The sequence below is a fragment of the Coregonus clupeaformis genome, chromosome 11 (genome assembly GCF_020615455.1).
Source record: "Coregonus clupeaformis isolate EN_2021a chromosome 11, ASM2061545v1, whole genome shotgun sequence".
In the NCBI taxonomy this organism is placed as follows: domain Eukaryota; kingdom Metazoa; phylum Chordata; class Actinopteri; order Salmoniformes; family Salmonidae; genus Coregonus; species Coregonus clupeaformis.
In genome coordinates, this window is record NC_059202.1 from 50,402,738 (window position 1) to 50,546,916 (window position 144,179).

At 43.8% G+C, this 144,179-nt stretch overlaps 4 protein-coding genes, 1 long non-coding RNA gene and 1 other non-coding gene across 14 annotated transcripts; 5 read left to right on the plus strand and 1 right to left on the minus strand.

The window, feature by feature from the left end:
- The first annotated feature begins 25,887 nt into the window (after window positions 1-25,887).
- LOC121577068 (phosphate carrier protein, mitochondrial) lies at window positions 25,888-50,525 on the plus strand. Of its 4 annotated transcripts, none has more exons than XM_041890816.2 (8): window positions 25,888-25,973; window positions 26,239-26,442; window positions 27,674-27,798; window positions 29,850-30,029; window positions 35,195-35,376; window positions 39,398-39,570; window positions 47,021-47,131; window positions 49,839-50,525. In XM_041890816.2, exons 3-8 carry the CDS (start codon window positions 27,715-27,717, stop codon window positions 49,997-49,999), a joined length of 891 nt encoding a protein of 296 aa, XP_041746750.1. In that variant the 5' UTR covers window positions 25,888-25,973; window positions 26,239-26,442; window positions 27,674-27,714; the 3' UTR covers window positions 50,000-50,525. The 4 variants fall into 4 exon arrangements, with proteins under 4 accessions (XP_041746750.1, XP_041746747.1, XP_041746751.2 ...); XM_041890813.2 differs by lacking the exon at window positions 27,674-27,798 and adding an exon at window positions 29,367-29,494; XM_041890817.2 differs by lacking the exon at window positions 27,674-27,798 and adding an exon at window positions 29,367-29,494 and having other exon boundaries at window positions 26,239-26,414.
- Window positions 49,494-49,673, plus strand: LOC121577489. Its single transcript, XR_006002640.1, has one exon. It is a non-coding gene; the product is annotated as a small nucleolar RNA SNORA53 (small nucleolar RNA).
- Window positions 50,526-52,000: 1,475 nt separating the features above from the next.
- LOC121577069 (L-lactate dehydrogenase B-A chain) lies at window positions 52,001-60,670 on the plus strand. 3 transcript variants are annotated; one of them, XM_041890819.2, is made up of 8 exons: window positions 52,001-52,061; window positions 55,393-55,529; window positions 57,048-57,165; window positions 57,413-57,586; window positions 58,047-58,220; window positions 58,944-59,061; window positions 59,717-59,840; window positions 60,071-60,670. In XM_041890819.2, the coding sequence occupies exons 2-8, from the start codon at window positions 55,401-55,403 to the stop codon at window positions 60,236-60,238; spliced, it is 1,005 nt and encodes a 334-aa protein (XP_041746753.1). In that variant the 5' UTR covers window positions 52,001-52,061; window positions 55,393-55,400; the 3' UTR covers window positions 60,239-60,670. The 3 variants fall into 3 exon arrangements, with proteins under 3 accessions (XP_041746753.1, XP_041746754.1, XP_041746752.1); XM_041890820.2 differs by lacking the exon at window positions 52,001-52,061 and adding an exon at window positions 54,479-54,801; XM_041890818.2 differs by lacking the exon at window positions 52,001-52,061 and adding an exon at window positions 54,480-54,797.
- Window positions 60,671-61,170: 500 nt separating this feature from the next.
- Window positions 61,171-71,414, minus strand: LOC121577072 (vesicle transport protein GOT1B). Of its 3 annotated transcripts, XM_045223581.1 has the most exons (9): window positions 71,267-71,414; window positions 70,865-70,956; window positions 67,723-67,901; window positions 67,334-67,415; window positions 63,729-67,038; window positions 63,307-63,384; window positions 63,147-63,192; window positions 62,571-62,630; window positions 61,171-62,507 (listed from the first exon to the last, which is right to left on the minus strand). In XM_045223581.1, the coding sequence occupies exons 1-5, from the start codon at window positions 71,289-71,291 to the stop codon at window positions 67,000-67,002; spliced, it is 417 nt and encodes a 138-aa protein (XP_045079516.1). In that variant the 5' UTR covers window positions 71,292-71,414; the 3' UTR covers window positions 61,171-62,507; window positions 62,571-62,630; window positions 63,147-63,192; window positions 63,307-63,384; window positions 63,729-66,999. The 3 variants fall into 3 exon arrangements, with proteins under 3 accessions (XP_045079516.1, XP_041746757.1, XP_045079515.1); XM_041890823.2 differs by having other exon boundaries at window positions 61,171-62,432; window positions 63,307-67,038; XM_045223580.1 differs by having other exon boundaries at window positions 63,307-67,038.
- Window positions 71,415-71,658: 244 nt separating this feature from the next.
- Window positions 71,659-77,240, plus strand: LOC121577071 (UDP-xylose and UDP-N-acetylglucosamine transporter-like). 2 transcript variants are annotated; one of them, XM_041890821.2, is made up of 10 exons: window positions 71,659-71,897; window positions 72,123-72,236; window positions 72,858-72,960; window positions 73,097-73,146; window positions 73,433-73,514; window positions 73,857-73,917; window positions 74,556-74,665; window positions 74,971-75,046; window positions 75,383-75,458; window positions 76,054-77,240. In XM_041890821.2, exons 1-10 carry the CDS (start codon window positions 71,758-71,760, stop codon window positions 76,301-76,303), a joined length of 1,062 nt encoding a protein of 353 aa, XP_041746755.1. In that variant the 5' UTR covers window positions 71,659-71,757; the 3' UTR covers window positions 76,304-77,240. The 2 variants fall into 2 exon arrangements, with proteins under 2 accessions (XP_041746755.1, XP_041746756.1); XM_041890822.2 differs by having other exon boundaries at window positions 71,807-71,966.
- Window positions 77,241-90,921: 13,681 nt separating this feature from the next.
- Window positions 90,922-94,025, plus strand: LOC121577377. The gene is made up of 4 exons (XR_006002619.1): window positions 90,922-91,016; window positions 91,452-91,522; window positions 91,726-91,858; window positions 93,361-94,025. It is a non-coding gene; the product is annotated as an uncharacterized LOC121577377 (long non-coding RNA).
- Window positions 94,026-144,179: the final 50,154 nt, after the last annotated feature.

The window sequence follows — 144,179 nt, forward strand, 5'->3', positions numbered from 1 at the left end:
CTCAGTGGAGAAATATTGTTTAAAAGAAATAAGAAGAAACGTAACACAGTGTGTACATTATTAGAAATGAGTGCAGAGAATGAAAAAAAATCAGAAACTTCTGAAATGGAGAAAGTGAAGAATTAGATGAAAATTCTGAAAATGAAAGAATACAAGGAATGTGGATACTGAACAATTAACTGTGAAAATGGCAACCATTGGTCAAGTACCAGAGTTTGAGGCTACAAAATAGGATTTTGATTCCTATTTAGAGCGTTTTTAGCGATGGCTGGTTGCAAATTAAATCAAAGATGAAAATAAATATGTATTTCTCAGTGTTTTGGGTCCAACTGAGTATGGATTGCTGAAAGGTCTCATTGAACCAATAAAAGCAGTGGAGTTGACCTATGCAGAACTGACTGAAACTCTCTCAAGGCATTTCAAGCCTAAGCCAATTCTCATTGCAGAACGCAATGTCAAGGAGAAACTGTGGCTGACTACATCCTTGCTTTGAAAAGGCTGACAAGTACATGTGAGTTTGCACAATTTCTTGATGACGGTCTCAGAGAAAAGGTTGTATGTGGTCTCACAGGTGAAGCATACCACAGATGGCTTCTGTCAGAGAAGGACTTGACTTTCAAGAAAGTCTGTGATATCCCACTTGGACTCGAGCTTGCCCACAGGGCTATTGGGCTATTGGGACATGCAGAACGTCAGAAAGGAGTTCACAAGGTCAGTGACACATGTGAACGGAAATGCTCACAAAAGTCATACTTTTCTCAGTCCCGTCCTCAAGGCAACACAAGAACACAGCAGCCCACATCATAAAAGTCTAAGCCAAGTTGCTACAGATGTGGGGGAGATAATCATCAGCACAGAGCATGTCGATTCCAAAATGAAAAGTGGCACAATTGTGGAAAGGTTGGACATTTACAGAGAGTATGTAAAGCTCCAAAACGCACAGCAAGAGTGCACAATGTGTCAGATGCAGCACAAGAAGAGGAAGGTACAGCTGAAACAGTATTGGAACTGTTCAGTGTACACAGCTCAACAACAAAAACATGGAATCTATCTCAGCATGGAGTTAGCTGGAAAACTAGTAAAAATGCAGCTGGAGAGAATCTACAAAGAAAAACGGAAAGATTGCCCTCTTCAGCCAGCATCCATCCATCTTTCATCATACACTGGTGACGCTATTCCTGTGTTAGGGCAGATCCAGGTACCAGTCCGGTATGAGGGGAAGGAGTGGACGCTACCGCTTATCATTGTTAAAGTAGAGAAAGCAGCCTTGCTAGGCAGAAACTGGCTACAGAAAATCAAGCTGAACTGGGGAGAAATCTTCAGTCTGAGAAATGACAAACCAGTAAGTCAGGCTACACTCACTAACATGCTGGAGAAGCACAAATAACTTTTCAAAGATGGCTACGGCGAGATACAAGACTTCACAGCAAAAGTCAGAGTGCAAGAAGAAACAAAGCATATCTTTCACAAACCACGTCCAGTCCCCTATGCTCTTAAGGAAGCAGTAGTGAAGGAACTGGACCGCCTACAGAAGAATAACATCATCACGAAAGTGGAGAGGAGCGACTGGGCTGCTCTGATCGTTGTAGTCCCACAGAAAGACAACACCGTCAGAATGTGCGGCGACTACAAGATCACAGTAAATCACTGCATACTCCCAGAGGAATATCCACTACCAAATGCTGAAGATCTGTTTGCCACTCTAGCTGGTGGGAAGATTTTCAGTAAGCTGGACCTGTCATTCGCTTATCAGTATCTGACCATCAATAAACACAAGGGGCTATTCAGATTCAATCGCTTGGCCTATGGGATCTCGACAGCTCCAGCGATATTTCAACACACAATGGATCAGATCTCGGACGGCATAGACAATGTAGTGTGCTTCATGGACGACATCCTCGTGTCAGCACCAACCATTGAAGAGCACCTTGTAGTACTGGACAAAGTGATGTCAAGACTGGAGAAATACGGAGTGAGAATGAAACGCTGCAAGTGTAAGTTCCTCCAGGACTCAGTGGAGTATCTCGGATACAAGATTGACGAACAAGGCCTGCACCCAACCAACAGCAAGGTGGAAGCAATCGTAAACGCACCAGCACCCACAAATGTCTCAGAGCTGAGGTCAATTTTGGGGCTCCTGAACTATTACGGAAAGTTTGTGGCAAACTTGTCCTCATTGTTGCATCCGCTTCACCAACTGCTGCAGGCCGATACAAAGTGGAATTGGTCTCCACCAAGTGAGAAAAATTATGCTTGATTTCTAAATGTTTCTCAAGAACAGTGGATTAAGGCACATCCTGTCACCACCTTACCATGTGGCATCAAACGGAGCAGCGTAGAGAGCCGTGCAAACCTTTAAGAAGTCCTGGACTAGACTCGAGGTTCAGTCTGTGCCCACCCACCAAAGGCTTCCCCGTTTCCTGTTTACTTACCGTAACATACCACACACAGTAACGGAACATACACCAGCTGAACTGTCTCTGAAACGCCAACCACGTACCCGCCTGACATTGTTGAAACCAGACTTGTCAAACACTGTGGCAGAAGAAAGCTCATGACAGACACTCAAACACTGTCCGAGAATTCAAAGAGGGAGAGAGGGTGATGGTACGTGATTTCAGACACCCCAAGCGCCTGATGAACTCAGGTGTGATCTTGCAACGCTGAGGACCTTTGACTTACCAAGTCCAAGTTGGTCATCGCCATGTCAACATTCATGTGGATCATCTGCTACGGTCCCAACGATCCCAGCAGAGACATGCCAAGAGAACAAGACCAATAATGACTGTGGACATACAGGAGAGACAGAGCCTGACCTTCCACCGAACCTGGCCCACCACCGGAAGCCCATGAGGAGCGGAGATATCCTGTTCGACAGCGAAGGGCACCTCAAAAGCTTGACCTGTGAGTTGAGCTGTTTCAGGAGGTAAAAAACAGTAAAACAAACAAACACTTTAATATGTCCTTGATAAAAGGAAAGAAAAAGGACATTACCTGGGTTAGTTATTAGGACACAAGTTCCATCTTCGGGGCAGAATAATACCCTGGATTTGTGCTGGGCTCTGAAAAGTCTGCTTCAACCCAGTAGTAGAAATGTTAAAGAATGCATTGTTCAGATATTGCATTAGTATTTCCCAAACGTATTTACCTTGTTCTCTGGAAGTTAAAAGCTATGGGGGAGGAGTGTAGTATTGGTGATCAATATCTGTCTATATTAGTTACTAAGCAGTAATGTATTACATTGACATTTTTAAAACATTTTTAGTCATTTAGCAGACGCTCTTATCCAGAGCGACTTACAGTTAGTGAGTGCATACATTATTATTTTTTCATACTGGTCCCCCGTGGGAATCGAACCCACAACCCTGGCGTTGCAAACGCCATGCTCTACCAACTGAGCTACATCCCTGCCGGCCATTCCCTCCTCTACCCTGGACGACGCTGGGCTAATTGTGCGCCGCCGCATGGGTCTCCCGTTCGCGGCCGGGAGACTTTACGGCAGTGTTATGTTACGACACCTAATAGGAAGTGCACATGCGCACTATTGGCCCGGGGGCTGTAGGGCACGAGATGTTTTTACTAAACCACACTAAACTGTACTCCCGTCTCCTGCCTGGTAACTTTCTCCACAACACAAATATTACAAGGGGAATTGCATAACTTTGTTTAAGAAATAAATGAAATAAGTATGTAATTGTTGTGTCATTTGTTCACTCAGGTTCCCTTGATCTAATATTAGGTTTTGGTTGAAGATCTGATAACATTCAGTATTAAAAAAATATGTAGAGAACCTGAATATATGAAAGGGGGCAAATACTTTTTCACTGCAATGTAGCTGTTCTGATGTCCAGAAGCTCTATTCAGTCATAGGAAACGATGGATGAAACATTATGTACAACCCCCCACACACACACACACACACAAAATAGCACAGTGGGTCAGGAGCCCGTAAAACAGCGCTATTCACTCCAACACCATTCTTTAAAGATTCTCCAATCAGCAGAGAGCTGCAGCAAGAAAGGATCAAGCAAATCAGCCCCAGTGGATTTTTTTTTAACATCAATCTTGTGCAAGGCGTCTAGCATTTCACAAGTAGAAAGTTGTTGAAATGAAAACAGTTGACAGAACTTCCATCAAGTCGACTGACTGACCAGGGTCAATTAAACCACCATTTCTTTCAAATAAAAAGCATGCCAAGATAAAATGCTGATTAAAAGCATCACTTATCACATTTTTCTCAGTAGTGATGACAGAGTCTGACACAACTTGCTTAGGCAGGGAAGAAGAGGAGTTTCCACACTTCAGTGCAGTAACTGTTTTCCAACATTTAGACAGATCACCAGCAGAGTCTGAGATACTGTAATACTTAGAAAGTCGCTAGATTTCGTTTTCTTGATTGAGGAAGTACATCTATTTCTCAATTGCCTGACAAGCTGCCAATCAGTTATAGAGTCAGTTTTTATAGCCTTGGCCCAGGCATGATTTCTCATCATAACAAGATCTGAAAGTTCTATAGAGAACCATGGGCGGTAAATCCCTGCAACAGATCAATGTGTATTTTGGCTTATGGCCACATTTATAACCAAAAGCTCACATTTTTTGGGAATTAAAGAGCATGATGCCACAAGAGTTGATTTCACATATATCCCTCGCACTCTTTTCAGTCAGTCACACCTGAAGACATTGTAATCAGCAATGCCAATGTCCTTATCCGGGATCGAGCCATTTAGCCAAGTCTCTGGGAGAACCAAAACATCTGGGCTCGTGTCATGCACCCATATATCAAGAAGGTCCATCTTTGACATCTAATGATCAGGTGAATGCTAATGGCAAGTAGAAGTAATTACATTTTAAAGTGAATAGATTTGGTAGACAGTTTCATTATTTTGACCTCCCCACAGTTCATTGGAAGAGGAAGTGTAAACTCTAACACAGTATATTAGCTATAAAGGCATCTTGGAAGCATAGAGAACATGTTGCTGTTGTAAAGCAAATTGTCTGCAATTCTACACATTTTTCCATTGAACTGAGAGAACATTTAGCAGTTTTAAGCTAATTTCCAGCAATTCTACACAGTTTGGCATGGAGCTGAGAGTCCATTTTGCCGTTTTAAAGCTAATTTCCTGTAATTCTATGCATTTCACCGTGGCTAATGCTGTGTTCCTCTGCTCAAACAACAAAATCAATGGGCATGTGCCCTGAATGCCCGGTTTATGTCATTTTTTATTCTCCCTGACTGTCTAGCTTTTATTTTTGATTTGTTAGTTCTAAAATGGGGGGACTATGTACATAAAGTGCTTTAATTTCACCCGATATGGATGAAAATACCCTCAAATGAAAGCTGACAGTCTGCACTTTAACCTCAGTCATTGTATCATTTCAATCCAAAGTGCTGGAGTACAGAGCCAAAACAACCAAATATTTTTCACTGTCCCCAATACTTTTGGAACTCACTGTAGTTCAATATCTTTTCTGCATGCTTTCTCTCTGGTTTTGGTCATTTAAGTTAACACTGAAACAGTTTTTCCATCCAGAAAATTACCACTTAGATCAGGGTGTCAAACTCATTCCATGGAGGGCCTAGTGTCTGCTGGTTTTTGTTTTTTCCTTTCAATTAAGACCTAGACAACCAGATAAGGGGAGTTCCTTACTAATTAGTGACCTTCATTCATCAATTAAATACAAGGGAGGAGTGAAAACCCGCAGACACTCGGCCCTCCGTGGAATGAGTTTGAAACATTTGACTTAGATGACCCGCCTAAGAATTTTCTATACAGAAAAAAACCTGTAATTAGCTCCAATGACTGTACTTTTCTCCATATTAAAGGGATAGTATGAGATATTGGCAATGAAGCCATTTATCTACTTCCCCAGAGTCGGATGAACAAGAACAGCTAGCATGCTAACTGTTCCTGTAAACATACAGTCATTGCGCTAACGTTACTTAGCATTGGCTCGTGAAACTACCTCTAACTTCCTTCATACTGCATGCAGAGACATAAAAATGGTATCCACGATGGTATTCTGTTGCAGCTAGCGATATTGATAAAATAACTTTTTCACATAAAGAAAAATATATATACATAAAATATTAATATTTCTCAGACCCCTTGCAGTACCTCCGCGGACCCCTGGTTTGAAAGCAGTTTGAAAACCCCTGCCATAGAACATATTGTGCAGAACTGAGCTGAAGCTGGTTTAAAAAATAGCTAAGTAGCGAGGGGAGCGATTGCGGATATGGAGTTTGAACCTTATGGTGGTGGAAATAAGGATGAATGGACTTTGGTCCAGAAGAATGGAAAAGTAATCACTCTTGGTGTGGGAAATAATACATATAGTTCTGATAATACTCCATCATTTATGGTAGGAGTGCGTTTGTTGGAAGAGACGGATATGCCCGACTTGTGGAACCCGTTTGAAACATCGAAAACGATGGAGAAAGCTTTGGCTAAAGTAAAATCAGTGAAGATCACGAGAAGTGGGCTAGTTCTGATTTCTTGTGTTTCTGCGGATCAGAAAAAAAACGTGTGTTGGATATCAATCGAGTCGATAGATATAATGTATCATGCTTTGAGCTACGGAGCAAGGCATCTGCCAAGGGAGTAATTTCTGTATTCTGGGATGTTGCCATTGCTCTATTAAAGGAAATTCCAGGAGTGGTCAATGCACGGAGGATGAATCGTATGGTTAATGGCAGGAAGGAGAAGAGTTTGTCTGTAGCTAGGTTTCCATCCAATTGGCGACAGATTTTCATGCGAATATTCTAGAATCCGCAGAAAGAAAATATGTGCATTTTCCCACCAGTGGTATACTTCCACCAAATGGATTTGGGGATATAAAATCAGAGCGTGATGACGTAGTTCACACAATGTACTTAAGTTTTCATGTACTGAATACCATCTCATTTTCAACTCTACCGATAGTTTTGTCACAAAAACTGTTGAGTTAAATAGCAAATGTGCCTACTCTGGTCTTGGCACCTGCGCTCTAGGCAACAGTTCGCAGATACAGTGCGGGTAGACTGTGCAGGTTGTCTAGTCTACGTGATCAGATTATTATGGATAAGAGCGAGAATATTTATATTTGTCAAACAGCAGTCAAGCATAAATCATCATGTTACCAGAATAAGATCTTCGATATTTACCAGAAAGCAGCATCAAGCTCATCGCCGTGTACTTTCACCACCCTGTGAAGTTCATCATAATGTATTTCAGCTGTAGTCTATAATAAACGGCATGGTTTCACGAGTGGTAGTGGGAGGACTGGACCACACACCATATCCTTGCGTGACTCTAAATTTGATGGTTTGATGGTTATTGTGTCAATATTTGCGCATAAAGGCGTTTTCACTGCCATTTGGCGCATAATGCATTTTACCGACACAAAAATACCCCACCATGTTGAACGAACAAATTATCTTTATAAAATTACACCGAAACGTCCTGTTTCCATCACAGCTGTCATAATTTTTTTTTATATGATATGACTTTACTCGCATAAAACTATGAATGGAAACGTGGTTAGTGCTAGTGTTTTTTGATGTGGAGTCTGTCCCTACTCGAGTGCAACTGGGATGTGTGTACTATCCAGTTAGAGATGTTGTAAACCAGCCTTTAAAATGTTCTTGCTGTAAAATGTTTGGACATGTGTCTGCAGACGGGAGAAGCCTAGGTGTGGGAAAGACCACTATGAAGGAGATTTATCATGGGTAGTGGTAGGCCTAAAGTTGGTTTGAGATTCGATATTCACCAGACATTCGGACCTTCAAACCTCAAAGGCGCGCGAACGATTTGAGCTACATACCTCAGGTTAGGCTCTTTATGAACCTGTCCAAAATGACTCCCGGACAGGGCCAATCAAGCAGGATAAACACCACCCACTTTGCCAAAACACAACCCCCACACCACTCAAAGGAAATCAACAGACCACTAATTTACTACCATGAGACAAGGTCGAGTATAGCCAATGGAGATCTCCCACATCGCACTAGCCCTAGGGGGCGCAAAACCGGACAGGAAGATTGCGTCAGTGACTCAACCCACCCAAGGGAGTCGAGTATAGCGAACAAAGCCTGGCATGACGTGATGCACCCTCACAGGGAGGCATGGGAGAGCGTGAGCAAGCCAGGGACTCGGCCTCCGTAATAGGGTCAGAGGCAGAGAATCCCAGGAGAGAGTGGGGAGCTGGCCAGGCAGAGACAGCAAGGGTGGTTCCTCTCGCCAGTGCCTTGCCGTTCACCTTCGCACCCCTGAGCCAGACTACACTCCATCATAGGACCTATTGAAGAAATTAGTCTTCAGTAAAGACTTTAAGGTTGAGACCGAATCTGCTTCTCTCACATGGATCGGTAGACCATTCCATAAAAGAGGAGCTCTATAGGAGAAAGCCCTGCCTCCAGCTGTTTCCTTCAAAATTATAGGGACAATAAGGAGGCCTGGGTCTTGTGACCGTAGCGTAGGATCAAATCAGAGACATAAGTAGGAGCAAGTCCATGCAATGCGTTGTTGGTTATCAGCCCTAGCCTTAACAGGAAGGCTAGCATTGGAGTAATATGACGAAATTGTTGGGTTCTAGTCAAAACATTTAACAAGAAATGGGAAACTAGGGGCTGAGTGGAGGGTAACATAGGTGTTGTCTGAAGAGATGGTTTGTGAGTCTGGTTTTAAATATGCAAATGAGTTGATAGATGTTCCAGAAGCTTCAGAGAAGTGCAGCTGAGCTGAAGGCGTTGAAGACAAGGTCCCCAGTGGCCAGGAGTCTGGTGTTGGGGGTGATAAGGAAACCAGAGTCAGATGAGGAAAGTGAGTGACAGGGGATTTAGGTGTGAAGCATGTCAGGTAAGAGGTAAGAAAGGGCCAGGTAAGAAAGGGCCAGGACATGGAGAGATTTGTAGGTGAGCGGTGGAGAGTGGATGTGATGTTTTCCCAGGTTATGGTGCAAATGTAGGGACGTTTCGGTTTCCAGTGGTGTGAAATAAAGGTTCCAAGGATAGAGCGAACAACAATGGTATTTTAAAGGTTTAATAGCATTCAGACAATATGCACAATGGTGAGAAGTTGCATACAGCATGCCTGCAAAGTTATCCAACGGTCCGCAACTTTACTTTATACCATAACATCAGATAAGGATCCAGATGAGGGAGAACACTATCTTTTGCCCTCCAAATGCCAGCCCATCAGAATGCCTGCAAAAAGATTGAGCCATAACGGTAACACCAAAATGGTGTACCCTTCAGGGTGAGCACTGAAGCAACAGAATTCTGAACATATTGAAGAGGGTTGACAGAGAGGCTATAGAGATGGGTGTTGCAGTAGTCCAGGTAAGATGTGACAATCTGACAAACTGTTCAACACAATACTATTCAGAATGCCCAAAACATGGCAGTCTACCTTTGCAGTGCAGAAAGTCTTATTGTTGTGTGAAACCAGGGGTTGGACCACAGGAGGTTGGTGGCACCTTAATTGGGGAGAACGGGCTTGTGGTAATGACTGGAGCGGAATCAATGGAATGGTATCAAATACATCAAACACAGGTGTTTGATGACATTCCATTTGCTCCGTTCTGGCCATTATTATGAGCTGTTCTCCCCTCAGCAGCCTCCACTGGTTGGAACCGAAAATATTTTCCAATCGTTTTGTTCTGAACAGAACCATTATTCTTTTTCATTCCGTTCCACTGTTCCGACCAGTAAAATAAAGTTGGGAACCAGTTCGAACCAAAAAAGTACAATTTTATAATGTTCCTTTCTGTTCCTTTTTAAACCTCTGAAATATATATATATAGTTCTGGGTGACTTTAACCTCCCTACGCCTGCCTTTGACTCATTTATCTCTGCCTCCTTCTTTCCACTCCTTTCCTCTTTTGACCTCACCCTCTCACCATCCCCCCCTACTCACAAGGCAGGCAATACGCTTGACCTCATCTTTACTAGATGCTGTTCTTCTACTAATCTCACTGCAACTCCCCTCCAAGTCTCCGACCACTACTTTGTATCCTTTTCTCACTCGCTCTCCTCCAACACTACTCACTCTGCCCCTACTCAGATGGTAATGTGCTGTCGCAACCTTCGCTCTCTCTCTCCTGCTACTCTCTCCTCTTCCATCCTATCATCTCTTCCCTCTGCTAAATCCTTCTCCCTCCGATCTCCTGATTCTGCCTCCTCAACCCTCCTCTCCTCGCTTTCTGCATCTTTTGACTCTCTATGTCCCCTATCCTCCCGGCCGGCTCGGTCCTCCCCTCCTGCTCCGTGGCTTGACGACTCATTGCGTGCTCACAGAACAGGGATCCGGGCAGCCAAGTGGAAATGGAGGAAAACTAGACTCCCTGCGGACCTGTCATCCTTTCACTCTCTCCTCTCTACATTTTCTTCCTCTGTTTCTGCTGCTAAAAGCACTTTCTACCACTCTACATTTCAAGCCTCTGCCTCTAACCCTAGGAAGCTCTTTGCCACCTTCTCATCCCTGCTGAATCCTCCTCCTCCTCCCCCTCCCTCCTCCCTCTCGGTGGATGACTTCGTCAACCATTTTGAAATGAAGGTTGAAGACATCCGATCCTCATTTATTAAGTCAAATGACACCGCTGGTCCTGCTCACACTGCCCTACCCTATGCGTTACTTCTTTCTCCCCTCTCTCTCCAGATGAAATCTTGCGACTTGTGACGGCCGGCCGCCCAACAACCTGCCCACTTGACCCTATCCCCTCCTCTCTTCTCCAGACCATTTCCGGAGACCTTCTCCCTTACCTCACCTCGCTCATCAACTCATCCTTGACCGCTGGCTATGTCCCTTCCGTCTTCAAGAGAGCGAGAGTTCCAAACCTCCTCAAAAAACCTACACTCGATCCATCCGATGTCAACAACTACAGACCAGTATCCCTTCTTTCTTTTCTCTCCAAAACTCTTGAGTGTGCCGTCTCTAGCCAACTCTCCTGCTATCTCTCTCAGAATGACCTTCTGGATCCAAACCAGTCAGGTTTCAAGACTGGTCATTCAACTGAGACTGCTCTTCTCTGTGTCACAGAGGCTCTCCGCACTGCTAAAGCTAACTCTCTCTCCTCTGCTCTTGTCCTTCTAGACCTGTCTGCTGCCTTTGATACTGTGAACCATCAGATCCTCCTCTCCACCCTCTCCGAGTTGGGCATCTCCGGCGCTGCTCACTCTTGGATTGCGTCCTACCTGACAGGTCGCTCCTTCCCGGTGGCGTGACGAGAATCTGTCTCTGCACCACGTGCTCTCACCACTGGTGTCCCCCACGGTTCAGTTCTAGGCCCTCTCCTATTCTATACACCAAGTCACTTGGCTCTGTCATATCCTCACATGGTCTCTCCTACCATTGCTACGCAGACGACACACAATTAATTTTCTCCTTTCCCCCTTCTGATAACCAGGTGGCGAATCGCATCTCTGCATGTCTGGCAGACATATCAGTGTGGATGTCGGATCACCACCTCAAGCTGAACCTCGGCAAGACGGAGCTGCTCTTCCTCCCGGGGAAGGACTGGCCGCTCCATGATCTCGCCATCACGGTTGACAACTCCATTGTGTCCTCCTCCCAGAGTGCAAAGAACCTTGGCGTGACCCTGGACAACACCCTGTCGTTCTCCGCTAACATCAAAGCGGTGACCCGATCCTGCAGGTTCGTGCTCTACAACATTCTCAGAGTACGACCCTACCTTACACAGAAAGCGGCACAGGTCCTAATCCAGGCACTTGTCATCTCCCGTCTGGATTACTGCAACTCGCTGTTGGCTAGGCTCCCTGCCTGTGCCATTAGACCCCTACAACTCATACAGAACGCTGCAGCCCGTCTGGTGTTCAACCTTCCCAAGTTCTCTCATGTCACCCCGCTCCTCCGCACACTCCACTGGCTTCCAGTTGAAGCTCGCATCTACTACAAAACCATGGTGCTTGCCTACAGAGCTGTTAGGGGAACGGCACCTCCTTACCTTCAGGCTCTGATCAGACCCTACACCCAAAACGAGGGCACTACGTTCATCCACCTCTGGCCTGCTAGCCCCCCTACCTATACAGAAGCACAGGGGGAGCTTGTTCCAATGGTGGAACAAGCTCCCCCACGACGCCAGGACAGCGGAGTCACTGACCACCTTCCGGAGACACTTGAAACCCTACCTCTTTAAGGAATACATGGAATAGTATAACAGTAATCCCCCCCCCCATTAAAAAATAAAAAAAGTGGTTGGCTATCCTAAGTTGAATGCAACAATTTTTAAGTCGTCTGCTAAATGACTTAAATGTAAATGTAAAATATACATTTATTTTACATTTAGCTTGACATTAAATTGCTACACTAATCAGTGCAGATAGAACAACTTTCTGTGGAGCGGGTAAGCAATTTAATCTGTATAGGAAAGTCGTTAAGAGCAAATTGTATTTTGTCGTAACAGCATGGTTTAATCATAATGAAAGACAAACACACACACTGTGCTGTCAGTCACAGTGTAGGGAGCGAGATGCAACGGACATTTTGAGGGTGAGGAGAGAGGATGGAGGAAGCTTGCCTTGAAGCGCTGGGCATCTTGTTATGACATGCATTATCTGAATTAGGCCCACAGAATTACACCTACGGAGGAGCGGCTTCTATGGAGGAACTTTGAATGTCTTTGAACTTCAGAGTTGCTTTAATGTTAGCTAGCTAGCTAGGTAACAAGCTTGTAGAGCAGCACTAGAATTAAAAACACGTCTTACCTTTTTGTAGTTAATAAATCCAATGTGAAACGTGAAAACTATAGTATCCCTAACTAGCATTGAAAAAGTCAATCCATTCTTCTCTAATTAAACATCTCTCCCTAATGTTTTTATTACGCTTGTAACGTTGTCAGTAGGCTACAGTAACCTATGCTTCAGAGGGGAGGGGCAGCCTACACACACGCAAACCCACTGGTAAAGATTTCCAGCTGGCAGGCAGATTCTGGAATAAGTTCTGAGTGACAGAGTGAGGGCTTTGCATGAGACTGGAAAAAAGATGCCCGGAACGTAAAATACCGTTATTGTTTCGGAACAGTATACAATCGTGGTCAAAAGTTTTGAGAATGACAAGCATTGGTCTTCACAAAGTTTGCTGCTTCAGTGTTATGATATATTTTTGTCAGATGTTACTATGGTATACTGAAGTATAATTACAAGCATTCCATAAGTGTCAAAGGCTTTTATTGACAATTACATTAAGTTTATGCAAAGAGTCAATATTTGCAGTGTTGACCCTTCTTTTTCAAGACCTCTGCAATCCGCCCTGGCATGCTGTCAATTAACTTCTGGGCCACATCCTGACTGATGGCAGCCCATTCTTGCATAATCAATGCTTGGAGTTTGTCAGAATTTGTGGGGTTTTGTTAGTCCACCCGCCTCTTGAGGATCGACCACAAGTTCTCAATGGGATTAAGGTCTGGGGAGTTTCCTGGCCATGGACCCAAAATGTCGATGTTTTGTTCCCCGAGCCACTTTGTTATCACTTTTGCCTTATGGCAAGGTGCTTCATCATGCTGGAAAAGGCATTGTTCGTCACCAAACTGTTCTTGGATGGTTGGGAGAAGTTGCTCTCGGAGGATGTGTTGGTACCATTCTTTATTCATGGCTGTGTTCTTAAGCAAAATTGTGAGTGAGCCCACTCCCTTGGCCGAGAAGCAACCCCACACATGAATGGTCTCAGGATGCTTTACTGTTGGCATGACACAGGACTGATGGTAGCGCTCACCTTGTCTTCTCTGGACAAGGTGTTTTCCGGATGCCCCAAACAATCGGAAAGGGGATTCATCCGAGAAAATTACTTTACCCCAGTCCTCAGCAGTCCAATCCCTGTACCTTTTGCAGAATATTAGTCTGTCCCTGATGTTTTTCCTGGAGAGAAGTGGCTTCTTTGCTGCCCTTCTTGACACCAGGCCATCCTCCAAAAGTATTCGCCTCACTGTGCATGCAGATGCACTCACACCTGCCTGCTGCCATTCCTGAGCAAGCTCTGCACTGGTGGTGCCCAGATCCCGCAGCTGAATCAACTTTAGGAGATGGTCCTGGCGCTTGATGGACTTTTTTTGGTGCCCTGACGCCTTCTTCACAACAATTAAACCTCTCTCCTTTAAGTTCTTGATGATCTGATAAATGGTTGATTTAGGTGCAATCTTACTAGCAGCAATATCCTTGCCTGTGAAGCCCTTTTTGTGCAAAGCAATGATGACGGCACGTGTTTCCTTGCAGGTAACCATGGTTAACAGAGGAAGAACAATGATTACAAGCACCACCCTCATTTTAAAGCTTCCAGTCTGTTATTCTAACTCAATCAGCATGACAGGGTGATCTCCAGCCTTGTCCTCGTCAACACTCTCACCTGTGTTAACGAGAGAATCACTGACAGCTGGTCCTTTTGTGGCAGGGCTGAAATGCAGTGGAATTAAGTTATTTTTCATGGCAAAGAGGGACTTTGCAATTAATTGCAATTCATCTGATCACTCTTCATGACATTCTCAAAACTGAGGCAGCAGACTTTGTGAAAATGTGTATTTGTGTCATTCTCAATACTTTTGACCACGACTGTAAATCACTTTCGTTTTTGGTTCAGGTTTTGGTTCGGGTTCTGTTCCTCAAATAATGTCATTATTTTTTTATTTTCGGTTCCCTGAACCAGTTCCAACCCTTGTGAGAAACTGAGGGAGTCAGAGAGTTAGGGCTCTAATGTTGTGCTTAATGGGAAAAACAAAAGGGTGTGCAATGTGTGTCCCTACCCTGTGAACAACACAAAGTTGGTTTAAGGTGCTTAGTTATTGAAACTCTAAGTAAACAATTTAACTTATAAATTAAGGTAAAAAAATAAAATAATAATTATAATAATTATCCAGAAAACCAAAGGGTGTGCGATGTGTGTCCCTACCCTTTGTACATTCCAACATGTTCAAGGTGCTATCAAATCATTTAAAGTGATTTTGTATAAAGATACAGTACCAGCCAAACGTTTGGAGACACCTACTCATTCAAGGGTTTTCTTTATTTTTTACTAATTTCTACATTGTAGAATAATAGTGAAGACATCAAAACTATGTAGTAACCAAAAAGGATTTAAACAAATCATATGTCACGGTTTCGGCCGAGGCTGCTCCTCCTCCTGGTTCGGGCAGGCTTCGGCGTTCGCCGTCCCCGGAGTACTAGCTGCCACCGCTCTATGTTTCTGTGTTTGATTGCTTTTGTCTGTCTGTCACACCTGTGTCTGTTTGGGAGTTGATTACGTATCTTATAAGTTCCGTGTTGTGATCTAGGGTATTTGTGTGTTGTTATTCTGTGGCCACTGTGTCTATGATACGTGTTTGTTTTCCGTGTCATTTTTCATGTTTAGTGTTTTACGCGTGTGCGTAATTTTCCCTCGCCACTTCGTGTTTTCGAGGTCGGGGTTTTGTTCTCGTGTTATTGAGACTATTAAAAGTCTTGTTGGACTAAACCTCTGTTTCCTGCGCTTGACTCCTCCACCACATCCACGACGGAATAGTGACAGAACAACACACCATCATGGAGTCAGCAGGAACAGCGGCGGCACCCGAATCCCTGCTGGACCGGATCAACTTCCAGGACGCCATGATCCGGCAACTAGGGACCGCCATGGACGAGGTGTCCAACACTCTGCGCCGATTGGTGAACCCTGAGGTGGCCAAGGACCCTTACAACATCGCATCACCAACGGCCAGTCCTCCTCTCTCAGCACCGGAACCCAGTGGCATTCGGCTCTCACTCCCGAGGGCATATGACGGTTCTGCAGCCGGGTGTCAGGGATTCCTCCTGCAGGTAGAACTTTACCTTGCCACCATACACCCGGCGCCCTCGGGATACGAGAGCGTCTCCGCCCTCATCTCCTGTCTCTCAGGCAAGGCGTTGGAGTGGGCCAACGCCGAATGGAGGGGAATAGACGCCGCAACCATCACCTACGCGGAGTTCTCCCGCCGCTTCAGGGCTGTCTTCGATCATCCCCCTGAGGGGAAAGCGGCGGGAGAGCGTCTATTCCACCTCCGACAGGGGGAAGAGGAGCGCACAGGAGTTCGCACTGGAGTTCCGGACACTAGCGGCGGATCCGGGGTGGAATGAGAGGGCCCTCATTGACCAGTACCGGTGTAGTCTACGAGAGGACGTTCGTCGGGAGCTGGCCTGCAGGGACACCAACTTGTCGTTTGACCAGTTGGTGGACATTTCCATCCGTCTGGATACCCTGCTGGCTACCCGCGGACGTCCCGAGTGGGGGTCGTCCAGTCCACCCTCCAGCACCCCCGAGCCGATTCCCATGGAGCTAGGGGGTGCTGGCGCTAGAGAGAGGAGGAGAGGGAACCCGAGGGGGGCCATCCCCTGCACCACCTGCGGTCGTGGAGGACACACTGCGGCCAGGTGCTGGGGAGGGTCTCCTGGGAGAGGTGACAACAGGCCACGCACTGGGGAGTCATTTCAGGTGAGTAGGCGCCCCACTCACCCAGAGCTCTCTGTTGGTCACATGAGTATTCCTGTGAGGTTTCCACAGGTGGCACCTCATTCCCAGCATAAGGCGCTAGTAGATTCAGGCGCAGCTGGGAACTTTATTGATCGGGCATTTTGTAGTAGGTTAGGGATTCCCCTTCGGCCGGTAGACGATCCATTTCCTGTCCACGCATTAGACAGCCGGCCGTTAGGGTCGGGCCTGATCAGGGAGGTCACAGCACCACTGACGATGACGACGCAGGGGGGTCATGAGGAGATCATTCAGTTTGATCTGATTGACTCTCCTGCGTACCCCGTGGTGTTGGGCCTTCCCTGGTTAAGCACCCATGATCCTACCATAGCGTGGCAACAGAGGGCTCTTATGGAGTGGTCTGCTCAGTGTGTAGGGAGATGTCTAGGTGTTTCCGTAGGGGGCGACCTCGGTAAGAGTCCGAACCAAGTGCCCGCACTGCGCATTCCCCCAGTATGAGGATTTAGCACTCGTGTTTAGCAAATCGAGGGCAACACGGCTACCTCCTCATAGACAGGGGGGACTGTGCGATAAATCTCCAAACGGGAGCGGCTCTTCCACGGAGTCATGTGTATCCCCTGTCTCAAGAGGAGACAGCGGCTATGGAGACCTACATAGCCGAGTCCTTGGCACAGGGATACATACGGTCCTCTACTTCCCCAGTCTCCTCGAGTTTCTTCTTTGTGAAGAAGAAGGACGGGGGATTGCGCCCGTGTATTGATTATCGTAGTCTCAATCAGATCACAGTTAAATACAGCTACCCACTTCCACTGATTGCGACGATGACGGAATCATTACGCGGAGCGCGGTTCTTCACAAAGTTGGATCTCAGGAGCGTGTACAATCTGGTGCGCATTAGGGAGGGGGATGAATGGAAGACAGCATTTAGCACCACCTCGGGTCATTACGAGTATCTCGTCATGCCATACGGGTTAATGAATGCTCCGTCAGTCTTCCAATCCTTTGTTGACGAGATTTTCCGGGACATGCATGGGCAGGGGGTAGTAGTTTACATCGACGACATCCTAGTGTACTCTGCTACTCGAGCCGAGCATGTAGCCCAGGTGCGCCGAGTGTTGAGAAGACTGTTGGAGCATGACTTGTATGTCAAGGCAGAGAAATGCCTGTTCTTCCAGGAGTCCGTCTCCTTTTTGGGTTATCGGTTGTCCGCGTCTGGTGTGGAGATAGAGGTAGACCGGGTATCGGCCGTGCGTAATTGGCAAACTCCAACCACTGTAAAAGAGGTGCAGCAGTTCTTGGGTTTTGCTAATTACTACCGGAGGTTTATTCGGGGGTTTTGGACAGGTTGCAGCTCCCATTACGTCCCTGCTAAAGGGGGGTCCGGTTCGTTTGCGGTGGTCGGCTGAGGCGGACAGGGCATTTGTCAAACTTAAGAACCTGTTCACCTCGGCTCCGGTGCTGGCGCATCCGGATCCCTCTTTACCATTCCAGGTTGAGGTAGACGCGTCCGAGACCGGTATTGGGGCAGTCCTGTCACAACGGTCCGGCGCGCCACCTAAACTCCGCCCCTGTGCTTTCTACTCGAAGAAGCTCAGCTCGGCGGAGCGCAACTATGATGTTGGGGACAGGGAGCTGTTAGCCGTAGTCCAAGCCCTAAAGGTGTGGAGGCATTGGCTTGAGGGGGCTCAACACCCTTTCCTCATTCTGACTGATCACCGTAACCTGGAGTACATCCGGGCAGCTAGGAGATTGAACCCTCGTCAGGCTAGGTGGAATATGTTCCTAACCCGGTTTGTTTTTAAGATCACATACATCCCAGGGTCCCAGAATGGTAAGGCAGACGCCCTGTCCCGGCGGTATGACACGGAGGAGAGGTCCAACGAGCCTACTTCCATATTGCCGAATCTTGTTTGGTGGCTCCGGTAGTATGGGAGGTCGATACGGAAATCGAGCGGGCACTGCGTGCCGACCCTACTCCCCCGAGTGTCCTGTGGGGCGGACGTCACGTTCCGCTCGAGGTCCGTGATCGTCTTATTTATTGGGCTCATACATCACCCTCCTCTGGACATCCAGGTATTGGCCGGACCGTGCACTGTCTTAGCATGAAATACTGGTGGCCAACGTTAGCTAGGGATGTGAGGGTTTATGTCTCCTCCTGCTCGGTGTGTGCCCAGTGTAAGGCGCCTAGACATTTGCCCAGGGGTAAGCTACATCCCCTGCCCGTTCCACAACGACCATGGTCCCACCTATCGGTGGATTTCGTTACTGACCTACCCCCCTCCCAGGGGAATACCACCATATTGGTCGTTGTGGATCGGTTTTCTAAGGCCTGTCGTCTCCTTCCCATGCCGGGTCTCCCTACTGCCCTACAAACCGCTGAGGCCCTATTTACCCATGTGTTCCGGCACTATGGGGTCCCCGAGGATATTGTGTCTGACCGAGGTCCCCAGTTCACTTCCAGAGTTTGGGGAGCGTTCATGGAACGGTTGGGGGTCTCTGTAAGCCTTACCTCGGGGTACCACCCAGAGAGTAATGGGCAGGTGGAACGTGTCAACCAGGATGTGGGTAGGTTTTTGAGGTCCTATTGCCGGGACCGGCCGGAGGAGTGGTCGAGGTTCATCCCCTGGGCAGAGATGGCCCAGAACTCTCTCCGCCACTCCTCCACCAATTTAACACCTTTCCAGTGTGTTTTAGGTTATCAGCCGGTCCTGGCACCGTGGCACGAGAGCCAGATCGAGGCCCCTGCGGTGGACGCAGTGGATTCGGCGCTCGGAAGAGACGTGGGACGCTGCCCATGTCCATCTGCAGCGTGCCATCCGTCAACAAAAGGCGAGCGCCGATCGCCACCGCAGTGAGGGACCGATGTATGCACCGGGAGATCGAGTCTGGCTCTCGACTCGAAACCTGCCCCTCCGCCTGCCCTGCCGGAAGCTGGGTCGGCGGTTTGTGGGGCCCTTAAAAAGTCCTGAGAAGATTGAACAAGGTGTGTTACAGGTTACAACTGCCAATTGAGTATAAAAATATTAACCCCTCGTTCCATGTGTCTCTTCTCAGGCCGGTGGTAGCTGGCCCACTCCAAGAAGATGAGATAGGAGAGACCCCTCCGCCCCCTTTGGACATCGAGGGGGTCCCGGCGTACAGGGTCCGGACCATCTTGGACTCGAGGCGCCGGAGGAGTGGTCTCCAGTATCTCGTGGAGTGGGAGGGGTACGGTCCGGAGGAACGGTGCTGGGTGCCCAGGAGGGACATACTCGATCCATCCCTCCTGACTGAGTTTCACCATGGGCATCCCACGCGCCCGGGTCCGCGTCCTCCTGGCCGTCCCCGAGGCCGGGGTCGGCGCGCGGCTGGAGCCGCGATTCAAGGGGGGGGGTACTGTCACGGTTTCGGCCGAGGCTGCTCCTCCTCCTGGTTCGGGCAGGCTTCGGCGTTCGCCGTCCCCGGAGTACTAGCTGCCACCGCTCTATGTTTCTGTGTTTGATTGCTTTTGTCTGTCTGTCACACCTGTGTCTGTTTGGGAGTTGATTACGTGTCTTATAAGTTCCGTGTTGTGATCTAGGGTATTTGTGTGTTGTTATTCTGTGGCCACTGTGTCTATGATACGTGTTTGTTTTCCGTGTCATTTTTCATGTTTAGTGTTTTACGCGTGTGCGTAATTTTCCCTCGCCACTTCGTGTTTTCGAGGTCGGGGTTTTGTTCTCGTGTTATTGAGACTATTAAAAGTCTTGTTGGACTAAACCTCTGTTTCCTGCGCTTGACTCCTCCACCACATCCACGACGGAATAGTGACATCATAATATATTTTAGATTCTTCAAAGTAACCACCCTTTGCCTTGATGACAGCTTTGCACACTCTTGGCATTCTCTCAACCAGCTTCATGAGGAATGCTTTTCCAACAGTCTTGAAGGAGTTCCCACATATGCTGAGCACTTGTTGGCTGCTTTTCCTTCACTCTGTCGTCCAACTCATCCCAAACCATCTCAGTTGGGTTGAGGTCGGGTGATTATGGAGGCCAGGTCATCTGATGCAGCATTCCATCACTCTCCTTCTTGGTAAAATAGCCCTTACGCAGCCTGGAGGTGTGTTTTGGGTCATTGTCCTATTGAAAAACAAATGATAGTCCCACTAAGTGCAAACCAGATGTGATGGCGTATCGCTGCAGAATGCTGTGGTAGCCATGCTGATTAAGTGTGCCTTGAATTCTAAATAAATCCCTGACAGTGTCACCAGCAAAGCACCCCAACACCATCACACCTCCTCCTCCATGGTTCATGGTGGGAACTACACATGCGGAGATCATCCGTTCACCTACTCTGTTCTCACAAAGACACGGCGGTTGGAACCAAAAATCATCAGGCCAAAGGACAGATTTCCACCGGTCTATGCCCATTGTTCGTGTTTCTTGGCCCAAGCAAGCCTCTTCTTATTATTGGTGTCCTTTAGTAGTGGTTTCTCTGCAGCAATTCTACCATGAAGGCCTGATTCACACAGTCTCCTCTGAACAGTTGATGTTGAGATGTATCTGTTACTCGAACTCTGTGAAGCATTTATTTGGGCTGCAATTTCTGAGGCTGGTAACTCTAATAAACGTATCCTCTGCAGCAGAGGTAACTCTGGGTCTTCCTTTCCTGTGGCGGTTCTCACTTTCAAAGTTCTTAATTTTCTGTATTGACTGACCTTCTTGTCTTAAAGTAATGGACTGTCGTTTCTCTTTGCTTATTTGAGCTGTTCTTGCCATAATATCGACTTGGTATTTTACCAAATAGGGCTATATTCTGTATACGCCCCTACCTTGTCACAACACAACTGATTTGCTCAAACGCATTAAGAAGGAAAGAAATTCCACAAATTAACTTAAGGCACACCTGTTGATTGAAATGAATTCCAGGTGACTACCTCATGAAGCTGGTTGAAATAATGCCAAGAGTGTGCAGCGCTGTCATCAAGGCAAAGGGTGGCTACTTTGAAGAATCTCAAATATATTTTGATTTGTTCAACACTTTTTTGGTTACCACATGATTTCATAGTTGATGTCTTCACTATTATTCTACAATGTAACAAATAGCAAAAATAAAGAAACCCTTGAATGAGTAGGTGTCCAAACTTTTGACTGGTAGTGTACACAAAATAGTGGGAAAGCCAAAGGGTGTGCAATGTGTTTCCCTACCCTTTGAACAATATAAAGTTGGTTTGAGGTGCTGTCACGGACATTGAAGGACGGGTCAGACCAAGGCGCAGCGTGAAATGCATACATGTTTATTTACAAAAATAAACAAACAAAAACGTAACATGAAGTCCTCAGGCTAAACACAATACAAGCCTATACACGGAACAAGATCCCACAAACATAGTAGGCAACTGGGCTACCTAAGTATGATCCCCAATCAGAGACAACGAGCGACAGCTGTCTCTGATTGGGAATCACACCCGGCCAAACATAGAAAACCAATACCTAGATTCTAAACATCATAACATAGATACTAAACATGCACACCCTGACCGACCAAACTAACTAGAGTTCTATAGGTCAGGACGTGACAGTACCCCCCCCAAAGGTGCGGACTCCGGCCGCACAAACCTGACTTAACAGGGGAGGGTCCGGGTGGGCTTCCAGCCTCAGTGGCGGCGCCGGGCGTGACGTCTCCTCCCTTACTGACTCCGCGTTGCACCCCTGGACCGGTCTGGACCTCAACGCGGAGCTTCCCTCTCAGTCCTCCCACGATGCACCGATCACTGTCTGGACCCTGGTGTGGGAGACTCCGAACCTAGAGAGGGGCTGACGTCTGGACCCGGAGTGGAGCCGCTGACCGGAGCTGAACCGGATCCCGGTGGAGCGGACTGCTCTGGCTCCGGAGTGGAGCCGCTGACCGGAGCTGGTGGAGCGGACTGCTCTGGCTCCGGAGTGGAGCCGCTGACTGGAGCTGGACTGGGGACACACACCACTGGCTTGGTGCGGGGAGCAGGCACGGATCTTACCGGACTGGGAACCGGCGCTGGAGGTCTACGACTGTACCAGTCCTTTACTCTCCGCGCCCAATCCTCCTCCAGTGAGGACTCCTCCGGGAGCACCCACGAGTTAGGGAACAGAAACTCATCGTCGTCGTCGTCATCCTCCGACTCATCAGTGTAAAACTGTTCCTACGCTTGTTCCCATGGTCGTAGGGACTCAACCTGGAAACCCACCGGGTGCAGTGGTCGGGGCTCTTCTCTCTCGCTCCCCGACCACTCCTTTAGCCCACCCCAAAAAAAATATCTTGGGGCTTCCTCCTCGGCCGGCGCCTTTTGTGTTTCCGTTGCTCCTCTCTAACCCGGGCCTCCACTGTCTCCTCCCAAGGACGGCGATCCATCCCCGCCTGAATCTCCTCCCATGTCCAGGATGTCTGCTCCTGGGCACGCTGCTTGGTCCATCTTTGGTGGGCTCTTCTGTCACGGACGTTGAAGGACGGGTCAGACAAAGGCGCAGCGTGAAATGCATACATGTTTACTTATAAAAATAAACACACGAACAAAAACAACATACCGTGACGTCCTCAGGCTAAACACAATACAAGCCTATACACGGCACAAGCTCCCACAAACATAGTAGGCAACTGGGCTACCTAAGTATGATCCCCAATCAGAGACAACGAGCGACAGCTGTCTCTGATTGGGAATCACACCCGGCCAAACATAGAAAACCAATACCTAGATTGTACACATAGAAAACTTAACATAGATACTAAACATGCACACCCTGACCAAACTAACTAGAGTTCTATAGGCCAGGGCGTGACAGGTGCATAGGTCATGTGATCAAGTGATTTTATATAAATATACACTGAACAAAAATATAAACGCAACATGCAACAATTTCAAAGATTTTGCTGAGTTATAGTTCATATAAGGAAATCAGTCAATTAAAATAATCTATGGATTTCGCATGACTGGGAATACAGATACTGTATGCATCTGTTGGTCACAGATACCTTTAAAAAAGGTAGGGGAGTGGATCAGAAAACCAGTCAGTATCTGGTGTGACCACCATTTGCCTAATGCAGCGCGACACATCACCTTCACATAGAGTTGATCAGGCTGTTTTTGTGGCCTGTGGAATGTTCTTCAATGACTGTGTTAAGTTGCCGGATATTGGCAGGAAGTGGAACACGCTGTCGTACACGTCGATCCCATGTTTCATGACCTGAAATAAAAGATCCCAGAAATGTTCCATATGCACAAAAATCTTATTTCTCCAACATTTTTCCACAAATTGTTACACATCCCTGTTAGTGGGCATTCCTCCTTTGCCAAGATAATCCATCCACCTGACAGGTGTGGCATATCAAGAAGCTGATTAAACAGAATGATCATTACACTGCTGCACCTTGTGCTGGGGACAATAAAAGGCCACTCTCAAATGTGCAGTTTTGTCACACAACACAATGCCACAGATGTCTCAAGTTGAAGGAGCGTGCAACTGGAATGCTGACTGCAAGAATGTCCACCAGAGCTGTTGCCAGGGAATGTAATGTTCATTTCTCTACCATAAGCCGCTTCCAATGTCATTTTGTCAGTACGTCCAAACGGCCTCAAAACCGCAGACCACGTGTAACCACGCCAGCCCAGGACCTGCACATCTGGCTTCTTCACCTGCGGGATCATCTGAGACCAGCCACCCGGACAGCTGATGAAACTGTGGGTTTGCACAACCGAAGAATTTCTGCACAAAGTGTTGGAAACCGTCTCAGGGAAGCTCATCTGCGTGCTCGTCATTCTCACCAGGATCTTGACCTGACTGCAGTTCGGCGTCATAACCAACTTCAGTGGCCAAATGCTCACTTTCAATGGCCACTGGCACACTGGAGAAGTGTGCTCTTCACGGTTTCAACTGTACCGGGCAGATGGCAGACGTGTGGGTGAGCGGTTTGCTGATGTCAACGTTGTGAACAGATTGCCCCAATGTGGCGGTGGGGTTATGGTATGGGCAGGCATAAGCTACGGACAACTAACACAATTGCATTTTATCGATCACAATTTGAATGCACAGAGATACCGTGACGAGATCCTGAGGCCCATTGTCATGCCATTCATCTGCCGCCATCAGCTCATGTTTCAGCATGATAAAGAATGGCCCTATTTCGCAAGGATCTGTACACGATTCCTGAAAGCTGAATATGTCCCAGTTCTTCCATGGCCTGCATTCTCACCAGACATATCACCCATTGAGCATGTTTGGGTTGCTCTGGATCGACGTGTACGACAGCGCGTTCCAGTTCCCGCCAATATCCAGCAACTACACACATCCATTGAAGGGGAGTGGGACAACATCCCACAGTCCACAATGTGCCACGCTGCATGAGGCAAATGGTGGTCACACCAGATACTGACTGGTTTTCTGATCCACGCCCCTACCTTTTAAAAAAAGGTATCTGTGATCAACAGATGCATATCTGTATTCCCAGTCATGTGAAATCCATAGATTAGGGCCTAATGGATTTATTTCAATTGACTGATTTCCTTATATGAACTGTAACTCAGTAAAATCTTTGAAATTGTTGCATATTGCGTTTATATTTTTGTTCAATGTAGTTGCATTGACGGTGTGCCAGGCTGCCTACACCTTGCTGTGTGATTATGAAACTCTGGTTGGAATCTGGGAAATAAGACCTGTGCAATGCTGTACACTTTTTTTTACTTCATAAAGAACCTGAGGTATGTAGCTCAAATCGTTCGCAAGCTATTGAAGTTTGAAGGTCCGAATGTCTGGCGAATCTCAATTCAATTCACTATGGTTATCTACCAAAGGAACTGTGGTGAAGAGCATGAAGCACAATCATTGGAGTGCCTGATTAGGGTGAAAGAGAATGAGGTTGCTCAAATCAGGATGGTTGAGAGAGTCTCCTATATGGAGGCTGTCAAACGGGTAGAAACATCTAGTAGCATGTCTGGTGGTAGTGAAGTCCGGTAGGCCTACAATGGAGCCTACACAGACCGCAGCCTGAGTATCAACAATAGGATCGAGAAATTCTTCATGTGAAGAAAGTGGACTTTGTATCATTTATAGCAATAGTGATAAATGGAACTGCACAAGTTGAAAGGAAGTCAAGAAAGATCGACATAATTGTTTTTAAATGGTAGTGTATGGGGATTCATGTTAATTGTCCCTTCCCCATATGGAATGTACTTTTTTTTTTAATCCTCGTCCTGTTGGTGGCGACAATACACCTTTTGATTGTAGTTCGCCATAAAACCTATAGAAAAGGAAGAATGAAGCCGGCTTCATCACTATCAATTTCTTTGTATTGTTAATCTACTTAATTGTTGTCTACTTTTATCTTGTTCTCTTTATCTGTCTGCCTATACGGAAATTCAGCTTTTAGCTGTGAATGTGTAGCCTACCAGATGAAATGACCCAATGAAACAATAAACCCTTCATGAAATTGACATATCTTTCTACCTCAGCTGACTATTGCGAGTGTAGTAAGTACGGTCAGTGCTGCCAGACACGACCTCTACGATTAGCTGATGGTAAAGGACGGCTGCGCCATTTTGCGACTGAAAGCCTGAACGTGAGAAAAATACGTAGCTAACTTCTTGCGAATTTATACTTTGCGTGTAGTAACATTTGTTTTGGTGGGAGACATTGCTAAAACAAGAATATTGGTTTAGAGAGCAAGGAGAAGCTAGCAAATGTTCACTATCTAGCTTAACTAATTTCCAGAGTTTGCAAGTTGGATAGCTAGACAAACGCATTCATTTCGGGTTGTTTCATCCACTGTCATTGGTTTAACGTTAGCTAGCTATAACCACGTTGTCTTCATTTGTGCCCCACAGCCACCCGTACGGAACAATGTACCCCAACGCGTTGACACAGTTGGCGCTGGCGAACCCCTTCAGTGCACCGCTGTTCACACTACAAAAAGTCGAGGAACCATCACAAAGCCTTGTTGCCGAACATGGACCAAGCAAACGCACGCTGGCCGCCGCTGCAGTGGCGGTTAAGCAGAGTGGTGCATGCTAGAAATGCTACCTAGCTGGGTAAGTTAGGCTTTAGCCACCTAGAGAGAATGCTGGGCGAAATTGAGTTTCAAATGTTGCCAACCAATAGCTATGTTTTTACTAACGTTAGTCGAGTGTGAGATGGGTTTATGAACGACCGCCAAATGAACTGTCTTTTATCACTCAGCTTATCAGTGATTATATTTATATATATTATAACTAAATTCATTGGTGGTTACACACCAATAAAGGTTAGCTCATCTGAATATCTGGCAGCATAAAGTGTCAAAGCCATTTTTGGTTAGCATTGGCATCTGCGCAGACCCATTCTAGACACTACTTCGTTTTGAGCAGGGTCCTGCAGAGGACACGGGAAGGACAACGTTTTTTAATAAGTAGGCCAGTAAAATGATTACTAGCTAGCTACAACTGCAGAAAAATCTTGAGAATTTGAATAGGAAGCTAGCTAAGTAAATAGCTAGTGTTTCTAAGGATCAGTCAGTCCCCTTTATGTTGAATGAAGCTACTTAGCTACACATTCAGTACAACCTGATATTAATATTACATTATGTAGGCCTATCTAACTTAACGTTATGCCCATGGCAAAGGTAGCTAATCATCAAGTAAATACTGCAACAGTCTAGGGGTTCTTTGTTGCAAAAAAGTTTACTAACACATAGGGGCCTAATGTCATGGTTGAAATAAGACTGAATATAGGGGCTGCACTGTGTTGCATTATCTCCTTACCATGTGAGTTTGGAAGTCTCCCAATTACTAAAGGTCTCATTATGGACATGATGTAGGCCTGTGCTTCTTTTACAGTGGCTACCATAGACTAAGACTATCAGTTAGTGATTAATCTAGCCAATGTGTGGTGTTTGTAATAAAACTTGACACTCAAATAGATAAGGCTGATAGGCTACCATTTACAACCGTCAGTTTACTTACTATATCAGATGTCTGATTTTACAGTTCGCATGAGTCCATCTAGTTAAATGGCATCTTAACGCAGTCATGAAGGTGATTTCGCTCTGTATCCACGGTTGCTCGACTATGTCCAGCTGATCTATCCGCTTAAATAGAATGTGAGGCACCAGTGAAAGACCCAGTACTACAAAAATACATGGTCTTCACTCTTGAGTTGAACTGAACATGTATGATTTCAGGTCTATGCACCAATGACCCTACTAAAGAGTAGGCCTAATATTACAGTGCGCACATTTTTTCCTCTTACATCTGTGAAAGAACCCCAATTCTTTCTTTTCCTCAGAGGGAGACAGTTGTGAGTTTGGCTCCTCATATTATTTCATTATGTGTGGCATCGGTGGGATCCTGAGCTGTGGTACTACACACACAGCTTTGGTGCCCCTTGACCTCGTCAAGTGCAGGTTGCAGGTCTGTGGGCCCGCCATGGGTTGCATGGCATGTAATGGATATTGTGTTGTAGATTTCACTACAAGTCGACGTCATTCAAAATAACTGACTATCACCAAGACTAAGATCACACAAATAACGGTTTGCAGGATTAGTTTGAGTTACCACTAATTTGTTGAAATAAATGTAACCCATTATCATTAGGCCTATTTCATTTGCATGTTTGAGCTTGAGATGCACTGTTGAGGCCCTTTGCTCCACTAGGAGCTATAATAAATAAGTCAAAGGGGTCAAGTGAGCTGTGAACCAGCTTAAAACATTAACAGGAGGGAGGGAAGTCTGAGCCTTTCTTAACAGAACTTGAAGGTGCCTTTTATTAATACAATGTCCTTTACCTTTAATGTATGACCTCAGACTCTACTTGCCCTTTCTCTCTGTGCCCAATCAGCAATTTGATACTGTACCCACATTCATTCAACGGCAGTGACCTTTAGCTTAGCAACAACTGCAGTACATTTTCAAGCTAGGACAGGACATCCTCCTTATTAAAAACCAGCCTGGAGTTAGGTCTACCATACTTGCAGAGCAAGTTTTCTAAATTAATGTTGGTGACCTGGGCCTGTATTCATAAAGCTTCTCCGAGTAGGAGTCCTGATCTAGGATCATGCCCCCCGTCCCCCCTCTATGTAATCTTGTATATTATGGTCTAAAAGCCTAAACTGATCCTAGATCAGCACTCCTAGTCTGAGGGCTTTATGAATGCAGGCCCTGGTGTGAGTACAGGAAACACTCAGACATATTATTGATTCAAGCCTTGTTTGTGATAATACTCACCATCACCTTACAATTAACATGAATACATATGTTAATAGCGCTAAGAAGTTTCGGGCAGAGAGAATTATCCCCTGTGCCAGCATACACATTCAGGAGGACAGCCTAGAGCAGTGGTTTTCATCTGGTTTTGCCTCGGGACCCAAATTGAACCATGTTGTCTGTGGTGACCCAATATTCACATCGCAAAAAAGAATCGGCAAAATACAATCTGGAAAACTATTTTAAATGCTATGTTGATATTAAAATGTAGCAATTATATGACAAGGGAACAACATTCCCACCTCTCTCATTGTCAATAATGAAATGTTGCCCATATTCTTGATGAAGAAAGTTAATAAACTCACTGATTTGAGACCACAACATCAACCAAACTGGCGCTGCTAATAGCTCTATATATAAAAATACTGTGATTGAAGAAAAATTGTTCAGAGATTAAATTATTTAAAAATGTAAGTTGGTTATAATTTCTACACATGTTCTACCTGGTTTAAGTTGTTAAAGTTCAGACTGGAGTATATATTTTTTTACTCAGACACCCGCGACCCATTCAAATCCTCATTTGGGTCGCGACCCATCAGTTCAGAATCGCTGGGCTAGAGAACATACTAGACCAAATAGTCTGTCACTTGTTTGCGAGCCTTGGCAGAATTGCTAACATTGTGGTGTGAGAAATTCAAATTCTTAGCATGGCTCCCTAGCCTTATCTAACAGCATGGTGTGTTGTCTGTTTGTGTATTGTGTTCTGTCTGCTCTAGATTCTGATATTAGCTGCGAGTTTGGCTCTATGAAATACTATGCCTTGTGCGGCTTCGGTGGCATCCTCAGCTGTGGGATTACACACACGGCGGTCGTACCCCTCGACCTGGTCAAGTGCCGTCTGCAGGTCTGTATCTCAGCTAATGTCTCTCAGTAAGCTGTAGTGAGTGTGCTGGACTGGAATAATGTATACATTGCAGAGTTGGGGTTAATTCCATTTCTATTCGGGAAGTAAAACTGAAATTCTGTTGTAGATTTACCTCATTGAAAGCAAAAGAGACATTTGAATTTCTATTTACTTCCTGAATTGAAATGTAATTTGCCCCAACCCTTATAAATTTATAATATATTGAGTGTTATGGATGGCCCTGTAGTATTTAGTGCATTTCCTCTACAAAGACCTCCAAGCACCATTTCCCCCCTCAAAACCACTACTACTAGTTCACAACCATTAGCCATTCTGTTTTTAATGTGTTCTCTAGGTGGACCCAGACAAGTACAAGAGCATCTTCAAGGGCTTCTCCATCACCATAAAGGAGGACAGCATTCGGGGGCTGGCTAAGGGCTGGGCTCCTACCTTCATCGGCTACTCCATGCAGGGTCTCTGCAAGTTTGGCTTCTATGAGGTGTTCAAGATCACCTACAGCGACATTATTGGAGAGGTAAGTAGTTACCTACTAAGTAATTGATGACGATGAAAATAATGATTATTGTTTATTTCGTTTCATTTGCACTATGGTGTAGCCGCAGAAAAAACACCTGTTTCAACTTGTCAAGGGGTTAGAATCAGGTATGCTTGTCCGGGGCCACACAAAAATATTTACTGTTGGGGGTACTCGCGGACCGGATTTGTGAAACACTGCTCTACACTATATAATTTTTGGGGGGATGGTATTAAGGGCTAGACAATCTGGACCCTTTCTTTCTAAAACTAGCCGCCGAAATTGTCGCAACCCCTATTACTAGCCTGTTCAACCTCTCTTTCGTAACGTCTGAGATCCCCAGAGATTGGAAAGCTGCCGCGGTCATCCCCCTCTTCAAAGGGGGTGACACTCTAGATCCAAACTGTTACAGACCCATATCCATCCTGCCCTGCCTTTCAAAAGTTTTTGAAAGCCAAGTCAACAAACAGATCACCGACCATTTCGAATCCCACCGTACCTTCTCCGCTATGCAATCCGGTTTCGAGCTGGTCATGGGTGCACTTCAGCCACGCTCAAGGTCCTAAACGATATTATAACCGCGATCGATAATAGACAGTACTGTGCAGCCATTTTCATTGACCTGGCCAAGGCTTTCGACTCTGTCAACCACCGCATTCTTATTGGCAGACTAAATAGCCTTGGTTTCTCAAATGACTGCCTCGCCTGGTTCACCAACTACTTCTCAGATAGAGTTCAATGTGTCAAATCGGAGGGCCTGTTGTCTGGACCTATGGCAGTCTCTATGGGGGTGCCACAGGGTTCAATTCTTGGGCCGACTCTTTTCTCTGTGTATATCAATGACGTCGCTCTTGCTGCTGGTGACTCTCAGATCCACCTCTACGCAGACGACACCATTTTGTATACATCTGGCCCTTCATTGGACACTGTGTTAACAAACCTCCAAACGAGCTTCAATTCCATACAACACTCCTTCAGTAGCCTCCAACTGCTCTTAAACACTAGTAAAACTAAATGCATGCTCTTCAACCGAACGCTGCTTGCACCCGCCCACCCGACTAGAATCACTACTCTCGACGGGTCTGACCTAGAGTATGTGGACAACTACAAATATCTAGGTGTCTGGTTAGACTGTAAACTCTCCTTCCAGACTCACATTAAGAATCTCCAATCCAAAGTTAAATCTAGAATCGGTTTCCTATTTCGCAACAAAGCCTCCTTCACTCATGCTGCCAAAAATGCCCTTGTAAAACTGACTATCCTACCGATCCTTGACTTCGGCGATGTCATTTACAAAATAGCCTCCAACACTCTACTCAGCAAATTGGATGTAGTCTATCACAGTGCCATCCGTTTTGTCTCCAAAGCCCCATATAATACCCACCACTGTGACCTGTACGCTCTTGTTGGCTGGTCCTCACTACATATTCGTCGCCAAACCCACTGGCTCCAGGCCATCTATAAATCACTGCTAGGCAAATCCCTGCCTTATCTTAGCTCATTGGTCACCATAGCAACACCCACCCGTAGTCTGCGCTCCAGCGGGTATATCTCACTGGTCATCCCCAAAGCCAACACCTCCTTTGGCTGCAATTCCTTCCAGTTCTCTGCTGCCAATGACTGGAACAAATTGCAAAAATCTCTGAAGCTGGAGACACTTATCTCCCTCACTAACTTTAAGCATCAGTTGTCAGAGCACCTTACCGATCACTGCACCTGTACACAGCCCATCTGAAATTAGCCCACCCAACTACCTCATCCCTATATTGTCATCTATTTTGCTCTTTTGCACCCCAGTATCTCTATTTGCACATCATCTCTTGCACATCTATCATTCCAGTGTTAATACTAATTGTAATTATTTTGCACTATAGCCTATTTTATTGCCTTACCTCCATAACTTGCTAAATTTGCACACTGTATATTATATGTATTTCTGTTGTATTTTTGACTTTGTTTTGTTTTACCCCATATGTAACTCTGTTTGTTTTTATCGCACTGCTATGCTTTATCTTGGCCAGGTCGCAGTTGTAAATGAGAACTTGTTCTCAACTGGTTTACCTGGTTAAATAAAGGTGAAATAAAAAAAATAAAAATAAAAAAGAGATAAAATGCATTTGGAAAGTATTCAGGCCCCTTCCGCTTTTTCCACATTTTGTTACGTTTTATTCTAAAATTGTACTGAGTAAAGGGTCTGAATACTTATGTAAATGTGATATTTCAGTCATGTTTTTAGCAAAAATGTCTAAACCTGTTTTTGCTTTGTAGCTCAGTTGGTAGAGCATGGCGCTTGCAACGCCAGGGTTGTGGGATCGATTCCCACGGGGGGCCAGTGTGAAAAATGTATGCACTCACTAAATGTAAGTCGCTCTGGATAAGAGCGTCTGCTAAATGACTAAAATGTAAAAATGTAAAATGTCATTATGGGGTGTTGTGTGTAGATTGAGGGGAAAAAAACTATTTAATCAATTTTAGAATAATGCTGTAACGTAACAAAATGTGGAAAAAGTAAGGGGGTCGGAATACTTTCCGAATGCACTGTATAGGCTGGAAGTGGAAGCCTAAGTGTTGTTGTCCATAAGTTTACTCCAATTAGGGGATGGGTGGAAGGGTTAGGGGAAAATAATCAAGGAACATATTTTTTTTAATATTTTTTATTCTTCAAAAAAGTATGGGGGATTGGAAACGATGCAGACAATTACATTGATGGACGCTACAATCTTTTTATTTTATTTGTATTTAACCAGGTAAGCCAGTTGAGAACAAGTTCTCATTTACAACTGCGACCTGGCCAAGATAAAGCAAAGCAGTGCGATAAAAACAACAACACAGAGTTACATATGGGGTAAACAAAACATAAAGGTAAAAATACAACAGAAAATATTTAAACTGTGTGTGTGAATGTAGTAAATTATGGAGGTATGGCAATAAATAGGCCATAGTGCAAAATAGTTACAATTTCGTTTTAACACTGGAATGATGTGCAAAAGATGATGTGCAAATAGAGATAATGGGGTGCAAATTAGCAAAATAAATAACAATATGGGGATGAGGTAGTTGGATGGGCTAATTACAGATGGGCTGTGTACAGGTGCAGTGATCGGTAAGCTGCTCTGACAACTGACGCCTAAAGTTAGCAATCTATCTGCAATATTAAAGCTGATCTGCCCCGTGCAAACAAAAACAAAACAAATATGCCCTACACTACCAATGTGTAGTGCCCACTTGGGTGATGCCCTGGCACCAGAAATCCCACCGCACATCAGTAATCGTCGGAGTAGTTGTCCTCACCTTTACGGGCCTCTATCTCCGCAATCCTCTCGCTGCACTTCTCCTCCGCCTCTCAAGCCGATGTTTGCATTCAATCCAAAAGTTCTCCCACTTAAAAAGATGAGAGAGGCCTGTAATTTTAATCATAGGTACACGTCAACTATGACAGACAAAATCACATTGTAGGATTTTTAATGAATTTATTAGGAAATTATGGTGGAAAATAAGTATTTAGTCACCTACAAACAAGCAAAATTTCTGGCTCTCACAGACCTGTAACTAGGCTCCTCTGTCCTCCACTCGTTACCTGTATTAATGGCACCTGTTTGAACTTGTTATCAGTATAAAAGACACCTGTCCACAACCTCAAACAGTCACACTCCAAACTCCACTATGGCCAAGACCAAAGAGCTGTCAAAGGACACCAGAAACAAAATTGTAGACCTGCACCAGGCTGGGAAGGCTGAATTTGCAATAGGTAAGCAGCTTGGTTTGAAGAAATCAACTGTGGGAGCAATTATTAGGAAATGGAAGACATACAAGACCACTGATAATCTCCCTCGATCTGGGGCTCCACGCAAGATCTCACCCCGTGGGGTCAAAATGATCACAAGAACGGTGAGCAAAAATCCCAGAACCACACGGGGGGACCTAGTGAATGACCTGCAGAGAGCTGGGACCAAAGTAACAAAGCCTACCATCAGTAACACACTACGCCGCCAGGGACTCAAATCCTGCAGTGCCAGACGTGTCCCCCTGCTTAAGCCAGTACATGTCCAGGCCCGTCTGAAGTTTGCTAGAGTGCATTTGGATGATCCAGAAGAGGATTGTGAGAATGTCAGATGAAACCAAAATATAACTTTTTGGTAAAAACTCAACTCGTCGTGTTTGGAGGACAAAGATGCTGAGTTGCATCCAAAGATCACCATACCTACTGTGAAGCATGGGGGTGGAAACATCATGCTTTGGGGCTGTTTTTCTGCAAAGGGACCAGGACGACTGATCCGTGTAAAGGAAAGAATGAATGGGGCCATGTATCGTGAGATTTTGAGTGAAAACCTCCTTCCATCAGCAAGGGCATTGAAGATGAAACGTGGCTGGGTCTTTCAGCATGACAATGATCCCAAACACACCGCCCGGGCAACAAAGGAGTGGCTTCGTAAGAAGCATTTCAAGGTCCTGGAGTGGCCTAGCCAGTCTCCAGATCTCAACCCCATAGAAAATCTTTGGAGGGAGTTGAAAGTCCGTGTTGCCCAGCGACAGCCCCAAAACATCACTGCTCTAGAGGAGATCTGCATGGAGGAATGGGCCAAAATACCAGCAACAGTGTGTGAAAACCTTGTGAAGACTTACAGAAAACGTTTGACCTGTGTCATTGCCAACAAAGGGTATATAACAAAGTATTGAGAAACTTTTGTTATTGACCAAATACTTATTTCCCACCATAATTTGCAAATAAATTCATTAAAAATCCTACAATGTGATTTTTTTTTCTAATTTGGTCTGTCATAGTTGACGTGTACCTATGATAAATTACAGGCCCCTCATCTTTTTTAAGTGGGAGAACTTGCACAATTGGTGGCTGACTAAATACTTTTTTCCCCCACTGTAATTAGTACTGTACTAAGGTTGTTCTCATCAGTGGCACAGAAAGGCTCCATCGCAATTCGTTTTTCCGTGATTCATCGCATCCCGTCTCCTTGACACCAACTGTATCTTTAATAATACGCTTTGAAAAGGAGGCGAGGAGAGAGAATGCAAGGCAATCCAAAAAGATTAATTGAGAAAGAGCCAAAGAATAAAGTTGTTCCCCTCCTCCCATTTTGACTACTCATTATGATTTAGGGATGCACACTTAGTCTTCACCTCCTAACCTCCCGGTCTGCCTACCCCAGGAAAACACCTACCTGTGGAGGACCTCCCTCTACCTGGCTGCGTCTGCTAGTGCTGAGTTCTTTGCTGACATTGCCCTGGCCCCTATGGAGGCGTGTAAAGTCCGTATCCAGACCTGCCCCGGCTACGCCAGCAACCTCAGACAGTGTGCCCCCAAGATGTTCGCAGAGGAGGGCTTCTGGGCGTGAGTAACCCTACTGAATCAGCCGGTCACATTATGCTACCTCCTGCTTAGCTATAACCCTTTGATGTTTGCGGATCTGAAGGGTCTGGATTTGTATAATAATGTACTGAACATAAAAATAAACGCAACAATTTCTACGATTTTACTGAGTTACAGTTCATATAAGGAAATCAGTCAATTTAAATAAATAAATGACACCCTAATCTATGAATTTCACATGACTGGGCAGGGGCTGAACCATAGGCCCACACACTTAGGAGCCAGGCCCACCCACTGGGGAGCCAGGCCCAGCCAATCAGAATGGGTTTTTCACCACAAAAGGGCATTTATTACAGACAGAAATCCTCCTCAGTTTCATCAGCTGTCCCGGGTGGCTGGTCTCAGACAATCCCGCAGGTGAAGAATGCAACAAAATAGGAAAAACGCCAAGGGGGATGAATACTTTTGCAAGGCACTGTATATGTAAAGACAATATTAAATCAAGAATAGTGTGATAGGTGACAATATTAGCATCGCTTTTTTTTGCGACTTTTTCAAATCATAGTCGCACAACTCATGTAGCCTAGCCCATAGGCCTGTATGTTTTGATAAGGTTTGTATTACAACTAAAGTGGCCAAATAACTTCTTAAAATTAAGCACATTAATCCACTTTACAAAGGGTGTAGAGCCTAACTGGCATACATACGCAGCGCGTGAGTTTCAAGTTTGGGGAAGATCATTTTCACCATTAAAAATGCACCTTTATAATAAAAAGCATTACATGCATAATCGCATTTGCAGTGACTTTTGATAATGGTGTTTTCCTGCTAGTGGAACATTCGCGCTTATAGCCTACTGCCATGTGCGCATTGCTGCGCTTATAATGTGAAGAAATAGCCTAATAGTTATCAACATTTTAAGCTAAACCTCATCTGTTGCGTCAGGCTCATTGCTTAAAACAGTTTTTTTATGCTAGTGGTTGTATTAATTTGGGATCTATCGCATCCCACAACTGTCCCAGACTATGTTTGGAATATTTATTTCTCGCACAGAATAGGTCAACTTTTGTACTGTGGGGGGATGGTAGATTGACCTAGGCTAGTGCTTTTGCTGTTCGTTAGGCCTACTCATATTGTTGGCTGACAAAGTAAATGTGGACAGTTCTTCCAATATCTTCAATATGCGCCTCGGAATTGGATAAGGACGCGTGCAGTTGCGTCCACGATGTGTCTGTGTTCACTTGTAGCCTGTGAGAAAGACCCGATCACGTGACTGAGAGCCATATGAGGGGTGCTTTGGCACGCAGCAGGGAGAAGGGAATTATAATTATTATATTCAGCCCAAGGGCTTAACGGCCACTGGCTGCAAAAGGCATGGATTTTTTTAGGGGGATTATGGCTACACAATGGGATGTAGCCGGGTAATTCGAGGCATTATCAAGTGCTTGTCAAATTGTGAATGAGGGACTGATGAAGTGTGCAAATAGCAAAGCGGAGCTCATGCCTTTCATGCAACTTTTTTCAAATTATCATTAGTCGCATCATGCAGCCTTAGAATGTATTAAAAATCAAAACATGTAGCCCAACATTTGTATCACAACTAAAGTTACATAAATAACTCTAAATTAAGCATATAGCAGGACCTGTTTCTTTGTTAACTGTTCAACACAGAATAGCCGCGTGTGCGCACTCCCTCAAATCGTTTGGAGAAAATATCCTTTCTATTTTCTTCAGCTATGTTCAATTATATTCTTCATACTATAAAATAATGCCACAGAATACTAAGCACATCTTGCCTGCTAAATGAACTAGTGTAGCCCACAGCCATATGGCATAGCCAGATCACAACCTAACATAAGGACAACTCAGTGTTCTATTCTGTTCTTTTGAAATAGACTACATTCTCTTCAGATCATGTTTCTTTAGACCTGTCTAAAATAAATAATGGATTTATTGGCTATATTACTTGGATTTATTAGACTTTTTAAAATGTAGATGTTCCAAAGGTCTGCATCAGTGGCTTGTAGTCTGTGTGGAAGCCAGGAGATGCTAAATGTGTTTATGTTAATTAACGGTCAATTACCGTGAGACTGGCAGTTATTTGCTTGACAATCACCGGCTGACAAAATGTCATGACCGCCACATCCCTAGGTGCACCTGTGTAATGATCATGCTATTTAATCAGCTTCTTGATATGCCACACCTGTCAGGTGGATGGATTTATTTGGCAAAGGAGAAATGCTCACTAACAGGGATGTAAACAAATGTGTGCACAAAATGTGAGAAATACGCTTTTTGTGCATATGGAACATTTCTGGGATCTTTTATTTCAACTCATGAAACATGGGACCAACACTTAACATGTTGCTTTTATATTTTTGTTCAGTATAGTTCTTCCACCATATTGCTGCCACATTACAGATCTGCAAACATCGTAGGGTTGCGGCAAAGGGGGAGGGAACACATTGGGACCAGCTGAATTACTCTGGCCTCGTTTTGTAATGACTCAAATAAATTCAGCCCAGAATAAACTCTGATTTTCTCCTCAATGAGAGGTTTCAATTCAAAGTAACACACTCCTTAGATACACCTCTGGGAGGCGCTACTGAGTCCTCTCTCTCGCTCTCTGTATGTGTGTGCGCTGACTGCAGCCCCAGCCCAGATGCCCCCAGCTGCTTTCTGGCTGTACAGTTGGGAGGTGCTTGTAATTGCTCTACTCTCTTGACCAATCAGAATGATGCAAAATGTCACATCAGCAGACAGTGCGCAGTTGATTTCAGGCTGCTATAATGGTAATTTTGTCTAACAGTAGCCTAGGCTAACAGTGAAAGATAAGTATGATGTTCGCCATCATAGAACTAATTCTGTAAAAAATAAATGTTTTCTGTTGAATGTTTTGCATTGTTCTATGTCAGGTTTTGTTGGTGTGTTAATGTAGGCTAATTGCTATTTGAAGTGGGGAAAATAGCATACCATTGTCAGGGCTGACCAGAGGGCTAAATGCGCTATGATGGTAAATTACTTTTCATGTAAAACATAGCCCATGAGAGAGAAAATGAGCTTAGGAAAAAAAAAAAACTTTGTGCGTCCTCGGAACTGTAGGCTACATTTAGAACGCAACTGTAAACAACGAACTGTCAAAGCCACATGATGTCTGAAGCATCAGTAGCTCAATGTGCCATACACAAACACTACTTTCCAAAGTTTGTCATGTTATTAAACTAAGCATTTCAAATGTCATGGTATATCCTTGTGTGTAATAAAGTAACATGGCAAATTAAATTTAGACAAAGCTTTTTTTATTGTTAAAATGGGCCCCAAAAAATCATCAAAAATGAATACCTTCTAGGGATGGGCATTTAAAATGATTTCAGGCTTCGGTTATCCGGATAGTCGAAATACATGTGCTCTGCTTGGAAGGGTGAGAGAGGAGCAGGGGCCGCTGTGTGTGTCTGTGGCACGGAGGGAGAGCGAGAAAGTAGCCTATCTATCATACCATCTGGTAGTGCCCGTCATGACTGCATCAAATCATTGTAAAGAAGCTATTTAGAGTAGCCAGCTAATTTAGCCAGCTAGCTAGCTAAAGTAGCAAGGCTAATTTAGTCTATTTTGAGGCGTCCTTGTCTACAACAACTCCATTCATATGAAACAACAGCTTACCTGTTGGTTAATCATTGTTGCCTACTCCTTCTCATTTAGCCAACTTAACTTTAATTCCATTTTGCGTTGATTAGAAATCTCCCACTTCACTTGCTACACATGGAACCTCTGACTGTAGCGGCGCTTTGATTGACCGACAATAACAACAAGCTACACGTGTGAAATGTATGTAAACTTTTAAAGTTTTAAAATGTCTAATGTAATGGTCTATCCTTGTAGCAATGTCTCCCAGGGAATCGAATACTAATGTCCTTCAGGATATTCGGTTAACCGTGCCCATCCTTAATATAGTTCAGAATTAGGCTTAATCCTGGTGTGGGAAATGTCAATAAAACCAACAAGTCACTCATTTGCTCCACCTCTGCCTCTGTCCCCTCTCTAGTTTCTACAAGGGTGTGGTCCCTCTGTGGATGAGGCAGATCCCCTACACCATGATGAAGTTTGCCTGCTTTGAGAGGACCGTAGAGCTGCTGTACAAACATGTGGTGCCCAAGCCCCGTGCTGAATGCTCCAAGTCTGAACAGCTGGTCGTCACCTTCGTGGCTGGATATATCGGTGAGTCCACAGTGCTGGAGAGAAGTTTATTGCAATTGGTAGATGAATAGGTATGTTAAAAACATATTTACAACCACATAGGTCAGGGATGGGCAACTTTGATGGGTGGGGGCCACAAAAAATCTGAACTCAAAATGAGGAGCCACACTGGCTCGTGTCTGCTTACCCACATCCATACCCACACATGCAGTCAGAGCCTGTCCTAGCCTTTTGGGGACCCTAAGCAACATTTGGTTGGGAGGGGCCAACAAAAACACGAACCAAGTCACGAACTCTGATACCTTCTGCGCCTCGACCTGTTTCGTCCTGTTGTTTCCGAAGTTTTATTTTGTTTTTATTTTGTTCATAAGTGTTTGTGTCTACCTGCTACCAACTAGCCAGCTAGCTAGGTTGCAATGGAGCCCGCTTCGCCTGGAATAGCTAACGAATGTTTCCAGTGCTGCTGTTTATTACGCTCTTGTCCTGGACAATATTAACAATCCGGAGTTCCAATGCGGCAATTGTTTGCTTGCGGAGGATTACAGGAATGAGGTGGCTTTCCTTAGCAAGCAAATTTCAATTCTGCACGAATTTGTGGGGAAAACGCAAATTGGAACTTTCTCGTTCTCAACTTCTGTGGCAGGACGCCGCTCCGGGCCTGATGGATGTATCCCCACCTTGTCATCTGTCCCTATCCGAAAGGCCTGTGTTACCTGGAACTTGCCTGCCAAGGAAGTCGTCTCCATCTACTTCTCCTCCTCCATCTTGTAGTGGAGTAGACGTAGAACAGCAAGAGGATTGTTTCAATCAGTGCTGGATCTATGTCACAAGTCGTGGAAACCGAAGACAGCGGAATGCTTCTAAGAGGACTGGACTGTCTGTGATAAGGAAAACGTTGCCGTACTGGTGCCTGAACTACCTGCGCCTTCATCGCTGGGACTGCCTGTGTCTGCGATGGCTGTGCTGACTCCAACTACGCTGACTCCAGCAGCGGCTTCGTCGTCGAGTTTGGCTCCTTTCCCTCTTTTGTTGGATCTGACGGGGCACTGCCTACTGTGGGCGGTCTGGACCTATCGCCCGGGCCCGTGAAAGGTTCAACTAATTGTGTGAGGGGTAGGAATGGGCGGATTTCTCCATCCCCTTCTCCGGCCGTTGTATTGGGCAGTTCAATGGTGAGAAATATCTCAGTCCTGGAGCATAAACGCTCTGCTATCCAGGAGCACAAGTACAGGACATCAATAAGCTGCTCCCAAACATTTTAAACCTGCATCAGGAAATTGAGTCTATCATAGTTCATGTGGGATTCAATGACATTATGAAGGGCAGCTCAGAACAGCTGAAGATGGATTTTAAAGAACTGATTGGGTCTCTGCTTGACACCAACAAACACCCCATAATATCTGGCCCTGTGCCCCACCTAAATCGTGGCATTGAACATTTCTGACTTTTAGCCCTCCATAACTGGCTGTGAGACTATTGCAGCTCTGTGGGTGTAACATTTATTGACAATTTTGATACTTTCTGGAAACAAAGCTCGTTTTTATAAGGAGGATGGGATTCACCCAAATCATTTGGGTTCCTGGATCCTTTCACAGCCTTATAAGGCTGCGATGAGACAATGACTTATCAATGGCCCAGCTCAGTTAATCCCTACTATTGTGTCGCTGAGTTGTCATTATGCTTCAGCAAATGTACATTATCCCAGGGGCATTGGAAGACACAATGTAAGTAACCTAATTTATGTTCCTCTAACTGCCCTGAATGCCTCTGCTGATCCTACAGCTATTGTATGCATCAATCATGTGCCTATGAACCAGAGTTATACTGTTAGCACTAAGGTGGTGTGCCCTAGTAGGAAGTCCACTGTGTGCAGCTCACCCTGCACTAACATAAATAACTTGAGTATGTCTACTTCTGCTAAGCTTCCCAGTAAAGCAATGAAAACGATCAAGCATCCCAGAAAAGTGTAGAAATAGCCCACGTTAACATATGTAGCTTAAGAAATAAGGCTCATGAAATCAATAATTTGCTAGTAACAGATAACATTCCTATTCTGACCATCTCTGAAACTCAGATAATACCTTTTGACGCAGTGGTAGCAATACATGATTATAACATTTACAGAAAAGGCGAATGCCAAAGGTGGAGGTGTTGCCATTTTATATTAAGAACCACATTCCTGTAAAGCTTAGAGGATCTCATGTTAAATACTGTAATATGGCTACAGGTTCATCTGCCTCACCTAAAGCTCATTCCGGTGGGAAGCTGCTATAGACCAACAAGTGCTAACAGTCAGTATCTGGATAATGTGTGAAATGCTTGATAATGTATGTGATATCAAAAGGTATATTTTCTGGGTGATTTTCAATATTAACTGGCTTTCATCAAGCTGCCCACTCAAGAAAAAGCTTCCAACTGTAGCTAGTGCCTGCAACCTGGTTCAGGTTATCAATCAACCTACCAGGGTAGTTAAAAAACGGCACAGGAATGAAATCATCATGTATTGATCACATCTTTACTAATGCTGCAGAAATTTGCTTTGAAGCAGTGTCCAAATCTATCGGATGTAGTGATCACAATATAGTAGCCTTATCTAGGAAAACCAAAGTTCCAATGGCTGGGCCTAATATAGTGTATGAGGTTATACAATAAATGTTGTAGTGATTCCTATGTTATTGATGTAAAGAATATTTGTTGATGTGTAATGAGGAGCAACCAGACGCTGCATTTGACACAGTTTATGAAATTGCAATTCCTGTTGCTAATAAGCATGCACCCATTTTTAAGAAAATTACAGTGGAAACTGTTAAATCCCCGTGGATTGATGAGGAATTGAAAAATGTTATGGTTGAGAGGGATGAGGTAAAAGGAATGGCAAATAAGTCTGGCTGCACAACCGATTGGCAAATGTATAGCAAATTGAGAAATCGTGTGACTAAACTGAATAAAAACAAGAAACTATACTATGAAACAAAGATAAATGACCAACCCATAGTAAACTTTTGGGAAAAATTGTGTTTGACCAGATACAATGCTATTTTACTATAAACAAATTAACAGACTTTCATCACGCTTATTGGGAAGGACGTTTAACAAGCACGGCACTTACACAAATGACTGTTTGGCTGAGAGAAATTGATGATAAAAAGATTGTGGGAGCTGATTTGTTATACTTCAATGCGGCTTTTGACATTATCGATCATAGTATGCTGATGGAAAACGTATGTGTTATGGCTTTACACCCCCTTCTATATTGTGGATAAAGAGTTAACTATCTAACAGAACAGAGGGTGTTCTTTAATGGAAGCCTCGTCAACATAATCCAGGTAGAATCAGGAATTGCCTTTGAGTAAAGCCAGTGTGTCTATGTATGCGGATGACTATACATGTCAGCTACTACAGCGAGTTAAATCACTGCAACACAAAGAGCTGCAGTTAGTTTCAGAATGGGTGGCAAGGAATAAGTTAGTCCAAAATATTTCAAAAACTAAAAGCATTGTATTTGGGACAAATCATTCACTAAACCCTAAACCTCAACTGAATCTTGTAATAAATTGTATGGAAATTGAGCAAGTTGAGGTGCCACAAAGAGGGACCTCGGAAAATTACTGTTGTCTCTGAATAGGGCAGCATGGCTGGCCCTTCAATGGAGAGCGAACATTGAAGTCGGAAGTTTACATACACCTTAGCCAAATACATTTAAACTCAGTTTTTCACAATTCCTGACATTTAATCCTAGTAAAAATTCCCTGTCTTAGGTCAGTTAGGATCACCACTTTATTTTAAGAATGTGAAATGTCAGAATAATAGTAGAGAGAATGATTTATTTCAGCTTTTATTTCTTTCATCACATTCCCAGTGGGTCAGAAGTTTACATACACTCAATTAGTATTTGGTAGCATTGCCTTTAAATTATTTAACTTGGGTCAAACGTTTCGGGTAGCCTTCCACAAGCTTCCCACAATAAGTTGGGTGAATTTTGGCCCATTCCTCTTGACAGAGCTGGTGTAACTGAGTCAGGTTTGTAGGCCTCCTTGCTCGCACACGCTTTTTTCAGTTCTGCCCACACATTTTCTATAGGATTGAGGTCAGGGCTTTGTGATGGCCACTCCAATACCTTGACTTTGTTGTCCTTAAGCCATTTTGCCACAACTTTGGAAGTATGCTTGGGGTCATTGTCCATTTGGAAGACCCATTTGCGACCAAGCTTTAACTTCCTGACTGATGTCTTGAGATGTTGCTTCAATATATCCACATAATGTTCCTTCCTCATGATGCCATCTATTTTGTGAAGTGCATCAGTCCCTGCTGCAGCAAAGCACCCCCACAGCATGATGCTGCCACCCCCGGTGCTTCACGGTTGGGATGGTGTTCTTCGGCTTGCAAGCATCCCCCTTTTTCCTCCAAACATAACAATGGTCATTATGGCCAAACAGTCCTATTTTTGTTTCATCAGACCAGAGGACATTTCTCCAAAAAGTACGATCTTTGTCACCATGTGCAGTTGCAGACTATAATCTGGCTTTTTTATGGCGGTTTTGGAGCAGCTGCTTCTTCCTTGCTGAGCGGCCTTTCAGGTTATGTCGATATAGGACTCGTTTTACTGTGGATATAGATACTTTTTGTACCTGTTTCCTCCAGCATCTTCACAAGGTCCTTTGCTGTTGTTCTGGGATTGATTTGCACTTTTCGCACCAAGTACGTTCATCTCTAGGAGACAGAACGCGTCTCCTTCCTGAGCGGTATGACGGCTGCGTGGTCCCATGGTGTTTATACTTGCGTACTATAGTTTGTACAGATGAATGTGGTACCTTCAGGCATTTGGAAATTGCTCCCAAGGATGAACCAGACCTGTCGAGGTCTATAATTATTTTTCTGAGGTCTTGGCTGATTTCTTTTGATTTTCCCATGTCAAGCAAAGAGGCACTGAGTTTGAAGGTAGGCCTTGAAATACATCCACAGGTACACCTCCAAATGACTCAAATGATGTCAATTAGCCTATCAGAAGCTTCTAAAGCCATGACATCATTTTCTGGAATCTTCCAAGCTGTTTAAAAGCACAGTCAACTTAGTGTATGTAAACTTCTGATCCACTGGAATTGTGATGAAGTGAAATAATCTGTCTGTAAACAATTGTTGGAAAAATTACTTGTCAGTCACAAAGTAGATGTCCTAACCGACTTGCCAAAACTATAGTTTGTTAACAAGAAATTTGTGGAGTGGTTGAAAAACTAGTTTTAATGACTCCAACCCAAGTGTATGTAAACTTCCGACTTCAACTGTATATCTCTCATGGCTCAAAGTGGAGGAGAGATTGACTTCATCACTACTTGTTTTTGTAAGAAGTGTTGAATGCACCGAGGTATCTGTTTTTAAACTGCTAGCACACAGCTCGTACACCCATGCATACCCCACAAGACATGCCACCAAACGTCTCTTCACAATCCCCAAGTCAATAACAGACTATGGGAGGCGCACAGTACTACATAGAGCCATGGCTACATGGAACTATATTCCACATCATGTAACTTATGCAAGCAGTAGAATCAGATTTTGAAAAAACTGATAAAAATACACCTTATGGAACAGCGGGGGACTGTGAAGAGACACCCACATAAGACATGCAGTCTACACACGTATACATGATGTTGTATTGTAAATATGTGATAGTGTAGTAGTGGCCTGAGGGCACACACTAAATGAATTGGGTAAAGTGTTATGAAATGTAATGTCATGTAATATTTTAAATTGTATATAACTGCCTTAATGTTGCTGGACCCCAGGAAGCGTAGCTGCTGCCTTGCGGATCCTTAATAAATACAAATACCTTGCGTGCAAAACGTTTTAGCGGCCCCCCTCTTGAGTGGAAATAAAATGTTTTTGTTTTACGTTTTTGCAATTCTACACATTTTCGCCATGGGGCAGAGAGACATTGCAGTTTTACAGCTACAGTGCATTCAAAGTATTCCGACCCCTTGACTTTTTCCAAAAATTTTTACGTTACAGCCTTATTCTGAAATTGATTAAATCGTTTTTTCCTCAATTTACACACAATACCCCATAATAACAAAGGAAAATGTTTGCAAATGTATTAAAAATACAAAACAGAAACCTTATTTACATAAGTATTCAGACCCTTTACTCAGTACTTTATTGAAGCACCTTCTGGCAGCGATTACAGCCTTGACTTTTCTTGGGTATGATGCAACAAGCTCGGCACACCTGTATTTGGGGAGTTTCTCCCATTCTTCTCTGCAGATGCTTTTTTCAGGTCTCCAGAGATGTTCGGTCGGGTTCAAGTCCGGGCTCTGGCTGGGCCACAAAGCCACTCCTGCGTTGTCTTGGCTGTGTACTTGGGGTCGTTGTTCTGTTGGAAGGTGAACGTTCGCCCCAGTCTGAGGTCCTGAGCGGTCTGGAGCAGGTTCTCATCAAGGATCTCTCTGTACTTTGCTCCGTTCATCTTTCCCTCGATCCTGACTAGTCTCTCAGTCCCTGCCACTGAATAACATCCCCACAGCATGATGCTGCCACTATGCTTCACCGTAGGGATGGTGCCAGATTTCCTCCAGACATGACGCTTGGCATTCAGGCCAAAGAGTTCAATTTTGGTTTCTTCAGACCAGAGAATCTTGTTTCTCATGGTCTGAGAGTCCTTTTGGGTGCCTTTTGGAAAACTCCAAGCGGGCTGTCGTGCCATTTACTGAGGAGTGGATTCCGTCTGGCCACTCTACCATAAAGGTCTGATTGGTGGAGTGCTGCAGAGATGGTTGTCCTTCTGGAAGGTTCTCCCATCTCCACAGAGGAACTCTGGAGCTCTATCAGATTGACTATCGGGTTCTTGGTCACCTCCCTGACCAAAGCCCTTCTCCCCCGATTGCTGAGTTTGGCCGGGCGACCAGCTCTAGGAAGAGTCTTGGTGGTTCCGACATGCACTGTCAACTGTGGGACCTTTATATAGACAGGTGTTTGCCTTTCCAAATCATGTCCAATCAATTGAATTTACCACAGGTGGACTTGTAGAAACATCTCAAGGATGATCAATGGAAACAGGATGCACCTGAGCTCAATTTCGAGACTCCTAGCAAAGGGTCTGAATACTTACATAAATAAGGTATTTCTGTTTTTGTATTTTCAATACATTTGCAAATAAAATAAAAAACGTTTCACTTTGTCATTATGGGGTGTGTGTAGATTGATGAAAAATGTTTTATTTAATCAATTTTAGAATAAGGCTGTAACGTAACAAAATATGGAAGAAGTCAAGGGGTCTGAATACTTTCCGAATGCACTGTAGGTGGACAAACTGCATTTAAAATCATTGAGGATATGGTAATAAAAAGACAACAGGCCACATTAAATCAGTTAGCAGGCCATATTTGGCTGTATGTTTGAGACCCCTGCCCTAGTCAAAATCAAGATTTTCTATGTTGTCTTGATCACATCCCTGGTGGTTGTGTTCTCTCCCCTTCAGCTGGTGTGTTCTGTGCCATTGTGTCTCACCCTGCTGACTCTGTGGTGTCTGTACTGAACAAGGAGAGTGGCAGCAGCGCCTTCGGAGTACTCAAGAAGCTCGGACCCAAGGGTGAGTACTGTATTCTTCCCAGAAGTTCTACAGACAGAGGGCTATCCTATTGCCCATTCTAGACTGTTTAGAACAGCAATTCTCAACTTGTGGGTTGCGACCCAAATTGAGGTTTTGAATGGGTGTCTGATTTAAATAAAATGAAAAAATACTCATCTGAACTTAAACAACTAAAGCCAGGTAGAATGTTTTTCGAAATGATAATGAACTTTTTGAATAATTTAATCCCAGAATGTTTTATATGGCGCTATTAGCGCAGTTTAGCAGATTTTGTGGTCTCAAACCAGTAAGTTTATTAACATTCTTATTCAAGAATATGGGCAAAATTGAATTATTGACAATGAAAAAGGTGGAAATGTTGTTCCCTTGTCATATAATTGCCACATTTACTATCAATATAGCATTCAAAATTGTTTTCCAGATTGTATTATGGCCATCTTTTTTCGCAATGCAAATATTGGGTTGCGACAGACAACCTGGTTAAATTTGGGTCCCGAGGCAAAACCAGTTGAGAATCACTGGTTTAGAATGTACAGTGAGGGAAAAAAGTATTTGATCCCCTGCTGATTTTGTACGTTTGCCCACTGACAAAGAAATTATCAGTCTATAATTTTAATGGTAGGTTTATTTGAACAGTGAGAGACAGAATAACAACAACAAAAATCCAGACAAACGCATGTCAAAAATGTTATAAATTGATTTGCATTTTAATGAGGGAAATAAGTATTTGACCCCTTCTCAAACAGAAAGATTTCTGGCTACGAGGTGTCTTTTTATACAGGTAACAAGCTGAGATTAGGAGCACACTCTTAAAGGGAGTGCTCCTAATCTCAGCTTGTTACCTGTATAAAAGACACCTGTCCACAGAAGCAATCAATCAGACTCCAAACTCTCCACCATGGCCAAGACCAAAGAGCTCTCCAGGGATGTCAGGGACAAGATTGTAGACGTACACAAGGCTGGAATGGGCTACAAGACCATCGCCAAGCAGCTTGGTGAGAAGGTGACAACAGTTGGTGCGATTATTCGCAAATGGAAGAAACACAAAAGATCTCTGTAGCTCAATTGGTAGAGCATGGCGCTTGTAACGCCAGGGTAGTGGGTTCGATCCCCGGGACCACCCATACGTAAAAATGTATGCACACATGACTGTAAGTCGCTTTTGATAAAAGTGTCTGCTAAATGACTTATTATTATTATTATAATCTCCCTTGGCCTGGGGCTCCATGCAAGATCTCACCTCGTGGAATTGCAATGATCATGAGAACGGTGAGGAATCAGCCCAGAACTACACGGGAGGATCTTGTCAATGATCTCAAGGCAGCTGGGACCATAGTCACCAAGAAAACAATTGGTAACACACTACGCCGTGAAGGACTGAAATCCTGCAGCGCCCGCAAGGCCCCCCTGCTCAAGAAAGCACATACAGGCCCGTCTGAAGTGTGCCAATGAACATCTGAATGATTCAGAGGAGAACTGGGTGAAAGTGTTGTGGTCAGATGAGACCAAAATCGAGCTCTTTGGCATCAACTCAACTCGCCGTGTTTGGAGGAGGAGGAATGCTGCCTATGACCCCAAGAACACCATCCCCACCGTCAAACATGGAGGTGGAAACATTATGCTTTGGGGGTGTTTTTCTGCTAAGGGGACAGGACAACTTCACTGCATCAAAGGGACGATGGACGGGGCCATGTACCGTCAAATCTTGGGTGAGAACCTCCTTCCCTCAGCCAGGGCATTGACAATGGGTCGTGGATGGGTATACCAGCATGACAATGACCCAAAACACACGGCCAAGGCAACAAAGGAGTGGCTCAAGAAGAAGCACATTAAGGTCCTGGAGTGGCCTAGCCAGTCTCCAGACCTTAATCCCATAGAAAATCTGTGGAGGGAGCTGAAGGTCGAGTTGCCAAACGTCAGGCTCGAAACCTTAATGACTTGGAAAAGATCTGCAAAGAGGAGTGGGACAAAATCCCTCCCGAGATATGTGCAAACCTGGTGGCCAACTACAAGAAACGTCTGACCTCTGTGATTGCCAACAAGGGTTTTGCCACCAAGTACTAAGTCATGTTTTGCAGAGGGGTCAAATACTTATTTCCCTCATTAAAATGCAAATCAATTTATAACATTTTTGACATGCGTTTTTCTGGATTTTGTTGTTGTTATTCTGTCTCTCACTGTTCAAATAAACCTACCATTAAAATTATAGACTGATCATGTCTTTGTCAGTGGGCAAACGTACAAAATCAGCGGGGGATCAAATACTTTTTTCCCTCACTGTACATTGATGGAGTTAACTTTTCATTAGTCAACCTTCATTGTCCTGCAAGTCAAGGTGTATAGTAAATAGACTGAGGTTTCCAACACACTCCTTAGGTCTCTCTCTGAGTGCTGATTGCAGCTCCAGCCCAAATGCCCCTAGCAGCTGGAGGTGCTTGAGTCATTGGCGTGTGCGAACAATCTACCTGCTCCCCAGCCCATTTCCTGCACTGGCAGCCTCACTGGAACACTACCAGTGCAGACAGGCTGGGGAGCGGACATGCAATACCTATTACCTCCTGTCTCAGAGTAACCACCCCATTAGTTGTTGACCTTTCTGATGTTTTTAAATGGTGTAATGGGATATTAAAATATCAATTTGATCTGAGTTTAAACTGTTTTCTTTCTGTCTTTATTTCTCTCTTGCTCTTTCTTCCTTACTTCTCAGGTGTGTGGAAGGGTCTGGTGGCCCGTATCATTATGATCGGTACCTTGACCGCCCTGCAGTGGTTCATCTACGACTCTGTGAAGGTCTACTTCCGCCTGCCCCGTCCACCTCCCCCAGAGATGCCCGAGTCCCTCAAGAAGAAGCTGGGCCTCACCGAGTAACAAAACAAATATCGGCCTTATCAACAAATAGCAATTCAAAATGGCGGCCTTATCAACAGCCATATAAGATGTAAGACAGCGGCCTTATCAAACAACACATCCTTCAGTTAACATCCACCTAGCACACAGCTCTCTGCCTGCTATAGTCACAGCTCTCTGGGCTACAGGCATGTCCTGCCTGTAGCCCACCTACCCTGGGCTGGGCTACTGATGAGCAGGATTGGGGTCGATTCCATTTCAATTCCATGTCAGTTCTAGAAGTAAACTTATGTTTTAATTTTAAATGCACATTTTCTTAATTGAATGCAAGGTAATTTGAATTTCAGTTTACTTCCTGAATTGATTGAATTGAAATGGAATTGTCCCCAGCCCAGCTGGTCATTGGTAATGACTCATTAGGCATACTAAAAGAGAAGAGGGAGGATGGTTCCCCCCTGTGGGGGTATAGAGGAAAGACAACGACATGAATGCAATCAGGTTAACACCCCACCATAGTTGGGTAATGCTCTAATAAATGTGGAAACAACATAGTGTTTTGTCTTGTTTTTCAAGGATTGTGGCTGATATTGCAAAGTTGATAAGGAAGGTCATGTTTGATTCCACATTAGATGCCTCTTTAGAGACTGACCATTGCCAGTAGTTGTGATGTAGTTATCTGTTTTAAATATGGGGTTGTGATGAGACTTTCAACAGATGCATTTTTTGCTCTGTCACCTAAAAACATTCAATCCAGGAGGGGATTGAATGCTTCAGAAAGATGGTTCTCTAGACATCAAATTTTATTTGCCACATGCGCCGAATACAACAGGTGTATACATTACAGTGAAATGCTTACTTACAAGCCCATAACCAACAATGCAGTTTAAGAAAAAAAAAGAAGCAAATAATTAAAGAGCAGCAGTAAAATAACAGTAGGGAGGTTATATACAGGGGGTACCGGTACAGAGTCAATGTGCGGGAGCACCGGTTAGTCAAGGTAATATGTACATGTGGGTAGAGTTAGTGACTATGCATAAATAATAATCAGTAGCAGCAGCGTAAAAGAGGGGGGTGGGGTAAGGGGTCAATGCAAATAGTCTGGGTAGCCATGATTAGCTGTTCAGGAGTCTTATGGCTTGGGGGTAGAAGCTGTTAAGAGGCCTTTTGGACCTAGACTTGGCGCTCTGGTACCGCTTGCCGTGCAGTAGCAGAGAGAACGGTCTATGACTAGGGTGGCTGGAGTCTTTGATAATTTTGAGGGCCTTCCTCTGACACCGCCTGGTATAGAGGTCCTGGATGGCAGGAAGCTTGGCCTCAGTGATGTACTGGGCCGTACGCACTACCCTCTGTAGTGCCTTGCGGTCGGAGTCCGAGCAGTTGCCATACCAGGCGGTGATGCAACCAGTCAGGATGCTCTCGATGGAGCAGCTGTAGAACTTCTTGAGGATCTGAGGACCCATGCCAAATCTTTTCAGTCTCCTGAGGGGGAATAGGCTTTGTCGTGCCCTCTTCACGACTGTCTTGGTGTGTTTGGACCATGATAGTTTGTTGGTGATGTGGACACCAAGGAACAAGAAGCTCTCAACCTGTTCCACTACAGCCCCGTCGATGAGAATGGGGGCGTGCTCAGTCCTCTTTTTTCCTGTAGTCCACAATCATCTCCTTTGTCTTGAGCACGTTGAGGGAGAGGTTGTTATCCTGGCACCACATGGCCAGGTCTCTGACCTCCCTATAGGCTGTCTCATCATTCATTGTCGGTGATCAGGCCTACCACTGTTGTCGATTGACTCCTTCCCCTCTGCACTGATGGTAAAAGACTTGACAGGTGAAAACAATATGGTGGAAGTTCATCATTAGGGTGGCTTCAGTACCGATAACAGGAGGTGAGAACAGCGTTTTTGTATTTGAAAGAGCGTCCCATGGTGAAGTACACAAACAGCTGACATGTCAGGTCACCCATTACAGAGGCAGTACACTTCCTGTGGGGGATGGAGGTTTAGGGCTTAGAGTTGATTACCTGCACTCAGGAGGCAGCAGGCAGGCAAGGAGAGAGGACTAGGAGACAGAAGACGACAAGCCAAGGGTAAGACTTACTGTAAATATACTTTAATTTGGATTTTGGGACAAGTGAAAGGGCAGTGGTGAGAGGGTCCAATACCAATAACCAGTGTCTGATTTGAGGGGTCAAGTGTGTGAAGCATGCACTATTAACCCTATGATGATGGTGTGCAATACCCAGCTGTACATAGGCTACCTGAGCCTATATGATGTACTTCTGCAATTTCAATCAGCCTATTGACCCTGGATATTTAGGCTATTCGTTGATTAATCGTGGTATCCTGATTTAGGCCACGTGATGTCATTGATTGCCAAGAAAAAAGCTAATACAGAATGACTGGTAAAAAGCAAGAGGAACATATATATTTTGAAGAACACAGTACAAAGGGCCATTGACCATGATATTTACATTTTACATTTTAGTCATTTAGCAGACGCTCTTATCCAGAGCGACTTACAGTTAGTGAGTGCTTATATTTTCATACTGGCCCCCCGTGGGAAACGAACCCACAACCCTGGCATTGCAATGCCCTACCAACTGAGCGACTATGTGAGGTGCAACTTAAGGCTACTTAATTGCAGTGGTGGAAAAAGTACCCAATTGTCATACTTGAGTAAAAGTAATTTACCTTAATAGAAAATGACTCAAGTAAAAGTTAAATTCACCCAGTAAAATACTACTTGAGTAAAACTCAAAGTATTTGGTTTTAAATATACTTAAGTATCAAAAGTAAATGTAATTGCTAAAATATACTTAAGTATTGAAAGTAAGTATAAATCATTTAAAATTCCCTATGTTAAGCAAACCAGACAGCACAATTTTTTCTTGTTTATTTATTTATTTACGGATAGCCAGGGGCACACTCCAACACTCAGACATAATTTACAAACGAAGCATTTCTGTTTAGTGAGTCCGCCAGACCAGAGGCAGTAGGGATGACCAGGGATGTTCTCTTGATAAGTGCATGAATTTGACCATTTTCCTGACCTGATAGCCATTCAAAATGTAACAAGGACTTTTGGTTGTCAGGTCAAATGTATGGAGTAAAAGGTACATCATTTTCTTTAGGAATGGAGTGAAGTAAAGGTTGTCAAATATAAATAGTAAAGTACAGATACCCCAAAAAACTACTTAAGTAGTACTTTAAAGTATTTTTACTTAAGTACTTTACACCACTGCTTAATTGTCGCATCCATCTCACTTTGGCGACAACGTCCTCTTTAAATCCAGCCTGGGACGAGGCGGTCACGCACTGACATGAGTAACCAGAATCGCCCACGGTACATTCTCTCCTCTGAGACAGGGCAATTTTTATCAGGGAAAAGGGATGTGTGTACTGAAGATGTTTTCCTTCAAATTATTTTTGAATGTCATGTTATGGAGGATTAGTGTATTGTGTGCTTTATGCAATCGTAGTGATTATTAATAGGCTACGGCCTATTTATTATAGGCTCAGATTAAATCGGCTGAGATGTTGAAATATTTGTATTAGGCCTAAGTAAATAAAAGACTCTTAAGGTTGATTTATACACTAAAACAAGGAAGTTTATGATTAAAATATCTACTCCTATTCGCGCCTCGTCCTCATTACGTTTTTCTTAAAGTTATGCGTCTCTTCCAACTTAACCCCTTAAATTATCTCAGATGTCTACCCTCGGCCATATTGTCTATTTAGCAGACTGAGCGATGATGGAATAACTGTCTGACTGTCTTGCTAAAGTGGGACTGTTTTGAAGTTGAATGCGTTGGCGCGGTGCCATGCCCAAGAGATTATGGTTTGCGCTGTTGCGCAAATTATAACGGTGGTCGTCCCATTTCATTCATCTGACAATTGTATTGGCCTGCCTAGTATCATCTTTACACAGACAATTATTATATTTGTTTTTCTAATAATCCAAAATATTATAATGAAAACAATGCATTGTTCATGGCCTACATGGATGACCTTGCCAAAACAGATAAGGATCAAGCGCATTATCCGCTCAATGTATTTATGCATGCCGTGACTGGAGCACGATGTCATGTCATTCAACATTCAGATTGACAATTTTGCGGCACTACCCTGTACTTTATTCTTTCCACCTTGACTTCACCATTATGGGCATTTGGGGAATAAAACTGTATTTCAACCATTGACCCATAATGTCTTTGCATGACTTCCAAGATAAATTACTCATAACTCATTGGCCACATTGCTGCAGCTATCATCCAGAGAAAGAAATATGTTGGTAATACTGCCTAGGAATACCCTCTTTATAACAGATTATAAACACATTTATAATCCCTTATGAGCTATGCATATATCCCAGTTTGTTTAGCACTGCCCATATACTGGATACACAGTCTAGATAGTCATCCGGGGAGCAGGACAAGTGCACCAGATGGAGCCTGTGCCATACAGGATTACAGGATAACTCCTTTAACAGTCTGGAGTCAAGTTTGGCATCCGATTAGTAGATCGTTCATCCGGCCGTTGGAGCACAGGAGGAAGAGCAGCAGCAGACTAGAGCTCTGTGCTGTCACTGTGGCACTTTTTGTAGTGCACCCTCGTTTTAAACCTGCGTCACATGCACTGACTGTAGTGCTGCAGCTCACCTATCGGATTCCTCCCTCCTGCCCTGCCCTGATTTGGATACAGGATACAGCCATTGTGTGAGGTGTTGTGGATGCAGGGGGAACGCACCGTAGCTCTCGTCTAGTCTGACATGTTGGTTACATGGTGGTATTTATACCTCGCAGCTCGGAGCATCGTCAAAAAAAGCAAGTATTTGTTGTTTTCTTATATCTGGGGAAGTTCAGGGTGTCCTCCTAGTATCGGCTCTGCTCGGTTATAAGGGTTGGGGCTCAGATGTTGATGTGTGTGTAAGAAACAGGTGTAGGTGGTAACAGGTGAAAGTCACACAGGACTACGAGCTGTAGAATCAAATGTCTAAAACCTTAATCTGTAATCTCCGTGCAGTGCTGCCAGCCTGCCGTTTTAAAGCCACGCAGGCTGTTTTTTATGAATGCATTACTTATTTTGTGAAACCTAAATTCACCCTACCTGGGTCGACCAACGAGTTTTGCCAGCTTGGTTGATAGTGTTTATAATATATGTCATTTATCCAAAGCGACTTACATTCATGCTTGCACACATACATTTTTTTTTTACGCATGGTTGGTCCCAGGAATCGAACCCACTATCCTGGCGTTGCAAGAGTCATGATCTACCAACTGAGCTACAGAGGAAAAGGAAAGGGAACAGAGGACCATTGTTGTATGTCTTTGGACATGTGAAATACCTCCTTTGTTTCTCTCCCCCTCTCTGTTTCTCTTGCCCTCTCTTGCTCTCTCTCCCCCCTTTCTCTCTTCATAGCATTGAACATGGCCTCTATCCTTCAGAAGCTCATCACTCCTCTGTTCAGTGGGACCCCTGAGCCCCCCAGGAACAAGGTGACAGTGGTGGGGGTCGGCCAGGTGGGCATGGCCTGTGCTGTCAGTATCCTGCTCAGGGTAAGACAAGACCTGCTGTGTTTATACTCCTGTCAGATTACTACCCCAACCTTACCCCGTACAGTATTATAGTGTTTAGTCTACTGCACTGACACTGGATTACTCTTTGCCCTGAGACATGGCTGTAGACTCCTTAGATTCCATAGGAGTCTACTGTCATGTCTCAGGGCAAGCTTACGCTCTGCCTGCTGATCTTCTCTCAGTATTACATCCATTCCCTCTTTAATACAGTGCTATTATAATGTTCAATACTTTATTATTGCTATACTATAAAACATAGGTTTTTAGACATGCACATGCAGAATACAGTGCCTTGAAAATGTATTCATCCCCCTTGACGTTTTTCCTATTTTGTTGCATTACAACCTGTAATTTAAATGGATTTTTATTTGCATTTCATGTAATGGACATATACAAAATAGTCCAAATTGGTGAAGTGGAATGAAAAAAATAACTTGTTTCAAGAAATTCAAAATAATAAATAACGTGCATATGTATTCACCCCCTTTGCTATGAAGCCCCTAAATAAGATCTGGTGCAACCAATTACCTTCAAAAGTCACAGAATTAGTTAAATAAAGTCCACCTGTGTGCAATCTAAGTGTTACATGATCTGTCACATGATCTCAGTATATATACACCTGTTTTGAAAGGCCCCAGAGTCTGCAATCACCCCGAGAACACCATCCCCACAGTGAAGCATGGTGGTGGCAGCATCATGCTGTGGGGATGTTTTTCATCGGCAGGGACTGGGAAACTGGTCAGAATTGAAGGAATGATGGATGGCGCTAAATACAGGGAAATTCTTGAGGGAAACCTGTTTCAGTCTTCCAGAGATTTGAGACTGGGACGGAGGTTCACCTTCCAGCAGGACAATGACCCTAAGCATACTGCTAAAGCAACACTCGAGTGGTTAAGGGGAAGCATTTAAATGTCTTGGAATGGCCTAGTCAAAGCCCAGACCTCAATCCAATTGAGAATCTGTGGTGTGACTTAAAGATGGCTGTACACCAGCGGAACCCATCCAACTTGAAGGAGCTGGAGCAGTTTTGCCTAGAAGAATGGGCAAAAATCCCAGTGGCTAGATGTGCCAAGCTTATAGAGACATACCTCAAGAGACTTGCAGCTGTAATTGCTGCAAAAGGTAGCTCTACAAAGTATTGACTTTGGGGGGGGGTGAATAGTTATGCACACTCAAGTTCTCTGTTAGTTTGTCTTAATTCTTGTTTGTTTCACAAAAAAAAATATTTTGCATCTTGAAAGTGGTAGGCATGTTGTGTAAATCAAATTATACAAACCCCCCAAAAATCCATTTTAATTCCAGGTAGTAAGGCAACAAAATAGGAAAAATGCCAAGGGGGGGTGAATACTTTCGCAAGCCACTGTATGTGTAATTGACAATATAATTTCTTAGACTGATTGCTTACCTGTTGTATTGCGGTACAACTGCACAGTCATTGTACATTCGTCACATCTTAACCCCAGCACCCCGTCCCCGTCTCTCGCTCTCTCTCTTCAGGAGCTGGCTGATGAGCTGGCCTTGGTGGACGTGATGGAGGATAAGTTGAAGGGAGAGATGATGGATCTGCAGCATGGCAGCCTCTTCCTCAAAACACCCAAGATAGTCGCCAGCAAAGGTGAGTGTGTAGCAATTAGGCACCAGGTAACCAGAGAACCAAGATGGACACCATCTGCGTGTCAAATGTCTGTGTGTTATATTAGGTACTCTCACTGAGGGGGGAAGGGTGTGAAATGGAGATGGAAAAGGGTGAAAGGGAAATGTATGAATGCATTATTCTATTAATGATATGACAAGTTATTGAAAAAATACTAAACACAAATTATATACAGTACTCTCACTGATTGATATTCTCCCACGGCCAGACTACTCTGTGACGGCGAATTCTCGTATCGTCGTGGTAACAGCGGGCGTTCGTCAGCAGGAGGGAGAGAGCAGGTTGAACCTGGTTCAGAGGAACGTCAACATCTTCAAACACATCATCCCTCAGATCATTAAATACTCCCCCAAGTGCATCATCATCGTGGTCTCCAACCCAGGTACACTCACACATTCATACTGTACATACCAGTGGAAGCTGGTGGGAGGAGCTATAGGAGGATGGGCTCATTGTAATGGCTGGAATGGAATTAATGGAACGGTATCAAACGTATAGAAACCATGTTTGACTCCATTCCATTAATTCCATTCCAGCCATTACAATGAGCCCGTCCTCCTATAGCTCCTCCCACCAGCCTCCACTGGTACATACACACTTAAATCAACACACAGCAAGTACACTCTCACACACAGACACCATAGGCTCAGAGCCATTTATTTAGATATAAATATATGGCTCTGCATACACTCACACCAACATATAGTACCCACACACACATCCCAGCTACACTCACATAGACACACACTAACACAGATACAAACTCACACACCAGATACAGAAGTGTTCATCCAATGACTTGTTATGGAAGTCTAACCCCAGAAATCTCTCCCTGGCTGTAGTTGATGTGCTGACCTACGTGACCTGGAAGTTGAGCGGCCTGCCCAAGCACCGTGTCATCGGCAGTGGCACCAACCTGGACTCTGCCCGTTTCCGTTACCTGATGGCTGACAAACTGGGCATCCATGCTACCAGCTTCAACGGATGGATCCTGGGAGAACATGGAGACACCAGTGGTGAGTGTGTGTGTGCGTATGTATGTACGTACGTACGTATATACAGTATGTGTTTATGGTTAATAATTAGGACTAATTAAAGAATACACACTCAGGAAGTCTGAAAACATGTGTTTTCCATTCAAATGTGCTATTGAATTCATAGACTATAAGTAGCAGTGACCCCATTCTTGAGGGTCACTGTGATAAAGGTGAGGGACAGAGATCTGTTCATCTTGGCTGTCTGGGGCCCTACAGGTCAAATGCAGCTGTTTTTATCCCAATATCAAATCATTTCTGGGTAACAATTAAGTACCTTACTGTAATTGTTTTCAATTAAAATGGTCAAAAATAAACAAAAATAGCTTCTTAGCAAAGACCCATTTTAAGGCAATAATTTTGCTAGGACTGTCTGGGAGTGGTCTGAGTGGGGAGGGGAAAACTAGCTGTTATGGGCAGAGGTTTGGAACTCTCTTTCTTATTGGTCTATTAACTAATTTACCGCCTGATGTCACTAGGCAGGCCAAAACTCCCTCCCACCAAAACAGGCAGACATTTCAGGCGGTCTTTTCAAACATCTCTTACACTAAAAGGGCATTATCATCATTTTTACAATTTCACAGTATTATTACAACCTCAGTGTTGAAATACATATAAAACACAGGAAAATCAAGTTTTTTGACTGTACTGGGCCTTTAAGGAGATAACAGGTAATGAGGTTAAGTGTGTGTGTGTGTGTTCCAGTCCCTGTGTGGAGCGGCGCTAACGTAGCAGGTGTCAACCTGCAGACACTGAACCCTGACATCGGTACTGATGCTGACCAGGAGAACTGGAAGGAGACGCACAAACAGGTGGTTGACAGGTAACTATTAACGCTATTACGTTTGTTGTATACACTCTTAGAAAAAAAGGTGTTATCTAGAACCTAAAAGGGTTCTTCGGCTGTCCCCATAGGACAAATCAAATGTATTTATAAAGCCCTTTTCACATCAGCAGATGTCACAAAGTGCTTATACAGAAACCCAGCCTAAAACCCCAGACAGCAAGCAATGCAGATGTAGAAGCATGGTGGCTAGGAAAAACTCCCTAGAAAAGCAGGAACCTAGGAAGAAACTTAGAGAGGAACCAGGATCTGAGGGGTGGCCAGTCCTCTTCTGGCAGTGCCGGGTGGAGATTATAAGGGTACATGGCCATTAAGGCAGATTGTTCTTCAAGATGTTCAAACATTCATAGATGACCAGCAGGGTCAAATAATAAGTTATCCTATGGTGACAGCCGAAGAACACTTTTGGAACCCTTTTTTCTAAGAGTGTATTTGAGTCATTCTAATACCTGTAGTTTGGCTCTCTCACTGTAATAGAGTCCTGGATATATTGAGCTCAAGGGCACAACGGCAGTCTGCTCACTTCCACAGTATTTTTCCCGGTCAGCCCTGGGATTCGAACTGGCAACCCTCTGGTTACTGGCCCGCTTCTCAAACGGCTACTAAAATTAAAAATGATAACTGTGTGTTCCAGTGCCTATGAAGTGATCAAGCTGAAGGGCTACACTAACTGGGCCATCGGCCTTAGTGTAGCTGACCTCACTGAGAGCCTCATCAGGAACATGAACAGGATCCACCCTGTCTCCACAATGGTGAAGGTGAGAGACACACACTCGATACACGTATGCACGCACACGCACTCACACGTATGCACACACACTTGGCCTTGTGCCTTCTCACACCACTGGAGGTGTGCGGTTATTCCCTGACAACACACAGTCTGTCGTAAATGCTTACCCAACAGATATGTAACCGATAAACAAACAGGCATGTAGACATATACACAGCTATGCACAAAACTAAAGGAGATGATGCTGTTGCTCGACAGGGCATGTACGGGATCGATGACGAGGTTTACCTGAGCCTGCCGTGCGTGCTGAACGCTGGGGGCGTGGCCAGCGTGGTCAACATGACCCTGACGGACGACGAGATCGGCCAATTAAAACAGAGCGCTGACACACTGTGGGACATCCAGAAGGACCTGACTGATGTGTAGCAACTAACAGAACACCAAGGGGCGCCACACTCCACTCAACCAACCGGGGTGTGTCCCAATAATATCTCCTTTCTCCTCTAGTGTGCATTAGTTCGCTACTTCCCACAAATCTAAAATCAAGTGCACACTTTGGGAGCAAGAAGAGATAATTGGGACGTAGCCCCAACTCTCCTTATCACCTATTACACAACATATGCCACTTAGCAGACAGACGCTTTTATCCAAAGTGACTTACAGTACAGTGATTGCATATAGTTCTAATATGTGTATTTGATCCATGCGGGAATTGAACCCACAACTTTTGCATTGCTAGCCTCGCTCTGAAAGAGCAACTGCCCCTTAGAAAAACGTATAATTTAGAAAACAGCCTATGTGGCATCGATATGAGTCAGAATTGACGACAAAGAGTAAATAGGATAATTTTGGTCATAAAGTCAGTCTTGTCCAAAATTGAGTTTTGTGAGACTTGTGGTCGTGACTGCATCACAACGTAAATGAAAGTTGGGTTTGTTTCAATCCTGCCCACAGCTGGCAGTACACAATTAATCATCAATTCGGAGTGCAGCTGCACATGACCCAATCTTAATGCCAGTGGTAAATTTGGGTTTACTTTGGGTATCGATATTGGGCTAGTTAGGGACCATCAGTAAATTACACAATGTACATGGGACAAAATGTTAAGATTCCAATCGCTAAAAATGTCAATGACTTAAAAACCTCAAACCAACTATAAATTGTCGAAATTCATATATAAATATTGAAAGCATTTAATGAGAAAACTAAAAGGTGATGAACGTGAAAATATTGTCTCATTTACATTGTCATTTGTTGACAGTCCCTAACTATCCCCAGATATAGGCTATCCAAAGTAAAACCAACTTTGCCACAGTTGCACACCAGCTGGTTGAAGCTAATTGGCTAAATAATTTGGCTAACTCTTTCCACCTGCAAACACACACAACACACCCACATCAAACCACACCCGAAACCAACTCAAGTTTGAATTGAGACAAATGGTTAAAAAATGACACAGCTTCCAAAAATACACTTTCACAATGTCACTGCTGTTATCTTACACACTTGTAATCTTCTTAGCTTTCCTGGCATCTGGGTGTTTGTTCTCATGGTCCAGAGCATTAGGTGTCAGGGTTACTTTGCACATGGCTGCTTAACTGGAAAAGGGGCAGATTCAAGCGTCTTTGTTTCCATGAAAAGCGCTATATAAAAACCACGAAAAGTGCTAGGCTGTATAAAAAACCATGTATCATTCAGATGTGGGATCAACAAATGCTTCAGTTATTTTTCCCTAGTCAAAGTGAAGGATTATTTAAGGGTTGTTAATCATGTTTGATGTGTAAAATAATAATAAAAAAATATTATTTATTGGTGTTGGAATGAATGAAGTCTTCTCTCAATTCTTTGTTTTAAAATGATTGAAACCATTATTAATCAACAATCATTTATTTGGTTCAGATTTAGAAGCATCATTGTTTGTCGCATAATGTATCTGTATTTTCATGATAATTTAATGCATGCATGTACAAACACATAATATACTATTTACAGCAACTTTAGTTTTTTTCCCCCATTCATGCTCAGATTGAGCTCTAGGGTGTCAAACATTGCAGGATGTCCTGGAGTGTCACAGTACTGTCCTAACAACACACATTATGGCGCGTGCCCTCAGTCTGACCAGTAGAAACGTGTCTGTCATGTCATCCCACATCAGTGTGATGGGGCAACCTCTGTGAGGAGAATGTAAACATGGCCATCGTGTAACCATGGTGACGTGGGTCTGAATGGTGTTCAGAGTGGTGTTACTGCTGTTAATTATGGTGGCGTGACTGTCCGGTGTCAGAGTTACTTTATGTAGCCTGGGGACAGGCGTAGATGTTTTTTTCTAATCACCTCTGAGTTGATTGAGGGGAAACCCCTTTAAAATGAGTCCAGTGGCAATACAATTGGACATCATATCAAATATTTATATATTATATTATTACATAATTTCTTAATAAATGACGTTTGCTGCAAGTTATGGAATAATATAATTTTATTCAATGAGCTCAAAAATAACAAATTGGTATTAGATGCATCAACAGAACATACAGAACATATAAAGATGCTCATCGTTCAACATAGTTGGTTTTCCACATTGGTTGGTCTTGAAAATATGTATCATCTGAGTTTTCCCTGGCTGGAAAGAAAACAAATGTATGACTGAGAAGAGCTGATGCAACCAGACACCAATCTGTGTTTTCACTGCGGGTCACTGAAGAGACACAACACACATAAAGGAAGCTACAACCGAGAGAGAACCATGCTCATTGCTCACCTAAATGTAAAGAGTCCCCTTCTTTTCTTCCCTCTGATATGAAACGATAGTGTCCTCGCTCTGTAACAAATTTGGACTGTCTTATTAAATATTTTGCTAAACTTTTCATTCAACTGGTGGGCCACTCCTTACACATACAGTTATCCAAATCCCTTTCATTTCTATAACTTTGGCAACAATAATGTAATTACATGTAAGTAGCCTTGCACGAACGAGCCGGAACGGCTCATATCTCCTGTTTCTGTAGCACGATGCAACTTGACGTACAAGTACACACCCTGAACAGGACGCTAGTCTATCGCAGAGCCTAACCCCCAATCTTTCTCATTAATGCTGAGTGCCAAGCAGAGAGGCATTGGGTCCCATTTTTACAGTCTTTGGTATGACTCGGCAAAGGGATCGAACTCCCAACCTTCCAAACTCAGGGCGGACACTCTAACCACAAGTTCACTACATACTAATTAAAAACATTCACATATGAAACAAATGCATACATAATTGTATTGCCTAACGATAAGGGCAACCGTAGACATTACACAATCACTTTATGCATGAAAAGGGAAAGATCTTTCTTACGCGCGCCTTTTAAGTACAGCATCGCCTGAGGAATCCAGTTTCTCCGCTGAAACCAAGTACAGACAATACATGTGTTATTGTAACTTATATTCAATGCTCTTTCAATCAACCAAAATTCTAGTACTGAGCGGTCTGTAGCCTGTGCGTAAAATGTGGTTACCTGTGGCGCGCTCCAAGAATGAGACACCATTGTCACCAAGAGTAGCGCGAGTGTGAGAGTCGTTGAGGTCTGAAAACTCTGTAACAAGAAAATGTCGTTGTCTTTATATCATGAAGTATTTTATGAGGAAACGTTTTTGTAGGCTACTGTAAACTGGATTGGTTGAACATTGTTACACAAGAGAACCTCCCCGAAACGTCTTTTTATATATTTATCAGCACCCTGACAAACCAATATGTACGTAAAAGAGTACATGTCCCCACAAAACGATAATTGAATAATCATACCATTGTTACTCTTTCAACCACCAGTTATTAATGAAAATAACATTCAATAATGTATTGTTAAGCCTAGAAGAGTTATCCGATACAGTATATCAAAGCACATCATTATCGCTATATTTAGCCAAATATTTTACTTACTTTCATTTCTATAAGATGTCTTTCTTCAGTTGCTCTCTATTAGAATATGGTATTTGCATCTACAACAAGTCGTTGGCTTCTTATTAACTGTCCCTGGTCCCCATTAGTCATGAACTGGGTACTATATGGGGACATATTCCTTCGCACCTCGTGCGTAAATACGTAAGCCACCGTGGGCTAACTGCGAGGTGCTGTTCAAACTGTCATCACTCTTGAGATAGAAAGTTAATCCACGGGATCGAAATATCTGATTCAGAGTTAAAAGTTTGCAAATAATAGTTCTTTTTTTCGGACCAACTCTTCCATGCATCTTGGACACTATCACATCAATGCCGTTATGGAAAGACACTAAGATGTGATATTTCGACCTCTCTGAACACAGGATTTTCATTACATAGAAAACATAGAGCATGTTACGAATTCCCTGACAGTTGGTGACTTATCAGCCTCACAACCCTGAGCTGCCCACTCCACTCCACATTCCCCACAACCAGAGCCTTATTTAGGGGGTACCATAAACCTGCCTTGCAAACTCTCTCTAGCTCCGTTTATACCTGGTGCTAACATGGGTCCTTTGTCCTGATCTTGTCTACATTCTGATTGTGGCCACATTTCCAGAAATATGTCTACGCATCGTATTAAAATGTGTCTGTTATCAGTCCACTGTGTCTGCATTGTGACCAGATATCCTGGTCCCTTCCTTTATGCAAATGATGGTGTGCATGCCCAAAGTGAGTTGTGTGACATGTATATATTGTTCTTAATCGTTGGTTGTTGCATTATGTATGTTGCCTCTATATAGCTTGTACCCTGTAAACGTTCAGGGATTATATGCTATTTATACAGTCTTATTTTGGTTACTGCTCGTGATATATGTACAGTATATTCATTGCCTTTAATTTCCTTCTACAGAACCACTAACTTCCCATTTACATCTTCGTCAATGTGTATAAATGAAGTTCCCTGTGTGTGTCAACTATGTCAGCAAATACGTAGCGCCGGGTCGCTCTCTTTCACAGCATGTATAACCTGTGTTCACTGGATTACACCGTGTGCTCTTCCTAATGATCACGGGTGTATTCTAACCACTCTAGGCTCTGGTGCATGAGACCACAAAATGTGACACTTCCCACACGCTCGAGGTGTGAATGCCTGTTATTTGACCCCGAAGACATCGTTAGTTTGACGAGGGAGACACGTTTCCGTTTGAGAATGCGTGGACCCAAGGGCGGTTGATCAATGTTTTGAGTTTTTCCTGCTTCTTCTCCATAATTACTTCCTATTCATATTTTCTCAGAATGAATACATTGTTATTATTATACATTGGCATTGAGGCAGGTGGATGAGTAATGTTTTCACAAGTTGTCTGCGTTCAATTTGCAAATCTTGACATTTCCTTGAATGTCCTATTTCAAACTACAGGTAACTGCCAAAATAAAGGAAACACCAACATCACGTGTCATAATAGGGCATTGGGCCGCCAGAACAGCTTCAATACTTCAACAGCTCCTTGGCATAGATTTAACCTTACGTAGCCAGGCGAAAAAAACCACCTGAAACTAAATCGCCCACATTCTGGTCTTGACGAGAATTTTTAATAAAAAACGTTTCGGGGAGGTTCTCTTGTGTACCAATGTTCAACCAATCCAGTAAATGTGAAGGAGTTAAGATGGAGTGTCGGCTTGTTAACGTCCAAAAGCGGAAGTCACATCACTGGCTTGCTCCCCCATTTCCCCTGAAAACCGGAGGCTAGCACTGAAGTGTCTGGAACTCTATTGGAGAGATGCGACACCATTCTTCCACAATACATTCCATAATTTTGTGTTTTATTGATGGTGGGGAAAACGGTCTCAGGCGCCGCTCCGGAATCTCCTATAAGTGTTCAATTGGGTTGAGATTTGGTGACTGACACATACACACACATACACACCCTTTAATCCCCCTATGCTCCTTTGAGACCCCTCTTTCAAAAGTCACAGATATTTTCTTCAAGTCATGGTATCCAAAATAATGGGCAACTGGGTTTTTTTTTTTTTATACATGACCGTAAGCATGATGGGATGTTAATTGCTTAATTAACTTAGCAACCACACCTGTGTGGAAGCACCTGCTTTCACTATACTTTGTATTCCTAATTTACTCAAGCGTTTCCTTTATTTTGGCAGTTACCTGTCCATCACTAGTTTTAAAAGCAGCATTGCCTGATCTTTTAATCTACATTAGTCTTCTGAATTTCATGTGTTAAAACAAATTTGCCTGACAAACATTTTATTTATTTATTTTAAAAACACACCATTTTAAGTATGTATTTACAAAAGACACATTGAGTAAAACATCTCTCTGACAAGCCTCTTAATACATTAAGTAGAAAGTGACTCGTAAAGCCCAGCTGCTGTGAAGCCAGCAGTATCTGGGCTGTAGAGACACATCTGTAGCACTGGATGCATTCGTTTTAGCATCCAGATTTTCACTTTAGGAAGGAATAGTTTAAAATGTGTAAATTCAACTCACCCGGTGTCCTGGACGAGCTTAAATGAATGTACCCATTTGTGACCCATTGTGCGCACAGGGCTATTCATCTTCAACAGCTTAGTTTGACCATCCATAGGCAGGTGTGTATTTAGTGATGCAAAACTTTCTGAACATTGCAGATAGAAATTGATTAAATAGAGCTGACATAATTCCCTATCTGACAGAATCATATCTGTTCTACACAATACATTTCTATCTGAACATTCTGTAACGCTACATCCTCCTGAACAGAAACTCTTCATCATCAAGGTAACCAAAACACTCTTCTCTGTGACTGTACAGACAACATTCCAGAACAACATTCTAGAAGAAAGGCTGCTGTAACAGATTCCAGACTCCTCCTCCATAACAATGCCCAATACAGTGGTTGGTCCAGTCACATGTCAATCATCTTCATAATCAGTCGATCAGGAACGGGCAGTGACACAAAAAAGGGCCCAATTCACCTATTGGGCATTGAAATAAAGTAGTCCCTTAGTAACAATGTCCATCAATGGCAACCAGGTTATGAGACCGTTTCCGTCAAAGCAAACTTTACGATGCCAGTCGTATTCATAAACCTGCCCAAAGGAACATTATTTTCCTTTGAACAGAAAGAGGTTTCTGATTCATAGCTTTGACCTTTAACATGGGGGTAGTCTTGTCCAATAGTTGACCAGCAGAGAATAAAGTCACTAATATAAACTATTATAAATAGAGTAAAGCAATTTCATATCCTCCAATCCAAAGATGTTCACTGTTATACCATGTTGTTGCTCTCGCCGACTTTGTCCACCAACTGAAAAAGAGATACAAGTTTATTATCAGTAAACCACAATCTATCATTTAAGAGCGGTTTGCCGGACACAGATTAAGCCTAGTCCTGGACTAAAAAGCAAACTCAATTAAGAATCTTAATTGAAAGTGTTTTTGTTGTTGTCCAGGTCTAGGCTTAATTTGTGTCTGGGAAAACTGGCCTCTAGAGACGAAGGGCAATGGTGCAAGGCGCAAAGAGCCGGAAACAGCTGACTTTGGCAAGTCTATGAACTTTGCCACGTTACACATGGCAAATAAACTTGAAACTTGATACTTACTCCACTAATCCCTGGGAGGTTCAGTATGGACCCGAGGACAGGCAACCTCCTGATGAAGCCTACTGCCACTGGGAAGAAGCCCCTGGAAAAGAGAAGAGAGTGGAACAGAGAGGTGAGAGACTAAGGAGGACCGGCAATAGACTGACATTTGGGGTGAATCTCAAAAGTAATTTCCTTGATTTTTCAAATCCTGTCCCCTCACCTACTTCACAAAATGTTAGAGGGAAGCGAGGAGAGCACTGGAGAAGAAGATCTGAAGTTCCTTCTCCAATGTTCTCCTTGCTTCTCTGTGAGGTTTTGAGAATGGAGGCGAGGAGAGAGGAAGCAGGGAATCGAGGGAAAAAACGTCGGCAAATATTTTAACCAACTGTCATTTCAGGCCAACTGACCTGAATAAGAGGAAGAAGCCATAGATCTCCAGCACCACTCCAATGATAGGCCAGCCAATCAGAACCACGAGCACGCCCCCCAGGAAGAAACTGGTGGCTTTAAATTTATGTCTCTGGAAGAAGAATTTGAAGGTACGCTCCAAGCCGATGACAAAGGATAGGCCTGCTACAAACAATATCTGACACACAAACACAGGGGTGAGAAATAAACAGAGGATTTTAGGAATCCCATGACAGTATGCTGCATCGCTAGCCTGGCGGCAGCCAAATTGGTTTAGCTACAGTTCACCGTCATTTCACTTCTACAACAGTGAAACGTAGTAGTGAAAGCATTTTGGTTGCAAGGCTAGTGCAGTACAGTATGTCTTTTGACTTCATTTAGCTATGTAATCTACTGGAGGACACATACCAAAAACACCAGCTAGACACAGTGGTCTGATCAGAGACACTGCTAGTACTAGTACTGTAGATTAGGAGGCAGTGCAATACAACAGAGAATCATCATAGGCCTCCACAACCAGGGCCTACAATTAACAGATTTTGTCATTGGCGGGTAGAATGTCTAATTCCCCAGCCATGTTGGCAGGTGGTCACACTCAGGGATCTATAGTGTGAGGATTTCAAAAGAAGAGTCAAAAGTCAAGTATGAGCACATGCGAGTTGTGTCTTATACTATTGCAAAAGAAATGCTGCAGTAGCTGTTTTCAAAGTATTTCTGCCATTTTGTTTTAATATCTGGTAATCACACAAAAAAACTCACCTCGCACAGCAACACTGCCTGGCTGGGGGGCCGTGCGCACTAAGTGAAGTGCTGAAAGATTTGTTTTTAGAAGAAATGTGCACAGGCATAAAATTGGCCTAATTTACTCAAAAGCCTACTAAAGTGAGACTTTGTCTTCGTGTTTATTGGCTATTTACATTATTTTGTTCACATGCTAGGTTTTTTAACGCTTGAGTTTGCTTCTAGTGCTAGCGAAGAAGAAAAGTCCTCGGCTACTAGTCAGATTCTCTGGAAACGCTCTTTTCACGCCACTTTGATACCGAAGTGACTCTTTCGTAGCAGATTAGGAGAATTTACGTAGCAGGTTAGGATAATTAACATAGCAAGTTAGGAGACTGAGGTTAAGGTTAAGGAAAATGCTCTCCTAACCCGCTATGAAAATCACTTTGTATCAAAGTGGCATGAAAAGAGTGGGCTCATTTGAGTGGTAAGGCGAAAGCAACCCACTGCAAACGAAAGTCGAGGAGTGAAGTCAGGGGAGGTGCATCTGCAACAGCCAAAAGTCAGACACTAATGTGGTTTTCAACATGGCTGCTATTGTTTATCAAAGTCTGTCTGTATAAATGTCAAAATAAACTTTTCTATACCCCCATATCACACACTCACAAACTGTATACAACAATTCATTGGTTAGAGAGAGGTCTCAAATATCACTTTCATTTGTATCCCCTGTAGCTTTAAAATATGGCAAAATTGGTTCCTGTTTCAGTCATATATTTGGCCACACTTGCATGAGTCAAATAAAAACACCCTAATGATTGGTTGGCAAATAGTGCCCCCCACAATGCAGGTGATAGCTGCTGCATGGTGCAGTTGGTAAGAAGCAACTGCAGCGACTTCATCAAAAACTGCATGACCTTTCATCACATGATTTTTGTAAAGTTGATGATGTTGACATGAAGTCGCAAGCCCGACAATTTTTATAACCATAATGCAACACACTTTGAAAGGCAGTGACCAACGATGGTCAATTACTTGACAAAAGTGATACGCTTGAACTTGCCCTGTCCCTCAGATTCTCACAGGCACTGCACATGTGATGACTGGAGTGGCCCCATTACCACAGTAACCTTAAAGGGGCAGCTGAACATTTCTCTCATCTGTGATATTTTGGTTAAAAGACTCAGGTCACAAAATATTTTAATTACATTGAGAAATATACCACATTACTTCTTACTAGTAATAGATTTCTTGTTTTACAAACATTACTATACATGCTCATCCGTTTCATTTTGTGTGTGTGTGTGTTAATAGGGCTGTGACGATACCATCGCAATATTCTTTCCATGGCAAAAATGAAAACACAAAGCAGAGCAATCTCTTTCTGTATGTAAAATATTGTGTACTATAGCTTGGAAAATAAATACACGTGACTCGGGATGACAACATAATGATGTTTGTTTCCAACAAGATGTGAAATCTGCTTCGTGTTTTGTTTCCTTGCCACTTCATACTAACGAGTATCGCGATACTGGTATCGTCCCAGCCCTAGTAAAATATATCATCTACCTGCTACAGTGGCTGGTAGATAAAAAAGGTTCGTTTTAGGCCCTGTCCACAACTCTAGCTAAAAGGGTTTTTCCAGAGAGTAAGTCTGCGTTTAAGGAAGCGGCACCACCGTTGAAACATCATTTTTGGTAGTGAGTGGAAACGCCAAGTGGATCCTTCACATTTATATGTCCAGTGAAATATCGTGGTCCTCTGTAGCTCAGCTGGTAGAGCACGGCGCTTGTAACGCCAAGGTAGTGGGTTCGATCCCCGGGACCACCCATACACAAAAATGTATGCACGCATGACTGTAAGTCGCTTTGGATAAAAGCGTCTGCTAAATGGCATATTATTATTATATTATATTATTATATCTGTCTCATTGTTCTGTGTCAGAACTATTGAGGGATCCTAACATGGGAAAGCTGAACTTAATTCAAATCCTCCGCGATATCGCGACGCAAGTGACCAATCGAAGCTCACCATAGCTTCCAACCCCTACTGGATTGGCTGACAATGGCTGTTGATATTTAGCATTATCTAGCATGCTTGTTGGCACCCACATGAGGGCGAGGCTAGCGTGCCTAGATTAGTTCCCCTTATAGTGTAAACGCCAGTCCCGTAGAGCATTGCAACGCCAGGGTTGTGGTGGGTTCGATTCCCACGGGGGACCAGCATGGAAGAAAAAAAAAAAGTATGTGTGCATTCACTACTGTAAATCGCTCTGGATAAGGGCGTCTGCTAAATTAGTAAAATGTAAAAGGCCGGAAAGGGGTATGTTACATTTGGGATCATTCTTGTAAAGAAAGGAGATACACGTAGCGGGGCATCTATGGCATACATCACAACATTATGATTATGTAGTAGGCTCACATTTCCAATGGCAAGAAGAGCTTTGTCAAAAAACAGGATCATCCCGAAGAGGAGGAAGAACACGCCAAAGCCTGTCAACCCCATCCCGATTTCTGTGGAGCCAAAAGAGAAGTCAATAGATTAAAGTCAAACTAGCTACATTGTTTCCATTGACACCTAAAGCATCCATCCATATACTCTTGTCTGCACATCCGTTACTTTATTAGCAGGAGTAGGTAAGTAACTAGCTATCTACCATGATATGACTAGCAGTGAAATAAGTTAATAATAGGTCGTTTATAAAATAGGGCGATGGGCCCAACTGGTCCCATTCATTCAATCCTGGCTAGCTTGAAGGATTGCTCACAAAGAGAAGATACAACAACGCTTTAAACATGTCATTTTAAAATTAAAAGCTCTTACTCTGTGAATCCGTTAGAGATATCATTTTGTCGGAAGTGTAGCGATTGGCAAATCACTTGTCCTCATTCAATAATCGTTAGATAGCGGTAGTTTGTTGATAGCCGAGAAAAAGCTGGCGCCACGTCTTCTTCCGTAACCACGCACGCTCAAATGAGAGGTTCGCGGGAATCAGTTCTGCGTGGTGTTGCATAGAGATTTTGTTTGAATAAAATAAGTAAAGATATTGTGGGATGTGTATTGCTATTTGTGAACAGAGATCTGTATATAATCCTTCACCCCAACAAAATTCTGCCAGGACTCACTGAAATTGTGATTTATTTTAACGTTACATCGCCATCTTTATGGGAAATGTGGTTCTCTGCTTGAAAAGTAAAACTACTACAACATCCATGCGTACGCAATCCGGAAGAGTGCAGCCGGAGACGTGTTCAAGGAAATAGTCGATTCGGTTTTTATATATAATTAGAGCAGAAAACCTCAGTGTTTACACAATGTCCTCGTTAGGAATACTCGTAGGTTATTTTCTGCCATATTTTTCCCCAATAACTACAAACATTAATAACATTTTTGCAGTACTTCTTGTTTTTGTTGGGTGCTGCAGCAATGTTGTGTTTCTGGAAATGCTTGTAAGGTCAGTGATCAACTCTGAACTCCTCAACAACAACTATTGACAACTAGGCTACTAGCTTGGTTGAATGAGGTTAGCTACATCTTTAGAATATTTATGCATGCTTTGTTTATATATGCCTAACTAAGATGCTGTAATGCTTAACATACAATAATCTATTATTTAGGCTAGCATATTTCCTAATAATTAATGCTATTCATGCACTTTTATATATTTTCCTACTCCCAGAGAGTTCCCAGGATGTGGCAACATTGTGACCTTCGCTCAATTTGCCTTCATTGCATTAGAGGGGTTCATCTTCGAGACGAACTTTGGAAGAAAGAAACCAGCCATCCCTATGAGGTAGGTAGCATAATGCAGTGCTTCCCAAACTGTTGGGGGTGTATAATCACTTCCTCTTGTCATGCTAGTCATTGCATACCTTGGAGAATTATTTATAACTTGTCAGAAATGGCCAGGTCAACTAGTCCATGGCAGCTAACGTTTTTTTATTTAGGTTTTTTAGTTCATACATATTGTTGTAATTTTTTAGTGACTGAAATATCACATGAATACACAATAGACATGGAAAAATGTATAGAATTGCACGTAAATTTGCTTTAAAACTGCACAATGTTCTTTGCACCCCATGACAAAATGTGTAGAATTGCAGGAAATAAGCGTTAAACCTGCACAATTCTCTCCACCAACAAGAGGGGTATGAACAGTTTGTGTCATGAACCGTGCTTGTGCCTATATAAATAGATGTGGCGCAGGGGGGCACAGGAGGTTCCCCAGCGCTGTAAAGATGGCCCCGAGTGAAAAAGTTTGGGAACCCCTTGCCTAATGTATGAGAATGTAGCTACAGTGATGGAATTATTGAGCTGTCTGTCTGTCCTCTCGCCTGTCCGTCTGTCTCCCAGTCCTGTCAGGGATGAGAAGCACAGTTTTCATTCAACCTTTGTGTTTATTTCTTCTTCATAGCAACTATGTAATCATGGTGACCATGTTCTTCACAGTCAGTGTGATCAACAACTATGCTCTCAACTTCAATATCGCTATGCCTCTACACATGATCTTCAGATCTGTAAGTCTACTGTTATATATGCTCATATGGCTTTAACTCTCACCATCTGATGCTTGTAGTATCATTAATTACCAACATCTAATAATATCCCTTCTTGGTTGACTTAATGCCTTGTGTTGTACTTATATCTTCACAGGGATCGCTAATAGCTAATATGATCCTGGGTATAATCATTCTGAAGAAAAGGTATCCCCCTCATCATTTCTTTGTAAGACTTGGCAGTCTTACAAACCCTTACCATTGTTAACATGTTACAGTTAATCTAGAGATGTTACTAATTAGTTAGCCAAATTAATAGGATACTTTTGCCTCTCTGCAGCATGAGCTATAGCATCAAAGGAATGTATTGCTGCTTTTGTCACTATTTTGCATGATCATGATGACTGCTGCTGAAATGCCTAAAATGTCTGGCCTGGTCTGATTATCCAAAACATGAGGTTCTGAAACTATGTACTGCATATTTTCCCTGCAGGTATTCAATGAGTAAATATCTCTCCATAGCGATGGTGTCTCTGGGCATCTTCATATGCACCATCATGTCCGCCAAACAAGTGGTGAGCTCTTCATAACATTAACATGTTTCTGTTCAACCACACACTTTGTTTCCATATAATGTGCACTGTGGGTTGCAGCTTCAATGTCTAGTAGCTGAGTTTTCACACACATTTGTTACACAGTTATTACAATCTGTTACATACACAGTTATTACAATCTGTTACATACACAGTTATTACAATCTGTTACATACACAGTTATTAGAATATGTTACATACACAGTAGTCAGTACATATTTGTTCATATTGTACAGAGAGATCTTTAACTGACTACACAACACAGTAAGATTTTGTGCTGTTACATTTTCTGCTATTTAGTGACCTCTGTTTTCCACTTTTCAGAATGTAGGTACTGAGGGCTCAGAGGATCAAGGTGTATATGCCTTCCTGCACTGGCTGATGGGTAAGTCTTCCATGGACTGTTACTGTTAGGTGTGTATATAGGCATGAGACATGGAGTCTTCTCAGCCAGAAGTCTTTGTTCCAGAATGACTTGCATTTTTGATAATAAGATCTTTACCTTGCCTCGACTAGTTGGGACTACCTTTATCTGAGAACTGGACACTGATTGTTACTGTTGTTTACAAATGGTGGACAATGGTTTGAGATTAAAGAGCACACAACTCTGACTATCACACAAACCCTGCATTCATACTTATAGGAAATTACTCGATGTGACTTACAAGTCCTTAGTGCATAATCTATTCCATTCCCATTTTAACCTGATAATACAAGCTTATGGCACGGACACACCGGTAGGATTGTAGAGCGTCAGCTGGCCGAGAGTACTTAGCACCTCTGAACAGAGTGCTGGCAGTAATTTGCAAACCGATTCTACATGTAGAAATGGGCGAAAATGACGGCAGTCAGCAAGCGAACGAATGGTAAACGAACGGCCCCCTACTGGACAGACCGACAATCGGTCTGCTGAGTTTTCTCCTTAAACAAAACAACAAAACTCTCTCTCTCCCTGTATGGTTACAGTATCCGTTTCTCAACCATGATACAACTCATTTTCTGGGTTTGTTGTTGTTTTTCTAGGTATCGCCATGTTGACCTTTGCACTGCTCATGTCTGCGAGAATGGGCATTTTCCAGGAGACCCTGTACAAGCAGTATGGTAAACACTCAAAAGAGGCTCTCTTCTATAATGTAAGTGTCAACCCCAAACTCCTGTATGCATTCCAAACCTGCCAGATGTTGTATACTTGAAAGGCAAAGTAACTAACAAAAGCCATTGTAATTTATCCCCTGGCAATGGAGAGATTAAGCTTAGCTTTTCTCACCAAACATAATGCTCCACCCTACAATTGTTGATCTATATTTGGTGCAAACCAAGTGTCTGCATTTTCAGTGTTGTGTGCACTGTGCATTGATAACAGGGTGTTTATATGAATACTTTACTCTATGTATGTATCGTCTCTGCAGTTCTAATATGTTTGTCATTGCTCTCTCAGCACTGCTTGCCTTTGCCTGGGTTCCTGCTTCTGTCCTCAGACATCTACAACCACGGTGTCCTCTTCAGTCAAAGCAGTGAGTTAAATACAGTCTAAGTTTTGTATGAAAACATGTCAAAGTATCCTCCTCATTGAGTAGAGTTCCCAGGTTTTTCAGAAATCCCAGTTGGAGGATTGATGGGAAAGGGCTTCACTAACCTCAATAATTTAAAGTTATGTCTGTTGGTTTCTTTGCTTAGCCTGGTTACAGATCTGTTTGTGCTGTCTTGACAATGACCATAGGAGTTGGCAAGACAGCACAAACGGATCTGGGACCAGGCTAGTCTTTGCTCATGTTATGAATGTTATGTTGAATTCACATTGTCACATTGTCCAGAGTTGGGCTGTAGCCTAAATGACATTTGTCTTCCAGCTCCTGTAGAGATTCCTGTGATTGGCCAGGCTGTGCCGGTGTTGTGGCTGTACCTACTGCTGAACGTCATCACACAGTATCCTTTACAATACTTTCACAGTGAATACTGTATTTGTGTGTAGTCACTATAATAACTGGTTTTATTGTCACATACACGGGATAGGTGCAGTGAAATGTGTTGTTTTACAGTGTCAGCCATAGTAGTACGACACCTCTGGAGCAAAGTAGGGTTAATTGCCTTGCTTAAGGGCACATCAACAGATTTTTCACCTTGTCGGCTCAGGTATTCGAACCAGCCGCCATGTTTAGGATTGGTAGTTGTCGATAGTTGTGCTGTAGCCTAAATTCGATTTTTCTTTCAGCTCCTGTAAATCTCACATTCTCAGTAAACACTGTATGTGTAGTCACTGCACATAAATGGGTACGTGACTACACATACATCCCATTGGAAACTAATTAGACTAACCAGATCAGTACAAAAACAGTTTGTATACAGCTGCAAACAGACAACACACTGTTACTGACGTGTCTGTACACTAGAAGACGATGCACATTCACCTTACAAATTGCAATGCAAACACACTCTCTCTCTCACTCACGCACACACATTTTAGACCCGTTTTTTATTAAACACATACCATCATCCTCTACCAGACCTTCACCCTCCTCAGATATGTGTGCATCCGCGGTGTCTTCATCCTGACCACGGAGTGTGCCTCTCTCACCGTAACCCTGGTGGTGACTCTGAGGAAGTTCATCAGCCTCATCATCTCCATCCTCTACTTCAAGAACCCCTTCACCGCCTGGCACTGGGTGGGCACTGGAGTCGTCTTCCTGGGCACCCTGATCTACACGGAGGTCTGGACTAACATCTGCGCGGCACTGAGAGGAAGAGACGAGCTGAAGGAGAAAACTACGTAGGAATACACTGTAAAGACGGCGGAGTGATACGCAGCACTTTGGTCAATTCCTCGCATCCTCTCTCTTTGCCTCCTTCTCAAAACGAATTGGAGAAGATGGTCCGAGGGAGGGGGGGGGGGGGGACCTGAGAACTTCTCCAATATGGTTGAGAAGGAGTAGAAGAAAGAGGATGCAGGGAATCACGGAAAGACTAATTGAGATAGAGCCAACCGTCACACTGTTGTGTGTGTGTATACGGGACTACATTTGTTGTGGGTGTGATTGCACACTCTGGAGCCTGTTTTCCCCCCTCGCTCTCTGCTCCAGTTGCAGAAGGACCAGGTTGGTTTTTAATAGAATAATTTAAGTTTTTCCTATTGTTTTCGTTGCTTGAACAATTACTTTAGAAAATATGTCTTCCCACTAGGTTTCTCACTTAACCCATTTTAAGGGTATAACCTAGACAAAACCTACATTGTTGACTGAATAAGTCAAGGCAAGCTTTTTGCAAAACTGATTGTATGGAGATACCCTACTATTTTGTTTGTTTGGTGAGCTGTATTTATTTAGGTGTTATGCTAAGTATGAGTTTTGCTGAGCTGAGAGTGAATAGTAGTGTCTGTCAACATGTCATTTAACACCAGAATAACGATTATACCAGTATACGGACAAAACATATTACTGTACTCTGATTAGCATCATTTTGAAATACTAAATGACAAGAACTGAGTTCACCACCTCGTCATGATATTAGTGAAACACAAAAGTGAAAAGTATTATGTATTCTGAATATGATACTTGCTCAGATTTTATTGTAGGAATATTTCCTCAGGAGGATATTTGTCCTTTCAAAATAGTACTTGGCAGGTCCAGTAACTTTGTCATGAAACCCACCAAAACCTACACTCCAGAATCACTGCACCATTCATTCTCAACCTACTGAAATAAAAATGTAAAGATCTACCCTATACATTTGCATTGTATTGCATAATATGTTTCAAGCAGACCACCATAGTCCCTGTGCCCAAGAAAGAGAAGGTAACCTGCCTAAATGACTACCACCCTGTAACACTCATGTCGGTAGCCATGAAGTGCTTTGAAAGGCTGGTCATGGCTCAAATCAAATGAAATGTTATTTGCCACATGCGCCGAATACAACAGGTGTAGACCTTACAGTGAAATGCTTACTTACAAGCCCTTAACCAACAATGCAGTTTTAAGAAAAATATGTGTTAAGTAAAAAAAATCGAGCAGCAGTAAAATAAAATAACAGTAGGGGGTACCAGTACAGAGTCAATGTGTGGGGGCACAGATTAGTCGAGGTAATTGAGGTAATATGTACATGTGGGTAGCGTTAAAGTGACTATGCATAGATAATAAACAGAGAGTAGCAGCAGCGTAAAAGAGGGGGGACAATGCAAATAGTCTGGGTAGCCATTTGATTAGCTGTTCAGGAGTCTTATGGCTTGGGAGTAGAAGCTGTTAAGAAGCCTTTTGGACCTAGACTTGGCGCTCCGGTACCGCTTGCCGTGCGGTAGCAGAGAGAACAGTCTATGACCATTTTTAGGGCCTTCCTCTGACACCGCCTGGTATAGAGGTCCTGGATGGCAGGAAGCTTGGCCCCAGGGATGTACTGGGCCGTATGCACTACCCTCTGTAGTGCCTTGCAGTCGGATGCCGAGCATTGACCATACCAGGCAGTGATGCAACCATTCAGGATGCTCTCGATGGTGCAGCTGTAGAACCTTTTGAGGATCTGAGGACCCATGCCAAATCTTTTCAGTCTCCTGAGGGGGAATAGGCTTTGTCGTGCCCTCTTCGGACTGTCTTGGTGTGTTTGGACCATGATAGTTTGTTGGTGATGTAGACATCAAGGAACTTGAAGCTCTCAACCTGTTCCACTACAGCCCCGTCGATGAGAATGAGGGTGTGCTCATTCCTCTTTTTTTCCATGTAGTTCACAATCATCTCCTTTGTCTTGATCACGTTGAGGGAGAGGTTGTTATCCTGGCACCACACGGTTTTGTTTTTAAACGGAAGTCGTAGTTCAGTCGTGTCTCTTCCAAAAAAAGAAGCGGCTGGAAGAAGTTGGAAGGAACACTGCGGACTTCACTCCGCTTTAGAGCATGGAAGAATCGATAATTGATAGATGTGCAGCTTGTGCCAAACACTTAACAGATTATTCAGATTGGAATGGCAACGCGTGGAAACCATACCATTAAAATGAACTACAACTTCTGTTGACGAGCGTTTGGAGTAAGCGGTTTCTGTTACAAAACGTTTTAGAACAGACGAAACGTTTTGCAACAGAATCAGCGTAATGAATACACCCCAGGTACTTGCGGTTGTGTTTGGATGCGAGCTGTGACTGGGCCGTGTGGTCTCGGTTCAAAGACCAACGTTTTGGTGCAAGAATCTTCATAAAACCTGGTACAGATTTCTTGGTATCATTTTACGAACTCTGTACTGCAAGCATGGGGAGCAACAAGAGCAGCCACGTCTCGTTTGAAGACGAAGGTGACCAGGTTAATTTTGTGAAGGGCATTAGGGTGAGTGAGCACGAGATACAGCTTGATTATCTACATGAAACTGAAACATTGTATCACTGAAATGATACGGTTATATTGCAGTTGTTTTTGTCGATATTTATGCAAAAATACTGAAACGCATCGAATTCTGCCAGGTCAGTACTTAAAAAAAAAAACATATTGCACAACGGTCTAGTCCCTACCCCATTGAAGTTTACATTTAAAATGGTAGGTAAGGGTATGATAGGGTTTAGGGTATGGACTTCCCAAGGAATCCGGATAGCCCTAACCATTGCACAACCATTTGAAAACAATATGCTGCTAAGCCCCCAAATAGCCTTTCCTGACTGTCCATGTTCAAATGGGCTGTATAGGCTACTGGCCTACCCCCTACCTGAGGTATAACGAAACACAACCATAGCCGCAGGAGGTAGGGATGCTGCAGCAACCCATGACAAATCGCAATAAAAAAATATGAATACTTTTTCACAAAAGTATTGCACTGGGCCTTAAATAGTCCTGTATTAGCAGACCAATATACACTATATATACACAAGTATTTGGACACCCCTAGTGGATTCAGCTATTTCAGCCACACCCGTTGCTGACAGATGTAGAAAATCGAGCACACAGCCATGCAATCTCCATAGCCAAACATTGGCAGTAGAATGGCCTTACTGAAGAGCTCAGTGACTTTCAACGTGGCACCGTCATAAGATGACACCTTTCCAACAAGTCAGTTAGTGAAATGTATGCCCTGGTCAACTGTAAGTGCTGTTATTGTGAAGTGGAAATGTCTAGGAGCAACAACGGCTCAGCCGCGAAGTGGTAGGCCACACAAGCGCACAGAATGGGACCGCTGAAGCGCGTATCGCGTAAAAATCATCTGTCCTCGGTTGCAACACTCACTACAGAGTTCCAAACTGCCTCTGGAAGCAACGTTGTCGGGAGCATGAAATGGGTTTCCATGGCCGAGCCGCCGCACACAAGTCTAAGATCAGCATGCGCAATGTCAAGCGTCGGCTGGAGTGTTGTAAAGCTCGCCGCCATTGGACTCTGGAGCAGTGGAAATGCGTTGTCTGGAGTGATGAATCACGCTTCACCATCTGGCAGTCCGACGGACAAATCTGGGTTTGGCGGATTCCAGGAGAACGCTACCTGCCCCAATGCATAGTGCCAACTGTAAAGTTTTGTGGAGGAGGAATAATGGTCTAGGGCTGTTTTTCATGGTTCGGGCTAGGCCCCTTAGTTCCAGTGAAGGGAAATCTCAACGCTACAGCATACATTGACATTCTACATGATTCTGTGCTTCCAACTTTGTTGCAACAGTTTGGGGAAGGCCCTTTCCTGTTTCAGCATGATAATGCCCCTGTGCACAAAGCGAGGTCCATACAGAAATGGTTTGTTGAGATCGGTGTGGAAGAACTTGACTGGCCTGCACAGAGCCCTGACCTCAACCCCAACGAACACCTTTGGGATAAATTGGAACGCTGACTGCGAGCCAGGCCTAATCGCCCAACAGCAGTCCCTGACCTCACTAATGCTCTTGTGGCTGAATGGAAGCAAGTCCCCGCAGCAATGTTCCAACATCTAGTGGCAAGCCTTCCCAGAAGAGTGGAGGCTGTTATAGCAGCAAAGGGGGACCAACTCCATATTAATATGAATAAGATGTCCAACGAGCAGTTGTCCACATACTTTTGGTCATGTAGTCTATCTGCTTCCCCAGAGTGCGATGAACTCCTGGTTTCCATTTTGATGTCTCTGTGTTGAGTATGAAGGAAGTTAGAGGTAGTTTTGCGAGCCAATGCTAACTAGCATTAGCGCAATGACTGGAAGTCTATGGGTATATGCTAGCATGCACGTTTAAACGTTCACACCCCTAGTTGAATGTGGCAAAAAGTCCTGCAGGTCGCATCCTAAGTATTTCTTTATATTCCTTTGGAAGTCAGGTAGGAGGATAATTTGGCCAATATGAACTGTGGGTGGTTGGCATTGATTAAGGACTGGGGCACGCCCAGCAGGAGATGTGGAGAGTGACAGAACCTGTGAGGGTGACCTCAGGTTACTTAGAGGTTAGTTAGTGTAGCTAGGTCATAGAGTATGACTAAGAAACATTGGTTGTTAGGGACATAGGCATAGCACAGCTCCACACACATACATTTGAAGATGATCCCTGGGCTTTGATCCAGGACCTCTATATCAGGCGATGTGAAAAGAAGGTCCGAAAAATCATCAAAGACCCCAACCACCCAAGCCATAGACTATTTTCTCTGCTGCCGCACGGCAAGAGGTACCGGAGCACCAAGTCTGACACCAACAGGCTCTTGAACAGCTTCTATCCCCAAGCAATACGACTGATAAATAGCTACTGAGTTTGCAAGAAAAGCATTTCACTGTACATTAAAACTTGAAACAGTTAAAGGGTTGCAGAGGAGGTGGAGCTGTTCAAGCATGGTGTACAAAGACCACTACCTCACAGTCAACCCCCAGCCACCATAAACGATCACATACAGCATGTTTTACCATCCTAAGGTGCCTCTTGTTTGCCATAAATGGCATATGTCCTTTTATGGATGTTGTGATTACTGCACAGTTTCTCAGACCAATGCATGAGCCACCCCAGCATTAAAGCTCATACTTCACATGTGAGTCCAGTTCAGGTGTCACATGGGCTGGCCAGCCATCCTTGGTAGCAATATAGGTTCTCGCTTGCAACGCCAGGGTTGTGGGTTCGATTCCCATGGGGGGCCAGTATGAAAAATGTAAGCACTCACTAACTGTAAGTCGCTCTGGATAAGAGCGTCTGCTAAATGACTAAAATGTAATTATAAGGGAAGTGCACACCAGCAATTTCAAGATGGCATTTTGGCTGTTGAATGGCCGCCTGACAATGTGGCAGTCCAGTCCCATGGTGTCTCTGTCTCTAGAAACTGCCTGAAGGGAGGACTGAGGTGGAGTGGGCCTGCCAAGGACAGTTCTGGGAGATTCGGGATGGCATTGACATTGGAGAGGTGCAATTCCTATGACATGTGAAGGCCCACTAAGTTGATGGTGTTTCTTGTCAATGAGCGTCAGGTTGTTGGTTCATTCTAGTGAACACAAGGGCTGGGAATTGCCAGGGACCTCACAATACGATGTTATCACGACACTTAGGTGCTGATATGATATGTATTGTGATTCTCACGATTCTATATGTATTGCGATTCGATACTGTGAATTTATTGTGATTTTGATATTCCAAACATATTGCTCACCATAGTCTGCTGCAGTGGGACCATGACGAAATGAGTTTGGATCAGTCATGGAAAGAAAAGTGCTCAAAACAAATGGGCTCCCTATTTAAAAAGAAGAATGAGAACAAGCTATGAAGGACAAATACTGGAGTTTTGGTGCAGGTACAGCAAACTAGCGTCAAAACAATACAATATGATATATCGTCAAAAATAATATCCCGATATGTAACTATCCTTTTTTTTTTCTTCTCCATCACTAGTGAACACTTGCCTTATGCACTTGTCATGAGTGGTTGCATCCTCCCCATACACCATAGCTGTCAACATGTACGGTAACTCCAGGGCAGACAGCCAGGATGATGGAGCAATGTGCCAGCTCAACCCGAACAGGATAAGAGTGCCCCCGGAACATCCCAATGTGCATCACAAATGCAGTGAGCCAGTGGAAGGTCATGTTGGATTCAGGCAGACGTAATGAATCAAAGCTCACTTCTAAATAATGAGGTGACTTAAGTTACACCACAGTGGGGGCAAGTTGTAGAGCTAGGGAGAGGGTGTCAGAGCCCAGGGTTGGATTTTCTTTCCTTTCGTTGGAGCCCCTCCCAGTTGCCTCATTGATCCTCAGAGGTTTGTGACTTAGAATACTTGGTGTTGCCATGCCAAGCAGTCTGCTACCTTTTTATTTATCCAGACAAAGGTGTTTAAGTGTATATGGTGGGTATATTGGATTCCTAACATAGTGAAGTACACAAAAATAGTATTGAGTACAGGTCAAAAGTGCAGTACACATCTGAAAAATGTCTGTCATTTAAAACACGTACACATACAGGTGATTAAACCACAATATAATGGTAATGTGGCAGCCATATTGGATTTGGAGTCAAATGTAGGGGGGCTAATTGCAAGAGTAGGGGCTAAATACACTGAACAAAATATAAACGCAACATGTAAAGTGTTGGTCCCATGTTTCATGAGCTGAAATAAAAGATCCCAGAAATGTTATATACGCACAAAAGCTTATTTCTCTCAAATGTTGTGCACACATTTGTTTACATCCCTGTTAGTGAGCATTTCTCCTTAGCCAAGATAATCCATCCACCTGACAGGTGTGGCATATCAAGCACATGATTAAACAGCATGATCATTACACAGGTGCACCTTGTGTTGGGGACAATAAAAGGGCACTTTAAAATGTGCAGTTTTGTCACACAACACAATGCCACAGATGTCTAAAGTTTTGATGGAGCATGCAATTGGCATGCTGACTGCAGGAATGTCCATCAGAGCTGTTGCCAGAATGTAATGTTCATTTATCTACCATAAACCGCCTCCAACGTCATTTTAGAGAAATTGGCAGTATGTCCAACCGGCCTCACAACCACAGACCAAGTGTAACCATGCCGGCCCAGGACCTCCACATCCAGTTTCTTCTCCTGTGAGATTGTCTGAGACCAGCCACCCAGACAGCTGATGGAGGAGGATTTCTGTCTGTAATAAAGCCAGTTTGTGGGGAAAAACTCATTCTGACTGGCAGGGTCTGGCCCCAAGTGGGTGGGCCTATGCCCTCCCAGGCCCATCCATGGCTGTGCCCCTGCCCATTCATGTGAAAATAAATAGATTATGGCCTAATTTATTTATTTCCATTGACTGATTTCCTTATATGAACTGTAAGTCAGCAAAATCGTTGAAATTGTTGCATGTTGCGTTTATATTTTTGTTCAGTGTACACTACCGGTCAAAAGTTTTAGAACACCTACACATTCAAGGGATACATTGTAGAATAATATTGAGGACATCAAACTATAAAATAACACATATGGAATCATGTAGTAACCCAAAAAAAAGTGTTAAACAAATCAAAATATATTTTATATTTGAGATTCTTCAAATAGCCAAATCAAAAAATCTAATCACATTTATTGGTCACATACACATGGTTAGCAGATGTTATTGCGAGTGTAGCAAAATGCTTGTGCTTCTAGTTCCGACAGTGCAGCAATATCTAGCAAGTAATATCTAACAGTTCCACAACAAAACCCTAATACACACAAATCTAAGTAAAGGAATGGAACAATAATATATAAATATATGGATGTCATTATCAGAGTGGTATAGGCTAAGAAGCAACAGTTGGAGGCGTGCCACCCTTTACCTTGATGACAGCTTTGCACACTCTTGGCATTCTCTCAACCAACTTCACCTGGAAGCTTTTCCAACAGTCTTGAAGGAGTTCCCACATATGCTGAGCACTTGTTGGCTGCTTTTCCTTCACTCACCGTCCGACTCATCCCAAACCATCTCAGTTGGGTTGAGGTCAGGGGATTGTAGAGGTCAGGTCATCTGATGCAGCACTCCATCACTCTCCTTCTTGGTAAAATAGCCCTTACACAGCCTGTAGGTGTGTTGGGTTATTGTCCTGTTGAAAAACAAATGATAGTCCCACTAAGCCCAAAGCAGATGGGATGGCATATTGCTGCAGAATGCTGTGGTAGCCATACTGGTTAAGTGTGCCTTGAATTCTAAATAAATCACAGACAGTGTCACCAGCAAAGCACACCATAACACCTCCTCCTCCATGCTTTACGATGAGAACTATACATGCGGAGATCATCCGTTCACCCACACCGCGTCTCACAAAGACACGGCGGTTGGAACCAAAAATCTCAAATTTGGACTCCAGACCAAAGGATACATTTCCGCCGGTCTAATGTCCATTGCTCGTGTTTCTTGGTCCAAGCAGGTCTCTTCTTATTATTGGTGTCCTTTAGTAGTGGTTTCTTTGCAGCAATTCGACCATGAAGGCCTGATTCACACAGTCCCCTCTGAACAGTTGATGTTGAGATGTGTCTGTGACTTGAACTCTGTGAAGCATTTATTTGGGCTGCAATTTCTGAGGCTGGTAACTCTAATGAACTTATCCTCTGCAGCAGAGGTAACTCTGGGTCTTCCATTCCTGTGGCGGTCCTCATGAGAGCCAGTTTCATCATAGCGCTTGATGGTTTTTGCGACTGCACTTTAAGAAACGTTCAAAGTTTGAAACGTCCTACCTTGTCACAACACAACTGATTGGCTCAAATACATTAAGAATGAAAGAAATTCCACAAATGAACTTTTAAGAAGGCACACATGTTAATTGAAATGCATTCAAGGTGACTACCTAATGAAGCTGGTTGAGAGAATGCCAAGAGTGTGCAAAGCTGTCATCAAGGCAAAGGAAGGCTATTTTAAGAATCTCAAATATAAAATATATTTTGATTTGTATAACAATTTTTTGGTTACTACATGATTCCATATGTGTTATTTCATAGTTTTGATGTCTTCAATATTATTCTACAATGTAAAAATAAAGAAAAACCCTTGAATGAGTACGTGTGTCCAAACTTTTGACTGGTACAGTATATATTTGCCGCCATCTCAGTGAACTAATACATTGCGGAGGCATAGACTACAAGCCAATTTATGCTTGATCCGAAAATGTGGTCGGAGGCTCCAAATGGAGGGTGTGACTCAAATGCGGAGCCTCCAGAGGCATGCAGGGACCAAATCGAGCTCTGTACCGCATCGCCATGCCCTCCCAAATTTTTTAATAATGCAGAGGGCTCTGTATAGCTCCGCATTGAAATTATTGGTTGACGGTGGGGGCGGTACATCCTGTATAAACACAAACTCACTTCCTCAAAATATGTCCAGCTCTCTCCCTTTCATAACCACTCAGCGTGAAAGCAAAAAAAGTAATGCTCTGATCCAGTGGAAACGTCATAAAATAGGCCTACCTGATTACTTCTTATCAGTGGTTGACTTGGACTGAAATAGGTTCCGGTACTCATTTTGGGTTTATATTTAGGTGCAGGAGCTCCACAATATTTTTGATCTAATATTCTATAAGAGAGCAGGAGCTCAAGCAGTAGAAATGTGAGCTGCCGGTACTCAACTCCTGTGAGCTTCTGCCCAAGTCAAGCACTGCTTCTTAAAGGCTATTTTCACATAGTTGGCAATGGCAATAGAAGTTACTTTTTAGGTTTGTATCATTTTCATTTAGATTTGGATATAATTTTGATTAACCACGTGACCATGATTTTGAGATATGAAGAAGTTATTATAAATTAAATTAAAGTTTCACGAAAATGTGCATATGAAAACCATAACTGGCACGCAGATCGGCAGAAATGGTAAGATAAATTGGCATTCAACATGAGAAAGGTTGCCGACTCCTCGTGTAGCCTATTACTGGCAACTTCAGGAGAGTAATGGCAGAATCTGCGAAAACCAGCAGGAGCGGGAGGAGAATAGTTGGGTCAGGTTAAGTTTTTTTTGCTGACAGGACAGGTCAAAGTAAAATGGATAATCAGGCTTCTCACAACTGCTGTCCAGGAGTTTCACCTCGTGGGCTAAATTGTCATGATCAGTGGTTTTAATTTGTATCCGTAACATTTCGAGGAGCTGATCATAGCGAAAAATAAAATACTTATGCATTTCCCGCTGTGTAAACATTGCAATTAGGCTCAGGATAACTCCTGATAAAGTTGGGTAGCTGATCTTCACAGCTTAAATAGCCAAATTGATTAGTCACAGGAATCAGGACTAATAAAGCCAATGCAATTGCCTGTTTTACAAACGGTGTGCCTAACACATGGATGAGCATTCGTAAAATTCCATTGCAGGCCGACACTGTATGCTGCACCCCAGGATGCAAGGGCCGACGTCTTTTTTTGGTCCTGTCAGGACCGGCGGTCTTTTTTTGGTGCAGTCCAGAACGACCTTGATTTCCACGCCCACGGACGTTGGTTTTTGGTTCTGGACCAGCCTTGATTTGGCCCAAAACTAGACGTTTATGTTTGTTCGGATTTGGTCCGGTCTCGACTGGCCTTGATTTGGACCAAACGTAGACATCTATAAATTACGTATTTTCAACTTTTATTCAGAACCGAAATTGAACCTGATTTCAATGTCAGGAAAATACGTATTTTCACTTTTCATTCAGAACCTAAATTGAACCTAACTTCAACATCTGGAAAATAAGTATTCTTTTCAACGTAATTTTGCTTACTGTGACTATTCTAGTTTTGCAGGGGGCTGCAATATTTGTGTTTTGCCTAGGGCGGCAGAACAGCCAGGACCTGGCCACAACACAAAAAAATAACATGTGTAACTATGCATTTTTGTCAGACAGGACCATACAGCACTGAATGAGAGTACATTTGACTTTGAAAGTTGTTTATTGAACAGCTACCAAAAAGTTAAGTTTACATTCATCATAAATATTCACAGTTGATGTTTCCAACTATTGTATCTGTGTGTTTACAGGTCTGTATTTCCAAAATGCTTTAAGAAATCCTAATGCTGTTTGTGTATTTAGGGCAGAGAATTGACTACTTGTATTCCACATTTTCGCAATTTCAGAGCTTGCAATATTGGGTTACATGAGCTTATATGGCCCACCCTTCCTCCAGCCAGGCATTATTCTGCACTGTTTGAGTTAAGGGGGTGTGCCACAATATTTATCAATTTAACCACTTATATAGTAAAAAATATATATACAAGCATCCATTTAATATTTGGGAGATCTTAGAGAGATGGAAAAACATGGCTGTGCTTTGTTATATCTCAAAAACGAAAGGATTGGCCACTAGCCTAATAGCTATAGAACATGCATGGGTGATAAGACAGAATAGAGGCCATAATATAGGCCATAGGTTACTCATGAAATGTAAATGCATGCATGTAAGCCTAAACAACGTGACATTGTGTTCCTCTAAGCAGAGCTTCTTTTCACTCCCTACTGTATGTGCCGTCTATATGGTTCAAGCCTGATGTCTCAGCATCTGAGTCTTTGCACACTGGATCTTGATCATTCAGTACCACGTAATAAAGCTGTCCAAGTGGATTTAGATGGCACAAGATTTAAATCGCTTTCACTGCGGTGTAGTTCTTTGGTTCCATGAAAATAACCAAAATGTTACCAGATGATTGTTTGTGTGAGAAGGAATCTTGTTTTTCTTCTTTCCATGACAGCTGACAGACAAAGTCATCAATCGAAATGAGAGAAGAACGCCAGGCCCAGAAGATCGTCCGTGCTCGCACACAGCAGAATGGACCTGCTTGTCCACATTCGACACAACCTATGGCCCCCATTACCACACCAGGCCCTACAGTCGAACATTCAGTCCCCCTTCTGGTCCCCCCTCCCCTGTTTATCCCCACCATGGAACCTGCTCCAACTACAGCCCCTCCACCTCCCCCTGTTCAGCCAGTAACGCTCACACCTCCTCCCCCTGTAGCGTTTGTTTCCGCTCCCCCTCCACCTAAGGAACCAATCGTCCCGCCTGCAGTTCTTGAACCAATTGTTCCACCTACACCTGCGGAGCCGGTGGTCGTAGCTACACCTCTTGCTTCTCCCGTAGAGCCTGAGGTCGTAGTTACACCTCCCACCACACCTGTCGAAACTAAAGTGCTTCCTCAAGTGGCTGATCCCATAATCCCACTTGTGCCTTTAGACCCTTTAGTGCTACCTTTGTCTCCCCCTCAACCTATAGAAGAACCTGTACCTGTAGTCCTATGTACCCCTTCCCCTGAGGAACCTGTAGTTCTGCCGACAGTGTCTACCCATGCAGAACTGGTAGTGCTACCTCCACCCGTGGAACCCGTAGTCCCACCTACCCCTGCTCCTTCACCTGCAGAACCTATAGTAGTTGAACCTATTGTCCTGCCTCCAGTCGTTGAGGAAGTATACCTGTCTCCAGTGGTTGAACCTGTAGTCCTAACAACACCAGGCTCTGTTAAGCAAGTATTCGTGCCTCCACCCATTGAACCTACAGTCCTACTTTCAGTAGTTGAAACTACAGTGGTTGAACCAGTTGTTCTTCCTACAGCCCCCCTTTTTGAACCTGTAGTCTTACCTACACCCGTAGAACCAGTAGTCGTGCCTCCACCTATAGAGCCAATAGTCATGTCTCCAGTGGTTGAATCTGTAGTCATGCCTACACCCATTGAACCTGCAACCCTACAAACACCACCCGTTGTTGAAGAGGTTTCCCTACCTACACCTCCAGCCGTAGAGCCCCTAACCGTATCTACTCCTCCTCCCCTGCTGCTGAACCTGTTGCCCCACCTTCACCTACCCCATTCGTAACACACATACCAGAGCTCCTTCCCCCACCAGTAACCCTACCAACACCACCTGTTGTTGAAGAGGTTGTTCTACCCACGCCTCCACCCCTAGAGCCCTTACCTGTATCTTCTCCCCCCCCCCTGCTCCTGTCGCTGCTCTCCCTCCTCCTCCTCCTCCTGCAGCAGAACCTGTAGCCCCACTTCCCCAAGTCATAGCACCTATCCCAGAGATGATTGTGGAGGAGCTTCCTGCCCCACCATGTCACTCTATGGAGCGACCCTGCCTACTGCATCGGCTGCTAGTGAACCAGCTGATCTGCCTCACCCTCCCTCTGTAGAGCCTATGGCTCCCCCTCTTTCCCTCCCTTCCCGGGTAGAACCCATGGTCAGCATTCCACTACCCACTCCCGTTGAGGAAGTGGGTGTTCAAGTCGTGGCTCCTGTTGTGACCCCTGTTGTGACCCCACCACAACCTCCAGCAGGTGAGTCTGCTTTCTCTCACCCTACTTGTATTGGTTTGTATTATTGTTAGTATGTGATAATGTAGTCATAATGATGTATTCATTATTAATGGCTGCAATAAGTCAAGCATTGTTGATATTACACAAACCTAAGCTCTCACATGAAACATTTGTCTCTCTTTTAGTGATTGATGAAGAAGTGCTGAGGAGGCAGATCCAAGCAGAGCTGATGAAGGGTCTGGAAGAAGAGATGAAACTGAAACAGCAGGAACTTCAGAAACAGTGAGGAGACCAACATAGGTCATAGATGGCCTGTTTCCCAAACCAGGACTAAGCCTAGCCCTGGACTAAAACACAAGCTCTTGTGTTAGTCTTGGGCTAAAAATTATTAAAAGTTATTTGTTGTCTAAGACTAGGCTCAATATGAGGTTTGCCTTTGTATACTTTTTGTCTGGTCATAACTACTGTTATAGAGTTCTTGCATTTAGTTCTCTTTCTTTTAATTCTCTTTAAAATGCTTGCGAAGGCCTTGCAAGTAAGTGTTTAGCTGTTTCCGTTAAAGGTCTTGCTGATGTTGGAAATATTTTGTGCATGTCTGCTTGTGGCAAGCTGGATTGCTCCTATTCTGTTGGCATGAAATCTTGGTGTGTCCTACAGGCAATGAGCACGGGGCACTGCTGCTCCTTACCCCCTGCCACCACTAATGAGCTAGGCTGGCCCATAAAGCTCACCAAGATTAATGGATTGGGCATTGGTCAGTCCAGAGCAGAGATGCTTCCTGAATCCTTCCTGACAGTTCCAGTCTGGCGAGTCGATCTCAGAGCTCCAAAAGGATGGGTGTGTCTGATTCAAGTCTGGCAAGTCAAGCACAGAGCCCAAAAGGATTGTTTTTTTGTTAGTTTTTTTTGCTTCCTGAATCCAGACTGGCATGTTGAGCTCAGAGCAGAGCCCATCTGTGATTGTTGTGTTTGCTTTTGGTCTGTTATGAAATGGGAGGATGCTGCATCTTGGAGGTCTTAATTTCCCCTTTGCCTGTAAAGATCATATTTCTCACCTCTCTTTCTCCTTCTTTCTTGTTCTGCTACCTTGTCTCAGTGGATGGAGCGTAAGGTAAGATAAGGGAGTGGCACTACTCCCTGCATGCCTTGAAGACTTCCTGTTCACTTCCATTTTATTTTCCGTCTATTTCATTATCGTGTTGAATTGGATTTCCATTCTCATTTTCATCTTACTCAGGCTGTCATTTAGTAGGAGTACCATTTAGTAGAATAAGAAAAAATTGCTCAGTTATATAAAGTTCTCCTATCTATGTCGTACTTAGGCCCACAAACTGGAGGAGAAAGAAAAACAGCTGAAGAAACAGGACACACTCTACAGGGAGCAGGCGGCCAAGCTGAAGGAGAGGGTACACGACATACACACACTCTCTCGGACATACAGTACCAGTCACACCTACTCATTCCAGTGTTTTTCTTAATTTTTACTATTTTCTACATTGTAGAGTAATAGTGAAGACATCAAAACGATGAAAGAACACATATGGAATCATGTAGTAACCAAAAAAGTGTTAAACAAATCAAAATATATTTTATATTCTTCAAAGTAGCCACCCTTTGTCTTGATGACAGCTTTGCACACTCTTGGCATGTACACACACACACACACACACACACACACACACAGCCTCTGGAAGCTGTAGTTGTGCCTCCACCTGCTGAGCCTGTAGTTGTGCCTCCAGTGGTTGAATCTGTAGTCCTGCCTATACCCATTGAACCAGCAACCCTCAACAGTCCAGCAGCTGTTGTGTTGTTGATGTGCCATATGTTCCCCTCGTTAACAGAGATGTCAGTTCTTCAAAGTCACCACAGAGAACTTCAAGAAGGGCAAAGAGGACGTTCACAACACCTTCAAGTGAGTATCATCGTTACACTTGGCCGTTAGCTAATAAGGTTTTTATTACCTTTACTATTTAACCAGGTAGGTTATTGAGAACACATTCTGTTTGACAAAAACAAGCTTTCTGTGAGCTGTCTTGACTGGGCAGAATATGGTATGGTAGGATGTCTGTTGTCTCTGTCCCTCCCTCTCCTCTTCCTCCCTCCCTCTGTTCCCAGGCGTGTTGACATCAAGCCAGTGTGTGATGACCTGCAGAGTCGGATCCTGAAGTGCTACAGGGAGAACACAGGACAGACCCTCGCCTGCTCTGGCATCGCCAACCTCTACATGCAGTGTGTGGATAACCACAAGGTCTCACACACGTCTTTCTTTCTCTCTCTTATCTCTCTCTCTTACACACACACACAGACTGAAAGTGAAACACCCACACATGTTCTTGTGAAATTTGTAGTCAAATCAAATCAAATCAAATGTTATTGGTCACATGCGCCGAATACAACAGGTGCAGACATTACAGTGAAATGCTTACTTACAGCCCTTAACCAACAGTGCATTTATTTTAAACAAAAAAAGTAAAAATAAAACAACAACAAAAAAAGTGTTGAGAAAAAAAAGAGCAGAAGTAAAATAAAGTGACAGTAGGGAGGCTATATATACAGGGGGGTACCGTTGCAGAGTCAATGTGCGGGGGCACCGGCTAGTTGAGGTAGTTGAGGTAATATGTACATGTGGGTAGAGTTAAAGTGACTATGCATAAATACTTAACAGAGTAGCAGCAGCGTAAAAGGATGGGTTGGGGGGCAGTGCAAATAGTCCGGGTAGCCATGATTAGCTGTTCAGGAGTCTTATGGCTTGGGGGTAGAAGCTGTTGAGAAGTCTTTTGGACCTAGACTTGGCACTCCGGTACCGCTTGCCGTGCGGTAGCAGAGAGAACAGTCTATGACTAGGGTGGCTGGAGTCTTTGACAATTTTGAGGGCCTTCCTCTGACACCGCCTGGTATAGAGGTCCTGGATGGCAGGAAGCTTTGCCCCAGTGATGTACTGGGCCGTACGCACTACCCTCTGTAGTGCCTTGCGGTCGGGAGGCCAAGCAGTTGCCATACCAGGCGGTGATGCAACCAGTCAGGATGCTCTCGATGGTGCAGCTGTATAATTTTTTGAGGATCTGAGGACCCATGCCAAATCTTTTTAGTCTCCTGAGGGGGAATAGGCTTTGTCGTGCCCTCTTCACGACTGTCTTGGTGTGTTTGGACCATGATAGTTCGTTGGTGATGTGGACACCAAGGAACTTGAAGCTCTCAACCTGTTCCACTACAGCCCCGTCGATGAGAATGGGGGCGTGCTCAGTCCTCTTTTTTTTTCCTGTAGTCCACAATCATCTCCTTTGTCTTGGTCACGTTGAGGGAGAGGTTGTTATCCTGGCACCACACGGCCAGATCTCTGACCTCCTCCCTATAGGCTGTCTCATCGTTGTCGGTGATCAGGCCTACCACTGTTGTGTCGTCGGCAAACTTAATGATGGTGTTGGAGTCGTGCCTGGCCATGCAGTCATGGGTGAACAGAGAGTACAGGAGGGGGACTGAGCACGCACCCCCTGAGGGCCCCCGTATTGAGGATCAGTGTGGCAGATGTGTTGTTACCTACCCTTACCACCTGGGGGCGGCCCGTCAGGAAGTCCAGGATCCAGTTGCAGAGGGAGGTGTTTAGTCCCAGGATCTGCTCAGTGTTCATGTTTTATTTTAGAGTTATTTTTATAAATATTTTCCTTCCCCTCACTCCCTCTGTTCACGCTCATCCTCCATATTTTGCACGGCCATTTTAGTCAAGCCCTTTCTCCTTCTCTTTGTTTTCAGACTAAGAGCACTGGAGGTTAGAAAAGCCAATTGCATTACTGTTAAACCAAAGGGACAGGAGCCGGGCGCCATCAGCCATCATGGCACACCAAAGCCAGTTGAACTGTACAGACACCAGGGCCACAGCAGCTGGAGACACTCATATGTTCCACCATCCCTTAATGCCATTCACGGTATCTGTATCAACTTGGCAGAGGGTCAGAGGTAGAACGAGGAGACCATGTCTTGACCCAGTCCAGGCTGTGACAGACCACTGGTACTGTTTTCACTAGTACTGATGTCAAAAGATGTGGTAGATTGGGTCCGAAAGTGAAGGACGTGCACACCTCTGGTTCAAATTGACACTGCTACTACCACAGGAAATGGACAGTGTTACCATGACTATACTATCGCAAGAAATTAAGCATATCTGGTGCTTCAAACACATCTCATCCCTAACTGGAAATAAACACAGCATATCATATATCCACCAATCGAAAGAATGGGATTCATGTTTTGCTATTTACAGCAGCAAGAAACATAAGGAATGGCCGAGTTGTGAAATATTGTGCAACGTTTGTTGAGTTAATATGCACCTATGCCTTAATGTCCCATCAAAACACAAATGTTGCCAATGCAAAAAATAATGTACTGTTGATCGTTATTGTTAAACATATATATAAAGAGAGTCGCACACTCATATATATATAGATAACTCCCAGTAATTTATTGGGTAAAACACCAACATTTCGGCATCACCGTGCCATAGGGCTCTGGTCAAAAGTAGTGCACTATGTAGAAAATAGGGTGCTATTTGGGACACTTCCTCATACTTGGTCACCACAGACCAAACCAAGACAAATTTGCAGTTTTCTTCAGCGTTTGATTTCTCCTTTCATCTTTCTGGATCATGGAGGGTGTGAAAGGGAGTTGTTCTGAGCTCAATAAATGGTTGTGAAACCCCTATCAGCCTTCAGATTCTAATGTATATCAGTTTAATGATAAGAATGTGAATTGGAAAGGGAATGTTCGCTTTACTTGGATAGCTCTACGTGTGGACATGCTTCCCTTCCAACAGAACATTTACACAGTGGGAGAGCATAACAAGTAAACAACATACCCAAAGAGTACTTTACCTTTAAAACTGTTATCGTTTAAACTTCATCACATCCAATGTACCTGTGTGGAAATAGATCATCTTTTGATACCTGTCACTCTGTGTATAGGCTACTGCGCCATTGGATTGGGCACCATTTTGTAATACTGCAGCCTGAGATGGGGTGACCCAGCTATACTGTGTCTGAGGTGGCATCAAAGGTCCCAGAGTGGTGTGGCATTTAAAAAAAAATCTGGGGGCCGTAGTTTTTCCTGATCTGGTAACCTAACCAAGTAAAACGCTGAACCTTACACGGTATAACGTGATTCATCTGTTGTAAGAAGGTTTAATATGGGCTATGATGGGACCAGAGTTTTTGGTTTAAAAAAAAATAATCCTGGAAAGACTCCTGGCCTTGGGGAGGATGAAAACCCTGTCAAACTACAGCAACCTTGTACTTGTTCCTATGAATTATATTTTAAAGCAGGACTAAGGGGGTTTCCTATACATAGGCACAGAGAAAGCAACATATTTTGACAATAAAACTCACAGGGCTGAGCTTGCTTTCTGCAGGTTTGCATCGTGCAGTCATGCCCTATGCAATGAACTATATGCCTAATTAAAAATGTACTTACAGTCTATGTCAGCTTTGTGTTTATTGATTAATTCCAGTTAATCATTTTGGATTTAAAAAGTCTAGGTAGCCTAGTCAGCCCAAGTTTGAATATAAACCAAATTTGATCCCATTCACATTTCTTCACACACAAATGGGCTATAAATACACAACATTACCACTTCATTTACCCTGGCCAGGGGGAAAAGGTGCATAGTAGGCTCAGCCTGGTCTCCGACTACAAGTAACATAGTAAATGTAAATCCGCATAAACAAAAAAGGCATAAACAAAAGTAGGGCGGTTGGTCGGGGTGGATGTATGTGCGTATAACATCTAGCAACCCAAAGGTTGTGAGTTCGAATCTCATCAGGGACTTTTGCATTTTAGCTAATTAGCAACTTTTCAATTACTTTTTTGCTGCTTTGTAACTACTTAGCATGTTCGCTAACCCTTTCCCCTAGTTCCTCGATCACACCGACAGCGTCATTGCATTTTGGTAGACCAGAACTATGTTCATTTCCAATGGAACGCTGCGTTTGCCTTGCAGCGTTGCATTGCAAAGGCAGTTACAGTGCGTTCTCTGTGGTGCATAGGTTGGATTTATCGAATGTATGCATCAAATTGTATGCGTGACGGCTTGACAGAAATGGTAGCAGAAGGTGAATGTTGAACTTTTGTTGCACACATATCCAGATGATGCTGCGTACCATTTTGCTCAATAACGCTGTCGGTGTGATCGAGGCATAACCCTAACCATAACTATTTTATAATGAGAACGTCTAGCAACCCAAAGGTTGTGAGTTTGAATCTCATCACAGACTTGAGCATTTTAGCTAATTAGCAACTTTCAACTACTTACTACTTTTTTGCTGCTTTGTAACTACTTAGCATGTTAGCTAACTCTTCCCCAAACCCTAACCTTTTAACCTAACTCCTAAACTTAACCCCTAGCCTAGCTAACGTTAGCCAGTGGTTAGCCACCTAGCTAGAACATAACATATAATATATTTAGCAAATGTGACATATAGTACATTTTGCAAATGTGCAACATATGGTACGTTTGCTAAGTAGTTACTACTCAATGTCTAGAAACCCAAAGGTTGCGAGTTCGAATCTCATCACGGACCATTTCAGCTAACTAGCAACTTTTCAACTACTTGCAACTTTTTTGCTGATTTGTTAGCTAACCCTTCCCCTAACCTTAACCCTTTTAGCTAACCCTTCCTCTAACCCTAACCTTAATCATTTTAGCTAAACCTTTCCCTAATACTAAACCTAACCTTAACCCTATGACCTAACTCCTAAATTTAACCCTAACCCCTAGCCTAGCAAACGTTAGCCACCTAGCTAGAATTCGTAACATATCATACATTTTGCAAATTCATAACATATAGTACGTTTTTCAAACTCGTAACATATTGTACATTTTGCAAATTCGTAACATATAATACGAATTGTAATTCGTAACATATCTTATGAGATGGGTGATGGACATCCACAAATTCATGCATAGCCTACCATACAAAACGTAAAATACACTACATGACCAAAGTATATGGACACCTGCTCGTCGAACATCTCATTCCAAAATCCTGGGCATTAATATGGAGTTGGTCCCCCCTTTGCTGCTAGAACAGACTCCACTCTTCTGGGAAGGCTTTCCACTAGATGTCGGAACATTGCTGCGGGGACTTGCTTCCATTCAGCCACAAGAGCATTAGTGAGGTCGGGCACTGATGTTGGGCGATTAGGCCTGGCTCGCAGTCGACATTCCAATTCATCCCAAAGGTGTTCGATGGGGTTGAGTTCAGGGCTCTGTGCAGGCCAGTCAAGTTCTTAGACACTGATCTCGACAAACCATTTCTGTATGGAACTCGCTTTGTGCATTGTCATGCTGAAACAGGAAGGGCCTTCCCCAAACTGTTGCCACAAAGTTGGAAGCACAGAATCATCTAGAATGTAATTTTATGCTGTAGCATTAAGACTTCCCTTAAGGGGCTTAGCCCGAACCATGAAAAACTGCCCCAGACCATTATTCATCCTCCACCAAACTTTACAGTTAGCTCTATGCATTGGGACAGGTAGCGTTCTCCTGGCATCCGCCAAACCCAGATTCGCCTGTTGGACTGCCAAATGGTAAATACCGGAGGAAAGTGGGGAGTGCGCCTTGAGCTTTGTGGGTTGTGCTTTATGCCCGGACCTGGCGACCTGCGATTTCAGTTAATCTGATTGGTCAAGACACGCAAAGAGCCTGCGCGAGTTGACAAAGCATGACAAAAATCGGTCTAAAAAAAACAGCACTTTGCCCATCTTTTAAACGCTTTGCGTCGATATTTTATTAAACTAAATCATAAATTCCGCCTCGCAACACGTTTTCAGGCGGCCCTGCAGTAGCCTACCTATCTATTGCACCTCGGATTTCTACTCTGCCACTTGGGAGGTCGCTTTAAGTTTTCAAAGAGAAGACGCGTTATCACGATGGGCACAATGACTGAATATATAAGGTAAAACGTAGTGTGTCTATGCTCCTGCCTCATCCGCCTGCGGAGAGACCAGACACCTGCACCCAAGCTTCGCCCTTTGCTTTCGTTCTCGTTTAAAAGGAGCATTATGCAAGTTTGCCTTTTCTCATTTGAACCTGATGGCTGAATCTTGGTGATGTAAGTCAAATTATTACAGTTATCCAGTTGGTTTATTATTTTATGCTGAAGTGGGGTGCATGTTTTATTATAAACACGTCGTAAGTAGGCTTAAATGTTATATTCTATTGCAGCTTCGACATCCGTGTTCCAACGACATGTTTGTTTGTTTTATTAAATAATCTAGAAGAAAATTGTTGTAGACTATAGTGTGACTCGGGGAATTGACGCTGCGCCATGTTTTTCTTGCCAAGGGAGGGTGTTTTCTTCCCTTGCCACTTGGCTCTGACACTTGGGCATTGCCCAACGTCCGCATTCCCCATCATGTTGCGCAGATACAAATCCAGTGCTGAAGTACTCCGAAAAACCGCGGTGAACGTTTTTATCTATACTATATATACAAAAGTATGTGGACACCCCTTCAAATTACTGGATTCGGCTATTTCAGCCACACCCGTTGCTGACAGGTGTGTAAAATCGAGCACGCAGCCATGCAATCTCCATAGACAAACAATGGCAGTAGAATGGCCTTACTGAAGAGCTCAGTGACTTTCAATGTGGCACCTTCATAAGATGCCACCTTTCCATCAAGTCAGTTTGTCAAATTTCGGCCCTGCTAGAGCTGCCCCGGTCAACTGTAAGTGCTGTTAATGTGAAGTGGAAACGTCTAGGAGCAACAACAGCTCAGCCGCAAAGTGGTAGGTCACACACGCTCACAAAACGGGACCACCAAGTGCTGAAGCGCGCAGCACGTAAAAATTGTCTGTCCTCGGTTGCAACACTCACTACTGAGTTCTAAACTGCCTCTGGAAGCAACATCAGCACAATAACCTTTCGTCGGGAGCTTCATGAAATGGGTTTCCATGGCCAAGCAGCCGCACACAATCCTAAAATCACCATGCGCAATGCCAAGCGTCGGCTGGAGTGGTGTAAGGCTCGCCTCCATTGGACTCTGGAGCAGTGGAAATGCGTTCTCTGAAGTGATCGGTGTGGAAGAACTTGACTGGCCTCCACAGAGCTCTGACCTCAACCACATCGAACACCTTTAGGATGAATTAGAATGCCGACAGCGAGCCAGGCCTAATCACCCAACATCAGTGCCCGACCTCACTAATGCTCTTGTGGCCGAATGGAAGCAAGTGATCGCAGCAATGTTCCAACATCTAGTGGAAAGCCTTCCCAGAAGAGTGGAGGCTGTTATCGCAGCAAAGGGGGGACCAACTCCATATGAATGCCCATGATTTTGGAATGAGATGTTCGACGAGCAGGTGTCCACATACTTTTGGTCATGTAGTGTATAAATAGAAGAAAGTTGTGATTTAAAGTGTAAATAACTCTTCAATCGTGGTGCTGTATTTAGGTCACGCCACCAAGTCAGTTGCATAGCATTATTCATAGGCCTACCTGTTTTATGATGTAATAATGATGCTGAACCATTGCAATTACTCATCGTTGTGTTGTGCCACATATTGTTGTCATACCGGCTTTTTGGGTTGTCTTTGTAAGCTGCGCACTTTTGAAACTTGTGCACTGGCTGTTAACTCATTTGATCTGGCAATATGGTAATATAGCATTTGTTGTAGACACAAGTACAGAGATTACAAATTAGTTATTACATTATTATTCCAAAGTGTGTGTGTGTGTGTGTGTGTGTGTGTGTGTGAGAGAGAGAGAGAGGGTGGGAGAGAGGGAGAGAGAGAGTTTGTTTATCTTATGCCTTCATTGGTTTTATGACTCACTAGGCTTCTGTGTTTATATCACTGGTAAAGGGCAAGGACTGACACACGTATAGACACACACACACAGTGGATGTAAGGTCAAGGCATAAGTGGAGAGGGATAGAGAGAATATCATGTACCCTATCAGTATGCATGTAAACAGAACCTGAATACAATATAATATAATGTACCCTATCAGTATGCATGTAAACAGAACCTGAATACAATATAATATAATGTACCCTATCAGTATGCATGTAAACAGAACCTGAATACAATATAATATAATGTACCCTATCAGTATGCATGTAAACAGAACCTGAATACAATATAATATAATGTACCCTATCAGTATGCATGTAAACAGAACCTGAATATAATATAATGTACCCTATCAGTATGCATGTAAACAGAACCTGAATATAATATAATGTACCCTATCAGTATGCATGTAAACAGAACCTGAATACAATATAATATAATGTACCCTATCAGTATGCATGTAAACAGAACCTGAATACAATATAATATAATGTACCCTATCAGTATGCATGTAAACAGAACCTGAATACAATATAATATAATGTACCCTATCAGTATGCATGTAAACAGAACCTGAATACAATATAATATAATGTACACTATCAGTATGCATGTAAACAGAACCTGAATTTTCATAGATATGATCTTTAGAGAAGTTTTAAATGTTTTCTCGGGTTTTGCTTACATAAATGAATACTGCATTTATTATTGGACAAATGGTTTTCAAATATGTATAGGGCCACCACCCTTGGCTCTGCTTTATGTATACTTTAAATAATATTCATATGGATTCTCAGATGATAGGAGATTTTAGCTTATTTGAGGTCACTCCTTTCCACAGTTTTAAGTTATGATTCTCTGCCCAGCTCTTTAGGATTTTAGGATAATGGATAATACTAGATTATATGCTGCTGTGGTAAAGCTACTTGATTCTGTCAGATCCCACGCTGAAAGTTTGGTTTATGAGAAGCCAGCCCGGGTCTTAAACATGTCTTCATATCAGACTAGTGCTCCATGGCAATCCTCCTCTGAAGATTTCCCTAGTGAAGTCACACACACACACTAGCCAAGTCACACAGCCACAAGGGGAGATTAGGCCTAGAAATCGCTTGGAGCGGAGGGCTGAGATTACAGTCTCTGTTTATAGTTTGTCACTATTTTAATGACACTGTCTGTCACACAGTCAGAAATCTCTGAGACGGCCTCATGAACCTCCTCTATGTGATGCTAAACACTCTTCAGTTGGATGGCAGGAGAAATTATCTTCCTCAACCAGCCTGGCTTCTACTGCTGCGTGAGAACTGCAGAAGGTTGCCATGATCCTTGATTTAAGGAAAACCCAAAGTAATGCAAAGAATATGTGACTCCTTGAGGACAACCTGAAGTATTCAGAATGTATGGCTCCTTGAGGACAAACTGAAGTATTCAGAATGTATGGCTCCTTGAGGACAAACTGAAGTATTCAGAATGTATGGCTCCTTGAGGACAAACTGAAGTATTCAGAATGTATGGCTCCTTGAGGACAAACTGAAGTATTCAGAATGTATGGCTCCTTGAAGACAACCTGAAGTATTCAGAATGTACAGTGGGTATAGAAAGTCACCACCCCTTTCAAAATGTTCACCTTTTGTTGCCTTACAGCCTGAAATGAAAACACATCAACTTTTACTTTTTCCGGCTTTATTTACACACAGTAACCCACAATTTCCAAAGGGAAAAAAATCCTATTTGGATAAGTGAACACCCCTCCTTAGAATTGCAAATGCAAACTTGCTGAGGTTTAACCAACCACCTACCAGATCACAAATCAAGCTAATTGGCTTCCATCTGTGACCAATTGTAGTGACTTTGATTAGTTCAGAATAAAAGCAGTTGTTCATAGAGGACTTCACTGCTTAGTAATGCAATTCAAATCAAAGAATCCACTATGGGCGGAAAGGTACTTTCAAAGGATCTAGGAGATAAAGTTGAGGAAAGGCACAAGTCAGGGGATGGATATAAAAAAGATTTCAAAGGCTTTGTCTATCCCTCGGAGCACAGTTAAGACCGTTATTAAGAAGTGGACGGCGTATGTCACCACCCAGACCCTGCATAGATCAGGCCATCCCTCCAAATTGGATGACCGGGCAAGGAGGAGATTGATCAGAGAGGCTACCAAGAAGCCAATGGTGACTTTGAAGGAGCTTCAGGCCTTTATGGCAAAGACTGGTCAATGTGTGCATGTGACCACAATATCACAAGCGCTTCACACAAATCTGGCCTCTATGGGAGTGTGGCAAGAAAAAAAACACTCCTCAAAAAAAGCCACATCAAGTCTTGTTTGAGCTTTGCCAAAAAGCACATTGTAGATTCCGAGGCCAAGTGGCAAAAGGTGCTGTGGTCAGATGAGACCAAAATTGAACCTTTTGGTCTGAACGTAAAACGATATGTCTGGTGAAAACCCAATACATCTTTCCACCCAAACAACACCATGCCTACAGTAAAGCACGGCGGTGGCAGCATCCTGTTGTTGGGGTGTTTCTTCAGCAGGGACTGGAGCACTTGTCAGGATAGAAGGGAAAATGGACAGTGCAAAATACCGACAGATTCTTGAGGAGAACCTGCAGCCCTCTGTCAGGAAGTTGAAAATGGGAAGATGGTTCATTTTTCAACATGACAATGACCCAAAGCACACCGCCAAAGCAACCATACAGTGGCTGAAGGACAAGAAAGTGAATGTCCTTGAGTGGCCTAGTCAGAGCCCCGGCCTAAATCCCATCGAGAATCTGTGGAATGACTTGAAGAGTGCAGTCCATGAGCAGTCACCATGCAATTTAACTGAGCTTGAACAATTCTGCAAGGAAGAATGAGCAAATATTGCACAGTCTAGGTGTGCAAAGTTAGTAGAGATGTATTCAGAGACTCATGGCTGTAATTCAAGCAAAAGGTGGTTCCACCAAGTATTAACTCCGGGGTGTTCACTTATCCAAATAGGGTAATTTACTGTTTTCATTTTCAATCATTTTCAGAGATGTTTAGATGATTTTTTTTCACTTGGATATTGTGGGTTACTGTGTGTAAATAAAACCTGAAAAAATCTGATTTTGATGTGTTTTCATTTCAGGCTGTAAGGCAACAAAAGGTGAACATTTTGAAAGGGGGTGGTGACTTTTAATACCCACTGTATGTCTCCTTGCTAATACAGTGCCTTCAGAAAGTATTCATACCCCTTGACTTATTCCACATTTTGTTGTTACAGCCTGAATTCAAAATTGATTACATTTACTTATTTTCTCACCCATCTACACATACAGAAAGTATTTGATCCCCTGCTGATTTTGTACTTTTGCCCACTGACAAAGACATGATCAGTCTATAATTTTAATGGTAGGTTTATTTGAACAGTGAGAGACAGAATAACAACAAAAAAATCCAGAAAAATGCATGTCAAAAATGTTATAAATTGATTTGCATTTTAATGAAGGGAATAAGTATTTGACCCCTCTGCAAAACATGACTTAGTACTTGGTGGCAAAACCCTTGTTGGCAATCACAGAGGTCAGACGTTTCTTGTAGTTGGCCACCAGGTTTGCACACATCTCAGGAGGGATTTTGTCCCACTCCTCTTTGCAGATCTTCTCCAAGTCATTAAGGTTTCAAGGCTGACGTTTGGCAACTCAAACCTTCAGCTCCCTCCACAGATTTTCTATGGGATTAAGGTCTGGAGACTGGCTAGGCCACTCCAGGACCTTAATGTGCTTCTTCTTGAGTCACTCCTTTGTTGCCTCGGCCGTGTGTTTTGGGTCATTGTCATGCTGGAATACTCATCCACGACCCACTTTCAATGCCCTGGCTGAGGGAAGGAGGTTCTCACCCAAGATTTGACGGTACATGGCCCCGTCCATCGTCCCTTTGATGCGGTGAAGTTGTCCTGTCCCCTTAGCAGAAAAACACCCCCAAAGCATAATGTTTCCACCTCCATGTTTGACAGTGGGGATGGTGTTCTTGGGGTCATAGGCAGCATTCCTCCTCCTCCAAACACGGCGAGTTGAGTTGATGCCAAAGAGCTCGATTTTGGTCTCATCTGACCACAACACTTTCACCCAGTTCTCCTCTGAATCATTCAGATGTTCATTGGCAAACTTCAGACGGGCCTGTATATGTGCTTTCTTGAGCAGGGGGACCTTGTGGGCGTTGCAGGATTTCAGTCATTTTTACATTTACATTTTAGTCATTTAGCAGACGCTCTTATCCAGAGCGACTTACAGGAGCAATTAGGGTTAAGTGCCTTGCTCAAGGGCACATTAACGTCATTTAGCAGACGCTCTTAGCCAGAGCGACTCACAAATTGGTGTGTTCACCCTATAGCCAGTGGGATAACCACTTTACAATTGGGGGGTAGAAGGATTCCTTTATCCTATCCCAGGTATTCCTTAAAGAGGTGGGGTTTCAAATGTCTCCGGAAGGTGGTGAGTGACTCCGCTGTCCTGGGCGTCGTGAGGGAGCTTGTTCCACCATTGGGGTGCCAGAGCAGCGAACAGTTTTGACTGGGCTGAGCGGGAACTATGCTTCCGCAGAGGAAGGGAGCCGGCAGGCCAGAGGTGGATGAGCGCAATGCCCTCGTTTGGGTGTAGGGACTGATCAGAGCCTGAAGGTACAGAGGTGCCGTTCCCCTCACTGCTCCATAGGCAAGCACCATGGTCTTGTAGCGGATGCGAGCTTCAACTGGAAGCCAGTGGAGTGTGCGGAGGAGGGGGTGACGTGAGAGAACTTGGGAAGGTTGAACACCAGACGGGCTGCGGCATTCTGGATGAGTTGTAGGGGTTTAATGGCACAGGCAGGGAGGCCAGCCAACAGCGAGTTGCAGTAGTCCAGACGGGAGATGACAAGTGCCTGGATTAGGACCTGTGCCGCTTCCTGTGTAAGGCAGGGTCGTACTCTCCGAATGTTGTAGAGCATGAACCTGCAGGAGCGGGTCACCGCCTTGATGTTGGCGGAGGACGACAGGGTGTTGTCCAGGGGTCACGCCTAGGCTCTTCGCACTCTGGGAGGAGGACACAGCGGAGTTGTCAACCGTGATGGCGAGATCATGGAACGGGCAGTCCTTCCCGGGAGGAAGAGCAGCTCCGTCTTGCCAGGGGTTCAGCTTGAGGTGGTGATCCGTCATCCATACTGATATGTCTGCCAGACATGCAGAGATGCGGTTCGCCACCTGGTTATCAGAAGGGGGAAAGGAGAAGATTAGTTGTGTATCGTCAGCGTAGCAATGATAGGAGAGACCATGTGAGGATATGACAGAGCCAAGTGACTTGGTGTATAGGGAGAAAAGGAGAGGGCCTAGAACTGAGCCTTGGGGGACACCAGTGGTGAGAGCACGTGGTGCGGAGACAGCTTCTCGCCACGCCACTTGGTAGGAGCGACCGGTCCAGGTAGGGCGCAATCCAGGAGTGAGCCGCGCCGGAGATGCCCAGCTCGGAGAGGGTGGAGAGGAGGATCTGATGGTTCACAGTATCAAAGGCAGCAGACAGGTCTAGAAGGACAAGAGCAGAGGAGAGAGAGTTAGCTTTAGCAGTGCGGAGAGTCTCCGTGACACAGAGGAGAGCAGTCTCAGTTGAATGACCAGTCCTGAAACCTGATTGGTTTGGATCAAGAAGGTCATTCTGAGAGAGATAGCAAGAGAGTTGGCTAAAGACGGCACGCTCAATAGTTTTGGAAAGAAAAGAGAGAAGGGATACTGGTCTGTAGTTGTTGACATCAGTGGGGTCGAGTGTTGGTTTTTGAGAAGGGGAGCAACTCTCGCTCTCTTGAAGACGGAAGGGACATGGCCGGCGGTCAAGGATGAGTTGATCAGCGAGGTGAGGTAGGGGAGAAGGTCACCGGAGATGGTCTGGAGAAGGGAGGAGGGGATGGGGTCAAGCGGGCAGGTTGTTGGGCGGCCTGCAGTCACAAGTCGCAGGATTTTATCTGGAGAGAGAGGGAGAAAGAAGTCAAAGCATAGGGTAGGGCAGTGTGAGCAGGACCAGCAGTGTCATTAGACTTAACAAACGAGGATCGGATGTCGTCAACCTTCTTTTCAAAGTGGTTGACGAAGTCATCCACAGAGAGAGAGGGGGGGATTCAGGAGGGAGGAAAATGTGGCAAAGAGCTTCCTAGGGTTAGAGGCAGATGCTTGGAATTTAGAGTGGTAGAAGGTGGCCTTAGCAGCAGAAACAGATGAAGAAAATGTAGAGAGGAGGGGGAGTGAAAAGATGCCAGGTCGGTAGGGAGTTTAGTTTTCTTCCATTTCCGCTCCGCTGCCCGGAGCTCTGTTCTGTGAGCTCGCAGTGAGTCATCAAGCCACGGAGCAGGAGGGAGGACCGAGCCGGCCGGGAGGATAGGGGGACACAGAGAGTCAAAGGATGCAGAAAGGGAGGAGAGGAGGGTTGAGGAGGCAGAATCAGGAGATTGGAGGGAGAAGGATTGAGCAGAGGGAAGAGATGATAGGATGGAAGAGGAGAGAGTAGTGGGAGAGAGAGAGCGAAGGTTGCGGCGGCGCATTACCATCTGTGTAGGGGCAGAGTGAGTAGTGTGGGAGGAGAGCGAGAGAGAAAAGGAAACAAAGTAGTGGTCGGAGACTTGGAGGGGAGTTGCAGTGAGATTAGTAGAGGAGCAGCATCTAGTGAAGATGAGGTCAAGCGTATTGCCTGCCTTGTGAGTAGGGGGGACGGTGAGAGGGTGAGGTCAAAAGAGGAGAGGAGTGGAAAGAAGGAGGCAGAGAGAAATGAGTCATATGTGGACATAGGGAGGTTGAAATCCCCCCAAAACTGTGAGGGGTGAGCCATCCTCAGGAAAGGAACTTATCAAGGCGTCAAGCTCGTTGATGAACTCTCCAAGGGAACCTGGAGGGCGATAGATGACAAGGATATTAAGCTTAAATGGGCTAGTGACTGTGACAGCATGGAATTCAAATGAGGAGATAGACAGATGGGTTAGGGGAAAAATTGAGAATGTCCACTTGGGAGAGATGAGGATTCCTGTACCACCACCCCTCTGACCAGATGCTCTCGGGGTATGCGAGAACACATGGTCAGACGAGGAGAGAGCAGTAGGAGTAGCCGTGTTTTCAGTGGTGATCCATGTTTCCGTCAGCGCCAGGAAGTCGAGGGACTGGAGGTTGGCATAGGCTGGGATGAAGTCAGTCCTTCACGGCGTAGTGTGTTACCGATTGTTTTCTTGGTGACTATGGTCCCAGCTGCCTTGAGATCGTTGACAAGATCCTCCCGTGTAGTTCTGGGCTGATTCCTCACCGTTCTCATGATCATTGCAACTCCACGAGGTGAGATCTTGCATGGAGCCCCAGGCCGAGGGAGATTGACAGTTATTTTGTGTTTCTTCCATTTGCGAATTTATCGCACCAACTGTTGTCACCTTCTCACCAAGCTGCTTGGCGATGGTCTTGTAGCCCATTCCAGCCTTGTGTAGGTCTACAATCTTGTCCCTGACATCCTTGGAGAGCTCTTTGGTCTTGGCCATGGTGGAGAGTTTGGAATCTGATTGATTGATTGCTTCTGTGGACAGGTGTCTTTTATACAGGTAACAAGCTGAGATTAGGAGCACTCCTAATCTCAGCCAGAAATCTTTCTGATTGAGAGGGGGTCAAATACTTATTTCCCTCATTAAAATGCAAATCAATTTATACAATTTTTGACATGCGTTTTTCTGGATTTTTTTGTTGTAATTCTGTCTCTCACTGTTCAAATAAACCTACCATTAAAATTATAGACTGATCATTTCTTTGTCAGTGGGCAAACGTACAAAATCAGCAGGGGATCAAATACTTTTTTCCCTCACTGTAATACCCCATAATGACAAAGTGAAAACATGTTTTTAGAAATGTTTGCTAATTTATTGAAAATGAAATACAGAAATATCTAATTTATATAAGTATTCATATCCCTGAGTCAATACATGCTAGAATCAGCTTTGGCAGCGATTACAGCTGTGAGTCTTTCTGGGTAAGACTCTAAGAGCTTTGCTCACCTGGATTGTACAATATTTGGCAATTTTTCTTTTCAACATTCTTCAAGCTCTGTCAAATTGGTTGTTTATCATTGCTAGACAACCATTTTCAAGTCTTGCCATAGATTTTCAAGCAGATTTAAGTCAAAACTGTAACTCAGCCACTCAGGAACAGTCAATGTCTTCTTGATAAGCAACTCCAGTATAAATTTGGCCTTGTGATTTAGGTTATTGACCTGCTGAAAGGTAAATTCATCTCCCATTGTCTGGTGAAAAGCAGACTGAACCAGGTTTTCCTCTAGGATTTTGCCTGTGCTTAGCTCAATTACGTTTATTTTTTATCCTGAAAAACTCCCCGGTCCTTAATGATTACTAGCATACACATAACATGATGTAGCCAACACTATGCTTGAAAATATGGAGAGTGGTACCCAATAATGTGTTGTATTGGATTTGCCCCAAACATAACACTTTGTATTCAGGACAAAAAAATAATTGCTTTGCCACATTATTTTTGCAGTATTACTTTAGTGCCTTGTTACAAACAGGATGCAGGTTTTGGAATGTTTTAATCTGTACAGGCTTCCTTCTTTTCACTCTGTCAATGAAGTTAGTATTGTGGAGTAACTACAATGTTGTTGATCCATTCTCAGTTTTCTCCTATCACAGCCATTCATCTCTGTAACTGTTTTAAAGTCACCATTGGCCTCATGGTGATATCCCTGAGCTGTTTCCTTCCTCTTCAGCCACTTAGTTAGGAAGCACGCTTGTGTAGTGACTGGGTGTACAAACATCCAAAGTATAATTCATAACTTCACCATGCTCAAAGGGATATTCAATGTATGTTTGTTTTTTACCCATCTACCAATAGGTGCCCTTCTTTACGAGGCATTGGACAACCTCCCTGGTCTTTGTGGTTGAATCTGTGTTTGAATTTCACTGCTCGACTGTGGGACCTTACAGATAATTGTACGTCTGGTGTACAGAGATATGAGGTAGTCATTCAAAAATGATGTGCAATCTATTATGTGATTTGTTAAGGACATTTTTACTCCTGAACTTATTTAAGCTTGCCATAACAAGGGGGGTTGAATACTTATTGACTAAAGACATTTCAGCTTTTCATTTTTAATTAATTTATCAAATGTTTGAAAACATAATTCCATTTTGACATTATGCAGTATTGTGTGTAGACCAGTGACAGAAAAAATCTAAATTTAATCCATTTGAAATTCAGGCTGTAAAAGACAAGGGGTTTGAATACTTTCTGAGGCATTGTACAACTGAGCATGACTTTGAAGGGCTGGTAGATGTATTCGATGTCAACCTGTTTCTACAGAGTTTCTCAAAACGTTTTCTGGTACTTGGCTGCACCATGCTCTGTCACCAGTAGAGGGAACTCTTTCTTAGACCCTTTTCACAATAGTGAGCCGAACCAAGCCAAGCTGTGTTGTGCTGGCCTCAGTAGCCTTGTTACACATCCACCACTGAAATACTGAGTCAGGTCGACTCATCTCTCAGCCATCACTAGTTCACTTCTCCAGTCGCATTAAACTCACTGGTTATATTGGCATTCATTGACTGATGCTTTGCCATGCCTCCTACAGAGAGTGACATCAGGGCATGTCTCTGATTCACCAGTATGCTTATGGGAAAGTGTCTGTCAGTGCATATTTATACCAGCAAGTCTGGGTCATGGGTATACGTTTTTAAGGTCTGTGTGTTTGTGAGTGGGACTGGTGGTATTCAATGCTTCATAAAAGAGGAAGAGTGTGTGTGTGTGTGATGGAAGGAAATAGACATAGAAGGTGTGCCAAGTGAGATGTACAGCAGCCTAGTAGAGGTAGTGAGAGCAGTACAGGAGGAAGGGGAAACTACACTACAGATTTAGAGCAAAACACTAAACCAAACTGTGGTCTGGAAATCTAAAACCAAACCAGACTTGACGTCAGTCTACTCCTCTGAGAGGAAGCTGTGGTCAGTATAACCAGTGTTTCTCTGTGGCTTGTTGTGTTTGTATAAAGGGGTGCTGACTGGTGCCTGTTTGAAGTAACTGTGTTAGTGCACACCCATATTTTGTGTGTGTGTGTGTGTGTGTGTGTGTGTGTGTGTGTGTGTGTGTGTGTGAGAGAGAGAGAATAGTAACTTATCTTTGTATGAATTGTTATAAAGGCCAGCGAAGAACCTGCTGTCACTCAAGTTGTGTTGGAAATCCCCTCATACATGCTGACCTGATTGCTCACTCAGATGTAAGGTTTCAGGAATGTAAGATGTATGCAGTAGCTAGATTTCATACCTACTCATAGAATTACATCAGTATTTGTAACAACAGAATCTGGGTAATGTTATATCTTCATATAGCATGTTTGGTAAAATCATTACATTCATTATTGTCATCATCTTCATCAGTGCTCATTTTGAATGTATACATGAAGTGTCTTGGCCCTTCCCACAGGGCACAAACTGGTTGAATCAACGTTGTTTCTACGTAATCTATCAATGTATTGTGACGTGGAATCTATACAGAAAATACACTGGATTTGAAAAAAGTCATCAACTGTTGTTTTGAGGGTGGAATTTAAACCAGAGGAATATGTCATCATTGTAACCAATTTTCAACATAGACAAGCCTTGTATAAAATATGTTGAATTTGTGCCTTTGAAATAACGTCATATCTTCAACGTTATATCCACTATTAGAAAAAAAAACTATAGACTGAGCAGCACCTCCTACTGGAGAGTTGATCAATCTTCAGCTATTAATTTGGTCTCCCATCCAGGGTTTTAACCAAGCCCTGCTTAGCTTTGATATGTCACTGACTACTACCAATGTGCTATTGTGAGAATGATTATTGAGAGATCTCTTAATAACTAAATACAGAGTACAAAACATTAGGAACACCCGAGTGGCGCAGCGATCTAAGGCACTGCATCTCAGTGCTTGAGGCGTCACTACAGACCCCTTGGTTCGATTCCAGGCTGTATCACAACCGGCCGTGATTGGGAGTCCAATAGGGCAGCGCACAATTGGCCCAGCGTCGTCCGGTGTAGGCCGCCATTGTAAATAAGAATTTGTTCTTATCTGACTTGCCTAGTTAAATAAAGGTAAAATATTGAGTTCCAACCCCTTTTGCCCTCAGAACAGCCTCAACTCGTCATGGCATGGACTCTACAAAGTGTCGAAAGAATTCCACAGGGATGTTGGCCTATGTTGACTCCAATGCTTCCCACAGTTGTGTCAAGTTGGCTGGATGTTCTTTAGGTGGTGGACCATTCTTGATACATACAGGAAACTGTTGAGTGTGAAAAACCCAGCAGCGTTGCAGTTCTTGACACACTGAAACTGGTGCGCCTGGCACCTACTACCATACCCCATTCGAAGGCACTTCAATCCTCTGTCTTGCCCATTCCCCCTCTGAATGGCACACATACACAATCCATGTCTCAATTGTCTCAAGGCTTAAAAATCCTTATTTAACCTGTCTCCCCTTCATTTACACTGATTTGAAGTGGATTTAACAGGTGACATTAATAAGGGATCATAACTTTCACCTGGATTCACCTGGTCAGCAGGGCCTGATTAAGAAATCATAGGCCCCGGGGCTGTAAGTGCCAAAATAAAGGAAACAATTGCATAAACCAGGGATACAAAGTATATGTTATGGTGTGGGGTGCATTTTCCTGGCGTGGTTTAGGTCCACTTGTAGAATCTATACCAAGGTGCATTGAAGCTGTTCTGGCAGCTTGTGGTGGCCCAACACCCTTTTAAGACACTTTATGTTGGTGTTTCCTTTATTTTGGCAGTTACCTGTATGTGTTTGCGATAAAACTTAATCCATAGTTATTTTTTAGAAACTATTGATCCTCTGTGGCTAAATTATGATATCTGGTGTATTTTGAACATTGAGAGCGGGCTCCTGTAGTTGGATAAAACATATATTTTTTGGGGGCCTCTTGGGTATAATTATTGTGCAATTTATATCTATAAGCTACATTCTTTTTTTTTTCTTCATTATTTCTGGCATTAGTGCATAAGCCCTAAACTTTAGGACCTAATTGTACGCAGGCCAAGTAGTCTACACACCAATCGACAAAAAAAGGACAATTTCGGAGTTTAATTCAATAAAAGTTGTCGAAGGAGAGTTGAAAATAAAGAGAAGGGAGGGACAGAAAAGTAATGTTTGGGAAATATTTGGGGAAGTGGTAAAAGAGGATGATAGCAGTGACGGCTATGTTAAGTGTAATGATTGTTTCGACAATCACAAGATGGGACTTCAAATAGGCCTATGGCACGTCAAGGGAACTGTAGCCTACTGTTCAGATGGGTTAAATGGGAACTGAAATCTGGACACTGACTGTAGGTCTATAACCTCTCACATAGCCTTAATATTCACTCCTGCAGAATTAAGCATTTCCTGCAGTAAAACGATACACCAAATGTAGGCAAAATTTTGACTCGGGAAGAGGAGTGGAGAAATATGATTTATTTCATTCAGCCTCTTGAGAGAATGCGAATTATCAGTTAGATACCATCTGTAGAGGTGCTATCTTTATCAGCGTCATAAAAGCTGATAGCCTAGTATTTCAACCACATAAAATATGCATCCAAGCCGAACTGAAATCTTATAAGAAACATGTTGGGTCATTTTCACAGCTTTCTGTTTCTTTAAAACCGGTCAGACTGATGTAAATTTTATATTTTGCACAGAAATTCTTTCCAGTTTTTTTTTGTTATTGCATTTTCTCCCCGGTTCCTAAACATCTTTGCTCAGCGAAAGAAGATGATAGAGAGAACTTTACTGATGTCACCTACATTTACATTTACATTTTAGTCATTTAGCAGACGCTCTTATCCAGAACGACTCACCAATTGGTGCGTTCACCCTATAGCCAGTGGGATAACCACTTTACAATTTTTTTTCTTTTTTTTGGGGGGGTAGAAGGATTACTTTATCCTATCCCAGGTAATCCTTAAAGAGGTGGGGTTTCAAATGTCTCCGGAAGGTGGTGAGTGACTCCGCTGTCCTGGCGTCGTGAGGGAGCTTGTTCCACCATTGGGGTGCCAGAGCAGCGAACAGTTTTGACTGGGCTGAGCGGGAGCTATGCTTCCGCAGAGGAAGGGGAGCCAGCAGGCCAGAGGTGGATGAACGCAATGCCCTCGTTTGGGTGTAGGGACTGATCAGAGCCCGAAGGTACAGAGGGGGGTGACGTGAGAGAACTTGGGAAGGTTGAACACCAGACGGGCTGCGGCATTCTGGATGAGTTGTAGGGGTTTAATGGCACAGGCAGGGAGGCCAGCCAACAGCGAGTTGCAGTAGTCCAGACGGGAGATGACAAGTGCCTGGATTAGGACCTGTGCCGCTTCCTGTGTAAGGCAGGGTCATACTCTCCGAATGTTGTAGAGCATGAACCTGCAGGAGCGGGTCACCGCCTTGATGTTGGCGGAGAACGACAGGGTGTTGTCCAGGGTCACGCCTAGGCTCTTCGCACTCTGGGAGGAGGACACAGCGGAGTTGTCAACCGTGATGGCGAGATCATGGAACGGGCAGTCCTTCCCCGGGAGGAAGAGCAGCTCCGTCTTGCCAGGGTTCAGCTTGAGGTGGTGATCCGTCATCCATACTGATATGTCTGCCAGACATGCAGAGATGCGATTCGCCACCTGGTTATCAGAAGGGGGAAAGGAGAAGATTAGTTGTGTATCGTCAGCGTAGCAATGATAGGAGAGGCCATGTGAGGATATGACAGAGCCAAGTGACTTGGTGTATAGGGAGAAAAGGAGAGGGCCTAGGAACTGAGCCCTGGGGGACACCAGTGGTGAGAGCACGTGGTGCGGAGACAGCTTCTCGCCACGCCACTTGGTAGGAGCGACCGGTCAGGTAGGACGCAATCCAGGAGTGAGCCGCGCCGGAGATGCCCAGCTCGGAGAGGGTGGAGAAGAGGATCTGATGGTTCACAGTATCAAAGGCAGCAGACAGGTCTAGAAGGACAAGAGCAGAGGAGAGAGAGTTAGCTTTAGCAGTGCGGAGAGCCTCCGTGACACAGAGAAGAGCAGTCTCAGTTGAATGACCAGTCCTGAAACCTGACTGGTTTGGATCAAGAAGGTCATTCTGGGAGAGATAGCAAGAGAGTTGGCTAAAGACGGCACGCTCAATAGTTTTGGAAAGAAAAGAAAGAAGGGATACTGGTCTGTAGTTGTTGACATCAGTGGGATCGAGTGTTGGTTTTTTTGAGAAGGGAGCAACTCTCGCTCTCTTGAAGACGGAAGGGACATGGCCAGCGGTCAAGGATGAGTTGATCAGCGAGGTGAGGTAGGGGAGAAGGTCACCGGAGATGGTCTGGAGAAGAGAGGAGGGGATGGGGTCAAGCGGGCAGGTTGTTGGGCGGCCTGCAGTCACAAGTCGCAGGATTTTATCTGGAGAGAGAGGGGAGAAAGAAGTCAAAGCATAGGGTAGGGCAGTGTGAGTAGGACCAGCAGTGTCATTAGACTTAGCAAACGAGGATCGAATGTCGTCAACCTTCTTTTCAAAGTGGTTGACGAAGTCATCCACAGAGAGAGGGGGGAGGATTCAGCAGGGAGGAAAATGTGGCAAAGAGCTTCCTAGGGTTAGAGGCAGATGCTTGGAATTTAGAGTGGTAGAAAGTGGCCTTAGCAGCAGAAACAGATGAAGAAAATGTAGAGAGGAGGGAGTGAAAAGATGCCAGGTCGGCAGGGAGTTGAGTTTTCTTCCATTTCAGCTCCGCTGCCCGGAGCTGTTCTGTGAGCTCGCAATGAGTCATCAAGCCACGGAGCTGGAGGGGAGGACCGAGCCGGCCGGGAGGATAGGGGACACAGAGAGTCAAAGGATGCAGAAAGGGAGGAGAGGAGGGTTGAGGAGGCAGAATCAGGAGATTGGAGGGAGAAGGATTGAGCAGAGGGAAGAGATGATAGGATGGAAGAGGAGAGAGTAGTGGGAGAGAGAGAGCGAAGGTTGCGGCGGCGCATTACCATCCTAGATCGAAGCATTAATGACATTATTCTGCTGAGCAAGGGTTTACTTAGTCTTCTGGGGCAACATATAATGACAAGAGAAGCTACATGTATTTAATTATAGACAAGTTGACTAACAAACAGCCTACCAAAATGTCGGAAATTATAAGCAGAAACATATCTAAATCAGGCAACAAAAATCTCCTGCACCCCCTGTCAAAAAATCATTCCACCATCTTTGACTGTAGCCTATAGAGCATTTTCTATATTTGTGGGTAAAATACAATTTATGCTTGCTCTAGAAATGCATCTGGAGGCTACATATGGAGGGTTTGCTGAGCTTCCGGAGGCTTGCAGAGGCCAAATCAAGCTCCGTACCCCATCGCTGTACGCCTCCCAAATTTTTTAACAATGCCGAGGGCTCCGTATAGCTCTGCATTGACATGATTGGTTGGCGGTAGGTGGGGGCGGGAGGTCCTATATAAACACAAACTCACTTCCTTGACAACTTCCTTCACAACAGTTCTTCTCTGCGCCACGAAGCGCAAGTATGAACGCTCTGACTTCTGCGGAAACTGCGTCGCAGTAAATGCTGTACGGCCACTGCAGACTGCGGATTGACCATGCAGAGCCTTTAAGGTCCTCTGTAGCTCAGCTGGTAGAGCACGGCGCTTGTAACGCCAAGGTAGTGGGTTCGATCCCCGGGACCACCCATACACAAAAATGTATGCACGCATGACTGTAAGTCGCTTTGGATAAAAGCGTCTGCTAAATGGCATATTATATTATATATTATTATTAAGAGTTGGGTGCGGGCCTCAGATTTTCACTTTATCACATATAGTCAGGCGGTTGCGGATGTGTTATTAGCAATTGCGGGTGGGTGCAGGTGAACAAACAGCTGACCCGCGCACCACTACAGTCTATGTCATGGAAATAATGTTTTGTACACTCAGTGTTGGTATGAAATTCATTCCAAAGGGCAGGTTTTAACAGAGCAAATTAAATGTAACCATACTTTATGTCATATACTGCATCATCAATGATACTATTTAGGCCTATATAGCATTTGCAAAGTCATCAACAGCTTTTGTTTCAATTCAACCCAGAATTCAACTAAAAATAGACAATACATTTAGGCTTAGGGTTTCAAGCTTGGGTTGATTTCAAATGTAATCTTCAAGTTAATCATTCATTTGTTGGATTCACATCTCCAACTCAACCAAAAAACCAGCTTTTGGTTGGTCTTAAATATCCCTATCAGCGCTGCCTGAAATTAGCACTTTGGATCATGTTTTTAAGGACACACCTCAAATATTTCCACCCCTCCCATCTGAGCGCAAGCAAGCTGATATAAGACAGGCAAATTGCCGAACCTGGCCTTAGCGCTGGAAAATGCAAGTGTGCCAGTTTTTACATGATGAAATTGCAAACTAACCTGCGTTTGACACTAGCACTGCCTTAACGCCAGCCGAAAATAGAGCCCCGGGAATTCAACAAACTTCTGGCTGTCGTTTTGAGTGGGTGAATAAAGTTTTGAAATCTCATTGATCAACGTCTCAACCAAATATTACCCACATTTCCACATTGAAATGACATGGTGTGTCCAGTAACACTATCACCTCAGACCTGTGTGTGAAAATCTTTTGCTGCTTCTCCAGCTGTATAGCTGTCTTTTATAAGATATTCTATTATATAAGGATCTGTTGTCATAGCAGCAGGGCAGGCTATAGTAATTGTTACTAAGGACTTGTCTGTCTGTAGGCTGCCTGGACACCTCTCAGGTGCAATCTTATGTAACACCAGTGTTTATGTCACATCAGTCACCTGGCCCTCAGCAGCAGGGTAAACATAATGGGATCATATTAGACTGCACTGCTATTTCTCTGTGGGCTTATAGAGATTGTGGCTATCATAATTGCCATTATAAACTGGGTGGTTCCAGCCCAGAATGCTGATTGGCTGACAGCTGTGGTAAATAAGACCGTATACCACGGGTATGACAAAATATAAATGTTTACTGCTCTAATTACGTTGGTAACCAGTTTATAATAGCAATAAGGCACTTCGGGTGTTTGTGATATATGGCCAATATACCACAGCTAAGGGCTGTGTCCAGGCACTCCGCGTTGTATCATGCATACCACACCTCCTCGGGCCTTATTGCTTAATTATATTGTTGTGGACATTCTTACACAGGGACACTCAAAGTCAATCTTAAATGAATCATTGTTTAATGTCAGCGCGCTGGAGAGGTTCCAACAAACTCAATGCACCAAGTATACATGTTGATTAGCAGCTGTAACAGGGCAGTCCCGTTAGTTCCCTTATATATATGGTCAGGACCTTCAGGTTATCAGAGTTGTCCCCGGTGGTACGGGAGGCCCTGGAGAGCCCGACCTCAGTCGTGTACCTCTATTCTGATGCAGGAGCTCCCACTTCAGGACCAGGACCTACAGAACCTTGTCCAGCTACTCAAAACCATAGCCCTCTAGTCTCCTCTACTATATACAACTATTTTATTTCTACTGTTACAGCCAAATCTTTACATTTTTCCTATCAGAACTGCAAAGGCTGAAGGTATAGCGCTTCTGATAGATACATCATTGATTGACTTTTATTTGAAATCAATAGTCCCCTGTAGCTCAGTTGGTAGAGCATGGCGCTTGCAACGCCAGGGTTGTGGGTTCGTTTCCCACGGGGGGGTCAGTATGAAAAATGTATGCACTCACTAACTGTAAGTCGCTCTGGATAAGAGCGTCTGCTAAATGACTAAAATGTAAATGTAATATACTGACAAGTTATATTTGCATGATTTAGCTTATTCATCATTCATAATTAATATTTGCTTCATTCATGTGACGACCAATACCTCACGAGGCTTCTTCTCTCTAAGCTGAGACCTTGAAACTGAGATATCCATTTCTCTAAACAAGGATTCGTTCAATCAGTCACTTGCATGAACACAGAAATTGGTTTATAGAAAAGCACAAACAGAACACAGAAAGTGGTTATTAGAAAAGCACAAACATAAACATTTCCATAACATTCCATCCTCTTATCACTTGTGTGATAATAATCATTACATTTTAATGTAAGCATTTAGATTTTAGCTTCTATATCATAAAATTCTATACTCCTATTAAAGTAAGGGAAATCAACACAGAAAAAAAACAGACACTTCATCATTTCAAGCTCTTCATTCTGGGTTATACAATCTAATTAGTACGGTAATACTATCATCATCATAAAGGTTATACTTCTGTTAACGGGAGTGAATTTATCAAAAATAAACACACATACACAGCATGTTAAATAACACAATTTAGACAAACTAAGAAAAAAACACACACTGCAGCCCATTTGGTGATTTGGGATCCCCAACTTCCAAACAGGGATTCCAACCAAGTTGCAGGCGTCCACTCTGGTTGTGGGGAATTATTCTTAGCAAAAGCAGCAATGTATTTGGCGAGATCAGTCATATTAGAAGAGTGATCTGGGACAAAAGTACAACATTCATTGCCAATGATTGCACAAGAGTCCCCTTCACCTGCCAAAAGATAGTCAAGAGCCTCTCTGTTTTGCAGAGCCAATTTTTGCAATTCTTTTAGCATTGCCAATTTTCTCTATGTCTCTAGAGATCTCCCAAATTTGGTCAAGGGCACATGCATATTGACTTTCACAGGGAAGAGAGAGAGAGCACTTGTTATAACAGTTTCACACCAACCTTGATAAGAATGAGATTGGGGCAAGGTTAGCCCAAGCTACAATCTAGTGGCTCTCCTCACATTTTAGGGGAATAGCTCTGTCTCTAGAAGCCTCGCCTTTCCAAATCATAATTATAACTATTGATAAATTATCCAACCCAAATTTAGAATGACAGTCCTTAGTGCTTCACGTTGGTTCTATCACTTTAATTTAAGACCCTCAACTTAGCACACACCGATACTGGCAGAATGTACATTTACATTGACGTACAGTATATTAATCTCATCATATCTATCATTAACTTTTCTCATCACTTGTGGTAATGACAGATTGGTATCTCAATGCATTCTTAGTCTAAATTACTATACATTTCACAGTGTACAGACCTCCACAATCAACCTGATACCCGAAATAAACCATTTTGGATAAGCCTAAATCAATTACGGGCACGGTTGACCACCCCCCTCCCTCCCGGCACTCATCCTTCTGGCGTTTCTTTATGTTCTTCTTCAGATAGTGTTTCAGTTCGTCTTTTTAATAGCACATGTTCAAAGTGGATGGCCCTTGATAATGTCACACCTGAGCCGCCACTGTCCTTTACAGTCCATTATGTCTTGTCCATTTTCCTAACAGTACACCAGCAAGTTTGGACGGGATCTCTCTCCATGCTCACTCCACGTGGACTCATGTTGCACTCCTGAGAGAAAAGGCATGAGAGAAAAGGCAGTTGATAGCTTCGACTGGATGCTGTGTACAGGTTGTTGGCTCAGACTCAGGTATCACGGTAGAAGTGGTGAAGGACCATACTGAATGCCATTTTCGCCATTGCTTCAGCCGGTTAGGGGGGTTAAGGTTCACACTGTTCTTGGTCAAATTATCTAGACACCATCTGTGGTCACCTTCGCCATAACCTCGAGATAGGATAGACCAGAGGATAGTGCGTACGGTAAAAATTGGCTAAAGAATCACACATTTCTTTCCACAGGGCCGTGGGGTGAGATAGGGATGCAGCTTAAGCCCCACCCTCTTCAGTTTAGGACATTTCTGATTCAGGAAATCCAGACAAATTATTTACTGTATGACATATTATTACTACTACCAATATTCTTAATACAGTTTTCTAAAACAAATGTCAAAGAGAATAACAACACACAGTTGAAACAAAACAAAATCTCCCAAATTGGCTTATACTCCCCTATCATCTTGGCTGCAGAGTTACAGGGTCAGGGAGTTAGAGGGCTAATCCTTAGGGAGAAATCCCGACCATCCAGCAGACCCAATCTTCTGCCATTTGTTATTGAAGCAAGACAAAAACAAAGAACAGAAAAGAAAACAACAACAGCAATACACATATCACTTGATGTGGGGAAAACTTCAATCCATTTGGAGTAACTGTCAACCATTAACAACATATATTTCTTCTATTTACAGGCATGTATTTGAAGAAAATCAATTTGCATATTCCCTTTTGGACACATGACTCACATCGTGATTCATGCGTCCAGAATACCAACAACACTGCCTGTTAAATCAAAAATAAACAAATTTGAATAACAAATCAAATTAGAATTACAACTCTTGATAACGCCATAAGGAAATAATTGTATCCCATAAGGTAATGGTAAAATAGACTAGAGACAGGTGTCCCTCATTCAGGGGCAGCGCTCTCTCTGTCTTTTCGTGGTCTGAATCACACATGGGACTATTGATAAATTACTAATTATTAGTGTTTACATAGCCCATTTAAATCTCACCCAATGTCTCCAGTCTTTCTAGTGAGGGTGATCAGGCCTCATCAGGAAGTCAGAACAGAGGTCAGTCAGCCCTATTAAGTGAGTGTTTGTTTTCCTGTACATTATTTTAAGATATTTCAAACATTTCAAACATTTTGTGTATCAGGTTTACATTGGGTTTTTCAGTACATTTCTTCTAATCAAGATAATTTATATGTGTGCACCCAAAATTCTGACAATAGAAACGTCAGAAAATTTCATTTGTGTACAGCATCCTGAAACCAAAATAAAAAGACCCCACACAATAAATCAAACAGAGTATGTGTGGGTGCTGGCGTGTATATAGTAAAAAAATCGTAGGGTAAAAACAAACAAAATGGCCAGGCAATACTTAATTTTGGAGCTCCCTTAACAGCTGGATCGGGTACCTTTAACTGCTCTCCTAAAGCACTTGCCTTAGGAAGCCTTTCAAAGGGAGCGATACAGAATCATTGATAAACATGAAGAAAAAAAACTTGGAACTTGGTAGCGGACATTCCATCAGTCGTATGAAGAATTACACTTCAGACACATCAGATGATACAGTGTCAGGTCAAGCTAAATAGGCACCTTCTAAAGTAAACAATCCCAGAGCCCCTCTCTTGTAATCGTTGTCATTTTGACCTGTTGCGTTGACATACAATTCTGTACAAACTGTCCCTGGTACATAAACTTAGTCAAAATATAAAACCTGTTGTTTAACAAATCTGCTAGGACCTTCAAAAAGTTGGTGCTGGCTTATCAGCTCAATATTCGGTACTAAAACATTTACTTGGATGTATTTCATTCTGGACACAGTTCCATGTAATGGAAACAGATTATAGTTTTTTTAGATGACATTATTTACTTAAATCACACGTGTCTTATTCAATTATTCATACCTCTGTCCTAAATTTCCCCACTGTGTCTCTTACAGCCTGTTTGAGTTATGTGTGTACTGGCAGCTATCTATTGTTCCACAGGAAGCTTATCTCTAACCCAAACAACAGATGACTTAAACATGTGTGCAGTGGACCAGGCCTTGAAGAGTGAGCGGCCTCTAATTTAATATCAGTCCCAATGCTCAATCCCCCTGTCTTACTTCTTCAAATTACTAAGATATTGCATTACTGGAGTGCTATCTGAAAGCCAATTACCATTCACTTTGTATCTTTCACTAGTCTCTATATCTGTTTCCTTCAACTTGGACTCCCTTCCCAATAGGAAGACCTCAATCACTACTGCTAATACACACTGATCACTCTCAAACAACATTCTGCTTTTTCCCCTATTGCAATGTTTAAAACAAAACAAAACAAACATGATAACTTTCTCCATATTGGAAGGCATTTTTTTCATTTTAGTCTACCCTAACAACGTTACTCTATATATTTATTTCAAATTTCTGTTGGATATTCACTTTCTGCTTCACAATTATTAAATGTATATTCTTTTAAGATTCATATGTAATGTGCCACATTTATAAAATACAACGGTCAATTCAGAAGGGGAGAGATAAACAGTCATTATAACTGGGCTAGCACTGCCTATATGTCCACTGTCATTGGAATGTTCCAACCATAAGGTTTCTGGCACCTGAGACAAAATAGACTGGGAGGCAGTGTCAGACCGCGCCTCCTCCTGTGGGAGTGGTTCAATTTGCCTGCTTACTCATTGGTTTAATATCTCATCGTTTGGGATATCAATGAAACTCTATCAGGAGTACAATCAATTGTAGCCTTAAGTTTAGTTAACAGAAAATAATGTTCAACATTAATTGGTTATATTTATAGTTTTATTGGTTAGGGGTAAGTCAAGTCCCGTACAATGCTTTAACCTTATCATACCTCAAATGATCCATAAAGGGACCACTCTGAACATTTCTCAGAATACTTTTTTAACTCACTTACATACGTCTACATGTGGGTGTGCAAGTTGTGTATATATATATTTTTTTCTATTGTTACTTCATCAGATCTCTAGTAAACCATTATACTCAATATTATATTACTTTATCTCTAGTAACCCATTATACATTTGTGTAACATCACAAATTCCTCCTCTACACTATTGTTCTAGTCATACAGGGGTTTAAATATTCACTCTAGTGTTCTATTTAACAGCATATTCGGGAATAATATTCTCTTCTTTCATATCTCCATACAGAATCCCTTTATAACGTTATAAATCTTTAGGTTTTCACCTCCACACCGCAGCAACAATCACAGCGCAGCAGCCCGAGAGGTACACATCTCCCTCACACTTCATAAAAAAAAACAAATTTCCCTCACACTTCATAAAATGCGCCACTGGTTTTCCTCGCAGACCCCCACTGGAAACCTCCGCAGGCAGAATCAATCATCCTGTTCGTTGACGCCAAATTGTTGTGGAAATTCTTACACAGGGACACTCAAAGTCAATCTTAAATGAATAATTGTTTATTGTCAGTGTGCTGGAGAGGTTCCAACAAACTCAATGCATCAAGTACACATGTCGATTAGGAGCTCTAACGGTGCAGTCCGGTTAGTTCCCTTATACACAGTAGTATATGTAGTAATGGCGCCGGAGGGGATGGCTGTCGTTTTACGTGTTCCTAACCAACTGTGCTATTTTGTTAGTTTTTTCGCATTGTTTGTAACTTATTTTGTAACTTATTGTGTACATAATGTTGCTGCTACCGTCTCTTATGACCGAAAAATAACTTCTGGACATCAGAACAGCGATTACTCACTTCGAACTGGACAAAGATTATTTCTTTAACGAGTCCGACACAAAGGATATTCTGCTTTCTCGGGAACGAGCCCAAATCACCGTTATTTGCGTGAAGAAAAGACAGAGAAAAAGGGAGCAGAGGTCGAGCTGCCTTCTGAGAATTCGTAGGGGAGTGAGTAAACCTCCACTACCATCCGTACTATTGGCCAACGTGCAATCATTGGAAAACAAAATGGATGATCTACGATCAAGAATATCCTACCAATGGGACATTAAAAACTGTAATATCTTATGTTTCACAGAGTCGTGGCTGAACGACAACATGGATAATATAGAGCTGGCGGGATTTTCCATGCATCGGCAGGACAGAGAAGCTACGTCTGGTAAGACGAGGGGTGGGGGTGTGTGTCTATTTGTCAATAACAGCTGGTGCGCGATGTCTAATATTAAAGAAGTCTTGAGGTATTGCTCGCCTGAGGTAGAGTATCTCATGATAAGCTGTAGACCACACTATCTACCAAGAGAGTTCTCATCTATATTATTTGTAGCCGTCTATTTACCACCACAAACCGATGCTGGCACTAAGATCACACTCAACGAGCTGTATAAGGCCATAAGCAAACAGGAAAATGCTCATCCGAAGCGGCGCTCCTAGTGGCCGGGGACTTTAATGCAGGCAAACTTAAATCCATTTTACCTCATTTCTACCAGCATGTCACATGTGCAACCAGAGGAAAAAATTCTAGACCACCTTTACTCCACACACAGAGAGAGCTCTCCCTCGCCCTCCATTTGGCAAATCTAACCATAATTATATCCTCCTGATTCCTGCTTACAAGCAAAAACTAAAGCAGGAAGAACCAGTGACTCGCTCAGTACGGAAGTAGTCTGATGACGCGGATGCTACACTAAAGAACTGTTTTGCTAGCACAGGGATTCATCCAATGGCATTGAGGAGTATACCACCTCAGTCATCAGCTTCATCAATAAGTGCATCGACGACGTCGTCCCCACAGTGACCGTACGTACATATCCCAACCAGACGCCATGGATTACAGGCAACATCCGCATCGAGCTAAAGGCTAGAGCTGCCGCTTTCAAGGAGCGGGACACTAATCCGGAAGCTTATAAATAATCCCGCTAAGATCTCTCAGACGAACAATCAAAAAAGCAAAACATCAATACAGGATTAAGATTGAATCCTACTACACTTGCTCTGACGCTCGTCGGATGTGGCATGGCTTAAACTATTACGGACTACAAAGGGAAACCCAGCCGCAAGCTGCCCAGTGACGCGAGTCTACCAGACTAGCTAAATGCCTTTTTTGCTCGCTTTGAGGCAAGCAACACTGAAGCATGCATGAGAGCACCAGCTGTTCCGGACGACTGTGTGATAATGCTCTCAGTAGCCAATGTGAGCAAGACCTTTAAACAGGTCAACATTCACAAAGCCGTGGGGCCAGACGGATTACAAGGACGTATACTCAAAGCATGCGCAAACCAATTGGCAAGTGTCTTCACTGACATTTTCAACCTCTCCCTCACCGAGTCTGTAATACCTACATGTTTCAAGCTGACCACCATAGTCCCTGTGCCCAAGGAAGCGAAGGTAACCTGCCTAAATGATTACCGCCCCGTAGCACTCACGTCGGTAGCCATAAAGTGCTTTGAAAGGCTGGTCATGGCTCACATCAACAGCATCATTCCGGATACTCTAGACCCACTCCAATTCGCATACCGCCCCAACAGATCCACAGATGACGCAATCTCAATCGCACTCCACACTGCCCTTTCCCACCTGGACAAAAGGAACACCTATGTGAGAATGCTGTTCATTGACTACAGCTCAGCGTTCAACACCATAGTGCCCACAAAGCTCATCACTAAGCTAAGGACCCTGGGACTAAACACCTCCCTCTGCAACTGGATCCTGGACTTCCTGACGGGCCACCCCTAGGTGGTAAGGGTAGGCAACAACACATCAGAGACCTGGCAGTGTGGTGCCAGGACAACAACCTCTCCCTCAATGTGAGCAAGACAAAGGAAAAGGCGGGCCGAACAGACCCCATTAACATCGACAGGGCTGTAGTGGAGTGGGTTGAGAGTTTCAAGTTCCTTGGTGTCCACATCACCAACTCTATTTCTTGAACTGCATTGTTGGTTAAGGGCTTGTAAGTAAGCATTTCACTGTAAGGTCTACACCTGTTGTATTCGGCACATGTGACAAATAAAGTTTTATTTGATTTCATACTGACAAGTTATATTTGCATGATTTAGCTTATTCATCATTCATAATTAATGCTTCATTCATGTGACAGACCAATACCTCACGAGGCTTCTTCTCTCTAAGCTGAGACCTTGAAACTGAGATATCCCTTTCTCTAAAGAAGGTTCTGGGCGTACTGCCAAATTGCAGATACTGATAGTGAGGATTCATTCAATCAGTCACTTGCATGAACACAGACATTGTTTTATAGAAAAGCACAAACAGAACACAGAAATTGGTTATTAGAAAAGCACAAACATAAAACATTTCCATCACAATATGTTCATTGATATTTGATTGATTTGGACCGATAAATGAAGATTCATTTTTGAACAGATCAAAAGTGGGTGTCATAGACAGACAGGGAAATATCAATGCATGTCTGTGAAACAGAGTAGAAGGTCTCTGTCTGACTTCCAAGTAACACTGTGTGCGTGTGTAATAGAGAGATCATTGTTCCCCTTGCTAGGTGCAGCTGGTTTGTATTTTGGACAGAGGGAGGGATTGTCAGGATGTCGAGTAACGGGTTTGGGTGGTGACTGTTTGAACTGTTTTTGGTACAGCAGCCGTCCAAAGCATTCCTAATAATGCTGCGACAGCACGCAGCTCAGTTGGTAAGAGCACACACATTGGGAGAGGAGAACGGGAGGAGCAGCAGATAATGGAAACTCTCCCACTGGAGGCTGATGGGTTGTCACTGATGATTGACAGTTAGATCGTGGGTGGCTATACTTTATGCAACAATTTCCCACCTCCAGTGAACATGCTTCCAGGATAAGGCTTGATCTGTGTCCAGGAAACCAGGCATTAAACCTGATTCTGACACTTGGTAGTGGTGTGGTGTGAAGGGGATGAGGTGCGGTGCGGTGCGGTGATGGATTGTAGTGGTGTGTGGGGTTATTAAGGGTAGGTCTGACTCAGCCCACACAGCCTTGGCTCTAGCACAGCAGAGATGGAGTGATTTAAGGGATGAAAGGAGGAGAGGAAGGGAGAGGGAGCGACTCATCGTGTAGTCCGCTGACTCAGACCACAGGAACGGTGGGAAACATGTACAGTTGGAAGTGTGTGTGTGTGTGTGCACGTGCCTGCATGCAGTGTGTGTGTTACCATGCCTTTGGTCTGACAGCCAGGGCTTCCATTAGTTCTGTTTCCCGTCACATGATTGGAATGTTGGAGCAGGATTCCTGTTAGTCCCTCCCACTCACCTTCTAACTTTCACCACGTGGATCCCATTACTTCCTCTTACGTCTTCCCAGGAATTTCCCCTTCTGTGTGGTTTCAACATGGTGAAAGTCATTGGGGCTGTAGTGTAAGTAGTGGTGGATGTAAGCTGTGGTGGTTGTATATAATTCAACAAGTGTCCCTCATTTTATAATTCATATAAATTCATACACTACATGGCCAAATGTATGTGGACACCTGCTCGTCGAACATCTCATTCCAAAATCATGGGCATTAATATGGATTTGGTCCCCCCTTTGCTGCTATAACAGCCTCCACTCTTCTGGGAAGGCTTTCCACTAGATGTTGGAACATTGCTGCGGGAACTTGCTTCCATTCAGCCACAAGAGCATTAGTGAGGTCGGGCACTGATGTTGGGCGATTAGGCCTGGCTCGCAGTCGGCTTTCTAATTCATCCTAAAGGTGTTCGATGGGGTTGAGGTCAGAGCTCTGTGCAGGCCAGTGAAGTTCTTCCACACTGATCTCGACAAACCATTTCTGTATGGACCACGCTTTGTGCACAGAGGCATTGTCATGCTGAAACAGGAAAGGGCCTTCCCCAAACTGTTGCCACAATGTTGGAAGCACAGAATCATCTAGAATGTCATTGCATGCTGTAGCGTTAAGATTTCCCTTCACTGGAACTAAGGGGCCTAGCCCGAACCATGAAAAACAGCCCCAGACCATTATTCCTCCACTACCAAACTTTACAGTTGGCACTATGCATTGGGGCAGGTAGCGTTCTCCTGGCATCTGCCAAACCCAGATTTGTCCGTCGGACTGCCAGATGGTGAAGCGTGATTCATCACTCCAGAGAACGCGTTTCCACTGCTCCAGAGTCCAATGGCAGCGAGCTTTACACCACTCCAGCCGACGCTTGGCATTGCGCATGGTGATCTTAGGCTTGTGTGCAGCTTTTAGGCCATGGAAACCCATTTCATGAAGCTCCTGACTAACAGTTATTGTGCTGAAGTTGCTGGGGGGTAGAAGGATTACTTTTATACTATTCCAGGTATTCCTTAAAGAGGTAGGGTTTCAAGTGTCTCCGGAAGGTGGTCAGTGACTCCGCTGTCCTGGCGTCGTGGGGAGCTTGTTCCACCATTGGGGTGCCAGAGCAGCAAATAGCAGGAACTGTGCTTCCATAGAGGTAGGGGGGCTAGCAGGCCAGAGGTGGATGAACGTATTGCCCTCGTTTGGGTGTAGGGTCTGATCAGAGCCTGAAGGTAAGGAGGTGCCGTTCCCCTCACAGCTCTGTAGGCAAGCACCATGGTCTTGTAGTAGATGCGAGCCTCAACTGGAAGCCAGTGGAGTGTGCAGAGGAGCGGGGTGACATGAGAGAACTTGGGAAGGTTGAACACCAGATGGGCTGCAGCGTTCTGGATAAGTTGTAGGGTTTAATGACACAGGCAGGAAGCCCAGCCAACAACGAGTTGCACTAATCCAGATGGGAGATGACAAGTGCCTGGTGTATATAGTGTATATAAATGTCTTTCACCAAAACAATATTTGTTTGCTCATGTTTTTATTGACAACAATGCCAACATGTGATGAATACTGCCGCTGCATTGTGGGAGTGTCAGACTCGGTTTCAAGTGTACCGGAAGTGATTCTAAAAGTATGTGTGTGAGTATGTGTGAATATGTGTGTGACAAGTGAGTATGTATTTCCTTTGTTTGTTTATGAGGTAGAGGATAAGATACGGTGTCACTATGTAAGAGAGTACGGTTCTGTGTGTGTGTGTGCGTGTGCGCGCACGCACGCAGATGTGTGTATGAGTAAGTAAGAAAGAGAGAGTGAGTAAGAGAGAGAGACTGATAAAGAGAGCGAGAGAGAGTGCCTCTTGACTCAGTGTAAGAATGACTGCTTGAGTACTGGATGAACAGATCACACCCTCACACTTACATTGAGGAGGAGAGGGAGAGAGGAATGCAGACAGAACGAGGAGAGAGAAGAAGACAGAGAAAGGAGAGAGGAAGGCAAAGAAGAAAGACAGACGGGAAGGCAGAGAGAGAAAGAGATGGGCTAGCAGGACAGTCTCTCTGGTACCTACGGCTCATAGCATTTATTCCCCATTCTTTCTGTGGGCTTGTATAGAGACAGACATGAGGACTCTGGGAGCTACAGTATAGAGTATATTTATGGAGAGGCTGGGTGGTTGGGCTCCTTACAACCGGAGAGCACAGCAACACAGGCAGCATGGAGATAATGCCTGAGGGACGTCATATGGCTCACCGTTGGCGATTTCAAACAGGTACAGAGTGCCTTTCTGCGTGTTTGTGTAAATGTTACTTTTTTATTCAAGACTATAAATGCAACTGAAATGCACTGTTATAGTAAGTATGTTAAATAATGTTCAATTACATTGTTATATTGGGTCATCTAAAAGTAGATGTTACGTTTTCAGCATTTATAGTGTCTTTGTTTTTGTCATAGACGTAGTAACTGCTCATAGAGTAGTGGTAGAATGAAGTGTGTTTGTGTAGTTAAGTACATCTATGAAAACATGTAGTGCATCCAGAAATCAAGCCACAAGACTGTAAATCAATCTCATGTTCTCAGGGCCTGCTCTGACTAGCATGCTAACTAACTGGGTGTCTGTCATGTACTGTACTGTAGACACCAGAATGTGTGTGTGTGTGTGTGTGTGTGTGTGTGTGTGTGTGTGTGTGCATAAGCAGTGTTTGTGTGTGTGTCTGTTTCGCTTTCAGTGTATCTCTCTCTCTCTCTCTCTCTCTCTCTCTCTCTCTCTCTCTCTCTCTCTCTCTCTCTCTCTCTCTCTCTCTCTCTCTCTCTCTCTCTCGCTTTCTGTGTGTCACTTTCAGACTCTGGTTTCACTGTGCATTGTGTGTGTATGTGTGACATGTGTGTAAGTTTCACTTTGACTCTGTTTCTCTTCGTCTGTTTCTCTTGTATCCACGTAGCCAATGTAAGTGCTAGATGACCACACCTGGATCTTGTCCTACATTGGCTGTGCATATTTATTGCTATTACTCTTCCTCAGAGTGGCGAGCCTCATTCTGTCAGTTCTATCCTGTATGTGGAGACCCTATTCGCCACGGGGCATGTGGTTACCATGATAATGGACATAAACAAAGAGCTCCGTCAAACGTCAAGCAGAGATCGCTACATTGTCAAAACAGCCATCTTTACATTTGTTTATGTTCAGTTATCTGCATTTATTCCCTCTGCAAGTATAGTATTGTAAGTGTCATAACGTTAGATATTATACAATGAGAGAAAAAGTTTGCCTAAAGGTTGTGGCATTATTTTTACACTTATGAGCTACAACGTTAGCTAGCTACTGTTCTATGGTTATGCTTTCTAGCTTGGCTACTGTTATGTAACATCTGTTTTTATTTCTAATTTGATATTCTTAAAGCTGCAATATGTAACTTTTTGGGCGACCCGACCAAATGTACATAGCTATGTGAGTTATAGATCTGTAATGCTCATTAAAAGCAAGTCTAAGAAGCAGTAGATACAGTGGGGGAAAAAAGTATTTAGTCAGCCACCAATTGTGCAAGTTCTCCCACTTAAAAAGATGAGAGAGGCCTGTAATTTTCATCATAGGTACACGTCAACTATGACAGACAAAATGAGAAAAAAAATTCCAGAAAATCACATTGTAGGATTTTTTAATGAATTTATTTGCAAATTATGGTGGAAAATAAGTATTTGGTCAATATCAAAAGTTTCTCAATACTTTGTTGTATACCCTTTGTTGGCAATGACACAGGTCAAACGTTTTCTGTAAGTCTTCACAAGGTTTTCACACACTGTTGCTGGTATTTTGGCCCATTCAGATCTCCTCTAGAGCAGTGATGTTTTGGGGCTGTCGCTGGGCAACACGGACTTTCAACTCCCTCCAAAGATTTTCTATGGGGTTGAGATCTGGAGACTGGCTAGGCCACTCCAGGACCTTGAAATGCTTCTTACGAAGCCAGTCCTTCGTTGCCCGGGCGGTGTGTTTGGGATCATTGTCATGCTGAAAGACCCAGCCACGTTTCATCTTCAATGCCCTTGCTAATGGAAGGAGGTTTTCACTCAAAAACTCACGATACATGGCCCCATTCATTCTTTCCTTTACACGGATCAGTCGTCCTGGTCCCTTTGCAGAAAAACAGCCCCAAAGCATGATGTTTCCACCCCCATGCTTCACAGTAGGTATGGTGTTATTTGGATGCAACTCAGCATTCTTTGTCCTCCAAACACGACGAGTTGAGTTTTTACCAAAAAGTTCTATTTTGGTTTCATCTGACCATATGACATTCTCCCAATCCTCTTCTGGATCATCCAAATGCAACTTCAGACGGGCCTGGACATGTACTGGCTTAAGCAGGGGGACACATCTGGCACTGCAGGATTTGAGTCCCTGGCGGCGTAGTGTGTTACTGATGGTAGTCTTTGTTACTTTGGTCCCAGCTCTCTGCGGGTCATTCACTAGGTCCCCCCGTGTGGTTCTGGGATTTTTGCTCACCGTTCTTGTGATCATTTTGACCCCACGGGGTGAGATCTTGCGTGGAGCCCCAGATCGAGGGAGATTATCAGTGGTCTTGTATGTCTTCCATTTCCTAATAATTGCTCCCACAGTTGATTTCTTCAAACCAAGCTGCTTACCTATTGCAGATTCAGTCTTCCCAGCCTGGTGCAGGTCTACAATTTTGTTTCTGGTGTCCTTTGACAGCTCTTTGGTCTTGGCCATAGTGGAGTTTGGAGTGTGACTGTTTGAGGTTGTGGACAGGTGTCTTTTATACTGATAACAAGTTCAAACAGGTGCCATTAATACAGGTAACGAGTGGAGGACAGAGGAGCCTCTTAAAGAAGAAGTTACAGGTCTGTGAGAGCCAGAAATCTTGCTTGTTTGTAGGTGACCAAATACTTATTTTCCACCATAATTTGCAAATAAATTCATTAAAAATCCTACAATGTGATTTTCTGGAGAAAAAAAATCTAAATTTGTCTGTCATAGTTGACGTGTACCTATGATGAAAATTACAGGCCTCTCTCATCTTTTTAAGTGGGAGAACTTGCACAATTGGTCGCTGACTAAATACTTTTTTTCCCCACTGTATGTTCTATGTGCGCTATTTCTATGCTTCCCGTTCTAAAGTTTCGTCTTTGCGTCTTTTACTTTTGGTTTTGTACACCAGCTTCAAACAGCTGAAATTACAATATTTTTGGTTATGGAAAATATATTTCACAGCGGTTTAGATGGTACAATGATTCTCTACACAATGACTGCTGGTTTTGTCACATAAACTGAAATTAGGTGAACTGTTAGAATTTTATCAACCAGGAAATGACAGAGCGATTTCTACATATTGCACCTTTAAATGTTAGGTTTGCCTTGTTATTATTTGGAATTATGAAATGTTTCCGTTCTGTATTTTCAGTGACACAAATTGTCCAAAAAGTAACTCCTCTCTGGATTTATTAGGCTACTTTTTATGCTAGCTGTCAAACTGTACACCATAACACAGTGGGGACAGCATAGTAGAAATACTACTTCTACAAGAGCAAATTTGGTGGAATGAGAGAACACTCACCAGGTTGAATAAAGAAGAAGAAAGCTTTGAAACTAGATCAGTCGGCTCCATGTCATTCAAAACATCAAGACGATCCCCCAGATCCAGCAAGTCTACAACCAGTATAGCTGCTGTTGAGGCCCGAACAAAGGCAAAGGGAGGCGAAACGAGAGCCTCGTAAGCCCAAAAGGAGATATGAGATGCGAGTGAAGCAAGCCCAGCTCCAAGCCCAACTCAAGGTGGAAGAAACAAGTACAGAGGCTACGTCGGACGCACTTCACCATGAAAGGGAGGCCATGGCTGCCCTAGCTGAAGCTTCAGTGTTTGAAGCAGCTGTGGACACAACTGAGGAGTGTCTCAGCGATCTTCCAGTGATTTCAAGTCAACCCCTACAGAGCACTGAGAAGTACATTGAGGACCATTACAATCAGCTCTCTCAACCAGAGGAAAAGCAAACAATTGATGCTGACACAACATTTCCTCTGCTATCAGGAGAAGTAATGCCCATTTCCCTCACTCACCCACAGCACTGCAAGCCCTCCACTTCCTGCACTCTCCCACCCAATGATCTCTCTCTCGACCATCAACCCCAACTAGTCACTCAAACTGAAACCACCAATCCAAACCATTATCCCCCGATGTGAAACCTCTGAGAACCCCCCCTGAAACATCCACCATGTTCGACTTTGCCCCAAATAGATGGCCCACCGTGAGTCGTGGCCTTATGACAGCCGGGCTCACAAAATTAGACGACAAGCTAGAAAACTACTGGGCATGGAAGTCAACTTTCCGTAATGCCACTGAATGCCACTGGCTTGGCACTGACTCATCAGAACATGCAAGAAGAGTTACAGTACACATCGCCCACCCAGCAGCTGTACTCAGTATGCTCTGGGAAAGACTTGAAGAATGTTATGGTGCTCCAGAGGTGATCGAAGCAGCTCTCTTCACCAAGGTTGATAATTTCCCAAAGATCGCAAACAAAGATCATCGCAGACTTCGAGAGCTTGGAAACCTGCTCCTGTAGGTGGAGGCAGCCAAAGGGTGGGGAAGGCTACTTACCTGGACTTTCTTACCTTGACACAGCATGCGGCATCAATCCCATTGTCGAAAATCTCCCTATCAGTCTTCAACAGAAGTTAGTATCACACGGGTCAAGCTACATTGTGTTGCATTTCCCCCTTTAATATTTTTTTGCAGCTTTATTCGGAATTAAGCAAAAATAAGGAACAACCCAAGCTTTACCCTATCAACTGTAAATACACCAGCTAGATACAGAGACCCGATCATAGTGCAAAAGACGGAGGTAGAGAGTGCAACATTCACAAGCTCCCACATCCACTCACAAGGTGCAGAGGTTTCAGACAGAGGACTCTGGAGGACCGGAAATGTTTTCTGAAGGACAACTCCTTCTGCTTCCACTGCTGTTCCTCAACAAGCCACCAAGCCAGGACCATCATAAAATGCTCAGAGTACAACAGCGACCAACACGTGGCAGCTCTTCACACAGGCACAGCTCTCTGGGTTACAAGGGAGCCCTCTTCTGCCACAGGCCGTGGTGGGGAGAGAGATGGACTTACTGCTGTGACCACCTCTGCTTGCACCAAGGTATTTAAACATTTAAGAATTAAAATGGGCTTATTTTATAAGAATAGGTCACGCCTTTCATTAAATAGCAGAAAACAAATAATTCAGTCAACATTCATGCCAGTTATAGACTCTGGCGATATTGTCTATATGAATGCAGCTGCTACTGTATTGAAGCCATTGGATGCAGTTTATCATAGCGCACTACGCTTTATTAAGGGCGATAGATTCAGTACACATCACTGCATTCTGTATCAGAAAGTAGGCTGGCCCTCTTGGTGTGATGAGGTGATGTCAAAGGAGTCAGGTGCAGGAGGGTAAATCACAGAATAACAGGCTTTATTCTGCAATTACAGAGTTATGCAGAAATGCGTCAAAACACTCTAGTGCGCAAAACAGGCGCACTGGAGAAAACACAGCATTTACATTTTACATTTACGTCATTTAGCAGACGCTCTTATCCAGAGCGACTTACAAATTGGTGCATTCACCTTATAGCCAGTGGGATAACCACTTTACAATTATTATTTAAAAAAAAAAATTGGGGGGGGAGGGTAGAAGGATTACTTTATCCTATCCCAGGTATTCCTTAAAGAGGTGGGGTTTCAAATGTCTCCGGAAGGTGGTGAGTGACTCCGCTGTCCTGGCGTCGTGAGGGAGCTTGTTCCACCATTGGGGTGCCAGAGCAGCGAACAGTTTTGACTGGGCTGAGCGGGAACTATGCTTCCGCAGAGGAAGGGGAGCCAGCAGGCCAGAGGTGGATGAACGCAATGCCCTCGTTTGGGTGTAGGGACTGATCAGAGCCTGAAGGTACGGAGGTGCCGTTCCCCTCACAGCTCCATAGGCAAGCACCATGGTCTTGTAACAGATGCGAGCTTCAACTGGAAGCCAGTGGAGTGTGCGGAGGAGCGGGGTGACGTGAGAGAACTTGGGAAGGTTGAACACCAGACGGGCTGCGGCATTCTGGATGAGTTGTAGGGGTTTAATGGCACAGGCAGGGAGCCCAGCCAACAGCGAGTTGCAGTAATCCAGACGGGAGATGACAAGTGCCTGGATTAGGACCTATGCCGCTTCCTGTGTAAGGCAGGGTCGTACTCTCCGAATGTTGTAGAGCATGAACCTACAGGATTGGGTCACCGCCTTGATGTTAGCGGAGAACGACAGGGTGTTGTCCAGGGTCACGCCAAGGCTCTTCGCACTCTGGGAGGAGGACACAACGGAGTTGACAACCGTGATGGCGAGATCATGGAACGGGCAGTCCTTCCCCGGGAGGAAGAGCAGCTCCGTCTTGCCAAGGTTCAGCTTGAGGTGGTGATACGTCATCCATACTGATATGTCTGCCAGACATGCAGAGATGCGATTCGCCACCTGGTTATCAGAAGGGGGAAAGGAGAAGATTAGTTGTGTATCGTCAGCGTAGCAATGATAGGAGAGGCCATGTGAGGATATGACAGAGCCAAGTGACTTGGTGTATAGCGAGAATAGGAGAGGGCCTAGAACTGAGCCCTGGGGGACACCAGTGGTGAGAGCACGTGGTGCGGAGACAGCTTCTCGCCACGCCACTTGGTAGGAGCGACCGGTCAGGTAGGACGCAATCCAAGAGTGAGCCGCGCCGGAGATGCCCAGCTTGGAGAGGGTGGAGAGGAGGATCTGATGGTTCACAGTATCAAAGGCAGCAGACAGGTCTAGAAGGACAAGAGCAGAGGAGAGAGAGTTAGCTTTAGCAGTGTGGAGAGCCTCCGTGACACAAAGAAGAGCAGTCTCAGTTGAATGACCAGTCTTTAAACCTGACTGGTTTGGATCAAGAAGGTCATTCTGAGAGAGATAGCAAGAGAGTTGGCTAAAGACGGCACGCTCAATAGTTTTGGAAATAAAAGAAAGAAGGGATACTGGTCTGTAGTTGTTGACATCAGAGGGATCGAGTGTTGGTTTATTGAGAAGGGGTGCAACTCTCGCTCTCTTGAAGATGGAAGGGACATAGCCAGCGGTCAAGGATGAGTTGATCAGCGAGGTGAGGTAGGGGAGAAGGTCACCGGAGATGGTCTGGAGAAGAGAGGAGGGGATAGGGTCAAGCGGGGGGGGGGAGGATTCAGCAGGGAGGAGAATGTGGCAAAGAGCTTCCTAGGGTTAGAGGCAGATGCTTGGAATTTAGAGTGGTAGAAAGTGGCCTTAGCAGCAGAAACAGATGAAGAAAATGTAGAGAGGAGGGAGTGAAAAGATGCCAGGTCCGCAGGGAGTCTAGTTTTCTTCCATTTCCGCTCAGCTGCCCGGAGCTCTGTTCTGTGAGCTCGCAATGAGTCATCAAGCCACGGAGCTGGAGGGGAGGACCGAGCCGGCCGGGAGGATAGGGGACATAGAGAGTCAAAGGATGCAGAAAGGGAGGAGAGGAGGGTTGAGGAGGCAGAATCAGGAGATTGGAGGGAGAAGGATTGAGCAGAGGGAAGAGATGATAGGATGGAAGAGGAGAGAGTAGCAGGAGAGAGAGAGCGAAGGTTGCGGCGGCGCATTACCATCTGTGTAGGGGCAGAGTGAGTAGTGTTGGAGGAGAGCGAGAGAGAAAAGGATACAAAGTAGTGGTCGGAGACATGGAGGGGAGTTGCAGTGAGATTAGTAGAAGAACAGCATCTAGTAAAGATGAGGTCAAGCGTATTGCCTGCCTTGTGAGTAGGGGGACGGTGAGAGGGTGAGGTCAAAAGAGGAGAGGAGTGGAAAGAAGGAGGCAGAGAGAAATGAGTCAAATGTAGACGTAGGGAGGTTGAAATCCCCCAGAACTGTGAGGGGTGAGCCATCCTCAGGAAAGGAACTTATCAGCTCAAGCTCATTGATGAACTCTCCAAGGGAACCTGGAGGGCGATAGATGACAAGGATATTAAGCTTAAATGGGTTAGTGACTGTGACAGCATGGAATTCAAATGAGGAGATAGACAGATGGGTTAGGGGAAAAATTGAGAATGTCCACTTGGGAGAGATGAGGATTCCTGTGCCGCCACCCCGCTGACCAGATGCTCTCGGGGTATGCGAGAACACATGGTCAGACGAGGAGAGAGCAGTAGGAGTAGCAGTGTTTTCAGTGGTAATCCATGTTTCCGTCAGCGCCAAGAAGTCGAGGGACTGGAGGGTAGCATAGGCTGGGATAAACTCTGCCTTGTTGGCAGCAGAACGGCAGTTCCAGAGGCTGCCTGAGACCTGGAACTCCAGGTGGGTGGTGCGTGCAGGGACCACCAGGTTAGAGAGGCAGCAGCCACGCGGTGTGAGGCGTTTGTGTAGCCTGTGTGGAGAGGAGAGAACAGGGATAGGCAGAGGCATAGTTGACAGGCTGCAGCAAATGGCTACAATAATGCAGAGGAGATCGGAATGAAATGAACTAAACATCTGGGAAAGGAGAGAGCGGGGCCTCCCTCACCACAACTCCCAAATATAACTCTCCCAACTTCCACCTCAGAAACTATAATTGTTTCACTGAAACACCCGAATATAACTCTCCCAACTTCCACTTTAGAAATTATAATTGTTGTAAACTACAGCGGTTCAATGTTTCTAGGAATAGACTCTAACTTACTTTATTCAGCTAGCTAACTTGGTACAGTATTCTTCCATGAAAACCGCCCAGGGCACCGTATCCTATGATGCCATAGCTAACTAGCATGCTAGCATCCAATAACACACGGTTTAGCACCAATACTTGGTTACAACAAACTACCAATAGTGTGTTAACACACTAAACAGATCATTCGTGTCCGTGTCTAGTTCCTTTCATAACGCAGCAATAATTAAACGTTGGCTAGCTAGCACAAAGTCAGTCATGCTAGCTACACAAGTGGACTACACATCTCGAATGTTCAGAAAGGGAAGCTTTATGTTGCAAAATTCTCATTGACTAAAATTATATTGTATTTAGCTGCTACAGTACTGCTAGCCTAGCTGGTAGTGTTGGCTAGCTAGCAATGGCTGTGGTGTTGACTTTGTTTGAAAAACGGCGTCGCTGCGAACGAATGTAGCTGGCTAAAATTATATTGTATTTAGTTGCTACAGTACTGCTAGCTGGTAGTGTTGGCTAGCTAGCAATGGCTGCTGTGTTGACTTTGTTTGAAAAACGGCGTCGCTGCGAACGAATGTAGCTGGCTAAAATTATATTGTATTTAGTTGCTACAGTACTGCTAGCTGGTAGCGTTGGCTAGCTAGCAATGGCTGCGGTGTTGACTTTGTTTGAAAAACGGCGTCGCTGCGAACGAATGTAGCTGGCTAAAAGGATATTGTATTTAGTTGCTACAGTACTGCTAACAGCACATGAGGAAAATTCCCAGCGATACAAAATACACGGAGCTCCACCGAGCTTCACTATCCTCCACAATAAACAATCACACACAAAGACAAGGGGACAGAGGGAACACTTATATGAACCAGGTCTGTGTAATAAGCAAGACAAAACCAATGGAATGATGAGATGCGGAGTGGCAGTGGCTAGAAGGCCGGTGACGACGAATGCCGAAGCCTGCCCGAACAAGGAGAGGTGGCAGCTTCGGAGGAAGTCGTGACACTTGGAAGTATTGTAGATCGATGCATTGCACTCTTTTTGTTTATAAAGCCCTCCTGCATAAACTTCCATCATACCTTACTTCATTGTTAACTTACAGACGTACGAGATACCAGACCCGGTCTAAGGGATGGCTACCCACATGAAAAAATACTATTGTGTATACTATGCAGGGCACAATGTTGACCTTTTCTACAAGGAGCATATGTTGAAAAATATCGGCGCACACAAAGACAAGTAGGAGCACAATGACAAATATTTTAGGTAATAAAGCGAGAATCCTTAATTTTTCTAGGCACACTGGTTCTCCTAAATTTAAATTCCAGGTCGCACAGCAAAATATTTAGGCGCATATGCAAGTAAAATGGTCACGCTGTAGAGTCCTGCTGTGGTAGGAATACTATAGTATTCACTGTAGTGTTTTTGCATACTTCACTGTAGTATTCACTGTAGTGTGTATTCACTGTAGTGGAGTACAGTATTGATGTGATTATTGATGTGTATACAGTATTGATGTGCATACAGGGCTCATCTGTAAAAGAGACCTTGGTCTCAGCATGACTCCCTGTCAAAATAAAGGTTTTTAAATACATGTGGGGAGGGCCTTAGTGGTAAATATTCTTCCAGAATATGCCTGGTTGACGTGTATCCTGAGAAATATCCAGAGAGAAAAATCAGAATGTATGCCATACTGGACGATCAAAGCAACAAATCCCTAGCCAGATCTGCTTTCTTTGACATGTTTAACATTGAGGGACACACTTCGCCATACACACTCAAAACATGTGCAGAAACTGCTGGGAGAACGGCAAGCGGTTTCATTGTACAGTCTATCGAAGAAAACCACAAGCCTGCATCTGTCCACTTTTATCGAGTGCAACCTGATGCCAGATAACCGTTCTGAGATCCCTACTCCAGAAGCTGCACAACATCATACGCACTTGAAGTCTGTGGCTGCCAAGATCCCCACCCTGGACCCGACTGCAGAGATTCTCCTTCTCCTCTGGAGAGATATCATCCAAGTGCATAAGGTATGAGAGCAGTGCAACAGCCCACCCAACACTCCTTATGCTCAGATGCTCAGAGGGTGGACCTAGGATGGATTGGTGTAGGTGAGGTCTGCCTACAAAAACCAGGACAGATCAGAGTGTGTCCCTGAGCAATGTACTCCTGTCAGATACAGACATGAACAACAGCCATCTTGGAGTCCTCCTTCATGTCATGAAGGAACCAGTGAAAAACATTGCAACTTCTTACGTTTCCTCTGGTACAAGGACAACCAACTCGAGAATGAAATAGTGGAGTACAGAATGAGAGTTCACATTTTTGGAAACTGTCCCTCTCCAGCTGTAGCCACCTATGGACTAAGAGCACCCTTAGTAGGGGAAACAGAATACGGAGCAGAGGCGAAGGTTTTCATGGACAGAAACGTATATGTCGACGATGGGCTAAAGTCATTCACAGCTGAAGAAGAGGCCATTGATCTGCTGAAAAACACCCCAAATTTGTTAGCTCTGTCAAACCTGAGGCTACACAAAATAGCTTCAAATAAAGTCAATGTCATGAAAGTGTTCCCTACAGAGGATCTTGCCAAAGGACATAAATCAAATCAAATCTAATTTTATTGGTCACATACACATATTTAGCAGATATTATTGCGGGTGTAGCGAAGACCTCTGCCTCAATGTGACCTCCCACCTATGCAACGGAGCCTAGGACTAAGCTGGGACATCCCTACTCACACCTTTACCTTCAAAGTGGCAGACAAAGAGAAACCATTAACTCGAAGAGGAGTGCTGTCAGCCATTAACAGTCTGTTCGACCAACTTGAATTTGCAGCCTCAGTTAGTATGCAGGGTAGGTCCATATTGAGAGAGCTTACCACCGAGGCCTCTGACTGGGAAGTTCCTTACGCTGAAGGAAAACACAATAATTTGAGTGAATGGAGGGATGCTCTCAAAGAACTACAAGATGTTAAGAATATGGAAGTATAGATTAGCCAAATTGTTTTACCTGAGCATAACCCCAAAACTAAGGACTTATTAGCCAGCCCTACTCTGTTGTTTATGATTTTGTTGTCATGGAGAACTGATTGGGCTCATCGATTCGAGTTGAAAAATAAATGCTGCGCTCATGGAATGGCATGCTTTGAGCACTACTGAAAAGTGCTATTTACATGTGAAAAATGAATGCCATATGCTGCATTTGCTATAGGCCTATTGTTTACCTTTGTGTTGGTGACACTTTGATATCTTGATAATATGCAGCTGTTTAAAGGGCAAATCCACAGATGAAACAATAACAAAACAGTCGCCCAGCGTTTGTTTTGGTAAAAAGCTGAAGGATGGGCCTGGAGAAATGTAACCACTCTCAGATGAAGAGACAGAGCTATGGATGCAATGATTGACCATCCATGTAATCAAAATCATTGTTTTAACCATGTTATGACGCTATACAAGTCCAAAAATGGATGTAGTAACTACAGATTGCCCCTTTAAGTCTATCTAAAGTGTGCGAGTTTGAGCATGTATCCATTAGGCCTATGGATTGTATTTTTTTATCAGCGTGAATTAGATTGAACAATAAAAGCCCCACTTTTATTCCACAGGCTGGGATCCGCACTATGCAGCTGTTGCAGAAGCGCATTTTTCGCTGGCTGTCCACTGGTTTCAAAAACAATGATTTATAGGCAGCTTAAACTTATTGAATTCAACCATTATTGGGTTCAAATACACATTTAGATTTGTGAACAGCCATCCACAACAACCACAATCCCTAAGGCGCAAATAGCTAAATGAGAGAGCAGCAGTGTGATTCACATCAATGCGCTATGTAGATATCAGTAATAAGTGATATCCGTATCGCCGTAGACTACACTACTGCTGTCATCCTTACCTCCAAGCGTTTATTCAAGCTGGATAATCTTTGGATGCCGACTGCAGTCGCACCATTGGAAGACATCGCTTGGACTGTAGCCTACAAAAGCCTGTTCCTGCTCTTTTCCCGCGATCCATCAAACACATTTGGTGTGACAACATAGTGGTCTCTGACTTGTGGTCAGACTCGCTCAGGTGGAACAAACTAAAATGTACGCCTTTTTTCAATGCTGATTTGAATGTAATTGAGAAAACAGACAGATATTTTTTTGCAAACAGTGATTGAGTTATATTATTAGCCTAAATTATGACTATCCAATCTACTCATCACATTAGGAATAGTAGGCTCTTACATAAGTCTGCAAATGCTATGATGCATGGAATGCTTAATTATAAAGCTACATTTTTATAGTGAAAATGTGTTTCCCCAAACTTGAAACTCATGTGCTGCCTGTGACAGTCAAAAACACCACACATATTTAATATTTAATAATAAGAATAGGTATGTAATGAAAGAGAACATCTATTTTCCCCAACTAACCTTGCTGACTGTTGCTGGGTGTGCAAAGTGATATTCTGGGCTTATAAAACAAGTGTTATGAGCAAGAGCAGCGTGCAGGTTTCTCTTTTCTTGGCCTTATATCACAGAGGCGTAGCCTATGAATGCATTTCTGAGGGGTTATAGACCAGACAATGCAATTATCACAACTGGTCTGGTTGTAGGCCTGTTATGTATTTTTTTTTCGCAAACATCCTTTCTGAATTTAAAAGTAATCCTCGAAGTAATCGTCAAGTTTTTCAAAAGTATTTGTAATCTGATTACAATAGTTTTGCTGGTAACATAACGGGTTACAGTTTTTTGTAATCCCTTACATGTAACGGATTACATGTAATCCGTTACTCCCCAACCCTGCTAATAGGCTATGTGTTTGTAGATCGACTGAGGTGAATGAACCTACAGCAGCCAAGGTGATAATGGCTGGGGTCATTTTTGCTTGTTTTTGCTGTTCTCCAAATAGTATTTTAACGTTTTTTTATTGTATAAAAATGCAGTAAATGAGCTTTAACTTTCACATAATTTTCCCCCTTCCGGACCTCACTAAAACTCAAACCATGGATAAGGCCCTGTACCTAGCTACACGTTGACATGATGGCGTCCTTTGTTGGGGAAATTAGATGTCAATGTAGCCTACATAAACCCACCTCACACAGAATGTACTTTCACATACAGTTTGTGTAAGAAAAGTTAGAGGAATTTCTTTCAACTATGCAATGTTATTTAGGTAGTCTACGCAAATGAGTATGGAAGCTGATCAATGTCTAAATGTGTTAACGTGATGGCTCAGTTGAAATGTACACAGCTTGTTTGCTAAGCAGGGTACATAGCGGTAGGCATCTGGATAGTAGACTTGTTCTAACTGAAGTACATTACCCCTCATATACCAGTAGGAGTCCCTGTTCAGGCAGGAATCGTTGGACTGTGGCGTTTCATTTCAATATACAGTGAGGAAAAAAAGTATTTTGTCAGCCACCAATTGTGCATGTTCTCCCACTTAAAAAGATGAGAGAGGCCTGTAATTTTCATCATAGGTACACGTCAACTATGACAGACAAAATGAGAAAAAAAAATCCAGAAAATCACATTGTAGGATTTTTAATGAATTTATTTGCAAATTATGGTGGAAAATAAGTATTTGGTCAATAACAAAAGTTTCTCAATACTTTGTTATATACCCTTTGTTGGCAATGACACAGGTCAAACGTTTTCTGTAAGTCTTCACAAGGTTTTCACACACTGTTTCTGGTATTTTGGCCCATTCCTCCATGCAGATCTCCTCTAGAGCAGTGATGTTTTGGGGCTGTCGCTGGCAACACGGACTTTCAACTCCCTCCAAAGATTTTCTATGGGGTTGAGATCTGGAGACTGGCTAGGCCACTCCAGGACCTTGAAATGCTTCTTACGAAGCCACTCCTTCGTTGCCCGGGTGGTGTGTTTGGGATCATTGTCATGCTGAAGGACCCAGCCACGTTTCATCTTCAATGCCCTTGCTGATGGAAGGAGGTTTTCACTCAAAATCTCACGATACATGGCCCCATTCATTCTTTCCTTTACACGGATCAGTCGTCCTGGTCCCTTTGCCGAAAAACAGCCCCAAAGCATGATGTTTCCACCCCCATTCTTCACAGTAGGTATGGTGTTCTTTGGATACAACTCAGCATTCTTTGTCCTCCAAACACGACAAGTTGAGTTTTTACCAAAAAGTTCTATTTTGGTTTCATCTGACCATATGACATTCTCCCAATCCTCTTCTGGATCATCCAAATGCACTCTAGCAAACTTCAGACGGGCCTGGACATGTACTGGCTTAAGCAGGGGGACACGTCTTCACTGCAGGATTTGAGTCCCTGGCGGCGTAGTGTGTTACTGATGGTAGGCTTTGTTACTTTGGTCCCAGCTCTCTGCAGGTCATTCACTAGGTCCCCCCGTGTGGTTCTGGGATTTTTGCTCACCGTTCTTGTGATCATTTTGACCCCCACGGGGTGAGATCTTGCGTGGAGCCCCCAGATCGAGGGAGATTATCAGTGGTCTTGTATGTCTTCCATTTCCTAATAATTGCTCCCACAGTTGATTTCTTCAAACCAAGATGCTTACCTATTTCAGATTCAGTCTTCCCAGCCTGGTGCAGGTCTACAATTTTGTTTCTGGTGTCCTTTGACAGCTCTTTGGTCTTGGCCATAGTGGAGTTTGGAGTGTGACTGTTTGAGGTTGTGGACAGGTGTCTTTTATACTGATAACAAGTTCAAACAGGTGCCATTAATACAGGTAACGAGTGGAGGACAGAGGAGCCTCTTAAAGAAGAAGTTACAGGTCTGTGAGAGCCAGAAATCTTGCTTGTTTGTAGGTGACCAAATACTTATTTTCCACCATCATTTGCAAATAAATTCATAAAAAATCCTACAATGTGATTTTCTGGATTTTATTTCCTCAATTTGTCTGTCATAGTTGACATGTACCTATGATGAAAATTACAGGCCTCTCTCATCTTTTTAAGTGGGAGAACTTGCACAATTGGTGGCTGACTAAATACTTTTTTTCCCCACTGTACATCTTTATTTAGGTTGATGGCATGACGTCGGAACAATTGATTCAAACATATCATTTTACTATCAACATTGAAACAAAGTCTAATCAGATATACAATTTTACATGATTTCAACCAACTAATATATAATTAATATAAAAAAAGAATGTGGAATTTAACACAATTTCAATATATACATACATTAGTTCTAATGATTATGTTGAAATTAGATTAATGTAACAACCTGTTAGTCAGGTTAAGTCAACAAATTTAAGTTTAAGTTGTAATTTCAATGTTACAACGCTGGTTGAAATTAGATGAAAAAGTACTGGTTGATGACTTTTTTCAAATCCCATGTATTTTCCATGTTGGCAAATTACGTTGAAACAACATTGATTCAACCAGTGTGTGCCCAGTGGGAACTTTGTTGGTACTTGCAAAGAGCTCAATATTGACTCAAACAATGGCAATGACAAGATAGATAGGTACCTGAGTGGACAAGGTTGTACGTGGATCTTCAACAA

Bases quoted from the DNA above. Each gene is read 5' to 3' on its own strand.
- LOC121577068 (XM_041890817.2), top strand. From the start codon at position 26,255: ATGTACCCCAACGCGTTGACACAGTTGGCGCTGGCGAACCCCTTCAGT. The intron at 39,571-47,020 runs GTGAGTCCACAG...TCTCCCCTTCAG, and splicing joins CTTCGTGGCTGGATATATCG to CTGGTGTGTTCTGTGCCATT. The intron at 47,132-49,838 runs GTGAGTACTGTA...CTTACTTCTCAG, and splicing joins CAAGAAGCTCGGACCCAAGG to GTGTGTGGAAGGGTCTGGTG.
- LOC121577069 (XM_041890818.2), top strand. From the start codon at position 54,743: ATGTTGGTTACATGGTGGTATTTATACCTCGCAGCTCGGAGCATCGTC. The intron at 59,062-59,716 runs GTAACTATTAAC...TGTGTGTTCCAG, and splicing joins CACAAACAGGTGGTTGACAG to TGCCTATGAAGTGATCAAGC. The intron at 59,841-60,070 runs GTGAGAGACACA...GTTGCTCGACAG, and splicing joins CTGTCTCCACAATGGTGAAG to GGCATGTACGGGATCGATGA.
- LOC121577071 (XM_041890821.2), top strand. From the start codon at position 71,758: ATGTCCTCGTTAGGAATACTCGTAGGTTATTTTCTGCCATATTTTTCC. The intron at 73,918-74,555 runs GTAAGTCTTCCA...TTGTTTTTCTAG, and splicing joins CTTCCTGCACTGGCTGATGG to GTATCGCCATGTTGACCTTT. The intron at 74,666-74,970 runs GTAAGTGTCAAC...TTGCTCTCTCAG, and splicing joins AAGAGGCTCTCTTCTATAAT to CACTGCTTGCCTTTGCCTGG.
- LOC121577072 (XM_045223581.1), bottom strand. From the start codon at position 71,291: ATGATATCTCTAACGGATTCACAGA. The intron at 67,416-67,722 runs GTCAGTTGGCCT...TCTCTTTTCCAG, and splicing joins GGCTTCTTCCTCTTATTCAG to GGGCTTCTTCCCAGTGGCAG. The intron at 67,039-67,333 runs GTAAGTATCAAG...TCTCTTTTTCAG, and splicing joins ACCTCCCAGGGATTAGTGGA to TTGGTGGACAAAGTCGGCGA.